Genomic DNA, 144179 nt, shown 5'->3' with positions numbered 1-144179 from the left:
GTTCACTTGATCTTGAACGTTCCTGCTTACACAGATAAATAAATGTAGTAGGTCCCCCCTCTAGTTCATTTCTAGGAACAGCATATCCCAGCACCACAGGGCTCACAGGTCCCACGATCCAGATTGCTATTTTGACTGCTTTCCTTGCCTCTGGCCGTTGAAAGCCAACCACAGGTCCCTGTCTCTGGGATCAAATGACTCCTGTATTTAGGTTTCCCATTTCAATTTCAATGGCAGCAATTTTCACTGTAATTTTTTTTTTTTTTTTTTTGTCTCGTCTCATGTCTTTACACCATACCCCTTACCCAGAACTTGACTTCTGGCTTCTCTAAAAATGTCTCACCAAGTCTTCTTTGAGTAGGGAAAAGGAAATATGTATTATTCTTTTTGCCTCGTATCTCTGTGAAAATTATTTCTTCCCCCTCACCTTTCAGTCCTCCTGGTTCAGATGAGGTTCCCTTCTTTTCAAAACTTTGCTAAGGGTGGGCATTTGACTCAAACTAGATGAAGTGAAGCCTTTGTCACTGTAACTTTTTAAAAACATATTGATAGATGTCCATGCCCACTTAGGTTTTCCAGCTTTTTTTTAAGATTTTATTTATTTTTATTGGAAAGGCAGATATACGAAGAGGAGAAGAGACAGAGAGGAAGATCTTCCGTCTGATGATTCACTCCCCAAGTAGCTGCAACGGCTGGAGCTGAGCCGATCTGAAACCAAGAGCCAGAAGCCTCTTCTGGGTCTCCCACACAGGTGCAGGGTCCCATAGCTTTGGGCTGTCCTCAACTGCTTTCCCAGGCCACAGGAAGGGAGCTGAATGGGAAGCGGGGCGTCAGGGACTAGAACCGGTGCCAATATGGGATCCCAGCGCATTCAAGGCGAGCACTTCAGCCATTATGTGATTGTGCCAGACCCATTGTAATTTCTAACGTAGCTCTCCAAGCATGCTTGGACTCCTCTCACAAATCTACTTCCTGAAGTCATGTGAAAGGCATGTGTGCTGCTCTGGGTCACCAAATGTTAAGTAATACAATCCTTCTAACATTCCAATCTCCTTAAGCTTTGGGACCTCTTCTGTTACAGTACGTGAAACTAATTTTGGAATTTTATCTTCATTTACAATAGTCCACTATTTGGACATAGTTAAGTCAACAAACCAAATAAACTCTTTGTCTTGGAAGATATCCAAAGTTTCTTCTTAGTGGATTCACAGAAATAAATTCAGCTTGACCCAACATGATATTTCTTCTAAGCAGTATTTGCTAAAGTCCAGCAGCAAGCCAAAAGCTGTTTCTCAAAAGGACAGTAGTCACCACAGTGAATGGCAAGGTTCGTTCCCGAATCCTATGAGCCTGTGCAGTGACTTCACCTGTAGGAGCACACCAATATCTTCAAACAGCTTTCCTATCATCATCCCCTACTCTTCATATACATTTTCAAAGTAATCTGCAGGTTCTCTATGAATACACTGGAATGACAATGTGGCTTTTTAAGTGTAGCTTGCCTCCTTTGGGATTGTAATTTGTACCTTACCTTATGGGTCTGCTTGAACTTGAGTGCAGATGCAGATCTAGAAGCAATGAGGAGTGGTGGCTGTTGAGTCCCGGGAAGAATCAGCATTTCTCTTGAGAGGTAAGAACCTGAGGGGAGGTCACAGAAGTTTCCTCAGGCAAAGAAAGATTAACCTCTTCAGACGAGGGTGAAGTGGCTACTTCTGCTGCAGAAGATCCTGGGAGGCAAGGGGTTCAATGCACCCAGATTCATCAGGGTCTTCCCATTTGTCTACATCCTAATGTTTAGGATCCCATTCCTTCTCGGTCACTCCCTCACTTTGATCGCAGACACCCTGCAAGGGTGGGAATACAAGATGTACTATAATTCAGAAATTTTTTAAGATGAGATTCTTGGTTTGGTTTTCAGCAACCTCAGCATTGCGGTTACAGGATGTAAGCACTTGCTTCAGGGCAGAAACTTTCATATTTTGCCTCTGAGATTTGAGATGGAAAATTGAATTCTTGAGTTCATTTTCTTTTCCCATTTTGTTTATTGCGATTAGTTGTAACTAACTAATCACATGATACTCACCAATCTGACCATAGTATCATATATAGTCACCCAGAACCTTAATTCTTCTAAGCATTTGAATAGGAGTATGAAATGCTACCATTCAGGTATCTCCATTGCCACATCACACCATGGATTATCAGTGCTCTATTTATTACTAGAAGGTCATAATGGCTTCGAATATTGACCCAGAGAACCAACTCAGACAACTGATCCTGAAGATTTTTTTCCTTCAACAACTTCAGTATGATCTCTGAGTTCCTCAGGATTCTCCAGTGAGGGGGAGGGGAAGATCCAATATTCTCCTAAGAATTTATTTTAAGGAAGTCAATCTGAGACTTCTAGCGGCTAGAAAGCCCACTCACTATCTGTCAGGCAGGTCAGAAGGCCAGAGACTCAGAGATCACTTGAATCCAAAGGCAGTCTGGGGGCAGAACTGCTTCTTCTGAAGACATCAGGCTTTTCTCCTTAAGACCTTTAATCATGGGCCTGGCGGCGTGGCCTAGCAGCTAAGGTCCTCACCTTGAAAGCCTCGGGATCCCATATGGGCGCCGGTTCTAATCCCGGCAGCTCCACTTCCCATCCAGCTCCCTGCTTGTGGCCTGGGAAAGCAGTTGAAGACAGCCCACTGCATTGGGACCCTGCACCCGCGTGGGAGACCTGGAAGAGGTTCCAGGTTCCCGGCATCGGATCGGCGCGTACCGGCCCGTTGTGGCTCACTTGGGGAGTGAATCATCGGACAGAAGATCTTCCTGTCTCTCCTCCTCTCTGTATATCTGACTTTGTAATAAAAATAAATCTTAAAAAAAAAAAAAAAGACCTTTAATCACTATCAAGCTTATTCACATTATGGAGGCTAAGCTAAGCTGCTTCAATCAAAGGCCACTGATCTAAATGTTAATCACAACTAAACAATACCCTCACAACAACACTAGACTGGTATTTGACCAAATCTCTTAGTTCTATGGCCTAGTCAAAACGACAAAATTGACAATGACACAAGCTAACTGGTTTCCTAAAGGCAAGTTAAAGAAAGGAAATTTTTAAAACTGAAGATACAAATTAAAAAGGCACAAGCAAACTACAAAGAGGCAGAAGCAATAACAACAACAACAAAAAAATTCAGGGACAAAATGAAAGCCTTAAAATATAGAACCAAAAGATCAACCATAAAGTCCTAGGAAGGAGTCCTAGAAACTTTCACACGGCTACAGGAAGACTAGCTTCAAGGCTCTATGAACTCTGGGTTAAGGCACACAGAGATATGATACACACGTAGAAGCAATTCTTGAATTCCAAGAAAAAAACTGTAAATTTCAAAATGGAAAAAAAAGTATTTCTTAAAAATAAAGTCAACCACATATTTCTTATCTAAAATATAGACAACTAGAACAAGTCAATTAATATCCAAGAGAAAATTGAGAGAAAAAGACTAAAATCCCAGAATTCTAAAATCTATTTGTTTATTTATTTCTTTATTTATCCAGATTGAACTTGTAAACAGGCACAATTTGAGATCACATTAACTACCTATACCACCTCTAACAACAAAGAATCCTAATGAATAAGAACAGACGCGTCAAATTAAGGACAGATGAAATACTAGAAGATACAGTGCAGAGGAAAACCTACAATTGACCTGGAAAAATAATTGATACAGAGAAGCACTACAGTGTTAAGCTTATTCTGGATCCCAGAGCTTTCTCCTATTTGCTATGTGACTACAGGAAAATAATTTTTTTTTTAAGATTTATTCATTTTATTACAGCCAGATATACACAGAGGAGGAGAGACAGAGAAGAAGATCTTCCATCCGATGATTCACTCCCCAAGTGAGCCGCAACGGGCCGGTACACGCCGATCCGAAGCCGGGAACCTGGAACCTCTTCCGGGTCTCCCATACGGGTGCAGTGTCCCAATGCATTGGGCCGTCTTCAACTGCTTTCCCAGGCCACAAGCAGGGAGCTGGATGGGAAGTGGAGCTGCCGGGATTAGAACCGGCGTCCATATGGGATCCCGGGGCTTTCAAGGCGAGGACTTTAGCCACTAGGCCACGCCGCCGGGCCAATCATTTATTTTTTTAACAACTTTTTTCTTTGGTAAAACAAAGATAATAGCAGTGCCAGTATCATCTGATTTGAGCATTACATGCTACTACCTTTGAGGGACTTACATCTCAACACACTGCCATCCCAGTCACTGGTGTAATAGCATTAACAGATACATACAGTGGCCTCACTAAACACAGGCATTTGTTGAACCTCTGCTTTAAAGGGAGTGTGTTTTCCCATATATCTAGATCATACTGGAAAACTGTACAAGTTTTTCAAAATGCAGTACACCTTTAGAACACACTCATAAACCATCTCTTTAACAACTTATTGACATATATTATCAAGCAGGTAGTCACATAAAATCATCACAATAAGGTAAACACTTGGGGGCCCAGCGCAGTGGCCCAGTGGCTAAAGTCCTCAACTTGAAAGCCCTGGGATCCCATATGGGCGCTGGTTCTAATCCCGGCAGCCCTACTTCCCATCCAACTCCCTGCTTGTGGCCTGGGAAAGCAGTTGAAGATGGCCCCAAGCTTTGGGACCCTGCACCTGTGGAGGAGACCTGGAAGAGCTCCTGGCTCTTGGCTTCAGATCAGCTCACCACCGGCCGTTGCGGCTCACTTCGGGAATGAATCATCGGACGGAAGATATTAAAAATAAAAAAAAAAAAACTACTTCCACACTGCAAAAACATTCTCATGCCTCCTTGGTATCTGTTCTTCTTGTTCCAATTCTACCCGAAGACAACCACTGCAATACCTTATGCTAATACAGGTTACGTTTGAAGCAGTGTGTTAGTTTCCTGAGGCTACCAGTAGGTTAAACAATAGAAGTGTATTTGCACAGTTTTGTAATTCCAATGGCAGCAAGTCTGGTCTCTCCTGAGGCCACTCTCCTTGGACTGCAATGGCTTCCTGCCGGTTGGTTGCTTTTTCATAGGGCTGGTGTCTCTGTCCAGTTCCCTCTTTGTATAAAAACACCAGCAAGACTGAGTTGGGGCCTCATTTCGTATTCATATTGCAAAGGCCCTCTCTTCACATATGATCACATTCTGAGGCACTGAGAGTTAAAACGTTAGCAGAACAAATGTTCAAAGAACATGGTTCAGTCCATAAAATACAGACACGCTTTTTGCCTGGTTCTTTCAATCAGCATGATTATCTTGAGATTCATCTATGTCGTCAAATGTAGCATTCAGTAATTTTTTTGTTTTTTGTTTTTTTACTGCTGAATCATATTCCTTTGTATAGAGGCAAAATGTGTTTATCCACTTTCCTGCTGGCAGGCCTTTGATCAGAGTCCAGTGCTGGTTTCCTGCTGATACACCTCTGGGCAGATTCCAATTCTGTTTTTGTATAAATGAAGTGTCTATGAATATTCATATATATCTTCATGCAAGGACAGGCTTCCCTCACTTTTAGGTAAATACACAGGAGCAGAACTGCTGAATTCTGTTGCATTGCAGTGAGTATGATATGTTTCATTGTGATTTGAATTTGTAATTTGCTTCTGATTAGTGATGTTGATCATATTTTCATCAATGTCTATATAACCTATTTCCTTTACATGGAGGAATGATGCTCGAATCTTCTGCTCATTTATGGTTGGGTTAATTTTTCCCTTGCCAAGTTGTAGGAATTATTGCATGTGCTCAGTACAAGTTCTTTATCAGGGAAATGTTTTACCATGTCTTTCTTCTTCTCTTTTTGTTTTCAGAACAATAGGCTTTGAAGAATAATTTTGATGAAATTCAATTTATTCTTTTTCTTTTACAGTGTTCAGATTGTTTGTTCAATTTGGAAAACAAAACAAACGCCATACCTAAGGATACTCAAATTTGTATTATGTTTTTCTTCAATAGTTTTATGTCTTTAAAATAACTAATAGAATTTATGTTACTGCAGTTTAGGTTATCAGAATAATCAAGCAGATAGTACACAGCATTCCATATACTCAATTCCTCTTCTCATACTGAGATATATTTATCTGTTGTATATTTATCTTGTGTTATAGTGCATTTGTTACAGTAAATCTACCAATATTGATTATTTTTACATAGTATGACTTTCATTTGCATATCTAGGTAAATATTCAATATTTTTATTTTTATCTAGCTGATATAACACCTTATTTACTAATGGGATACATTATCCTAAATCGATTCATGTATATAATGTATAATGATAAAATAATAATGGCAAGCATTTCCATATCTTTAAGTATTAGTATTTTTTGTGTATGTTGGGAAATTTTAAAATACTCTCTAGTTATTTTGAAGTACATAGTTAACTAAGGCAGACAGACTACTATTATTCACCCACTGTGCTATAAAATGCTATAAAATGCTATAACTATTTCTCCCACCCCCAAACTGTGTTTCTGCATCAATTATCCACCTTTTCACTCTACCTGCCCTCTCTCCCCTCTATTCAACTCTCAACTTCTACACTTGATCTTAGCCAAAAGGCCGAGAAGCGATAACTCTCAACTTCTATGTGGTCAGTTCTTGAGCAACTTGGGACCCATGTTGTGGTATGGCGGGTGAAGCTGATGCTTGAGACTCTTGTATCCCCTTTCAGAATGCCAGTTTCAATCGTGGCTACTCCACTTCTCATTCAGCTCCATGCAAATATGCCTGGGAGGAAGCAGAGGGCCTTCAAGTACTTGAGTTCTACCATCCGAGTGGGAGACCTGTGTGGAATTCCTAACTCCGGGCTTCAGCCTGACCTAATCCTGTAAACCAAACCAGCAGATAAAGAATTTTCTGTTTCTTGCTGCTTTGCCTTCCATGTAAATAAATAATATCTTTAAAAACATTTTAGTGACCCATATATTGTTTATCCAAGCCCTTATTTCACTTAACATTGTTTCATGCACAATGATACAAATGACAAGATTTCTCCTTTTCTAACGACTGTTAGATTCTACTGTTTTTATAAATATATATATAAATATGTATTCATATATATATATAATTTCTAAAATCCATTCATCCATCAGTGGACATCTTGGTTGACACATACCCTGACTATTGTAAACAGTACTGCAATAAACTCTATGCATGTCTCTCTAATATAATATTATTTCCTCTGGATATAAATCCAATATGAATTTCCTAGATCATCAGTCCATTTTTAAGGGTTTGTTTTTTCTTTTACCACTTTGCCAAATACTTCACATACTGCTTGCATATGAGTAAAGGAGAAAAATTTCGTTTTGTGCCATGTCTTGGGGACAAATTTCATCTTTCCCCTATTTACCATGAGGTTCACTAAAGGTTTATAACATGCAGTGTCAGTGTTTACTGTTTCAGGCATATTCTTTCTATATTTAATCTATTGAAAAAAATTTTAATCATGAATGGATGCTGAATTTTATCAAATAGTTTCTTATATCTATTGAGATGTCCATACTGTTTATATCATTCAGTCTGTTGATAGGCTGAACTGTCTATTGAATTACATAAGTTGAACCATCTTTATGCATTCCTAGGGTATTACCTTGTATTATATAGCTGTCTTGTATAATGTTTTTGTACTCTATAATATTTTTATAGCCTGTGAGCTTTGGTTTTCTAGTTTTTTGTTGAGAATTGTTACAACTATTTTCATCAATATTATTGGTCTATAATTTTCTTTTCATGGTGATCCTTGTGTTTCATTTTTCTCTTTGGAAGGCCTAAGACAGATAAGTTCCATAACTGGGTGGGCAGGGGCTGGAGACACAGGGAATACCATTACCTCTACCCCACACAGGGAGGCAGTGGGTGAAGTGAGTTACTTTGGAGATCATCAAAGGGCAGCATCCTATTGAAGGACATACTGATAGACAGCTTTGTTGTCCAGGAAAATGTTGTCAATAGTTCCATTACATTTGTGTGTCCAAACAAAACAACCAAGCAAGCAGATCAGGCATTGGGATACTGAAAGTGTCAGGTGTATCAGATACTGGACTTTGGGATGGTTCATGGCTGAGAAATAGCAATTCCTGAAGGAATGACAATTGCTCCAGAAGCACCAGGAATAGGAAATTTAACGTTCACCGTGGCTTGGCATAAATCCTACAGTATGCCAGGATCGCCACTCACTGCTAGCTATCAGAACTCCGTATCATGGTCACATGTAAAAATGCCCATACATGAAGCCATGCAACCCTTTCTTTACCTTTTCCCAAATAGAAACAAGAAAATAATCAAAACCATTTTTAGCTTACATGGAAGAATATCTCGGTATCTGTTCTTTTCTCTGTTAATTAGTTTACTCCCATAGGTGAACTCATTCAGCCGATTTGCATATTCTAAATCCTTCAAAAGGTGAAAAACATAAATAGATCATATAATCAACAAAGAAAGACAAAAAGTCTGCCTCTGTTTAGTATACCAGGTCCTTAAAAACCTATGTCATGCTCCACTATTTACTGTTTTATAGAGAAGTCAGAACTTCATTTTAACAGTATTATTTACAACCATATACACATTCTATCCATCTCAAGTATGAGATCCCAAGCCAAGCTGCTTGACGACAAGACAGTAAACTCCTTGAAGATATTTTTTCCTCCTAATACTTTTCCTTTTTCATAAAGAAAATACAGAATATTCACTTCTTAGGGCTTATCTAGAAATCCATCATTCATTAAACAAAAATATTTAACAACAACAACTTAGAAAACTATAAGCAATCTTATGATTTCTCTTGAAGAAATTATAGCCAGAACATTAATGAAAGAATTCTTCATTTTAGACACGAGACAGCTGAATGGTACCTCATAGCCATTTTAAGGTATATAGCAGCCAGTCCTGTATATAAACTAAAATTGAAATGTTAATGACTAATCATAGGTTGTGGTTAAGAACTTGCTTTTTTTTTTTTTTAACATACTGGTTACTCAAAACCATGTCAATTCCATAAGGTTGCAAATTGTTGTTGATGTTATATTGGGACTCTTAATTGACTGGGATGATATTCTACCAGCTCTAACTTCGGACCAGAAATGGTCTGCCCAAGAAACTGTTCAACCCATCTGGACAATAAGTAGCTGGATTCTATGCTTGATATACGTTTGCAAGGAAAGAATCTTGATTGAATTTGAACTGTAATACTACATCAAGGTGGAGGAATCCACCAGGGGGGAGGGGCGTGGGGAGGGGTGGGGGGAATTCCCAGAGCCCATGAAACTGTCACATAATGCAAAATAATTAATTAACAAAAAAGAATTCTTCATTTTAAAAAGTCCTTACTAAATGATTCAAATATTTGTTGTGCATGTAGCACGTAGTGGATATCAGAATACAAATGTGACTCAGAAAATGGGCTCATCCTTAGGACTACGTGAGGAAACGGAAGGAGAAATAATCAAATACCATGTGACCAAAGCACAGAGGCACTAGAAAAACAGGGAAGTAGCATGGTGGGTAGAGCCACCACTTGCAATCCTGGCATCCCATAAGCACACCGGATCGTGCCCCAGCTGCTCCGCTTCAGATCCAGCTCCTTGCTAACTGCCTATGAAAAACAGCAGAAGGCAGCCCATGTGTTTTGGACCTCTGCCACCCACGTGGGAGACCTAAAAGAAGCTCCTCTCCTGAATTTAGCATGGCTTAGCCCCGCTGTTATGGACATCTGAGGAGTGAACCACACAGAAGATCTGTCTCTGTCTCTTCCTCTTTCTCTGTAACTCTTCCAAATAAATAAATACATCTTTTAAAAACATCAACACTACATTATGGAAGAAGCTCAGGAGAAGGAAGCAGTCCCTGAACTTGGCCTAGGGTAAGCCATCCGAAATCAGAGACAAAGGGAAGAGGTATCATTCTCAGTGGAAGTCATGTATGTACACACATCCTCTAGGAGAGAAAATGCAGACTTCGTTCCAGGACCTCTGTGGTTACATCTGTAGATGCTGACATCCCCTGTATAAAATGGCAGTGTTGTGTATCATCTACCCACATGCTCCTGTATTCTTTGATCAGATCTAGATTAGTTCTAATACCTGATCTGATATAAATGCTGAGCACAGAGCCGTTGTATGCTAATGATTAGGGAAAATTAAAACAAAAAATCTTTAGACATGTTCAGTACAGATGTAATTTTTACCCAGTAATATATTCAGGCTTCAGTTGTGTGCATCTAAGACAGCTGAAGTACAAGTATGGAGGGTCAACTACACCAAAGATAGTGGGATGCATCAGAAGCACTCTCTTTGAATATCTGTGGATAAAAGTCGAAAACCTGCCCATTGTAAAAGAGCTTTGGTAACTGTTGGGCAGACAACCTGGTACCATCAGTCTTTAATTATTAGAAAACAAAGTCTGTGAAGGTTTTAAGGAGTAGGTTAATAGGATCAGATCTGTACCTTTTAAATCTTTTAAATTTTTCTAGAAAATAAGTTTTAAATTACAAAAACGTTTAAGAATCAGAAAATTATCATAAAACACGAGTAACAGAGAGTAACCTTAAAACACACAAGAAGGTAATATAAAATGACACTCTTCAAAAGAATTTGGCTCTGTGGGGGCTTGGCATCTGCTAGGATGCCTGCATCCTCTGCTGAGTCACCTAGGTGAGGCCCCAGCTTCCCCCTGGCTTCCCGCCACTCCTGGGTGAGACCTGGGTTGAGTTCCCAGCTCCTGGCTTTGGCCCAGCCCAGTCCCAGCCACTGCAGGGCAGTCCTCCCTACTTTGTTTCTACTCCTCTTTGCATCTTTGCTTTTGGAGTAAGCAAACAAAATGTTAAAAAATGTAAAGATAAATTTGATTAAACGTACTAAATGAAATTTTAGAAGAAAATGATCTGGTATCAGAACATGAGTAAGAAAATCAATGAACAAAGTCCTCAAATAAAATATAAATGGGATTTCAGTATGTAACAAAAGTAGCATTTTACAACACCAAAGAGAAGTTTCGGGAGTCTTGGAACAAGGAAATGTACATAAAATATTGAGTCCCAGTCAAATACCTTAAATTCTAGCTGCATCAAAGTATTAAATACCAAAAAAAATCATGAAACTATTGTAAGAAAATAAATTAATTATAATCTAGAATTAAAGAATATGCCCTAAGAACAAACATTCAGAAGCCCTTAAAGAAAGGCCCAGCATGCTCGACCACTAACAGCTAGCCGTGGTAAATAGGTAAATGTGTGTATGTAACACAAACTGTGGGGAAAATATACAAAACACATGCAATACTATTACTTCTTCACTGTATAAAGATGTATTAATCAAGAAGGAAAATAGCAAACTGATAAACAAATCAACCTAAGAGCTCACCAAAAATTAATCTGAAAGGCCTTCCCCGTACATGCACTGGGAAGGCATCAGGAGATGGCCCACGAACCTAGGCCTCCACCCACGTGGAAAGCCCTGATGGAGTTCAACTGCTCCAGCCATTGTGGCTATTTAGGGAACCAACAGATGGGAACTCTTTTTCTGTCACTCTGTCTTTCAAATAAATATTTAAAAAAAAAAAAAAGAGCTAAAAAATTATGGGAAGATATTTCTCTATTCACAAATAACTGAATGCCAGCTAGATCATCTAGAAATTGTGAATTAAGTAATGAACAAAGATCGAAAAAATCTGATAGCAACAAATACTGATGGCATTCACAGGAATGTAGTCTTAAAAATCCTGACATACATACATACAGTCATATGAAAAGGGTGACTGTCATTTTTTAATAGCAGAAACCATAGCAATCTACATATACAACACAGATAACTATTTAAATATATTAAGCTTTTATATATAATTAAGTACCATGCAATACTTAAAAGAATGAGATAAAATGGAATATATATTTGAAAATTATATCTTATGTGGAAGAATTTTTGAAAAATAGAAATAGATGGCAAAACTTTTGTAGAAGTTTTCATGGCATATTTATTAGTCAAAAGGAGTCCTGTAAAGTCCAAAGGGAAAGAAGTGGGAGGAGGTTTTCCAATTCAACTTATACCCTTTCATGCTATATGACTTTTGGTTACCATGTAACATATTGCTTTAAAATTTATGCAATACTTGATGAAGTTGAAGAACAAAAGTTTAAAAAGGAACTGAAGAAATAGAGAAATAGAAATAAAAACCATAAAGACTTTTGTTAAGAACAAAATATTTACCGTAAACTCCTTGATGGTATCATATTCTGCTACTTTTTTCTCAATCATTTTCAAACAATCCTTGATGGTTGTTTGTTCATTAAAATTGAATATTAATGGTTGGACCTTAGCCAGCTGAGCTAGCTCCCCTTCAGAAACAATTCTGTGTATATCTAATAAAAAGAAAAATTCACACGCATAAATGACTTACATGTATGTGAAGGGAGATTTTTATTGTTCTCTCTTTTGTAAAGGCATTGCCATGGAATAGCCAATGAAAGTTTACTTTTCTATCATTGTGAGACAGATTACCTTTGTTTCAGCACAATTACAGATCTGTACCTGTGAAATTACACAAAACCCACTATTTTTGGTGAGCATTGTTTAGCATTATAAACATAATAGATGCAGGAGGTTGGGATATATTCTGTTTTAAAATGCAAATTTGGTAGATGAATTAATTATGTTAGGACAAGAATGTACAAGACTAAACTAGGAAAATGAAAAAAAACTGCCTGAGACCAAATGTCTCTAGAAAATCCACCACAGGTCCTATTTATTCTAACACTGATCATATACACAAACACACACACACACACACACATCCACAACTTGGCATAGAGAGGATCTGCAGTGTAATTAATAAAGCTGAATAATAGATATGCATATATGGGTACGTATTACAGTCAAAAGTAAGAGAACATACTCTACTTAATAGTAGATACAGAAGTTTGTAAATGATGATTTCTTAGTCTTGCTGACAACCCAAGTTCCAAATGTTTGAAATTTTCACATTATGGCCACTGACCAAATTGCGCTAACTCTGCAGAGTCAACAGGAAGGGAATATTTTAAAAGTTTCAAAATGCTATTATAATATATTCAAGTAAAACTTATTCTCAAAATTTGTTTCCAAAGCTAAATAATATGTACAAAAATTAATAGAACTAAATTATACACACAAGAAGCAATCAAACAATTCAAAAAAGAAACCGATGGAATGTTCTAAAAATCTACATGTTGCTGGGCAACTTGTCTTGGCCACTCACTCTATTCAGAAACTCACACTAAGGGCAGGAGTGAGTGCCTGTTGATTGGGAGAGTCACAAATTCTGTAATTTCTCACAAACATGTCTAACCTTAGTGTCAGAAAAGGTCTAAACAGCCAGAAAAGGGGACATGAAATTCTCCTAAGAGTAAAAGCCATTTTGACCGTCTCTGATTCCCAACAGTAAAAAACAAACAAACAAAAAAACAGAACAAAACCCAACCCTTAAAGCTTCCATTGAGCTCCAGATTTCCTGGGAGGGGCAAAAACAAAAAGGAAAGACAAACTAGAATGACTGTAGTGGACGGACACTGCTGTGAAACCCGCAACATTGATTCTACTCTGAAGGTTAGTGAAAGTCACTCAAATCATCTCACTGCAGTAATAGCTTCATCAGAGATCATTCAAATGATCAATGGGGAACAAGTTCATCCATAACATACGGGAAAGACAAGTCAGCTCTCTTCTACCTTACCCCTCTATCAAGAAATACACAAGGTGTAAGGTCCTAATTATCACGAGCAGTTCTCTCATGCCAAGAAAATAAATGAGTGGTGTACAGTACACATGAAAACACAAAGAACCTTTTTAAACGGTCTGAGATTCGCTCCCATTCATAGGGTCACTCCCCAAGCCCAGCAAGGGCAGGAACTGGGCCAGGCTGAAGAGGGTGGCTAACACAACCCATGTCTCCGATATAGCAATAGGAACTTAAGCACCTGAGGCTATCTCTGCTGCTTCCCAGGGACTTCATTAGTAGGCTGCTGAGGCCAGGCACCAGTACTAGCTATTGGATGCAGCTATTCTGAGGTGGAATACGTGTTCTAACTAGTGTTTTAAATATTAGGCTAGAGAAGGAAGAAAGATGGCCAATTGGGGCAGAAAGGTGTGGCCGTGAGTAGGGAGCGAGCCGCAGAACCAAAGTGAGTGCTGTGCAGGCCTGGAGCAGGAAGGTCTGTGGAGAGAAATGGGAGCTGCACGGATGAGAAAAACTGTGGAAAACACCCAAGGTTGAAGCCTCAACCCCTGTCCCAACATCCACGACCCTGGGAGAGCAACGAACCCCCAGTGTACCAGTACCCTGCTGGAGCCCACAGAAGCACAGCAGGGTATTATGCCACCAGGTAGCAACAAACAAAGGGAAATCTACTTAGAAATCCAAGGAATCCCTCTGCCTCCCCCAACCCCCAAAAACAAAGGGGGGACATTTCCTTGCTTCTTCTTCCAAGAAGTCTCCCTACTCATCTGCAGAAGACTCAAGGTAAACCAGGAATGACTCATTTGTACCCAAAGCAACAGTTACCCAATTACCAAGGAAGGCAGAGAAAGAAGAAACTATAGAGAAACAGCACAGTTTAAGGTAGTGGCAGTAGCCTCCCTGGCCCCATGCACCACTGAAAACACAAGTGAGAGAGAGAGCCTAGGCAGACAAAAGACTAAGAACACCCAGGCTAAGAGACAACTCCGAAGGCACAGGCTGAGGAGACCAGGTGAGACTAAAACATGGGAGTCCACCTGAGCAATCAGCACAAAAACCCCATCATCACAGCTCAGAAACAAACGGGAAACTGGGCACAGAATGGAAGCTGTAAAATCTACCTACAAAGGGATAGATCTATCTAATAAAACCATAAAAGAAAGCAAAATTAAACAAAGAGAAACCCGATGAATATATGACAGGAGCAAATCACTTCCTGTTGATATTAATGCTTGATGAAAATGACTTAAGGTCATCAATCAAAAGGCATAGATTAGCAGACTGAATCGAAAAGAAGGACCCAACTATTTGCTGCCTACAAGAGACACATCCCACCACCCAAGACACGTGGAAGCTGAAAATGAAAAAAATGGGAAACAGTATTTCACACTAATGGAAAAGAAAAATGAGCCTGCATAGCCATTCTAATATCAAATCATACAGACTTCAATGTGCAATGCATTAAAAGAGATGGATGCCACATAATGAAAAAGGGATCCACCCAGCAAGAAGAAATAATAATAAATAATAATGTATGCATACCAAATGCCAGGGCTCTCAGCTACATGAAACAACTATTGACAGACCATTGGGAAGATATAGACCGCAATTCAAAACCACTGGGGACTTAAAACTCCACTAACATCTGAGCCCAGAGCAGTAGCCTAGAGGCTAAAGTCCTCACCTTGCATAAGCCAGAATCCCATATGGGCGTTGGTTCTAATCCTGACAGCCTGCTTCCCATCCAGCTCCCTGCTTGTGGCCTGGAAAAGCAGTCAAGGACAACCCAAAGCCTTGAGACCCTTCACCCACATGGGAGACTCGGAAGAGGCTCTGGGCTCCTGTCTTTGGATCAGCACAGCTCTGACCATTGTGGCTGCTTGGGGAGTGAATCAATGGATGGAAGATCTTCCTCTCTGTCTCTCCTCCTCTCTGTATATCTGACTGTTCAATCAAAAATATCTTTTTTAAAAAAAAGAAAAACAAAAGCAAAATAACCCCAAAATCAGCAGTATAAAAAGAAATAATAAAAATAAGTGAAAAAATAAACCAAGTAGAGACTGAAAGAATGATACACAAAATCACTGACTCAAACAGTTGTTTATTTGAGAATATAAACAGAATAAATAGCACACTGGCCCAATTGATTAAAAAGGGGGGGAGGGAGGACACTAACCAATAGAATCAGAGATGAAAAAGGTACCGTAACAACAGGTATTTTAGACATGCACAGACTAATCAGAAGACAAGCAACTGCACACCAACAAATCAGAAGATCCATGAACACATAGCAACTACCAAACTGAATCATGAGGCAATAGAAAACGTAAATAAACCTGTAACCGGGATGAAACAAAATCAGTAATTAAATCTCTCCCAATCAAGAAAAGCTGCCAGGACCAGGCAGCTTCACTGATGAATTCTACCAAACATTCTAAGAAAAACTGACCCCAATTACCACAATCTATTTAAAATCATAGAAAGTGAGGCAATCCTTACAAACACCTCTATAAAGCCAGCATCACCTTAATAATAAAACCAGATAGACATGACAAAGAAAGAGAACTAGAGGCTGACATCCCTGATGAACATAGGTGTAAAACTCTTCAACAAACTACTAGCCAGAAGAATCCAACACATCACACAGATCATTCACCTGGCCCTGGCATGCAGAGAGGGTTTGATATACATTAATAAATCAATGTGATATGCCACGTTAACAAATTGATGAATTAAAACTATATGATCATCTCAATAGATACAGAAAAGGCATTTGATAAAATTCGACACCATGGGCCTGGCACGGTAGCCTAGTGGCTGAAATCCTCGCCTTGCATGAGCCAGGATTCCATATGGGCCCTGGTTCTAATCCTGGTGGTCCCACTTCCCGTCCAGCTCCCTGTTTGTGGCCTGGGAAAGCAGTAGAGGATGGTCCAAAGCCTTGGGACCCTGCACCCACCTGGGAGTCCTGGAAGCTCCTGGCTCCTGGCTTCAGACTGGCTCAGCTCTGGCCATTGCGGCCACTTGGGGAGTGAACCAGCAGACGGAAGATCTTTCTGTGTCTCCTTTTCTCTGTAAATTTGATCAAATACCACTTCATGCTAAAAACCCTATGCAAGACAGGCATAGAAGTAACATTCTACAACACAATCAAATCAATATATGAAAAACCCAAGGCCAGCATTATGCTAAACAGGGAAAGATTCAAAGCTTTCCTACTAAGATCTGGAACTAGATAAAGATGTCAACTATCACCACTGCTATTCAACATAGTATTGCTAAAGCTACTAGGCAAGAAAAAGAAATTAAAGCAATTCAAATTAGAAAAGATGAAGTCAAATTATCTGTTTGCATGATTCTATATATAGGAGAACCAAAAGACTCACCAAATAGACTGTTAGAACTTATAAAGAAGTTGGGCAAGGCACAAAATAAATCAACATAAATCAATGGCTTTATTATATACAATTAACTCGAGGGCTGAAAAAGAATTTGTCAGAACAATCCCTATTAAAATAATGGAGAACAACTTCAAAGGCCTTGGAATAAACCTAACTGACGATGTAGAAGACCTCTATGACGAAAATTAGAAAACATCTTAAAAAGAAATAAAAGAAGGCTTTAAAGATGGAGAAATTTGCCATGTTCCTGGATGGTAGAATCAACATCATCAAAAAGTCCATATTGCTAAAAGTAATGTACAGATTTAAGGCCATCTCAATATAAACTCCAACAACATTCTTCACAGAATGGCAAAAACATGACACAAAAATTCATCTGGAAACACAAAAGACCATGAATAGCCAAAGCCATCTTGAGGAATAATAATCAAGCTGGAAGAATCATAATTCCAAATCTTCAGTCATATTACAGGACAGCGGTAACCAGAATAATCTGGTACCACCAAAACTGTTGCCTCTCTATGCACTTATACATTGGCTAAGTGAATTTCAATGAATGCCCAAGGCCACAACAGCTTCAGGTTAAGTCTTGGAAATGTCACTTTTCCTGCCAACACCAACCAGAAGGTCCCCTAGGAAAAGGCTGTGGTGGATGTTGGGTAAGAGGATCTACATTGTAACCTACACAGTACCTGAGCTTTATCTTGCTTTCCCTTGTCTTCAGCATAGTCATCAATTTCTTAAGGTAAAATGTAGCCCTCCAAATGTAATTTATACAGGAAGGTAAGATGTGATGAGAAATCAAAAAGAACCCTTTCATATTCTATCCAAATTGAATACAGACACACATGTTTATGACAAAGATGAAAATGAAACATAAGATGCAGAAGAAGTAGTAATGCAATACAGCATGTAGAACACTTTTTAAAATATGTTATGAAATGGGAGATAACCTAAAGTCACCTTGTATACAGTATCTGTAACACAAAATGAATAAGAAAGGAGTTGCCGTAAATAGGAATATAAAATAGGAATGTTGCAACAACATGTCATGGTGAACAGTTATTTTGCAGAAGTAAGAAAAATAAAAACAGGACTCCAAAGTACATGATGATGGATAAGCAGCACATGATTAAATCAAGTGTTTTACAAAAACAAAGCAAGCAGTTGAAGCTGGATTTATTGACATAGGACAAAAGCATGTTTACATTAATCAGTGAACAGAAGAAATGAAAAACCAAAGAGAGGATAATGTATGCTGGCTAAAGAGTGAAGAACTTGAGAAATCCTCCCTCCTGCTATACACTCATAAAGAGCAGGCGAAAGGCAGCACAGCTCCTGTCACCCTGAACGCAGACGTTAAGGTCCATTTAAACTGGGGAAGGAGAAGAAAATACCCTGAACCCAGACCATAAGGTCTCTCCTGCCTGGACCACATAACTGAAAAGGCACTGCCTGAGATCCAGGGACACCACATCTTCCTAAAACTAAGAGTGAGCAAGGACATCCAAAAAATATTATCCTGAGCCCCATCATCAAGCAAGAGAAGTCTAAATACAGTTATCATTAGGAAACAGACAACCGCCCCCAGCCCCACTGTAAAAAGCTGCACAACTGATTTCTGCACCACTGCTACCAGAGATGGTCAGAGTCAGGGCAACTTTTGGGGCAGAGGACAGATCGGCTGCATCCTGCAACTCCAGGAGGGTTGCGGTATTACCCTCGGAGCTGCACTCAGTCACTCCACTTGACCCAGGAAGGCTGTCCTTAGCTTCAAGCTGCAGTAGCTCATAAAAATTCTGCTCTCATCCTGGGAGATCAGGACGCTGACTCCTCTGTACCCTACAAGATCATGACTGTAACAATCAATTCTAATTTCTTCAATCCCAGTGGCATTTACCACTGCAGCTAGGAAAGAACCTAACTGCATTCCATCTCTCTGGACTAGTAACTGCCAAACTGAAATCTTTTGAAGACTTTATGTGGTCACCCTGTTAAACTGGAGCAGGATTGAATTTCCATCCCCCAGCCCTAGGACTAGGGCTGCTGGTGTTGTAAACTGCAGCAACAAATGCATTCTCCCAGAAAGACCTAGCAAGACCTAACAAGAAACAAAGCAAAAGCAACAAATCAAGCGATAAACTGAAGTATAAACTCTTCTAAAACAACCTACTTCATGACGAAGAAAGAACTAACACACCTAATGTGAAGAGGCCAACACAGACACACAGGACACGTGAAGAAACAGACAGCATGACACCTCCAAAAGAACTCAGAAATCCTCCAGAATTAGATCCTGATCTGAAGGAAATCTATCAGATGCCAGAAATAGAATACAAAAAATCATTATAAGGAAACTCAATGCAATGCGATTGAAACTATGGATCAACGGATTAAACAAATGAGGGAAAAAAATCAATCAGTGACATGAATGAAAATATCACTCAAGAGATAAAAATCATCCGGAAGGGGAAGATACTCTGCTGACTCTGCCCTCAGACCAGAGAGGGTCTTCCCAATAAGTAGATGGACTTGTCTGGACTATGGGATGTTGGACTCTATGCTTGGCAAATTCTTGCAGGGAGGGAATTTCAACTAAACTTGAACTATGGTTATGCAGCGGGGTGGAGGAACCCACCATGGGGGGAGGGTGGGGGGGAGAATCCCAGATTCTATGTAATTACAACACAATGTAATTAATGAATAAATTTAACAAAAAAAATCATTCAGAAGAACTTAACTGAAATTTTAGAGTTGAAATCTTCAGCGAAATGAAAACTGAGAACTGTAACAGTAGTGCAGATCAAGTAAAGGAAATAATTTCTGACCCTGACAAGACTTTTGAATTAAAATGTTCAACAAAAACAAAAGAACCTGAAAGAATGAGGAGAGTCTACATAAAATTTAGAGTACCTTTAAATCACCAAATATTCATATTGTGGGTATTTCTGAAGGAGGAGAGAAGAAAAGGGGGGCATTGAGGGCCTGCTAGATAAAGAAACATGGATTATTTCCACGTTTTTCCATGGATTCCTACCAGATTTAGGAAACTTTAAGGACCCCAAGCAGACTCAGCCAAAACAGATCTTCTCCAAGGCATACTCCAGTCAAACCATCCAAAATGAAGGACAAGAGAATTCTAAACACAGTCAGAGAAAAGTGTCACATTACATGTAAAGAAAAACCAATTACCAACAATAGACTTCTGGGCAGAAGCCCTACAGGCCAGGCCTGGAATATTATTATTCAAAAAATTATGTATTATAGTTTTATAACTATGATTTAATATATTATATATTACAATATTGCATATTGTAATTTTATAATTATCAACTATATAATTTTGAATATTAGATGTTCAAAAATTCCAACCAAGAATATCATTATCCAGTGAAGGTATCCTTTCAAAGTGAATAAAGCATTTTCCAGACAGGCAAAATCATAGACTTCACCACCACCAGACCAGCCTTAGAATAAATTCTGCAGTCCCACAGTTAAAAACATATGATACCGGGCCCTGCGGCGTGGCCTAGCAGCTAAAGTCCTCGCCTTGAATGCGCTGCTCCAGGATCCCATATGGGCGCCGGTTCTAATCCCGGCAGCTCCACTTCCCATCCAGCTCCCTGCTTGTGGCCTGGGAAAGCAGTCGAGGACGGCCCAATGCACTGGGACACTGCACCCGCGTGGGAGACCCGGAAGAGGTTCCTGGTTCCCAGCTTCAGATCGGTGCGCATCGGCCCGTTGCGGCTCACTTGGGGAGTGAGTCATCGGATGGAAGATCTTCCTCTCTGTCTCTCCTTCTCTCTGTATATCTGACTTTGTAATAAAATAAATAAATCTTTAGAAAAAAAAAACATATGATACCCCCAAATTCACAGACAAATCAGGTAAAAACAGTATCCAATTGGAAAAATGACAAGTGTTAGTTCTTCTCTAACAATACTAACCTTGAATGTAAATGCATTAAATCAATTACCACACAGACTTAGGTTGGCTGGATTTAAAAACAACAACAGTAACAACAAGATCTTGCTATATATGCTTCACAAATGAAGATCCACATAGACTGAACATGAAAGGCTGGAGAAAGATATAGCAAGCAAGTAGAATCCAAAAAAGAGCAAGAATAGCTATCCCATATCAAATGAAAAGACTTTAAATTAAAAAAACTGTAAAGAGAGACAAAGAAGGATATTATAGTTTGATAAAAGGTTCAGTTCACCAAGAAGATAACACAAGATCACCTAGGTACCTACATCAAATACTATTAGACCTTAAAGGAGGGATAGACTCAAATAATAATGGTTGACTTCAGCACCTCTTTCTCATCAGTGGACAGCCTGTCCAGACAGAAAATGAGTAAGGGTGCAGCAGAAATACATTATCCAGCAAAGGGACCTAACATTCACAAGACATTTCACTCAAAAATTCTTCTCAACAATGCACAGAACATTTTCCGGGATAGCACAGGCATTAAGTCATCAATCGAGCCTCAGTAAATTTAGAAAGATTGAAATCACACCCTGTATCTTCTCAGACCACAAAAGAATAAAACTAGAAATCACCAAGAACAATAGAACACTCAAAAATACATGGAAATTAAATAACATAGGACGACCCAAAGCCTTGGGACCCTGCACCCACGTGGGAGACCCGGAAGAAGCTCCTGGCTCCTGGCTCCTGGCTCCTGGCTTCGGACCGGCTCAGCTCCAGGCATTATGGATGGCCATTTGGGGAGTGAATCAATGGGTGGAAGATCTTCCTCTCTGTCTCTCCTCCTCTCCAAATATCTGACTTTCCAACAAAAATAAATCTTTCCAAAGTTTTTTTTTTTAATTTTTTATGTTTTAAGCAAAACATGATAATAGTTAAATATCTGTAACAGATAAAAGGAGCAAAACACTTCTCAATGAAAGGTAACATTACCCTTACCTCTGATGCTCTCATGTGCCCTTCCCTGACCTCATTTTTTGTTCTTTTGGAATAATCACTGCTCAGAATTGCACTATCATTTCTTTTGCCTTTTTTTTTTTATCATATATTGCCTTTTTGCCAGTTTTATAGATGAGTGCCAGTGAAATCATAGTGACTTTTTAATCTTGGCTTTTCTGTTAAGACTGCACCTTATTTTATATAAATGCACCAGAAGCACTCTCACGCATTCCAGTGTTGCAGGGTACCTGAGCTGTTCATGGTTTATCACAGAAAAGCCCAATATGAACATTCCTGCCTGTATCTTCCGGTACAAAAAAGAAACAGCTTCTCTAAACTAAACAATGTGGTCAATGTAAACTGTCATTTCACTGTGATTTAATTTTTACTTCCTGATTTAAAATTAGGTTGAACAGATTTTTTTCATATTTCCTTTATATGGAGTGCTTGTTTATATACTTTGCCCACTTTTCTATTTGGCTGTCTTTTATGTATTCATACGTAGTGTTTTTTTTTTTAACATTTCTTGTTCATTAATCATTTGTCATTGTAGACTTTAATAACGCCAGGAGAAATCTAACCTTATTTCTAAACCGAAAAAGAAGAGTACTGAGAAAGAAAGAAGTCACCTTCTGTCTGCTTTTCCTTTACAACTGGCCTTATTAGTGCAGGTGAGTCGTTCCCTGTAGAAAGCAAACAAATTTCACTGAACATCAATATTAGCTGTCTCTCAGAGGTTATGAAAAGGCAAAATCAAATTACCAACATGTCTTCAGACCAGAAGAACTGAAAAGCACAGCCTCAGACATACTGACTGTGGTTCTTGCCATTCCATGACTTGGAACATCACTCCTTTCCCTTGAAAACCCCTGAACGCCAGATCTGGTTGGTTAGACGCAGGTCTGGAATCTGTGGCTTCTGCTGTTACTCCAGCAGCTGCAGTATGAAGGAGGCTTCCTTCTTTTTACCAACTCAAACTGGGAGTATTCCCAAAGACGCGGCCCCGTGGATTTTTACCACAGCACCGCAAACTATAAGAATAATTTTTAAGAACTGAACAAAGTGTCCAACACAAGCAATAAACTATAAAATTATAGTCAAGTCTCACAACGAAATATTCTTTTAAAATTGTAATGTGCATATTTGTTTAAAGGTCATGTCTATAGAAGAATGTATTCCCTTTTTATTTTAAAAATATGTTTATACTCAAAATTCTACTTTTGCCCACAATGTAAAACTGCAATGAATATCCCTCATACCCTAACAATATACACACATTGAGGAAACCCACTGAGAAATATTCCGCTGAACCCGCCGAAGAACTGGAGCTGTAGAGTAACCTAGTCACATGAAACATAAGGCAAAAGGGTCTCCTCTAGGAAATGACAAGACATGAACCGTGGCTCAATCGTGGTGCTTCATGGGATAAGGAAATGCCAAACACTCTATAAGTGGTAAAGAAGTTTCCAACACAACATTTAATAAGTGCTGAAGGTGACTGTTGGTGATGGACAATATAGCAGTCACTGGCCCCTGCAGATTCAACTTCACTGTCTTCCCACAGGTGCTCCTCAGGACAAGGAGCGAGGTGGGAGAGGGAAGAATCGTTCCTATGAGGAAGGCTTGGAGGGAAAGAGCTACTGCATGTGAGGAAAGAGGAAAAAGTCCTACCTATTCCAGACTACAGCAGGAATTGCAGCAAACCCCGTGGAAAACATGAGATCCACTGCAGCTGAGAAGTGGGGGAATGGAAAAGCCCTGTATTCCTGGGGGAGAGGCCCTGGCAGGTTCCCAAAATTCTGTACCAATGCTACCGCAAATCTCCAGCCATCAATCAAGAGGTGGCAAACCCTTTCCCATGATAGACCTGCCAAAGACAAAAGGCTGGGACTGACTTTACAAGGAGAAAAATGAGTATCACCAGCAAAGCCTGACCCCTGAAAAACAGAGATGGAGGCCCTGCCCAAGACAGAGACTGAGCTAAAACAGCAATCCAGCCCTCACCTCCAAGTTAGTTAGCACTAGCACATTAACCTAATGGTTACAGCAACACAAAACCAAAATCTAGTTCACACCCTAAAGACACAAAAAATCCTGCATCCTTGGCCAGGCAGAGAATAAGCATAACTTTCTAGACATAAAATCTACTTTCTTCAATCTCTAGTTCCCTGTTGCCAACACCAACATTCAGCCAGAAATTATAAGACAGGGTTGGTGTTATGGAACAGCACCTTGAGCTGCCACCTGAGACATCAGTATCCAATATGAGCATGTATTCCACTTCCAAGCCAGCTCCCTGCTAATATACCTGGGAAGGCAGCAAGAGATGGCCCAAGTGCTTGGGCCCTTGCCACCAAGTGGGAGATCTGGATGGAGCTCTGGCTCCTAGCTTCCATCGGACCCAGGACGGGTCACCAACCAGCAGATGGAAGATTGTTTCTCTGCCTCACCCTCTCTGTCTCTCTGCCTTTCAAATAAATTAGTAAATTGAAAAAAGAAAAATTGTAGGACAAAACATAGAATCAACAACAAAACCACTGTCAAAAAACAAAGCAGTATGAAACAAAAAAAGTCAGTAATGACCCTTTTGCTAGAGTTACCAAAGAGGACGGTCTAGGTAACCACCATTAAAATGCTTAAGGTCTTGCAGAAAAGGGGCGAGGGGAATGCCTCAACAACTGGAGAATCTGAACAGAGAGAATCTAAAAGCTTATATCAAGTGAAAATTTTATAAATAAAACACTGTAACAAGGATAAGAATGTTTTCCATGGGTTCAGTAACAGGTTCAAAACAGTGGAGAAAAGAATCAGTAAACCTGAAGATGGACTGACAGAAAGGACATTAACTGAAACACAGAGGAAAAAGAGCAGGAAGGAAAACAGCAAAAAGCAACCAGTAATACTGGCACAGCTCCCTTGGATTGACATTTGTTGGTGAGCTGTTCATGACCCATCAGTCCCACTCCTAGATATTTACCTTATAGAAATGGAAACTTATGTTTACACAAAATCAGTATATGAATGTTTGTAATACTTTCATCCATAAATGCCAAAAATCTGGAAACAACCCAATATCCTTCAGCTGGTGAATGGATAAACAAACTGGTGTGGCCAAACAATGGTATACTATTCAACAGAAACAGAGGTCAGGTATCAACGAATGCAACCACACAGATGAATATCAAAAGCTTTATGCTGGGTCAAAGAAGCTGGGCTCACAAGGCTTCATATTTGTGAGTCCATTTATGTGACACTTTGAAAAAGTGGGGTTAGGATTTGATTACAACAGATACAAGAGACATCTGGGAGGTGACGGAACAGTTCTATACCCAGATTGTGGTGGGTGACCTTGTCAAAACATCATTGAACAATATGCTAAGAGGATGAATTTGACTCAATGCAAACTATGTCTCTAATTAAAACTGTATTTTTCTTATAAACTGTTTTTGTATGAGACCTGCATCTTAATAATTTTATTATCTAAGTCTTAATGGATTTACAGGTTTTTCATTCAACAAGCATTACGAGAAAAGCTAATTTCTATACTTGATGCTAGGGCTGAATTGGATGAGCTCCAAGATCCTCTCCAACTCCAAGGTTTTGAGGTGTGCTTGACTCCCCAACTTCACAGTTTTATCTGTATATATCTACATACACTTATAAATACATATTCCTAGCCAAAACCATGTTTGTGTTACAGCTGTCATCCCCTGAATGACTGATCACATATAGAATGGTGATTTTATACGAGTGCATCACCAAGCAATGCTGCGGCAGTCCTAGTTTGTAAATTTGCATAATCACAAGATTAGCTGACAACACATTTCTCAGGAAACATCCCTGTCATTTAAAAATGCCTGACTATATATAGAGATAGATATAGATATAGATATAGATATAGATATAGATATAGATATAGATATATAGATGTAAATACACATACAACAAATTTTAGAATATACTTCATCCTCACAATTTATATTTTGTACATATTTTGTTTTTTCTCACAATATGTCATTATTAGGAATACAAAAATGTTTATTGCTTTATTTACAAAGTACATGCAGTACAATAAATTAAGAGAAATGAGAAAGCAGTTCATATTTTCAGGACTACGCAAATATATAATTCCTAATTTAATAAAATACAAGTCAACCATTTTATTAAATTGATATGCTTAATTGATTACTTGAAGAGAGGGCAGAAATTTGTTGTGATGATTGTGAGATGGGAATTAATTTCCTTCAGCTTTAAAAGAAAATTCTAGAAAACCATTTTTCCCATGTTTAGCACTTCCCGTAACCCTTTGCTTCATTTGTATTAGAAGTATCTTTGTGCATATCTTTCCAGAAAGTGGTACTACAAAATAGGATGATGTCATACCAGGAAGCACAGGGGAGACAGTCTTTGATGGCCCTGCAGGCTCTACATCATCACTGCTCGACCTGCTTGTGTCACTGAAACGCCATGTGTGATAATCATTCTCACTAGAAAAGAAGTGTATAAGTGGTTTTGGAGAATACATACATTCAACCAAGAATCTCTAATAATCTCTATTTATTATCAAGTTGCCATTCACCGCCATTGCAGTTCAGCTACGTACTCTTCTCATTTTCATCAACTACAACTGTGCCACTTCTGAGATAATTCCACAGTTGGAGTATCTCATCACAAATTCTATCTCCTTTCATCTTTACCAGAATTACATTAGCTATCTTGGGTTGGTTCACCAACTCTTCTCTCCTCCTTCACCTAACTCATGAGGGGGTCCCAATGCTTCAGACCATCCTCCATTGCCCTCCCAGGCCACAAGCAGGGGACTGGATGAAAAGCAGAGCAGCCAGAGAACAAGCACTGGCATCCATTTGGGATGCCAGCGCTTACAGGCGGAGGATTAGCCAATCGGACCACTTCACCGGCCCGTATCTTCTTTAAATTGTATCACTCCCCTTATAGTCTTTTCATTTTGTAACATTACTCAATTATCTCATCTTGAAAAGAGAAACACTGTAAGCTATGTCTTTATACAGCTAATACATGCCTATGGATGCTATACAAATACTAGCTCACACTCACTGTTTCTTTTCCAATATTTCACCACTCAGTACTCACTTATGCTATATGCTTGGCCCTTGTTGCACCTCCATTAACAACCCGTCCAGCAAACACCTCCTAACTTGACTTCTGCATCAAATTTTCAATATCTAGGAAAAAAATCTAAAACACAAATCTTATTAGATCTACTACAGAGTAATTCAAGATCAGCTTCCAGGTAATCTGAGGTTCTATACCCTAGTCATCTGACTCCAGCCAACTTCTTCAGCATCATCCCAGTAACTTCTTAATATACTTTATGCTTTACATTAACAAAACAAATGCCTTTTTCTTTTGCTTCTGTGGGGAATTTCAGATTACTCTTGTTTCCTCATCTTTAATGAGATTACTGCACACATTTAATTAGTTTCCATTTCCTTCTACAACAGGCTAGTCTTTTAGTTACCAGCAGTCTTCACTCTAGATACAAATGCATGAAGTGTAGAAAAGCAAGGAATAAAGGAAGGAATGAAGGAAGAAAGAAACCTTGTGCTTCATTTTCAGCTTCACACACACTGTGTTCCTTCACACTCGAATCCACACTGTATTATTAGCTCTGCCTCTCACCTTTTCCAGCTTCCTGGCATTCCAACTCACAACGCATTTCTAACACCAATAAGATATTTTCACCACTCCTTATCTTTGCTCAGACTTCTTCCCCAAGTATAAAATTTTCTTCCTTCCATTGTCACTTGCTGGCTTTCTACTTATTGAACTCTAAATTCAATCCAAGTACCTCTTCTTCATTAAAGCTTGTGAGAATATCCTTTGTGTACTCATGTAGCTATATTTGGATTTTGACTCTATAATATTTATTACAGGACCCGGTGTGAGAGCTTAGTGGCTAAATCCTTTCCTTGCATGTGCCAGGATCCCATATGGGTGCCAGTTTGTGTCCCAGCTGCTCCACTTCCCATCCAGTTCCCTGTTTGTGTCCTGGGAAAGCAGTAGAGGATAGCTCAAGGGCTTGGGACCCTGCACGCATGTGGGAAACCTGGAGGGAGTTCCTGGCTCCAGGCTCCAGGCTCCAGGCTCTGGATAAATTTAGCTCCAACCATTGCAGCCAGTTGGGGAATGAAACAATGGATGACAATCTTTCTCTCTGTCTCTCCTTCTCTTTGTAAATCTGCCTTTCCAATAGAAGTAAATAAAATCATTTAAAATATATATTTATTACATTGTACTTCAATTTGTCTATCACATATCTGTTTCCCTAAATAATCTGTGGATCAAAGAAGTCAAGCTATGTAATATTTTATATTTGCATAAAGTATATTTTATGAAATCTATTTTATATTTGCATAAACAATTAAAAATGACTTTTTCATTAGTGTTAGTTTAGTATTTATTCATTTAATGCACTTCTGAAAATTGTATGTATAAGTTTTTACACAAATACATAAACAGATGGGGCCCGGCGGCGTGGCCTAGCGGCTAAGGTCCTCGCCTTGAACGCTCCAGGATCCCATATGGGTGCCGGTTCTAATCCTGGCACCTCCACTTCCCATCCAGCCCCCTGCTTGTGGCCTGGGAAAGCAGGAGAGGACGGCCCAAAGCCTTGGGACCCTGCACCCGTGTGGGAGACCCGGAAGAGGTTCCAGGTTCCCAGCTTCAGATTGGCGCAGCACCGGCCGTTGCAGCTCACTGGGGAGTGAATCATCGGACGGAAGATCTTCCTCTCTGTCTCTCCTCTCTGTATATCTGACTTTGTAATAAAAATAAATAAATCTTAAAAAAACAAATACATAAACAGACAAGCACATAATTTAAAGAATAGGAACATTATTCTATGGTGCTATGCCAGTGACTGTAGTTAACATGAGTCTCCAAAGAAAATACAGCTCAATACACTATGATGTGCTGTGTTTGCTCATGTAACACCTAAACTTAAAGATTTCATAAAATACAAAAACTGATGTTTATCTTCTTAATCAAAATTCACTTTTCTTCAGGTTCTTTTTTTTTTTTTGCACATATTACCAAGAACTCACAACATGAATAGTCCTATTATTCTTAGCACATAATTTTCTTTCTGAAAATACTTAATTTCTAGTAAGATTTAGCAACGCACCGTCTTATGCTATTTCAAGTACACTGCCCTTCCAATTTACAAGGAGACTTTGAAACTGTGTAACTCTTAAGATGATAAAGAAATTCAATCCTCAAAGATACATTTGTGAGTGTGTACTGAGGCTGTTTATGAGATCATAAATGCTGCCTGTTTCTATGAAAGCTGAATCGGGTTTATAAAGAGCTATGCCATGACAACCACCCAACACTTCAGAGCTACTGTTCACTGTTGCCGTTCAGAAGGTTAGCTATGAAAATAATTAAGCAGAAAACTTGTTACACAAGAATTCCAGCTATACCTTTTTGAAGTTTCTTGAAAAAGAGATTCACAATTCTGATGACAGGTGTTTGCCTTTCCTGAAGTAACTTTCTTTTCAAAAGCCTAAAGGCATAAGAAAGAAAAATTCAGCCCTGATTTTAGGAACATACAACTCAAACGTATAGGATGGCTGCATCTTCCTGGAGAAGAGCTATAAGGTTTCCAATGAAAGCACTAAAACCCAAACCACAGGCTCCGAGTTCTACCCCTGGAAAATCACTTCAATTCTGTTTCCTCTCGTAACCACTGCTCATATCTATCAAAAGAGAATGCACAGGACTATGTATGCTCAAAGTCCAGTTCCCACTGAATTTATATTGCTTCTGCATCATCTTAAGATTAAAAACTAGTGTGTCAAGTCTCATTACATCAGGGATTGTTTGTACACGGCTGTATACAATTCATGGCCTCAGGCATCCACTTGGGGTATAGGGCTGTGTCCCACGGAATACAGGACTACTGCACTGGTTCATAAACTCTGAAGCTATTATTTGATGTTCACAAATATGATGTGTTTTACTTTCCTTGTGAACTAAAAGTTTAGCATTATATAGGAGCCTCTTCATGCCTAATTAATTTTGTGTTTAAGTCTCTGATATTACCACAACTGTAACAGCTCTTTTCTTAAAAAAATATTTTATTTTTATTGGAAAGTCAGATATACAGAGAGGAGAAGAGACAGAGAGGAAGATCTTTTGTTTGTTGATTCATTCCCCAAGTGGTCGCAATGCCGGAGCTGTGTTGATCCAAAGCCATGAGTCACGACCTCTTCGGGGTCTCGCACGCGGGTGCAGAGTCCCAAGGTTTTGGGTCATCTTCCACTGCTTTCCCAGGCCATAAAATGGGAAGCAGAGCCGCTGGGAATAGAACCGACGACCATATGAGATCCCAGCACATGCAAGCTGAGAACTTTGGCAGCTAAGCCACCATGCCAAACCCAACAGCTCTCTTTTGTTAGTGTGGCTTTATGCACACCGATTTAGTTGTTTCACTTTTAAATATCACTCTATAAAGTCTTTCCTAAGATTCCACCTCATTATATTACATAGTTGACTAATAAAATAAGATGAAACAAGCTCTAGAGTTGGTCCTAGTTCTGAAAAAACAGTTTACCAACATTGATCAACCAAAATAAAATTCCCTAAAAATAAACTGCAGAATAATTAGAATTGGAATGGTAAGCCTGTTGGAAAACCTGAGATGGAGGAAAAGTGCAGCAGTGTTATTACACCAATATGTCTCCTACATGCTTTTTAAAAAGTCATTTGGACCCGGCACGATAGCCTAGCGGCAAAAGTGCTTGCCTTACAAGCACCAGCATCCAATATGGGTGCTGACTTGTGTACCAGTGGCCCCGCTTCCCATCCGGCTCCCTGCTTGAGGACGGCCCAAAGCCTTGGGACCCTGCATCCGTGTGGGAGACCTGGAAGAGGCTCCTGGCTTTGGACTAGCTCAGTTCTGGCCATTGTGGTTACTTGGGGAGTGAATCTGGACAGAAGATCTTCCTCTGTCTCTCCTCCTCTTTCCAATTTAAAAAAAAAAAAGTCATTTGATTAAAACTCATTATTTTAAAAACTGGTATCACCTAAGAAGTTCTAATACAATTTAAACCTAAGACATCTTTCAAGTCATGCTTCAAATCAGCATGATTATAGTTTTCAAAGAAGCAAACTGTTCAAGATGACTGCAATTCAAATGGAAGGCTTGCCTGGGACTCTAACATATCTCCGGTTTAATGATATGTGATCTGGCTAACATGAGTCAAGAAGTAACAAGCAGAAATACAATAAATTGTCAACATGCCAGGTCATTTAGAGATGGCTCACTGAATCAAATTAATGTCAAATTTTAAAGTCTTTGGTTATTTTTTCCTGAGAAGCCTAAATTGTCTACATCACATCTACCAAGGATTTCAGATGATAAAGTGAAAACAGTAATCAAAAGGTCTCTGGTCTCCTCTGTGACTACAGAGCTGTATGAGTATGAGCAAGCTATTAAGCTTTCTGGATCTCACTTTCTACACTCTCCTTAAAGAGAGTACTGAAATTAAAAAAAAAACATATTTAACTATCTAATCACCTATAAACCTGAGTTCAGCAAACACCTACAGGACAGCAACATCTGAAAGGGCATGAAGAATCCACAATATCAAATTGTTCCATGAAAAACAAAAAAGTAAATCTGACAAAAGAAAAAACAGCTAACTTTCACAACATACAAAAACAAAGACCCTACAATTTTTTTAAATGACAAACTGCATTCTCAGTTCTAGAATGGAGGTGAGTTACAATTAATTAAGGGACATTCTGTGAGGCTGCTTACTTTCAAATCTTTTGTATTCAGGTTGAAGATCAATATGATCACAGAAATATATCAAAAAATGATCAGAGAACCCAACCCAGTACCAACAGCCAGCGCATCCCAGTCAAATATGTGATGCTGACCTTGATGTGTCCTCCTTATGCCTAAGAGAGGAGTAGACAGAACTCAGCAGAAGAGAATCACCCATCTATAATGCTGTTTTAAAGCAGCGCTCTTGGAGGTTCATATTGGGATGCAGCAGGTCAAATAACCACTCGTACATTCCCATTTCACAACACAAAGTCACTTCTAGTCCCAGCTATTTGCCTTCCAACCCATCTCCCTGCTAATGTCGCTAGGGAAAGTGGAAGATTACCCAGGGGCTTGTGTTCTTGACACCCAGGTGGGAATCCTAGGTGTTGCAGTCGTTTGGGTAATGAATCAGCGGATGAACCATCTCTTTCTTGGGCCTGGTGCAATGGTCTAAATCCTCAAGTTCCAACTGCCTGGATCCCAAGTGCTGGTTTCTGTCCCAGCTGCGCCACTTCCCTTCCTGCTCCCTGCTTGTGGCCTGGGATAGCAGAGGAGGATGACCCCAAAAGCCTTGGGACCCTGCACCTGTGTGAGAGACCCAGAAGAAGCTTCTGGCTCCTGGATAATGATGAGCTCAACTCTGATCATGGCAGCTACTTGGGGAGTGAACCAACAGATGGGAGATCTGTCTCCCTGTCTCTCCTTTCTGTAAATTTTCCTTTCCAATAAAAATTAATTCAAAAAAAAAAGAAAGATCTCTTTCTCTATCATTCCCTTTCTCTTTTACTATAAATAAGAAGAAATTTAAAATGTTAAAATGAAAATTTAAATAAATAAAATGTGATGCCGTGAAAACAGCACTCTTACCTGTCTTCAGTGAAGGTGACAGTTGAACTGGGGAAATGGAGGCACTTTTTTTAAATCTCCATTGCTGCTGCAACTCACAGGAACTGTGTGTATTGTCAGCACCACTGGGGAAGTCTCAGAGCTATAGTTCACCAAATGAGAGAAAACACACTCCCTTTTTTAAAAACCTATTTATTTTTATTGGAAAGGCAGATTTATACAAAGAACGACAAAGAAAGATCTTCCATCCACTGGTTCACTCCCCAGATGGCCTCAATGGCCAGAGCTGTGGCTGATGGAAGCAGGAGCTTCCCTGGGGTCTCTCACATGGTACGCTCTTCCCTGTTCTGTGCTGTAACTCGGGGAGCACCTCCACAGAGAGGTCAATGTTAGCAGGTTTTTCGACAGGCTTTTCAGTCCTCTGCTTTTCCAAGGTTTGGAAATACTGCATTATGATTGTCTCTACCAATGAAAACACTTATCATCAGCAGATTTAACAGTGCTTTATAGTTCCTGTGAAATCCATTCCCTCTATTAGTAACACAAAATAAAACAAATGCCAAAGGGGAAAAAAAAGAACAGTAAAATTTCTGGAGTTGCAAAGCTCCACTCTTCCCAATTCTCTGCGTTGGTCATCTCCAACATTCAACGCATAGAGAAGTCATTGTGCTGAGGGAAAATTCAAGATACCTACTCCCTTGAAGAGAGTTCAGGCACTGGCTAAGAGTTTCCACCTCCGTTAACAGGGAATGCTGTTCTTCAAGTTTACCTTTGATTTAGGAGTCTTTTTCTGACTTGATGAAGGCAAATTCAGTTTCTTTGCATCATCTTCTTCATTCTCTTTTCCTAAACAAATAGAAGGGGCAAAAACTAATCAAATGAAAAACTTCACCCTGGTTATTGGGGATCACCACAACTAGGCCATGGCACCCACTGGTGTGTGTGAGGACCAGACCTGTGGTGGGCTGAGCTAGGCTGCTGGGTTGCAGCACACACAAATTTACATGAGATGGGGCTGGGGTAGAACTGATCAGGCAGTTGGATTCACGGGTATGTGCATTGGCTGGTGAAGGTGATGTACCTTTCCTGACCCTGCAATGGCTGATGCACTCACAGAGAGTCAAGGCTGAGGTCACCCCAGGCAAGGTTTCTTGAAGGACTCACCAACTAGATGAACTCAACTGAACTCAAACCCCGGCCACAGGGAAAATCACAACATATGTGGTATGACCGTAGAATGCATGTGTTAGGACTGGCCTCCTCAGTTGTTTGTGCCTGTGCAATGGACAGCATGCCCAGAGTGCCTCGTCAGAGGATGCAAGGCAGAAGAGGTAAGTCAACCTTTGCAACATATCTGGATCTGTGGATACACTAAGGTGGACCTGGTCAACCAACAGACCTTGGAAAGATTTTCTCAATGCTGCTGCCATGAAGCTAATGATGTTTTAGAACTATTAAAGCCACTCAACAGACATCCTCAGAACACTCTTCCCCGCATCAGGGTCTCTCAGGCATCATCAAAGGAGCGTCCACTATCTCTGGGTGCTGATGTAGTTTGACAGCAAAGAACAGTCCCCTCCTCTTCCCCAATCCTATAGATACAGGAGGAATAAAAATCGAAACATTTGTCCCATCCACCTTCCTCATACACTGACCCTATCCACCCTAATTGGAGGCCCCCATGGGAGTATATCCCTCAACTATGAAAACAATAAACAAAATGAGTTAAAGACACTTGTCACTTCCATGCCTCAATAAAGAAGAGGAAAGAAACTGTAGAGAAGGGAGAGGGCATTAAGGACAGGACAGAGGGGAAGGGGCAAGAGGAGCCAAAGAAAGGAAGACTGAAGCCAAGGATGCTTGTGATGGAGACCAGACAATGCTGACGGGGCTTCTGGGAGGAGCGGGCATTAGCACTTTCACAGATGCCTTACAGAGGCACACACTCTGAGTTCATATCTAAGAAACCTACAGGAGTATGTGGCAGATTATAAGGTCATTTTTACAGTATTATTGTCTTCTTTATGCTTTTGTGATTTTTTTTTACTTCCCAAATTCTTCACAGTAAACCTGTTATAATTGGGGGGTGCAGAAGAAGAGTTTATTTCAAAGAACTAAAATCAAACACTACAGTCTGATTCTGTAGTGTGCAGCAGCTTGTTAGAAACGCAGAATGGATGACTCCGTGCTCTGGAGCCTGCGCATCAGACTCCGCAGGATAACAAACCTACCAGTGGTCCCTGTGTGCAGCAAGAGCCGAGAGCATTGCTCCGCCTCCTCCCACTCCCACACCCCAAACTGTGGACCTCAGCAGAACCTACCAGATTCTCTTCTAACCTCCTCGGGTGAAGACATGCTGTCCCCATAGCCCGAATCAGATGGGAAACGGCTTCTGCAGATACTGAGCCTCAGTGTCCTGCTGTCGACAGGCAGGAGGTTTGATCAGTATCCCAGGAGCCAGCGCACAATTCTTCACCTGTCCAAGCACACAGAGATACTCTATTAGACAACTGGAGTTTTCCATAACCTTAGTGTATGACTCCCCATGAACCCAGCCACCACAACTGTCATTCAGCATCACACCTACGTTGAGCGAGGTGCTAGCAATTCAATACTAAATATATAAAAATCAGTTAGAGTCTGTCTTCAAGAAAACGACATGTAATTGTTCACGTTCACTCAATTTACAAAAGGGTATTACATAGGAAAGCATTTTCTCTTTTCTGGCTTCCACAATTACATTGCACTGCTCCCGGCTTAACCTGAAATATTTTATCTCTGGAGATCTACCTACAATTGAAACTGAGTTTGCTGTGATCTTAATGTATTGGCATAAAACAGATATTTTAAAACATTTATTTTATGATACAATTCCATAGCCTCAGGGATTTCCCTGCCTCCCCTTTCCGAATTCCTCCCCCCACTTATTTCTGCTATATTATTAAATAGTATAGTCTTCAAAAACAGTAGCAAGTACATAGTTCTGCTATTTAAGCGTATCCTGACATTGTAGTGTGGACGAGTGCAGTCTAGCATCCTATTGTGAAGCCATCTTTAACAGGGTCATTGGGAGGCCATCTTTGATGTGGCAGTAGAGTTGCACACTGTAGTGTATCTTCACTTCTCGATATGATAGTCTTTGTTATGCAGTTCCTCCGGATGACAATGTGTACATGCATGGTTACCTATATATTACTGATGTTGTAGTTTGCATGAAAGTTGCCTTTTATCAGAGAGGACACATATTTGTCCTTTCAGGATTGGTCTATTTCCCTAAGCACAATGTTCTCTAGTTAGGACCATTTGGTTGTAAATGGTAGAATTTTGTTCTTCTTAATGGCTAAGTAGCATCCCACAGAGTACAAGTACCACAATTTCTTTTCTTTTTTTAGTAACTTATTTTAATTTTATTTTAGATGATGTTTACATAGTTGATCAGGGTGGCAAGAATCCAAGGTTGGAGAAAAGTGGGTGTGATCATTGTTTCCAAATCTTCTATTTCTTCTTCCTGTTTTGGGGGGAGGTTGGAGATAAGGAGAGGAGCCATACCCAGCCTTCCAACCACCCCAGTGTCTGGGGATGGGGAACAGCCACCCGATATCAGCCCAGGGTCTTGATATAGTGCATGCTCTGAGGGTTCTACCCAGGTGGTTACAATAGTTCTGAAATGTCGATCTTGCCGATCCATGGATGAGGAAACCCTTCCAATGTCAATTGGCTGGCACAATAGACCCTAGAGTCTCCATTTGCCAAGATGTTTGCGATCATTGTTTGGCTGGGGTAGTTGTCCTTGTTCTGTTCTCCTTCCTCTGCTATGGTGCCAGATGTTCTCTGCAAGCCTCAATGGGCTGCATATCCTCCATGCACATCTGGACCAGCCATCCACTTCTGTGTCTCTTCCACTGAGGAAGACCAGTTCTCACCGGCAGAACCAAGGACCAGGGCCTGGCCACCCAGGGCTCACTGGACCCCTGCCCCCAGGATTCATGGACCCAGCACCCACTGCCCTAGACTGGCATGGCTCTTCTCACCTTGGTATCCACCAGCTGGTGCTTCAGCTTGGCTCAGTCCAACCTGCTTTTAGTTCTAGCTCATGCTGATGCAGCTTAGCCCAGTCCAGCCAGTCCCCAGTCCCAGCCCAAGAACTGACTGGTGCTACAGCCCAACTCAGCCGCTCCTGCACCCCGTCCTGGTTCTCAGATTTGTCAGTGACTGTTATGAACTGGTCAATCTGGCCTGCCCCCAGACCTGACCCACATGTATGCCAATAAATATAACCTGGCTTGGTTTGTGCTGCTCCTTGCCTTGCTTCTTGCGCTCACTTGCAGGGACTGAATCCTGACCAAGGAGTTCCCCAAGCTCCTTTATCAGGTCTCCTCACAGCACCAGATCTTGCACACACCAGTGGGTCCTTGGCCCAGTTGACTTTACCTCTTGTTCTGGTTCTTACTGTTGGGTGTTGCAGCCCAGCCACAACTGGCCCAGACACAGCTCTCATGTAGACAGCCTAAGTCGAGTCCGAGCCCAGCCTGTACTACACGCCCCCCTGGCTCTCACTAGTAGCAATGGGTGCCAGAGTTTAGCCCAGTGAGGTGCGCTCCAGACCCAGTCCACACGCATGCTAAGCTGTTCCTGATTGACTCACGTGCTGGTTAGTGTCATGGACAAGCCTCATAGTACCCATTCCCTATTCAGGCTTTCACTGGCAGGTTCCGTGAGCTAGCCTTAAATTACATGGTCTTGTATATGGAAGTCCCTCAGGAGTCACTTCTCATCTAGGAGCCTCTTCGCCCTCACCTATCCCACCCCTCCATAACTCCCTCTAAGCTCACATCCAAAAGTGCCCAGAGCATACCACCAGGCAGCACTAGTAGGGCTTCACTTGGACACCAATCCAGCACCCATCTGCTGCCACCTCAGAGATGGTGAGAGGCCCCCCAGATGCATGCCTGCCCACCTGCTGCTCCACAAGCGTTTCAGAAGTGCCCGAGCCTATGCGCCCACGCCAGTTTCTTTATCTACTCCTCTTTCGACGGGCATCTAGGTTGTTTCCATGTCTTCACTATTGTAGATCGTGCTGCTGTAAATATAGGGTTACAAATCCCTTTCTCACAAGCAGATTTTACTTCCTTTGGCTATAGTCTCAGAAGTATAATAGCTGGGTCATGCAGCAGGTCAATGTTCAGTTCTCTTAGCACTCTCCAAACTGACTTCCATAGGGTTTGTACTAGCCTACACTCCCACCAACAGTGAAGGAGGCCAATGCCATGGCTCAACAGATTAGTCCTCCCATCTTATGTGCCAACATCCCATATTGATGCTAGTACATGTCCTGGCTCTTCACTTCCCATCCAGCTCCCTGCTTATAGCCTGGGAAAACAGTGAAGGAACAAGCAAAGCCTTGGTTCTCTGTACCCACATGGGGGACCCATGAAAAGCTCTTGGCTCCTGGCCTTGGATCAGCTCAGCTGCAGACACTGCAGCTATTTGGGAAGCAACCCAGTGGATTAAAGATCTTTGCCTCTACTTCTCTTTGTAAATCTCCCTTTCACATAAAAAAAAAAAGAATCTCAAAAAAAAAAAAAGACATATGTTAAAACTTTCAGACATAGGGTCTGGCATGGTAGCCTGGTGGCCAAAGTCCTCACCTTGCCTGCACTGGGATCCCATATGGGCACCGGTTCTAAGCCTAGCTACTTCCCTTCCAGCTCCCTGCTTGTGACCTGGGAAAGCAGTAGAGGATGGCCCAAAGCCTTGGGACCCTGTGCCAGCATGGAAGACCCAGAAGACGCTCCTGGCTTCTGACTTTGGACTAGCTCAACTCTGGCTGTTGCAGCCACTTGGAAAGTAAACCAGCAGATGGAAGATCTTTCTCTCTGTCTCTCCTTTTCTCTGTAAAATTTCACTTTCCAACAAAAAAATAAATATATCTTTTTAAAAAACCTTCAGGTGTAGGAGTATAAGAAAAATCATTGAAGAAGTACAATTAAGGCAAAAAAAAAAAAAAAAGACAGGTGACCTGTGCCTTCCATGTTGTATAATAAAGGCAAACCATCTCAAAGAGTATGTAGGGAAACTGTACTCAATTCAGCTCATGGCTTACTATTGACTGGAATTCCTTTTAAAAAGTGTAAATACAGGGTCTGTCTAGTGATGGCACAAGTAATCCCTGTCTGATAGGAAAGATAATATCAAAGACAGTATCATCCATAACCTTGTCATGCATTAACTGGATTTTTAAATTGAGTATTAATTCAAAATACCAATAAAAGCCTGGATATTCGAAATGGCCTTTGAATTACCTCTGTCATCTTCCATGTTCTTTCATTAATAAACTGAATACAACCTTTAATGTATTTTCATTTCAAATTTGTATGAGGCGCATTTTTCATTTTATGACAGTTCTACTTTAACAACGAAAAAGAAACATTTTTGTTTAAAAACATGTGCCTGCAGAACAGAGCTGAGACGGGCCCATCAGGGGTTCTAGCGGGTCACTCTGACTGAGCTGCAGCTCCTGCAGGTATATGTGAGGGCTGAGCATGTCGTGGGCAGAGTCAGGCTGCATAAGAGACAGGGTGGGAGACAGATCTGACCCAGCAATTACAACTACCAGTGTGTATATAGGTTGATGTGGGTGACAGACCCCATACTGGCTAGCAAACACAGGAGTCAGGTCAGGGATCACCTCAGAAGAGGTTTCTTTGAGGATCCTCCCACCCGCAACTAAACCTCTGGACTCAGAACTCCAACCATGGGGAAAGTCGCAGGACCTGTGGTCTGATCATTGAGTGCATGTGGCACCACTGGGCCTCCTCAGTGGCTTAGACGAAGCAGTGGATGGCATACCCAGATGCACATGAAGGATCTGGCAGTCCACTGCAGCCTGCAAAAGACATCAGGTACCAAGCAGAGGAAGAAGGGTAGAACAAATTGGTCAACTACCTCAGCAAAGCTTGACAGCAAATTCTGGGCAAATGGAGACTCTAAGGTGGACTAAGTCAGCCAATGGACCTTGGAAGGATTTCCTCAGCCTTGGATCAGTGAGATCAACAGCATGTCAGAACTATCAAAACCACTTGAGCAGAACCCTCACAACATGCTCCACATCAGCGACCCTGGGATGACACTGGGTGGCCGTTCTCCATCCCCAGGTACTGAGGTGGTTGGGAGGCTATGGGTGCAACTTCTCCCCTATCTCACCCCTTCCCCAGATAGATGAAGAAGAAACAAACTGTGGAAACAATAGTCTCACCCACTTTCCCTCGATGCTAGACCCTTCCCACCCTAATCAACTATGTAATCACCAAAGTGAAATCAAAATACAAACAAACAAAAAAAAAAACACCCTGTGCCTGATCGTGAGGGGACAGACTTCAGAGGTAAACCTTCCCTAGAAGGAGTCTTGCGAAGTCAGAGATCTCAAGGGCCACTGAGAACTTCTAAGATTGTCACGCTTCTCCTCCTAACTGCATGACTAGAAATAGTTAAAACAACCATTGTAATTAGAGACTACTGCAATGATTCTATCAAATCATTTTAAGATCATTTAAAAATACTTCTGCAGAAGAAAAAATACAAAATAAATTTAAAAAACAACTTCTGGGTAACTAGGTAACTCTCCTACCTCTTTCAATACAAACTCTGCTTTCATCAAATGATTGTGGCTGGGCCCTCTACCCTGATGACTTATCCTCTTTATATAAATACACACACACACACTTACACACATCTCTGGCACACTGATGAGTGGAACAAAATTGACGTCAATCCATACCAACAGTGTCCAGCTTCGAGTCTTCCATAGAATTCAGCAGCGCTTCCAGAGCAGACAGCTTTGATCAGAAATGCACACTCCCTGTTGGGCATTTGAACCACCATCAGTGCCAACAGGCACGGATTATCCTACAGAAACACAAGAATCAAGCGGTACCAGCTTCTCTCCCTGTGCATGGCGTGCAGTATGTCTCAGAACCAACCAACCAACCAGCATGGATTGCTGACTAAGATGATTAAGATGATTTACACTTAACTGAGTTTTTGAGCTAGAGTTACTGTAGTGACTATGTAACTTTATGAGATCATAAAATTTGCCATCAGCCAATATGTAATCAGCATCTGAAGAGCCAATATAAGACCTACAAAGGTAAATTCCAATAAAAGTGGGAAGGGGAAGGAAACATGGGGGGAGGGGAAGGAGAGGAGACACAGGGGAAGAAGGAACGCATGGAGGGAAGGCAAAGACAAAGAAAGAAATGAAAAGATTAATCCTGGGAAGGAATAAATAAAACATCTTAATTTATGGAGCTAAGATTTTGTAAATAATTCTGTGTCACCAAAGCTGATTTTCATAGAAGATAATCTGCTTTAAAAAACAACTTCCAAAAGGTCATGGAAAGTGACCCACTGGCATACATTTGGCATGGGTCGGGGGCAGACCATGCTGAATCAGTTCACGTCATCCACTGGAAAATCTGAACACTGGAACAGAGTGTGGGTTGAGCCAGGTTCGGTTGCGACAAAAGCAGTACACAACACGGAATGCCAAGGTGAGGTTCCCTGTGCCAGATGTGACCGCAGCACCCATCCAGCACATGTGAGAACCAGGAAGGAAGGGGAGAGAACCTGCAGGGGAATAAGGGGTGGTTCCCTTGCTGGACAGCTACTCCCACTGGAGAGCGTGAGCTGGGATGGGGGTAGACCAGACTAGGCAGGGCTACAACACCTGTGTGCCTCATGCGGACCAGATCAGGGAAAAACCAGGCTGGGTGGATTATTCCTACTGGTGCAATCTACAATTAGAGTGGGTGAGGGTTGTTGGGGCTTAGCCACAGCATTAGCTGGCAGAAGCTGGCACTGGGGACTAGTTCTGTCCAGTTAAACCACAGAACCACCTGGAGAGTGCATAATCTGGGAGTGGGAGTGGCCTGGGAGGGAAATAGTGGGCTCCTCCCTCTTAAGTTACCACCCCCCATGGGAGGGCATGAAAACTAGGACAGGGGATGGGGTGGCTAGACAGAGAGACACCCAACAACATCCGTGAAGGCTGGATAGTTGAACTGGTTAGATGGAACAAGGTTTTAATACCCACTGACATGTATGAGAGCAGAAGCGGATGTGGGACACACTGGACTAGTCTGCCACACATACTGGCAAACCAGGGCAGTGGGCGGGCCTGGTGGGGGTTATTGTGGGTCGCTCCGACTAGGCTGTAGCTCCCACTGGTTTATGTGAGGGCCGAATATGTGCTGGGCAGAATCAGGCTAGACTGCAAACACCCATTGGTTCCAGTGGAAGACAGGGATGGAAACAGAACCAACCCAGCAACTGCAACCACCAGCTGCTTGGGGCAATGGACTGTGCCAGGCCCTGTGCTTGCTAGTACATGCAAGAATCTGGTCTGGGAACACTTCAGACAAAGTTTCTTTGGGGATCCCCCCAACCGAGCTTCCAGACTCAGAACCCTAACCATGAAAAGACAGAGGACAGAACAAGTCAATCAACCACCTCAGCTATATGTTGGCAGCAAAATACTGGGCAAACGGAGACTCTATGATGGACTATGTCAATCAGTGGATTCTCCAACGACCTCATTGTGCTTGGAGTGGTGAGAGTGGCAGCAATTCAGAACTGTTGAACTATCAAAACCACTTGAGCAAGACCCTCGGAGCATGCCCCACATCTGGGACCTGGGATGGGTGGGAGACTGGGTGGGGCTTCTCCCTTAAAATCCCCTTTTACATCAGATATATTAAGGAAACAATACAGAACTAATTGTCTTGCCCATCTTCCTGTAGTGCTTGAACCTTTTTACCCTAATTATGTCAAGATTGTCAAATAAATAAATAAACAAATATTGGGAAAAAAACGGAAAGAAACACATAGAAACAACTATGTAAAAACTTCAAGTTATGAGTGAAAAGTCTAAACATCCATGACCAACCACAGAATGACGGCACACAGGCCCCTTGCCCGTGTTGGCAGCAGGCTCACTGAGGATTATGGGAGTCCGCTGGATGAGTGCAAGATCAAAGTCGCAGAAGCACTGAACGCTACTTCAACAACGCGCACTCGCCTGCCACCCAAGCCCGACTGCAAGCAGACACTTTTTCAGTTATTAGAGTTCTATCATTTAAAATGATCATTTCAGATATGTTTTCAGTGTGACCCTGAATATGTCTGCTGCTTAGGTGCCAAGACAAACAATCTGTGACTGATTGCTTCATTCATGCCAGAAATTTCCTTGGTGTCTCCTCTCCAACTCCCTGGACCTCAGGTCAATCAATCAATCAAGGCCATCTATCTGTCCTTCCCTTCTTCCTTCTCTCACTCTTTCTTTTTGTCTGTCTCTATCTCTCCACAGCTTAAATAAATAAATAAATAGTGAGAGGGAAAAAAAAGTACACTCAGCAGGCCCACTGCTACTCTACTCAGAAAACCCTGCTAGCACAGTTGGCCCTTGATTGACATCTGGGAACTTGACAGGTCAGACAGCGGCACAGGCTGATGCAAAACTCAGTATCTACATGAAAGGCTCAGTGCACCTAGACTGCACAGCGCATGGCCACCTGATGTCATCCCAGGGTCCCTGATGTGGAGCATGTTGTGAGGGTTCTGCTCAAGTGGTTTTGATAGTTCTGACATGCTGTTGATCTCACTGATCCAAGGCTGAGGAAATCCTTCCAAGGTCCATTGGCTGACTTAGTCCACCTTAGAGTCTCCATTTGCCCAGAATTTGCTGTCAAACTTTGCTGAGGTAGTTGACCAATTTGTTCTACCCTTCTTCCTTCCTGCATCTCAGAGACTGCCATCAGTCACACCGACACTGTGGGCCCAAATGCCTGACTCCTCCAGTGAGGACCCAGAACTCACAATCTGCTATGGTAGGTAGCCGGGGCAGGAATCAAGTGCATCCCGTGTGTGAGTGCACTGGAAGATGATGCGGGGAAGCCAGTGTGATTGCCCTTTCTTTAGCTGGCTTTGTACCCTTTCCCTGTGATAAGTCTTAGCCATGAAAGCACCAAATACTTAGCTTTGTTAAGTTTCCTAGCCAACACTGAGCCTGTGAGAAGCCATAAACAGCCTTGAAAGACCATGTTTCCACCTAGCCTAGAAACCACATTGCAGTTCTCACGAGCAGCCTCTGCTTCATTATAACTCACCTTAAGTTGCTGTCTCACACTTTTCCAGGAGAGAAGAAATCTACACAGCATTCCCTGCTCATCCTCCCTGGGCAATCACAGAACAGTGAATTCTGCAAAAGAAAGAAGGAATAACTGTACAATGCATCAACATTTTTGCCGCAAACAACCCAGCATCAGAGGCTTGCCTGTATCTGACCATTCTTGTTAAACAGTTTTAAAAAGTAACATTTAGTATTTTCTTAGTATAAAAGTACACTTCTCCAACAAAATTTAACTTGTTCTGCTGTTGTGAAGAGAGGGAGAGTTATAGAAAAATCTGCCCCCTAATGTGCATATATTTTTTGTCTGAAACAGGCAAAAAAGATCATGTAACCAGGGACGATGTCAACCCAAACTGAAACATCTTTGTTTCTTCTAGGTCAACTCATGTTATCCTAACATGCCTGTCCTGCCTACTCCCTCAGGAGTGACTCTAATCTAATTCTCTTTATGATATAACCATTTTCGGAACAACCTCCTGAGAAAAACACTAAGTCACTAAGTCACCTAAAGGCAACAATGGTATCTGCATTAAGAGTGTGAAAAAAAAAGAGGACAGATGGTCCCAGTGCAGTAACCTAGTAGCTAAAGTCCTGGCCTTGCAAGAGCCAGAATCCCATATGGATGCTGGTTCTAATCCTGGTTTTCCATTTCCCATCCAGTTCCCTGCCTGTGGCCTGGGAAAGCAGTCGAGGACAGTGCAAAGCTTTGGGATCCTGCAGCTGCATGGGAGAGCCAGAAGAAGCTCCTGGCTCCTGGCTTTAGATTAGCTCCAGCCATTGCTGCGACTCAGGGAGTGAGCCAGCAAATGAAAGAGCTTTCTGTTTTCCCTTCTTACTGTAAATCTGACTTCCAATAATAAATAAATAAATAAAAGGAGAAAAAGAAAGGGAGAAAGGAGAAACCAATTACATCCACAAGCCCATGCATCGCTAAGGCTAACACTATCCTTAATCTTGAGCTATTCAAAATGTGAAACAGGGACCTGCATTGTGGCACTGTGGCTTTAAGGAGAGAAATATGATTATCTTCTGTGCCCATGAAATGTGTCCTTTATATAAATTAATTTTTTTTTAATTTTGCAAATATATCAGCAAAAATTAGAAAAAAAAATGTTTCAAAAGCCTCAGAATCAGAGTTTAAAAAGTTAACTGCCTAATGCAAAGGTAATAATTACACTGTGGGACTTAACAATATATGTCAAGGTAAAGTGGCATCACAGCACAATTGGTGAGATGTGCTGGAATACTAACTAATTTTACGAAACAATCACTAACCTTGATACTAAAACTATCAATATCACAAGCCAGTGTATTCATAATCAAATATTCCCCATAAATACATATGTAAAATAATCCTCAACAAAACAGTATTAGGTAAATTCAATGTACTTCTCCACTTATTTTGGCTTTCTATAATTTCTCTTATGTCTTATACTTTTCCGGGTTCAAACACTGCAGACTCCATTAGGTTTATCATTATGTTTTTCGTGTTTTCAATGATACTTTTTAAGTTTTGATACCCAACTGCTAATTGACAATATAGAGGAATTTTTTATATTTATCTTATTTCTTATGTTTTTGAAAGATCTTATTTATTTATGTATTTATTTATATATTTGAAAAGCAGAGTGAAGACAGAGAGGAAAAGACAGAGAGATATCTTCTATCCACTAGTTTCACTTCCCGAATGACCAGAACATCTGAGTTCAGGAGCCAGGAATTCCACCCAGGTCTCCCACAGGCATGGCAGGAGGCAAGCCCTCAGAGCACCATCGCTGCCTTCCCAAGCACATCAGCAGAGAGCTGGACTGGAAGCTGACTCAGGATCGGAAGCTGGAACTCAAACTGATTCTGCAACAAGTGATGCTGGCATTGCAAGTAGTGGCTTAACCCACTGTACCAAAACATTGGCCCCTCTACACCTTTATTTTTTGTAGATTCCTTGAGACTTCTTATATGAATAATCATGTTGTCTGCAGACAAAAAAAAACTTTATTTATTCATTATTTTAAGATTGATTTTATTTTTATTTGAAAGGCAGAGTCCCATAGAAAGACAGATCTTCCGTGTACTGATTCACTCTCCAAATGGTCACAACAGCCAAAGCTGAGCGGATCAGAAGCCATGAATCCATAACTTCCTCCTGGTCGCCCGCATGGATGCAGGGCTCAAGCACTTGGGCCATCCTCTGCTGCTTTCCAAGGCTGTAGGCAGGGAGCCGGATCAGAAGTGGAGCAGCAGGGACTAGAAACAGTGCTCATACAGCATATCTGTAGCCCAAGAGGAAGCTTAGCCTACTATGCCACGCTACCAACACCTACTTATCCCTTGTAAACCTATGTATCTTTAAATAATTTCTCCCTTTATTTCATCAGCTATGACCTCCTTTTAATGAACAGAAATGCTAAAATGGAACATCCAGACAAGGTGGTATTAGAGAACAGACATTTACTTCAGAAAAAGAAAAAAGAGAGATCAGAAATAATTTTCTCAATAGCACAACTGATGGGAAAGATGCCAAGACAATACACTGGAGATTTGGTACTGGGAAAATTCACGGAAAAATTATAAACATTATCCCACACTCCTAGTATGCACAAAAGCAAAGGAAGGAGACTAAAACATATAAAAGGGAGGAGACGGTGCACGGAGTGAATGTATGAAACACGAGGAACCCAGACACAACAGTCTATCCCTGGGCACTCTGTGCAAAAGAAAAAGGATGTAGGCCACCAGGACGCTACAAATTTCATTCTACATTTGATAACTAGAAATCTTTAAAAAAAAATTTCAGTTCCAAACAAAACTACACTAAGAAAGCCAGAATCTCCTGAAAATGGGACACCAGGCACTTTTTCTTTTTTTTTTTTTAAAGATTTATTCAGTTTATTACAAAGTCAGATATACACAGAGGAGGAGAGACAGAGAGGAAGATCTTCCGTCCAATGATTCACTCCCCAAGTGAGCCGCAACGGCCGGTGCTGTGCCGATCCGAAGCCGGGAACCAGCAACCTCCTCCGGGTTTCCCACACGGGTGCAGGGTCCCAATGCATTGGGCCGTCCTTGACTGCTTTCCCAGGCCACAAGCAGGGAGCTGGATGGGAAGTGGAGCTGCCGGGATTAGAACCGGCGCCCATATGGGATCCCGGGGCGTTCAAGGCGAGGACTTTAGCCACTAGGCCACGCCGCCGGGCCCCACCAGGCACTTTTTCAATTTCCCTGATGATCCCTACGTGAGTTCAAATATGAAAACTTCTGGAGAAATGGAACCCGGCCTCGGTTGTAAAATTTCATGCAAGTTACCTAACTTCTTCTAGTCTCAAAATTCTCAGCCACCAAAATGGGAGCAGTATGCTTTAAGTCTGAGGTTATAAATAAACCTTTTATAAAACGTTCTCTTTCCCAGGACAAACTTGTTCAAATCTTTACTGCTTAGTGTGAGGAATGTTAATTCAATTATCTTTTCACATCTTTCACTGTCACCTACTGAACATTTCCATTGGAGGAAGTTCAGAAATGCTAATTTCTTTTCATTTTCCTCATGATAAGACAGTGTTTGAAACCGTGTCTATTTTAAATTGAGCAGTAACTAAATTAAGGAGGGAAATCTAGCTGATTACGCATGCCAGGGATTCTCTAGTTACACATTAGAATCATCCGACAAACTTTTCAAACAGTACCTACCAATGTCCAGGCCTCAGCTAGGTCAATTGTATCAGAGCCCACAGGGTGACTACAGAGTACTAGCAGTTATGAAAAGCTGACTCAAAACTGATTCTAAAGCACAGAGCTGAAAAGCACTGCTTTGCCTTAAGGACAACCCACCTTAACTGCAAATCAGACTCACTGGGGAAGCTCTTAAAAAGCAGACTGGGCTCGGCAGTGTGACCTAGTGGCTAAGGTCCTCGCCTTGATCCCATACGGCCGCTGGTTCTAATCCCGGCAGCTCCGCTTCCTCTCTATCTCTCCTCCTCTCAGTATATCTGACTTTGTAATGAAAATAAAAAATAAATCTTTAAAAAAAAAAAAAAAAGCAGACTGAGGGGCCAGTGCTGTGGCATAGCCAGGAAAACGGCTGCCTGCAATATGGGCCTTCCATAGGAGTGAAAGTTCACACCCTGGCTGCTCCACTTCTGATTTAGCTCCCTGCTAATGACCTGAGTTCAGCAGAGGAAGATGGTCCAAGTGTTTACTGGCTCTGGCCTGTGCAGGTTCCTGGCTCTGGCCTGGGCTGCCGCGGACATTTGGCAAGTAAAATGTCAGATCAAAGATCTCTCTCTACACTAGCAGATGGAATATATTTCTGCCTCTCTGTTTCTCTCTCTGCCTTTCAAATAAGTAGAATAGGTTTCAGGACTCTACCAAGATTTACTGATTAAGCATCTTGTAGAAATGGGGTCATCCTGCAAACCTCCATAAAATTCCCCTCTGGTGATGATGATGCAAATTCACTAGAAACCACTAACTTTTTATTGTGCATTTAACTCCCAGTGTGTATATTCACAGATTACTTAGTTTATGTTGTCTCAAATGCAAGCCTGCCAGGTGACTCAATGAGCAACTGACACAACACATCCCAGTAACTTCAAAGATTTCACAGGTCCTTTCAAAACGCTTGTATGTGAAGCCCAGTGGCCCCACATCAGCTATCATGCGCTGTGCCCAGCACCGGCTCTGCTTTCCATCGCCCTTAGCATTGGTCTTTCTAGCCAATCCCTCTAATGAGTAGTCAACTGGAAAAAAGCAAAATGGTACGCGTTACTTCCAAGCCTCAACTCCCATTGTTAAGTGACAGGCAATGCCAGAGTTCATTAACGAAATTCACCAGTCAGATGACTCCAAATGAAATTTGAATTATTTTTCTGCAACTCGAAGCGAGCTATTACCTACTTTCTTTCCTCAGAAAGATAATAAAATCAGCAGACATAAGGTGAGCCCTGAGGGAGCAGGGAGAATACAATGCCTTACGATTGTCTAACTGTACCTAGACACAAAGTAGGAGCCTTAAAAGAATGGTTTTGATGAAACCACTCAGTCCACACAGGACCCACCAGGAAGGCACTGCCAGCCAGATGACAGCTGCATGAAGCAATCAGATATTCTTTTAGGCACACATAATACACCGATTCATGTGATCCTCACAATGATTCTATCAGGCAGGTACTGCCACTCCCATCATATGAATAAAGGCACAAAGGCACCTAAAAATTAAGCGATTTTTCCAAATTTGTATAGCTAGTCAGTATCTGAATCAAGGTAATATGGCCACAAAGTCTAATACTTCATGTACTTCACTAAGACTAAACAGTTTAAAAACCAAAGTCTGTAACAAAAACTGAAAGCAAGATCAAACGATGTGTATCTTGAGCATTTATTTAAACCCTTGCAGAAAACAGAGAGGTCATGGTGCCTGCCTCACACACTTGAGGTGAGGGTTAAACAGGATTATATATGTGCCCTACTTAGAAAAGTGCCTGATACTTTTAAGAACTTAACCAATATCAGCCGTTACTATGATTTGTATCATAATACAGCCCACCTAGTCATGAGAAAGTAACAACTTTTTCACCTGAAATTTTTCTCAGGTTATACTACACCTCTAGATTACCAATATAGGGTCGAAATTCACAAAAACTTTAGAACTGTCACTGTGACAAACTCCAAACCCATCCAGTTCAGAACAATGAAATTACCCAGGGGAAAGTTAACCAAACAGATAACATATTTCTACAATTAAAATTATATAAGATTGATGAAAGAAATTAAAGAGCATACAAAGAAGTAAAAATAAACCCTGCATTCAATGGAAGGATCCTATTATTAAAATGTGAAAACTATCCAGAGAAATTTATAGATTCAATGCAATATCAAATACATGATGTTTATACGTGTATATATGTGGTACACACACACACATATATATACATATATATATTACGCATATGTGTATATGAACCCTTCCCACATCCAACCCAAGCTGACACAGGAAAGAAGATGGAAACATTTCCGTCACCCACCTTCCCCACCCCAGACCCACTCCATCCCAATCAGTGGCCCACATGGAATCCCCTCACCCTTGTGGTGAATATTCAAAAATTTAAATACAATAAAAAGGGCAGAGCTAAACAGACACTACTCGGAGGAAGACACACAATGGCTACCAGGTACATGAGAAAAAGCTCAGCACCACCATCATCACGTAACTAGAGGAAGGAACAAGATCGGCTACTGTTGAAAATAAAAAAGATAACAAAAAAAAAGAAGAAGAAGAAGACAACGGAACCCCTGAACAGTGCTGATGCAGATGGAAATGAGTACAACCATGCGCAAAACAGTCTGCAGGTTCCTCAAGAAACTAAAAACAGAACAACCCTAGGATCCAGCCATCAAATTCCTAGATAGGAAGCCAAGGAAAATGAAAGCCACACTTCCAGGCTTATTGCAGCACTACTCGCAACAGACAGGGAATGCAAACAACTTACGCATCCATCCAGTGGAAACTAGATAGACAATGTGGTTCCTATACACAACAGAACATGACTCGGCTTAACAAAGGATGGAATCTTAGCATTTGCAATGACATGAGTGGAACTGGATGTTTTACGTTTCAGTGAAGTAAACCAAGCACAGAGAAACAAATACCACATGATTTCACTCAGATGTGGAAGCTAAAAAAAATAGCCAATTTCACAGAAGTTAAAAATATAGTGATGGTTACCAGCGCTGCAGAAGGAAGTGGAGCAATATGGGAAAGACTGACTGATGGACGCCAGGTTATTGCTAGACAGGAGGAAAAAGTCCTGGGGTTCTATTGCATTGTAGCGGAACTATAAATAATGCTCATTTATTATAATAATGTTATTTAAAATAATATCCCAATTATCACCAAGAGCCACTTTGGAAGCTACAAATTGCAGAACACACCGCCAATGGAAGGTCCTGTCAGATGGTCAACGTCAGCCTGTCCCGTCGCACTCATATAAGCAGAGGAGACTAAATGAAGACAATGAAGACCCAAGCCAAAACAGCCTCCACTCAACACGTGCCCGGCCCTTTAACAAGCGCTTTCCAAACACCGCCTAGTCTAACCCACACAACACCCTTGCCAAGATTATACATTCCCACAGAAGATTACACTTCTGTGGGGCAGTACATTAAGGCTCCACTCGGGTGGCCCACGCCCCCTTTCAGAGCCTCTGGGATAGAGGCCCATCTCTCCTTCTAATTCACCTTCCTGATCCTGCATTCCCTGGAAGGCAGCAGAGGATGGTTCAGACGCTGAGGCCCCTGCCATTCGTATGTAAGAGACCCAGACAGAGTTCCTGGATACTGGCTCCCATCTGGTCCAACGCTGGCTGTTTGGGAGTGAGTCGATGAGTGAGACATCTCCCTCTTCCTGTCCCTTCTCAGCTGGGCACAACCATCCCCCTGCCATCTATGTGCATTTTCACCTGTAGGCTCAATGCCCTCTGGTTACAACAGAGTAAGTACCCTCCCTCACCTGCTCAGGGTCTTCTCCCTCCTCAGGTATTCAAGGACACTCCCTGGATGCTCCCCTCTTTCCTATGTATCATCCCTCCCTTTCTAGATGTTTGATCACTCTGCTGTATAAATATACTCTAGTTTGCTCTATCATTAAGGAAAAAAAATACCTACTCAGCTTTGATGCTGCTAAAACAGTTAAAATCCCGATCACCCAAACAATCCACACAGCAGCATTAAACCTCACTGGCCACCACAAACATCCTCACTGTTTTGGCTCCCACTCCTGTTTCTTATGCACATTCTCGAAGCAGTTTCCTCCAAACCCTGAGTCTCGATACCATGTATATGGTGATGACGCCAAAGGGGAACTCTCACCCTGACTTCCCCCAGGACTTCAGGTTCAAGTGTCTAAGGGCCTATTGGACATCCCAGTTGTAAAAGCGACTAGAGAGTGTGCACCGCGCATATTTTACCACAACAAGACAAATAGATCAGGTGCCTGTTACAGAGAAGGTAGATGAACAGTATGTAAAAGCAAGTGCAGCTTAACATTTAGGGTAGGTTTTTGGAGGTGGACATACAGAGTTCATTATAAAATTCTTTCCAACTCTACTGGTTCACTGTTATATATCGGGGGGTGGGGAACTCAGCAGCTATCTCAAACCTAAGAGACCCCCAAACCATACTGACCGGGCCCGGCATGGTAACCTAGCGGCTAAAGTCCTCACTTTGTATGCACTGGGATCCCATGAGTGCCGGTTCTAATTCCGGCAGCCCAACTTCCCATCCAGCTCCCTGCCTGTGGCCTGGGAAAGTAGTCGAGGACAGCCAAAAGCCTTGGGACCCTGAACCCAGGTGGGAGACCTGGAAGAGGCTCCTGGCTCCTGGCTCCGGATCAGCTCAGCTCCAGCTATTGCGGTCACTTGGGACAGAAGATCTTCCTCTCTGTCTCCCCTCTTCCATATATATATGACTTTGCAATAAAAATAAATAAATTTAAAAAAAATAAAAGATATGACACCGCAAGTTAAACTGGAATCAAACCCCCCTCCTCCTCAGCTGTCCCCCTGCTAAAGAGTCAGCCTTAACAGACCAAACTTCATGTGGAATACCAGGGCACTTCACTAGGCTTGTGGGAAATTGAATTTTCAAGTAAGTTTATTTCAGTGCAAAAAAAAAAAAATTATTTGAAAGCCATATGTGTGAAAGAACGTCAAGAGGTTCACAGAGAAAAAAAAATGCATAGAATGAACAAACTATACCTGGATTTCAAAATGACTTTTGCACCAAAAAGCACTGATCTTGGAATTCTATTCCCACCCCCACCCTACCCTCTACACTTCAAGTCGCTTCTAGTAACTGCAAGAAGGCGAGGGATTTGGCCTCTTAGCCCCTTCCCGGATGGCGCCACCTCCTAGAACGATGCCTGGCACATGGCGGGTATTCCAACTCGGCTGTCATTGAATTCATGAGCTCACATCCTGCTGCTTCCCCTCCAGAGGCCCTGGAGTCCGCCTGGAGAGCCAGCGCGCGCCCAAGGCTTGGCACCTGGGCGGCTTCTCACAAATCCCGTGGGTTCCACGCTCCCCTACGAGGCCCGATCCCACAGGCCTCCACCACACAGGCCTCCACCACACAGGCCTCCACCACACAGCCCAGGTGCCCGCCGCCCTCCCTTGTCCGCGGTTGCCTCGGGGCTGGGTCCTCGGCAGGCAGCCCCGCGCCTCCCTCTGCGCACCCGGGGCCCTCACAGCCCCTCTGGCTGCCGGAGGAGAAGGCGGCCCGTGGCCCCTGGCCACCTCACCTGGGCCTGAGGCGTCGGCCGGCCTCCTCTCCTCCCTCTCCTCACCTGGGCCTGTCGCGCCCGGCCGGCCCCAACCGCCTCTCCTCCTGGGGTTCGTGCCACCACCTGTCGCCATCCAATCCCGCAGGCTGCCGTGAGCCTGCGCACTGGGGCCTCGCCCAGCTCCACCGCGCCTGAGGCAATGTCCGCTGCAGATGGCGGCAGATGGCGGCAGATGGTGCAGTCGACCTTGGCGCTCCAGCAACTGGCCCTTCTCCCAGGCCAACAGCGCCCCAAGGCTTCCCTATAATCTGAAGCACTGAGGACTCTACCTTCCAGGGGTGGTTGCCTGTCCCGTATGGACCCCGAGGCCACCTACTGAGTCCCCCAAGAGGCTGACTTGCCTTACCAGAACAAGAGAGAGAGGCCCGTGGCAGAATAGAACTCAGTTGGCTACTGGGTCCATTTAAATTCAGCCACCAGGGTCAGGGCAGAGAGGATACAATGTGTAGGCTCTGCCTGAAAATTGGAAACCGTGTGATCTAACCCAAATTGTGTACTTGCCTACAGAGACTCCAGCAAGTCAGGAGGGCAAGGATTAGGGCAGAGAATGCGGTGTTGAGTCCGGCTGCCAGAAGCTGGGGAACTGGCTGGCTAATGCCTTCCCATTCACCCTCTTCCCATGGAGAAAAGGTGATCAAAGATTAAACAAGAAAATACAGAGTTGGGTTTGCCACGATCACCGTGGTAAGGATGCACACGGGGACAAAGTCTTCTGGTAAGTCCAGCAGCGGTTTTTATGGGGTGCAGCCAGAGATAGCCAGCACCCATTTGACAGTGTGTTCTCTACCCTCTGTCCTGAAGGTGAGTCCTAACAGCAATGGAATGTTAATTCCATCCTCAACCACTTCCCCCACATCCTAAATTAGCCAGGATATTGGAAGTCCAATTAGTCTAGATGTTTTAGCTACAAGCCCAGTTCCTGTTCCTGCCATCCCACCGAGCACTAATCAACTCCTTAGCCCACAACACTTAGGTATTCACTCCTGCCCACCTGTGACTCACCTATCAACTGAGAGGGGACTGTATTGCATTGTCGTGTAACCACTCCCCTCACAAGCCCCCTTTAAAAGGCCTATGAAGCAGGGGCTCTCACTCTCTTTCTGGCCAGGTGCTTCCATTATGCTAGCACCTCAACTCTTGGCTGACCTAGGACAGGTAATCCCCTGAGCATGGTCCCTGTGTACTGCTTAGACGAGGCAATGGTTATAATGATGTTGTTTCTGCTTTGTGTACTATCTGGAGTTCCAAGAGGGGTGAGGCCAAGCAGTAGTAGAATGTGGGCAGAAAAGCCAGGGAAAGGTGAATGCCTGCAGCTTTGTGTGTCCAGGTTCTTTATAAGTGTGTCCAGGTTATTCGCTGTATGTCTCTTAGGATAACTTATATTGCTGAGGAAGCTGGGACATAGGTCTTCAGCTTAATGGATGGACTTAAGGATGATGACCATTTGTTTCTTTTGGGATTATGATTGGTTGGATTATGATTGGTTGGGTTGACGTATGGACTTGTGATTTGCTATTGTGCTCTATTATCACCAAGCTTGGTTAATAAAGACTCCTTAATTAACCTTAGACATGTCTGGTATGATCTTGCTCGCACCCTGCAACACTGTTGCCTATTTCCTCCTCCTGTTCTCATAGTCATGTTGTTCTGATGCCTGTTGACCCTCAGAGGTGTCAGAAACAAGTGGAGTTGTTCATCGTGGAAAGGGCAGGCTTGGGCTGTACTACAACCAAATCCTTGTGTCCTGACAAGCATATCCCCTCGAAGTAAAGATACCATGCTGCTCTTCACCCAGCCTTGCCATGCCGGTCCCCAGAGAGATCAGTGAGGACTCAGCAGCTATGACGAGCCTCTATCCACACACAGGGCCAGCTCCGTGCTCCTAGACCCACTGACAGGGCATGGCTTCCACCCAGCTGACATCATGTCTGCCTGCAGCAGCCAGGGTGGTGTCTACGTGAGCTGTACAGTTGTCAAAGACCCTGTACACTGCACAACAGTCCTTCAGAACGGATGCCAGAGCCCTGCTCGGTTAGGCTTCCTCCCCCAGAAGCTCAGCCTTACAACGTCTCCCACTGCTGCCCCGGTTCCTGGTTCCCCAGGGCAAGTACGGCCCCACTCCCCAGCCACCCAGCCCTGCTCCAAGTTCTGCCTCTCCTTGTCCACCCTTCCAGGTCTCCCTTCTAGCCTGGCTGAAGAGTCTCTGATTGGCCTGTGCCTGCTGCCCTCCAAGATACAGCCTTCTTATGTTCCACTTCCCTCTGTGCTGTCATAGCAGAATACGTTAGCTTGAGTCATTTATAAAGAACAGGCATTTGTTTCTTATACTTCTGGAGATTGGAAGTGTCCACTGAAGATGCCAGCATCTTTTCACTGTGTCCTCCAGAAGTGGGGGACATCAGATTCACATATGGCAAAAAAGTCTAAGGGGTTAAGCCACTCTTCCATGATGGCACTAATCCCACCCATAGAGGCAGAGCCCTCTTGACACTGTCACCATGGCAACCACATCTCCACAGGGAAGAGACACGCCAACCATCACACTGGAGAAGCTCAGCTAGCAGAGGACCAGCAAGGGACCAGCAAGGGAGAGGTAGTTCTGAGGCTGGAGTCCCTGCCTCTGGTCTAGGCATGCCAGGTGCCTCTGTGAAAGACTCTGAGGGGAGGCAAAGTCTACTGAGGTAGGGAGGTAGGGGCCATCCTCTTCTCCAACTGGATGAACTAACTGGCAATGCAGCCAGCTCTTCATCTCAGGCTAGGGATTTCAAGAAAAGATCCCAGGGAAATGTGGTCTCAGAATCTCATCACTTGAAAGTCATATCTTCACAGTCCAGAGGCCAAGTTCAAAATCAGGGTTTGGGGCCTAAGAAATGCAGGCAACTGAAAACAAAAGATACTGTCAGAAAAATAATAATTGTTTCAGGACTAGGCATCTGGCACAGCAGTTAAAGTAGCCGTTTGGGATACTGGTGGCACATACAGGAGTGCCTGGGTTTGAGTTTCACCATCTCTGCTTCCATTCTAGCTTCCTGCTAATGAGTGCTCTGGGAGACAGCACATGATGGTCTGAGAACTTGGGTCTCTGCCATCATATTGGAGACTGAGATTGAGTATTGGGCTTCTGGCTGTTGTGGGCTTTTGGAAAGTGAACCAGCATATGAAAGGCATCTCTATTGACAAAAACCTTCATAATCATTGTTCCAGTGCCTTGAGTCCCCTGTGGGACCCTGTTCCAGCCCTGTGCTTTGCAGCCTGGCATACTTGCGAGTGGCTTCTTTGTGTCTAGCACTAAGCGTGAGTCAGTGAGGACCACGAGCTTGGACGGGGCTGTGTGCTTCTTTCTTTGCCCAAACTCGAGACTTCCCAATAAAGACTCTATAAAAATAAATCATAGAAAGTCCAATGCCAACAAAAATCTCCATGAAGGCAGAAAACTTTTATTTGAAGAACAGAAGGGCATCCACTTACCTTGCTGTGAGTTCCTGGCTGCCTACTCCCCAAGCTGCCATATGGCAGGTGCCCAATAAATATTAGTGCACTGTGCCACGAGTTGGCTGCCCACTGGTTTGTGTCTTATCCAGGCCATGGCTCTGTGCGCGCGCGCACACACACACACACACACACAGTGAGAAGAGAGAGCTGAGAGAGCTGTGGGGTTGGCAGAAGAGCCTGCCCCAAACTTTTCAGCGTGAATGTCCTGCCTCCCCCTCTAACTCTACTGATTCACTGTAAAGTAATGATGAGGCAGGAAGCAAAGTGCCAACAACTTCGATATCTGAGAAGGGAAGCTGGACTCATGCCTCTAAATCCTTCTGCTCCACTCCTCAGTCCATGGCAAATGTTGTGTTCCACGTGGCTAGAACACAGATGCCTCTGTGTGATCGCATTGTGTGAGCTGTTTCCAAAAGGGTGAATGCAAAGACAACCTGGTTCTTTCCAATGTCATTCAAGCTCAGTTCCTTCCCCCACCTCTCATCTCAACCCACATCCATACAGATAAAATCTTGGGCTGCTCCATGACTTTGCTCCCAGCATTTCAGTAGAAGATCGGCATCTTCCTCCCCCGCCCAACCAGATCTTCCAAGTGTCTTCTTCCTTAGCCAATCATTAGACTCCCTCTGCTTCCAGGCTTGTGAAAGAAGTGTCACCTGCCTCCTCTTCCACCAAGTTTCACATCGCACATCCCTGCAGACTCAGCATTCTGACTCCCCTGCAGCTGAATTCTCCAGCAACGTGCACCCTGGACTCAGTAGATCTTCTGAACATCCAAGTGCAACTCCATGGCCTGGAAGACACTACCTCTGGCCAGCTGCTTACAGGTCAGTCCTTTAAGGGACATGTTTGTGCTGTTAAATCATGGGACCAGATGAATGGATAAGTAGAGGCCAGATTGAGGGCGTAATTTTGGGCCCAATAAGGAGCTACTGGGGGACAAAAGGGGTACCTTCACATAATTCATCAACCACCAGAGGGTTTCTTTGTGATGCTTGCGAATGCATCCTGTGTGTGAGCTGGGGCTCAGCTCCTTCTCTGCTTGGGCCTATATGGCCCTGCGTGCTTTGCAGTGGTTGCAGAAATCAGTCTACTTAGCTACATGCAATGATTGTCCACCACCCGCCACCCCGCCCAGCATGCTACAGCCTTACCCTCATACTGCCAGATATTCCAGGGCAATCCTCTTACTCTGCTCTTTCCCAGCATGCATTCTGTTCAGCCTCCAACCCTCACCTGGGCATGTGCTCATGACACACGTCAAGCCTTAAAAACTGTTCTTCCAAAGTCTTCAACATGGCTGGAGGAGAAAAAAGAGCACCTCAATCTGCCGCCCTGCCCCAAAGGGGGAAAACAGATGTGGAAGGGGAATTGCTAGAACATCCCCACCATTCTTTTCATAGTATTGTTTTGCTCCTGGCATTGCACCTGCTACGTGCTTTGGGGCTCTGAGTGTATAATTGTTGTGGTTTAGATTTTAACCTAATATTTATTTGCTAGGTTCTTGCCTCTTTCTTTTTTTTAATATTTATTTATTATTATTATTAATTTTTTGAAAGTTAGATATACAGAGAGGAGGAAAGACAGAGAGGAAGATCTTCTGCCCGATGATACAATCCCCAAGTGGCCGCAACAGCTGGAGCTGAGCCAATCTGAAGCCAGGGGCCCAGAGCCTCTTCCAGGTTTCCCACATGGGTTCAGGGTCCCAAGGTTTTGGGCCATCCTCAACTGCTTTCCCAGACCACAAGCAGGAAACGTATGGGAAGTTGGGCTGCCGGGATCCTGGTGTGTGCAAGGCAAGGACTTTAGCCTCTAGGCTGCCAGGCCCCTTGCTTCTTTCTTAAAAAGCATATTAAGCACAGGCAATGACACAGCTAAAAATAGTGATAACGTTTATTCAGAAGGTAAGGAATACAGACTTAGGTAGGCTATGTTTTGGAAGGGAAGAGGTAAAGGAGAGAGACTGATAACTTCTGTCAGTGGGAAGAAAGAGAGCAAGGGAGCATGCAAGAGACCAAGGGTGTACCAGCAAGAGAGATGAAGAGAGTAAGCCAAATTGCTCCCCAGCATGGCCTTTAAGGGACTTTAATGGAAAGTGGTTGTGCAATACTGCCCCCCTCAGGTAATGAATGGTAAGGTCTCTTGACTCACAGGTGGGCAGAAAGGATTACAGAAGCGGTGGGGCAAGTGTTGCTTTCAGACTCTGAACAGCCTGCCCAAGACCGTATCATTATCAGCTGTGCTGTTGGCTTCCATAGAAGGTGACTCCTACAGCATGAGTACATTATCATTGAATGAAGAAGGGAGGCTGTGCCATGTGGGTGTGTCATCACAGAGCAGCATGGGAGAGAGTGTGGAACACTCACAGGAACTCCCTAGGCATTTCCTGCTACTATAATTTAGAATTTGGATTGAGGTTGGAGAGCTAGGTTGGAGTCCACAGCTGGAGAGTTTCAAATGCCATGATCAGAAATGTGAACACTACCTGGTGTGACTGGCCATCCAATGTTGTAAAGCTGGGAGTTAGATGTGTCTATTAGCTACACATTTGGAGACCCGTGGTGAAAGTGGAGACGTTTTTAGCATGACATCAGAATGTCAATAAGCAGGGTGTAAAGTGTCTTCCAATCAGAGGTTGGGAGGACAGAGCCACGCAAATTTGTTAGCATCATAGTGGGTTGTTCTACAAACAAGTATCTTACTTTTCTCTTGTTTCTACCCCTGCTGGCCCTTCTGTCTTCCATCATGTGTTAACACATAGGCTCTTGGCAGGTGTCTGTGTCACACCCTTGGCTGCTGTCTCAACTTCCAGAGGCAGAAGGAGATCTCTGTTCTTTATACAAGGCCCAGCCTCAGGAATCAAAATGGGCTAAGAGAAAGGAGGGATTCATTTTTAATCTGTAGACACATACTTTTTTTTTGCCAAGGAAATAAGCAACCACGAGCCAGCAGAATGGCTGTGGCTCACACGTGATTAATTCTGTTGTCCGTTCCCTTAGGGGTGTCTGTGATTCATTCCCTAACATGAAGCCCACCACACGCTAATGCAGCAAGACAGCCAAGTGCTGCCATGAGAGACTCTGAAGCAAGTCTATCCTGACCCTGGAAACTTTCTTTTCATTAATGGTCTTACAAACCATGGATCCTATAAAAGATTTGTTTCATAAAGAGAACAGGACCTGGGGCTGGGGAAAGAGTGGCATAGTATATCAAGCTACCACCTGCAATGCTGACATCTCAAATGAGCCGTGGTTTGGTACCTGCATGCTCCACTTCCAATTCAGCTCCCTGCTAACACACCCAGGAAAGCAATAGAGAATGGCTCAATTCCTTGGGCCCCTGAACTCACATGAGAAGTCTGGTAGAAGCTTCAGGCTCCTGACTTCAGCCTGACATAGATGTGGCTGTTGGGAACATTTGGGGGATGAATCAGAAGATATAAGGTTCTCTCTCCATGACTACCTTTTGACAAGTAAATAAATCTTAAGAAACAGAGAGAGAAAAATCAGAAGCAAAAACACCCAGAGAGAGAGAGATCATCAGTTAGAGTGTAGGATGCAAGCTTGGTTTCTGGAATGTTTTTGTTGGATTATTGGTGACTCCTTTCTCTGTTTGCTTTTGGTGTTTCAGTCTTTGCTTTCGATAGAAAATATATCGTACAATTCTGAGTACATGAAAAGAACCCATCAGCAATACAGAGTACATTCTCCTGACCTCCCAAGCTCAGGAGAGCTGCCACCCCATTGCCCAGCAGCCTTTCCAGGCACCATGCTTCTCTGGGTGCACAAGCCCTGCTCTGCAGTCAGAGCGAGCACACACTCCTGAGCTACTGCCTCAGCTTCACCAAGCTGTGACTGCTTGCCATTATTCCACTGCTTTCTTAGCTACACCAAACTTCACCACACTATCGCATCATAATAGTCTTTCCTATTGCCACCATCCAAAGCCTTTAATCATTTGAGTTTGTTTTTAGGGAGAGTGCTGCAAGCAACGTGTTTAAATAATTGGAAAGTTTTTTAAATGCTGAGTAATTTATTTGGGATGAATTCTCAGAGGTGGCATTGTTGGATCACCTGTGTGAATTTTGATAACTCAAAACGCCAGGGGAAAATGTTAGTATTGAGTAGATTTTAAAGATTTTATGAATCTAGTGAATGCAGGGTGGCGCGTTTACCTGTATTTCTATTGAAATCCTTTGTGAATCTACTGTAGGTCACAACGGGCCTACCAAGCAGTGTAGACATTAATCTAGAACCACAATCGCATCAGTAACTTCACATGATGTCTATTTCCTCCTACTGTTGTCCAGAAGTTTATTTATTTATTTACATGTGATCAGTGTTGTTCTTTTTGCGATGCTTTCTGCCTGGTGCCCTGGGCCAAAGGAAGTTATCATTGCTCTGTAATAAAAGTACAGCACAGGCCCAGCGTGGTAGCCTAGTGGCTAAAGTCCTTGCCTTGGATGCACTGGGATCCCATGTGGGCGCGGGTTCTAATCTTAGCAGCCCCACTTCCCATCCAGCTCCCTGTTTGTGGCCTGGGAAAGCAGTCAAGGACGGCCCAAGGCCTTGGGACTCTGCACCTCTCTGTCTATCCTCCTCTCTATATATTTGACTTTGCAATAAAAATAAATAAATCTTTTTTTTTTTTTTTTTAAGATTTAAAGGACTGTTTCCACCAGTCCTTTCCTGACAGTTTTTAACCCAATCAACCTGCATATAGTTTATGAGTACTGGGTCTGAATCATCTTTATAGCTCTCTCAGTTGTAGCTGAACTCGTCCTCCCTCCTGCTCACGTAAGCCTCCCATCCCCCTCCATAGCATCTGTGCTCCTCAGCCTGCACCATTGTCCGTCCTGCGCCTCGGCTCATTCCATGTGGTCTTCCTTTACTGAGATGGCCTAGACTATGTGTCCTCCTATCTCATACTTTCTTCCACTCTTGTTTAAACAAATACTCCATCTTATCTTTCCTCACATCATTCTTTTTTAAGTAATTCTAATTTGTTTGGTAGAAAAAAAAAAAAAAAGACCAGCAGAGATCTTCTCCCTGCTGGTTTACTGCACAAATGTTTCCAACAGCGAGGGCTGGGGCAAGCTGAAGCCAGGAGTTGGGAACTCAATCCGGGTGTCCCATGTGGAGCGACCCAAGCACTGCAGCAGGGGCCGATACTCAAACTCTGATCTTAGCCACTGTGCCAAACGCACTTCCCCTTTTCCAACTTTCAGAATCAGGTGGTAAACACCAAAGGAAAATCCTCTTCAAAGAGCAACAAGGAGCTGTTCAGGAAGTCAATGAGAGTTACCAAAATGTCTCACCCCAGGCTCTTGGAGCTTTTTTCTTTTTTTTCACTCCTTTCAGGTAGGGAAGGCCACTGCACTGCCACCTCACCCACCCCCAAAGCTTTGCTTGATCTGCATCTTAGAACCACGAGAGACCACAGCCGCTATGCAAAATAAGTCTCAGAGGCAGCAGCATGATGTTTTTCACAGTTAGGTTGTGACAAGTGAGCCAGGATCTGCAATCCAGGGCACCTTCTCAGGGAGCTTCGGGCTTCTTTTCCATTGGCACAGCTGGTGAGTGTGTCCTCAGGGCCAAGGTCATGCACAGGCTCAACACAGCGGCCTTGTCAAAGCTGTGCGTCCTACCTCAGGAGTCCAGCCCGTCCTCATGTCCTCGCAGAACCGCAAGCAGCTCTGGGTGAGTGTCCTGGCATGTGGCCAGCAGCCTTCCCCAGGGAGCAGGTCTATTCCCTTCTTCACGCTGCTGGGCAGTGAAAGCTGTTTTCAGCCTCATGAAAGAAAAATTTGGAGTGGGGGCTGTGTGACGGGTAGGAAAAGTAGGACTCCCACCACTGGATGGCGAGATGTCCTTGTTCCATAAATGCACGTGGAAAGATGTGTTCTTGGGGCAATGTGAAAACGCACCCAAGGTAGAGTCAGGCAGATGTGTGATACCACCTCTCCTCACTGTTTGATCACGAATGGATGAAATCGACTCGCAAAGGCTGCTTCTAACAGTGAAAGCAGCACCGCTCAAGCATCATGTGATGAATAAATTATTTCCCAGCAGGAGACAAACTTTATCCTGTTACTGCCTTAACACCTAAAAGGACAAAATAGCATAATCAGTGATGTCAGTTTAAAATATGAATTGCTCCAAGGTCCGCATGGGGCGGCAGGGGTCCCTAACCTCTGGGGTGTTATGGACTCCTTGGAGAACTGAAGGAATATTGAGGGCAGCATTTTCCAAGAGCAGTACATAGTCCACATTCCATATGTGAGACTCCGTGGTGCCATGGAGCACACCCATGGACTGCTCTGGAGAGCCCAGGATAGGAACTTATACCTTAAACACTGAATGCCTGGATGCCACCTCTGGTCAGGTGGGGAGGGCGAGACCTGCTGTCCCCTAGGGCAGGATCAGGGCATGAGGTGATTTAGGGGATCTCCCTGTGACAGGCACCCGGGTCCCAGATGATGTTAGTCCTTGGCTGCAGGTCATGCAGCTTTTGAAATGCAAGAGCCAGGCCACAAGCCAGAGCTTCCCAACCACCCTGCCCTGCCATCTTCTCTGCTCTCCCAGGTGCGTTAGCAGGGTGCTGGATTGGAAGTAGGGCAGCCAGCACTGGAACCTGTGTCGTTGTCATGGATACAGCTTACCCCCACTGTGCCCTGATGCCAACAGTGGCTGTAAGCTCTGACTGCCACTTGTGCCCCGTGTGACCTGAGGAAGCCCCCAATGTGCCATGTGTTAAATGTGCTGATGGCAGTCCTTGACCTGTAAGGTCATTGTCATGGAACATGGACCCTGGTGATAGGCAGCCAATGAAAACAAAGTGGAGACACTGGGGAAATTGGAAATGGCCATAGACCAGTGACACCAGGGAACGTGAAAACACTACACCCACAGGGTGCTCCCCACCCCACCACCCCTCAAGCTGGGTAACACCCACCTGAGGTCACTGGCGTTCATGTCCATGGGCTCCTCTAGGTCTTCCCATTCGCTCTCACTCCCATGACCGCCTATTGCAGATGAAGGCTCTGGGCAAGTGGCCCAAGAACAGAACTGAGGCAAGAAAATGGTATCCGCATCCGCCTCCAGACAGTCACTGCAGGGGAGCTGGCCTTCAGTGGCAGAGTCCATGGTCAGGTAGTCTTCATCCTCCCAGGAGGGAGAAGGGGATTGTGACAGAGGGCTCAGATCCGCTTCCTCATCGCTGGAAAACAAAACCCCTGTGCCTCACAGCCTTGACCAAAGATACCTGGCCCCCTGCTCCTAGCCTTCCAGAGTGTTCACTGCAATGCGTCAGGGTAGGCCCAGCCAGGATTCTGCCCAAGACCACCAGGGCACCAGAAGCGAACAGTGGGCAAGACATGGCCCCACACCCTGGAGCAGCCCCCAGGAAAGAGAAAAAGCAGGAGGCAAATGTTACTGTCCAGGTGGGAGCACATGCTATGGTGATGGCAACCCCGAGCATTACAGGAGCTGATGGCAGGGGTGGGAGGGCACCTTCCCAAGCCCAGGAGACCAGGAGGGGACAGCATGGAAAAGAGCTATAACTACAGTTCTCACTCCACTTACAGTCTGTCATCCCCGGGAAGGCTACTGACATATTGGGAGCATCAGTTTGTTATTTGAAAAACAAGAAGCATATGAGATGGATGCGCCACTTCCGTTAGACGCTTCAGATTCCACCCTTCTGTGGTTCCCTGGTGCAGGAGTGTGAGATGCTGTCACAGACACAGTGGTGACTAACGTTTCAGCAGAGGAATGAGAAAGCGTCAGAGAAGGGGGCAAACCAAGCAGGCAACTTTTAAAGCAGTCGTATAGATACCAGGTCCCCCGGCTGTGTGCTGAATGTGTGCCTGTCCAGAGAGGACAGTTGCTGGAGTAACATCGACTGTCCATGACATAGGAAGAACACAGGAAGCAGCAGCACGGTGAAGTTCATTGGCTGGTAGCGTGACTGCAGGTGCAAGCGAGGAAGCCTCTGCCCCCAGCTTCCCACACAGGCCATGGGTTAGAAAAGGCAATCCGCACACACACACGGTGACGCAGACAGTCAGAGAAGGTGCTCAGAAGAGGCCTCTGGTGAGTCTGCTTAGAGAAGATGAGAAGGACCGTCTAAGAGACAAGCATATACAGATGGAGTGTGACAGCAACCACACACTTTCTAACACCTCAGCCTCCCGTCCCCCTGACCGATGGACTGGCTTCGTTAGGTGCCGGGACTTGCCAGTCTCCTGGCCTACAGTGCCCCTGCCTCTTAAAATTAGCTCTGCATCCTCCTAGAAGCCACAAGCTCCCCCAGCGGTCCAGGGCCTGGACTCTCGTGAGAGCTTCAGGGACCATGCAGGAGCATGTCTCATGGAAACACACACACACACTTGGATATGAAGAAGAAATTTTATGCTGTAAGAGGAAACTTCAGGGATAAAAAATCTAATTGCTGAGCTCACAGAAGGAAAACAGGTTTGATAACATAAAGTACATGGCTGAATCGTGTGCGGACCACAATGTGTACATTTTCATATATACAGAGAGGACATCCACAAAACAATGGGAAATCCACCTGTTGCTCAGCCCTAGACTTAGGGCAAACTCGATGATGCTAAGCTCTGTGGCAGAGCCGCAGGTGACAATGGCCATCCGCCATTACTGCCATCACACTGCCCATCATCATCTTCTGCCGCCATATTCCCACCCTCCTCATCTCCACTGACTTAGCTCCTTACTCTTTGGTTTGGCTACTAACGCTGCCTGGGCAGCGACCTAGGGAAGCTGTTAGTGTGAGAGGCAAGAGGCAAGGCTGGTGAAATCCCGGCCATCATCCCACGGCAGGTCAGGGACCATGACGGCCTTTCCTTCCCCACTCCCAGGCTGCCCTGGGAGCTTTGGCCTGGGAAGTGGGGAAAGGTGAACAAGCCAAGATACAGTGAGAAGGCCCGTGTGCATTTTAAGGCAGAGTCTGTTTTAGAGACTCAAGGATTGGGACACAGGAGGTGGCATTTCTTCAGAGCAAAGCAGGTGTTTCAGCAGGTGGCGTGCCAGGAAAAGAGGCAAACAGGGCCCCAGAGAGTGTGGGCCCCCTTGCAGGCTCCCTGCTCAGCCATCTCTCCTACACCGGCTGGCAGAGGGACCCAGAACCAGGGTCTTCACCACGTCCTGCAGCTTGTTCATGTCTGTGTCCATAGAAATCCAGCTCAGGGTCCAGCACGGTAATCTAGTGGCTAAAGTCCTCAACTTGCATGCACGGGATCCCATATGGGCACCAGTTCTAATCCCAGCTGCTCCACTTCCCATCCAGCTCCCTGCCTGTGGCCTGGGAAAGCAGTAGCGGATGGCCCAAAGCTTTGGGACCCTGCATCCGCATGGGAGACCCAGAGGAAGCTCATGGCTCCTGGCTTCAGACTGGCTCAGCTCTGAGCATTGCAGCCACTTAAGAGGTGAAGCAGCAGAAGAAGATCTTTCTTTCTGTATCTCCTTTGCTGTGTATATCTGACTTTCCAATAAAAATGAATAAATCTGTAAAAAAAGGAAGGAAGAAGGAAGGAAGGAAGGAAGGAAGGAAGGAAGGAAGGAAGGAAGGAAGGAAGGAACCCAGCTCAGCCCTGAGATTAGCGACATTGTTCTGCAGGCTCTGCTTGCCACAAGATGATCTATTGCGAGAAGACACCAGGTCCAGTCACCCCGGATAGCTGTCCTGGCCTTGAAAGACATGGGCCACCAAACCCATCTGCATCTTTCAGGAAGTCAAGTTAGTAGGAGGCACCATTCCAAGCTTGAGGCACTAAGGTATTGCACTTGTTCTGTTTCTTTGTGCTTCAACCCCCAAGACATTTGGAGTCTGGTGTCTCAGACTCAGCCTTCTCCAGCTCTCCAGCATAGGATCCTGCTCTGGCGTCCCTGCTAGCCTCTGATGGTGCAGCTGGGAACCTTGGTCTTTCCCCGCAGGCTCCATTTACGGTCTGGTAGGTGAGATTTGCACGTGGTTCACACAACAAAATAAAGAGGCTCAAAGGGCTGCTGAATTTAAAGCTCAGTTGATAAACCTGTACTCGTCACCTACACGAGGCCACTTCAACAAGCTCATGGGAAACAAAATTAAAAGACAAGTTTACTTTGGTGTGGGGAAAGGTGAAATCCATGCAAATGAGGAGTCTTCAAACGTTCATGGGAATGTGTGTTCTGAAAAACGTTTGTGAATTTCAAAAACCTGTGCACCAGACCTACTATGGTAGCCTAGTGGCCAAAGTCCTCGCCTTGCACACTCTGGGATCCTATATGGGTGCTGGTGCGTATTCCAGCTACTCCACTTCCCTTACAGTTTCCTGCTTGTGGCCTGGAAAGGCAGTGGAGGACAGCCCAAAGCCTTGGGACCCTGCACCCTCATGGCAGAACAAGAAGGGGCTCTTGGCTCCTGGCTTTGGATTAGCTCAGCTCCGACCATTGCAGCCACTTGGAGAGTAAATCAGCGGGTGGAAGATCTTTCTCTCTGTAAATCTACCTTTCCAATAAAAATAAATAAAAGAAAGAAAGAAAATCTGTGCATCAAAATGAACTTAACATTTCTAAACATTTTCAAAATGCTGTATTTATTATGCTTTTTAAATTTTTTAAAATGTTGACGGACAATAGTAGTGCATATTTCTGAGGTATGGTGTGACATTTCAACACATGTGTGTCATGTGTACTGATCACTTTCCTTGTTGTGGAGTTCCTCTCTTCTGTTTGCTCAAAAAGGTATAATTTGGGTTATTGTAAACTGCAGTCACCATGCTGTGTAACAGTAGGAACCTACTCCTTCTGTCTACAGCCTGTTACCCAACTTTGCTCCATCCCTCCTCACTCCTTCCAGCTTCCAGCCATCACCATCCTATGTTCAGACTGAAACATTTAGCTTTCACCTGTGAGGGAGAACATGCAATATGTGTGTTTCTGAGTCTGGTTTAGTTCACTTGATATAATGTCCTTCACTCCCAATGAAACTGTTAAGTAGATCTTGACAAGAACATGCTAGATTTCTCTAACGTCGTCTATAACCTACAATGTCATGATACACTGAAGTAGCAGAATGATGCACTTGTAACTGTTGCAGAAGGACTATACTGTTGTAATAATATAGGGCTGGAAAGTGTGTGGGAGAGGGAATGGGGAAATCTCCAAGCCTGTGGAACTGTATCATTAAAAACAAAAAAATGTATGTATATACATATGTGTGTATATATGTGTGTGATATATGTGTGTATATGTATATATATAGTCCTTCACTTTCATGTATTTTGCTGCCAATGACAGGATTTCATTCTTGCTGTGCGTACATAACAGTCCATTTTATCTCTCTGTACATACCACATTTTCTTGACCCATTCTTCTGATGATGGACATCTTGGCTGATTCCGCACCTTGGCTGTTGCTAACTGAGCTCCAGGGAGCAGGTGTCCCTTTGGTTTGATTTCCTGTCTTTGGACATACACCCCATAGGGGGACTGCTGGATCACAGTGCACTTACAGCTCTAGTTTTCCCCAGAGTCTGTACATTCCCACCATGAGTATGGAAGGTTCCCTTTTCTCCGTATCTTCATCAGCATTGATTATTTGTGCTTTGCGGGGGCGGGGGGGGGGAGACAGACATTTTGCATTTGTTTCCCTGAGGAGTGGTGACGTGGAGCATTCTTCTTTCTGTATCTGTTTGTCATTTGTATTTCTTGTGTTCAGATCCTTCCGCCCCTTTCTTCACTGGATTGGTTGGGTTTCTTGCTCCTCTGGATTTTCATCCCTTGTTAGTTGGCAAACCTCTCTTCCCATCCCAGCTCTGCTCACAGGTCAGCCTCATGACTCTGACACTGCTGTTTTGCCTGACCTTTGACCTCTTCAAAATCATCTGCTATTTCGGGACGAGCACCCTCCCACCAAAAGGTGTCAGTAACGTCAAGGGGCATTGCAAGGACTTCTGTCTCATTTTTGGGCTGTGAAATGGTGTTGGAGACTTACGTCATACTTCTACAGTGTGGTACTTTGTAAAATATACACACAATTCACTTGTGTGAATTCAACTACTACATGTGTAAGCCAAAGGTACAGAAATATACAGAAGGCAGCTTCAAAGGGTTCGTGGAGAACAGAACTAAAGGTTGCTTATTTTGGTACAAAGATTTTTGAGGGTATGCAATTTTTCTCATTATATGCATCTTATATGAACTTTTGAAGCCGTGTGTGTGTGTGTGTGTGTGTGTGTGTGTGTGTGTGTGTTGAAAGAGACAGAGAAAAGGCTGGGACCGGCATGGTGGCATATCAGGCTAACTCTCTGCCTGCAGCACCAGTATCCCATATGGACACCATTTGCTCCACTTTTGATCCATCTCTCTCTCTGTGGCCTAGGAAAGTAGTGGAGGATGGCTTGGGTCCTTGGGCCCCTGCAGCCCTGGAAGAGACCCAGAGGAAGCTCCTGGTTCCCGGCTCCTGGCTTCAGCTTGGTCCAGCCTTTCCCATTTGGCATACCATCCCAACTTCCTTCCTTGGAAATGCAGAGCCCTGCTGTACGTATATCTACACAGCGGGGTCCAGTCTCTGCTACAGAGTGCAGTGATTCAGAGAATGGGGAAGGAGAAGGAAAACGTAATCTTCTCTATGAATGCTCAGGGTTTGCTGGGGTGCTGGCAACCATCTGGCAGTAGGAAGTAGCCATCTGGCAGATGGTGAGCTGGCAATAATTGCTGGGATTTTCAGTTAATGGGACCTATTCCTTAACTGGAAACAACCTAGCAAATGGAAAGAAATGGAGTTTGTGCTGCGTTCGAGGAGCTGTGATAAGGGTCTGCATGTGTATTTTCTTCCTTTGAAGGTATCCTGGCTCTCATGTGCACTTGGGAAGGTTCAAACTCAGAAAAGTCAGTCCCCAGGCAGCTAGACATGTTGCACCACAGCCAGACGTCTTACACTTTTGTTCCTGTAGGGGGCAATCACTAACTATGTGTGGATAAACGCAATCTAATCTGTTGGAGAAGAAGCTGAAATGATTTGAGTCCTTTCAACCAGTGGAGGGAGAGAAAATAAGGCGGAAATGCTGCCAGGAAATGAGAAGGGACAGAATGTACTCATCACAGGGAGGCAAGAGGAAGGGAGAGGTGTTGGCCATGGAGAGCGCCTGCAGTGGCAACAGCAAGGCTGCCAGGGCCGCAAGGTGCTGGGTAATGCCAAAGACCAGTGGCTCCGTGGGAATGCTCTGGACCAAGCCATGGGGAGCCTTGTGTGACTCTAGAGAGGCGCAAGTCCCTCCAAGGCAGACAGACTTGGGACATCTGGTGTTCTCTTGCAAGCAGGGGACCCTCAGCCAAATTTAACTGGATTCAGAGAAAAAAAGCAGAGAGTCGTGATGTTCTCCAAATGAGTGCCCTAAAGGTAAGGACTTGCAGATTCCAAGAGTGAAGTGGCCTCGTCATCCCTCATCCAAGGAAATGCTGATCAACAGCTGCGTGAAGATAAGCGGGCTTCCGTGGTAGAGCATGAGCGGGGGCCCCTTCCTGGAGGATGTTACAGATGTTGCAGAGCGCCTGGTAGGGAAGGACAGCAGCTCATGCTACGGGGGCCAGCTAAGGCTCTGGGATTCCAGGAAGGAAATGCTGAGTGCCTACACTAGCAATTAGATACCTACAATGTTGACATCTACTGACTATAGCATGTTAAAAGCAAGTGGCAAGTGACATTCCCAGCTTGTATCAAAGCTCAGAGCCCCTTTACAGCTCTGCTCTCAGAGCCCCCATCCAAACTCCAGCCCTGTTCTCACAGAGTCGAACTCCAGCCCTGTTCTCACAGGCAAGTACAGTTTTCTGAGTATGTCCTACAAGGTCATGCCGACGATTGTCCTCAGGCAGCACTGCCCTCTGTAGTATTTCCTTTATTGCTTTATTGCCTAGAATGCAACAAAGGAAACCCTGACACACCTGTGTGTGCCTCTTTCCAGGACAGATAGGTTCGCTATCCTATTCTACCTTGCTGATAGTTTGGGTTCTGTATGCCTGCACAGTGCTCTTTGGGACACTATGCATGCTTTTAAGGACAGGATGCCTAGCGTCTGTCTGTCTCAGCATTCCCCGGGTCTAAGTGTGCCACTCCACTCCTGGGGTGGTCCCTGAGTGTCCACTGGGTATCAGTTCCAGAAACCCCTTCAGATACTAACACACCTGCCAATGCTCAAGTGTTTTACAGTAAATGGTGTAGCATCTGCAAATTATACATCCTTCTGTATGCTTTAAATGATCTCTAGGTGACCTATAATACATGAAGCAATGCAAATGTTGTACAAATACTTGTTGTGCTGTAATATTTAGGGAATACAAGCATGTACAGGGCAGGAGCAACAGTGTGTGTGTGTGTCGGGGTGGGGGTTTGAACCCATGGATGTGAAAGCTGCAGGTATGGGGTCAATGTTGTGGTACAGTGCGTTAAGCCACCGCCTACAATGCCAGCATCTCATGTGGATACTGGTCTGAATTCCAGCTGTGCTTTCAATCCAGCTCCCTGCTCATGCACCTGGGAGGGCAGCTTGGGTGACTGGTTCGCTGCCATGGACATGGAGAGATTGGGATGGTGCTCCAGGCTTCTGGCTTCAGCCCGGCCCAGCCTGGGGTGTTGTGGCTATTTGGGAAGTGAGTCAGCAGATTTCTCTCTCTCTCTCTCTTCTTAAAATAAGTAAATCTTTTTTAAGAGAAAGAGGCCAAGATGGATGCAAAGGTTTATGTCCTGAGAGAAAGGCCAAGGTCTGTCATCCGTAGCTTCCGGTATACACTGGGGATCATTGTAGTCATGGTTGGCTTGTCTCCCACACATATCGCAAGGTGTGGCTCCAGAGCCTGTGCCTCCCTTGCTTCTGCCAACCCTGCTAACACCCAGAACAGTGATGGCACAGCAGGTGTCTGAACATCACCACTGGATGGCTTGACTGTGATGCAAGCTGAGTCATCCACAAAAGGTCTGCACACAAGGTGAGGCTTACCTTCCAAGTCTCCTGAGCTCAGAGGCAGAATAGCAGCGTTGCCTCATGTCCTTTTCCAATGCTGTAGCCAACACCGGGGCGTCTCTCTCTCGGTGAAGGCCGCATAAGTGAGGCTGGGACTCCAGCAGGTGTGTTGAGGATCTGGGCCAGGGTCTCTCTCTTTCTTGGCACCCTTGAGTCACTCTGATAGCATTGTGGAAAGGCTCAGGTGTAAGGCTGGGGCCTTCCCATGTGTCCAAGGAGGTGCTGTCTGGCCAGCTCTCCTTCTGCTCCAGGTCGGAACTCAGCTCTGGGTCAGTTGGTGCTATCCTGGATAAGTCTTTGTCTATCGAGGCCACAGGTGTCTATTAAAAGATATCCAAATAAATATGGGCTCCACTGGTACACACAGAGCAAACTCTAAGAAATGCTTTGTGAACAGAAAAGAACTTTTCCTCATGTGACTGTAGCTTAGAGCAATCAAGCACTGGCCTTGGGAGTCAGTCTCACTCTCCTGGGATTCCCAGCTCCTGCGCGTTCTCCCTCTAGGCACTCACTACGCACCCAACCCTGTCTCTAAGCACCTTTGCTCAGGCAAAGTGGAAGCTCCTAATGAAAGTGTGATTTATGTGTTGGTGACAGACACAGTAGAGCTCGCCTATTCCTTATTCCCAGGCAACCACCAACATACTAAGAAGAACATTCCAGAGTTAGTTTTAAGTTACACGACATTCTGGACAGCAATGATGAACTCTACAATGTCCTTTGCCCCACCCAGAAAGTGAGACATGCCTTCATCCAGCACATCTCCACTGAATATGTCATTCTTCTCTCGGTCAGCTCGGTTACCAGGCAGTGCACACCATGATGCCTGTGCTGAAGCCACCCTATTGTACATCACAGTGGCCCCAGGGCACAAGAGAAGTGAGGTGAAGGAGTCACTGGGGCATAAGGGCATGGAAGGATAGATGAATTTTATCACTGTGTGACAGTGCTGCAGGGCACATAGGTAAAAACCCAGGAGATGTGGGGTTCAGTGCCGCCTGTGGTCCTGGGCACCCATGGGGGCCTTGACATCATCCCTCCAATGGATAAGTGAGGATGACTGCATTTGTGAAATCTGAATAAATATGAGAACAAGAAACCAAAATGGAAAACAGTGACTATCCACCTCCAGTAACATTTCGCTTTCATTTTCTTTGGGAAACAGATGGCCTTTCTTGGGTCTCCTCCTCACATCTCTAAATGCAATTCTCTTCCAATGCTTCCACCCTTGTTGGTGTCTGAGGTTCTCATTGTGACACCTGCTGAGACTTATTGTCATTGCTCAACCTTCTTGTGCAAAACAGTCTGCCCTGCAGTTGAAAGCCGCACATTCTGCATAGCACCGCCTCCTATCCCCCAGGTAAGGATGGCGGAGGCACCCATCTTACCTGCCATCCCGGCTCCACCTCAGGCAGTACACCTGGAGAGGGTCGGCACAGGAGGAGCGTGACTTCCTCTGGGGCCGCTCGCAGCAGGTGGAGCACCTCCTGTGAGAAACCCAGCCCCAATGGTGAAATCTTGAGGCAGCGCCCCATGGTCTCCCATGTGTGGCTCCTCACCCCCTCCCCTTGATCAGGTTCTCACCTCCAGTGGGGCTTCGGAAAACTCCACCACAGGCATGACTTTGCCAAGTTTAAGTTTCCAGGACTAGTGGCTTGCAACCCCTACAGAGGCTATGCAGGGCACTGGGGCAACATCCACCAAAGCAAAGCCTCCTTTCAGCCAGAGAAAGAGGGACTCAAACCAATGGCTGTTCTCTTTGCAATCTCCTTTCTCTCCCCGCTCCCCTCCCCATACGGATGCCACCTTCTCGGCCTCCAAAGGCTGCCAAGGCTTGGACACTCTCCTCTCTGATTCCATGGAGTCCTCCTCACTGCTCCTGTCACATCCTGTGTCCCTTCACCCACCTTGCTCCACATTGCACAGGGTGGTCTTCCCAAGATGCAGAGATGACCAGGTCCCTTTTTCCTCCTGCTGTTCACCTTTCTGGTTCACCTTGCTCTAGGTGTGAGTTCCAAAGCCTAGCACAGAATCTGCTCATAACTGCTGCTGCCTCTCACCCCAGCTTGTTGTCTCTCCCACCTGCTCCCCATTGCATCCACATGCTAAATTCCCAGCATGCTGCACCATTGCTCCAAGCCACCTTCTTCATGCCCAGGAGCTCCAGCCTGCCTTGACAGCTCCTATTTCCTATCAGAGACAAATTCTTCAACCGCTTAGCAGCACTAAGGTGTTAGGACATTTGCCCTGTGCCTTCTAGGATAGTTAGCAGTATCGCTGGTCTCTAGAGGCCAATAGCATCCCTCGGCATCATTGGACTTGGCCAACTGTCCCCTGCTTCAGCGCCACTGAGGCAGACACCCAGGCCTCCTTCAGAAAGCCCTCCATCCTGGCTCCCAGGGTTAGCATCGCACATGCGCTTTCACAGCAGCCCCTGCTGCTTTCTTGTCTGTTTGCACCTCGCCGTAATCTCTGAGTCTGCCCGGGCTGTGCCCCCACATCTACCTATCCTTCTTGTCACAATTCATGGGGCAAGAGGTTGCTTCCTGCTGGGTTCTGCCAGGAGGAGCCTGGACAGGGATCGCCTGCAGGGAGGAGAGGAAGCTCAGTGTCGCTTTCTGACTTCCTCCCCTCAGGTCTGCTACAGGACTCTCAGGTCCCTTGACTAATGTCACAACCTGTGTCAGGGAGTCCCTTTCGCCAGCTGCTCTCTCAATTCCAAGGACTAGGTAATTGCTCTTTTCTGGCCTGCTCTGGGCTCAGGAGACTGTTACCCCCTATGGTTAGGCTCCCCTGAGCTTGCCCATAACCTAATCACACCTGTACTGAGCTCTCCTTGACTTACTCCATTATTACCAGGATTCTAACTCATATCTGCAAAGTTTTCTTGAGATTTGGGGCTGTTACCATTGAAAGGAGTCTTCCTCTCCCCCTCACACACATGCAGCTTTTTGAGTAGAAGCATGGGTCAAAAATTGTAAATGTGGGTAAATTTCAGTGGTTAGCAAGCTAGCCCTCCATCTGCCATGCCAACATCCCATATGGGTACCAGTTCAAGTACCAGCTGCTCCACTTCCAATCCAGCTTCCCCCTTTAAAAAATATTTATTTTCGGGTTTGGCACGATAGTGTAGTGGTTAAAGTCCTCGCCTTGAACGCACCAGGATCCCATATGGGTGCCAGTTCTAATCCCGGTGGCCCTGCTTCCCATCCAGCTCCCTGCATGTGGCCTGGGAAAGCAGTCAAGGACAGCCCAAAGCCTTGGGACCCTGCACCCGTGTGGGAGACCTAGAAGAGCTCCTGGCTCCTGGCTTCGGATTGGCTCAGCTCCAGCCATTGCAGCTGCTTGGAGAGTGAACCATCTGACAGAAGATCCTCCTCTCTGTCTCTCCTTCTCTCTGTATATCTGCCTTTCCAATGAAAATAAATATATTTTTAAAATATTTATTTATTTTTATTGGAAAGGCAGATATACAGAGAGAAGGAGAAACAGAGAAAAAGATCTTCTGTCTGCTGGTTCACTCTAAGTGGCCAGTGCAATAACCAGTGCTGAGCCAATCCAAAGCCAAGAGCCTAGAGCCAGGAGCTTTCTGCAAATCTCCCAAGTGGGTGCAGGGTCCCAAGGCTTTGGGCCATCATTCACTGCTTTCCCAGGGCACAAACAGGGAGCTGGATGGGAAATGGAGCAGCCAGGACATGAACCTGCACCCACATGAAATCCCAATGCACACACAATTGCATGCAAGGCAAGAACTTTAACCTCTGGACTACCACACCAAACCCTCAGGTCCCTCTTAATGACCTGGGAAAACAGTGAAAGATGGCCCAAGGCCTTGAGCCCTGCATCCATGTGGGAGTCCTGGAACAAGCTCCTGACTCCAGGCTTCTAACTAGCCTAGCTCTGGCCATTGTGACCAATTGGGAAGTGAGCCATCAGATGAAAGATCTCTCCCTCTTTGTCTCTCCCCCTCTCTCTGTAATGCTGAATTTCAAGTAAAATAAATAGATCTTTTGGGGATGGGAGCGGAAAGTTGCAAGGTTAGCAGAGGAGAGCAGATGCGACCCCACTCCAGCCTCGCAGACCACGTGCCCAGAGACCTTCAGTCAACACGAAAACCACAGGCTCATCACCAGTTTTACCAGTGAGCCAAGAAGCAAGGCTCAATCAAGGTCATGGAGACAGACAACTGAATATGGCAATGTCTTGCCAATTGCTGCCTTTGTGTGATCCAAGTCCTGGCTCCAGGTATGGCGTTCAAGATCACAGAGAATCCCCTCCAGTGAACAACCCTGAAGGATGCCTGGCCAAGGTCAGCTTGCAGCCACAACTGTGTTCCGTAAGACCCCCAGTACCTGGAAGATAAGGCCTTCTGTAGACCTTCCATTCACTGCGAGGATGATGTCACCCACAGCGATGGCCCCATGTTCCTCAGCTGGCTGCCCCGGAAAGAGCCTTTTGATCCTCACGAGATTACTCCCCAGGTGGCTGCAGGTCGCTCGCTCCATCTGCACGAAACTGAATCCCAAACCGTTGGTGTTCTTCTTCAGTTTGACTTCGAACTTGGGACCTGTACTATGGGATGCTGAGAAACACAAATCCTTCAGGACACAGCATGAGAATGCAAACTGCCAAGGAAGCAAAAACATTTCTGCTTTACATAAAGATTCCACTCGCTCACATGTATAATCGTGTCCGATAGATCCATTACAGATCAGTGCCACCCCGAGCTGCAGGAGTAAAATGCCTCTAAGTTATCACGTAACTGTGTTAAATAAATAAACAAAAGGAGGGATCGGCATTGTGGTGCCACAGGTTAACCCACCACTTGCAACACCAGCACCCCTGAGTGCCGGTTCGAGTCCCAGCTACTCCACTTCCGATCCAGCTCCTTATTAATGCTTCTTAGGAAATCAGTGGAGGATTATCTGAGTGTTTGCACCCTGTCAGCAATACAGGGGATGCACATGGGGTGCCAGGACCCTGGCTCGGGCCTTGGCTTGTCCCAGCCGTTGTGGCCATTCGAGAAGTAAACCAGCAAGTGAAGGACATCTCTGTAATTCTACCTTCCAAATAAATAAATTTTTGTAAGAAAAAATTTAGAATGTAAAGGGAAACGGGAAAAAAAAGCCTTTGGTAATTTCTTTAACCTAACCTATCTAAAATGATATAATACAAAGATCCTGAGATATTGTACGTGCTTACAAACCAAGTCTTCAGACTCCAGCATTTAGTTGACCCAGCCTGATTGGCCAATTGTTAAATATTCAATGGTCACACGAAGCATGCAGTAACTATACTGGACAGCACAATTGCACACAGCCAACTAAATTAATGAAGGCACAGTCTGTATAGACATAACATGCTCCCAGCATTTAGCAAAACTTGTTGTCATATACCACCTAATCCTATTGTAATATGCTCCAAATCAAATTAAAACCTGTCCAACAGGACCATAGAGACAATGGTGGCCATCTAGGTGGACAAATGTGGCTATATAGACTGACCTCTCTCCTCCCCAGCACCCAAGATGGACGCAGTCTATTAGGAAGTTTATCAACCAGATTCTGGCCTTCTCCAGTCTGTTTACTAAGTCAGCTGGCAGCTGATGTACAGAGGGACAGAGCTCTCCCTGGTCAGACCTAACTGACCAGAACAAGGGACAGGTGGAGATATGTAGCCTTGTCAATCCCACCTGTGCCCCACTGGCCTCCAGCTTATGGAGTGGTCAGCTTCCACAATGTCCCAAGAAATGGTACAGAGAGGTGGGGAAATGAAACAGACTTGATTGAAACATGAGTGTCCCTCTTCTGTTCCCATCCATCCCCCACTGTGCCTTTGGCTTGCTTCCTTATAGTTCACCCGCCTTATGCCTTACACCTTCTGCAGCAAGACAGGGTCATCTGGACAATGGGACCACTAAGGTGGCCAAGCTTCAGATCCTGATGTACAGAGGAAACACAAGTCTTCTGAGCTGCCTTCCCCCGGTCCCCAACCCCACTCCCTGCAAAAAAGATCCCAAGGGTGGGAAAAGAAGCAACCCAGTCTTGCTGGCTGATTGTGCCCCTCCAAACGGATCACAGGTTTGTTGGTACTAAGCCCAGATCCCTGCTCCCTCCCTCCCAGCCCGTCTCATCAGTGCTCAGATGAATAAATGCCTTTGCTGGAAGGCAGAGCCAAAAGTGCAGAAAATGAGCATTCTTCCACTAGGCTCCCTGCCCCCCCCCAAATTCTTACACAGAAGCAGTGCTAGCAGTTCAAGACAAGGTGGCAGGGGTGGGAGGCTCGGGGGCAGAGCTGCACTAGTCATCTTTTGAGGACAATGCATTGGTGTTTCAGGGGCCACAGCCAATTAGGCTGGCTCCCAAGGCAGCTGAAAGCCAGGCATCCCACCTCCACCAGTGGTCACCGCTGTTCACTTTTGGGGAAGCTTGACAATGCAGAAGCGGCATGTGACAACATGACAATGGTAACTCTCAATTCTCTCTCCCCTCACCATCTGTCACCGGGACACAGCTCGTGGGCCTGCCAGGCAAGGCTGTTACCACGGAAACCGCAGGGTGTTGGTCTCCGGCTCTGTCTCCAGCAGAAGGACACTGCTGCGCAGTCCCAGGGCTTCTCCTCTCTAAGACCAGTCTCACAACCTGGAAGGAAGGGCGGACACTTGAGAGCACAGCCCAAAGGGGCACCCTTCGCACTGCAAATGCTTCTCCCTTGTCTGATTCTTTTGGGTAAGCGGTTTCATGTGAATGTCAATTTGAAATCTCCAGATTCTCCCATTTGCTGAGATCTAGACCTAGATTTCCCACCGCACCTTTAGACAAGTGCAGCTGGAGGGAACATGTGTACGGCCAATCTGGCAGATGCAGTGCTCAGCGCCTTCTCTCTCCACTCCTCGCTCACCATCTCTGCTCCCTCCCTTCCTAAAACGGGCCTCCTTTGCCTTTCACTCCCTGGGAACAGAGAACCACCCATTACCTGCCAGAGACTAGCCCTGAAGGGGTCCAGCTCTTCCCCTTCTGCCCTCCCAATATCCATCTGCTTTCTACAATTCACAAATTTTCCATAGCCTCTTCCATGGTTTCCTCTCCTACTGCCAATGCTGAGGGACCCCAGTTAACTCAGTTTGCTGAATCACAGTATCTCCAGCTCTGTTGGCCCACCCCATCGTGGCTGATAGATGGATTTAATTGCAAGTGCCACAGCCTTAATTAAAAATCTCCAATGTCAAGGTCAACATGGTAGCATACAAGCTAATCCTCTCCTCCTGATGCTAGCGTCCCACATGGGTTCAAGTCCTGGCTGTTCCACTTCCAATCTGGCTCCCTGGTTATGGCCTAGGAAAGCAGCAAAAGATGACCCAAGTCCTTGGACAACTGTACCCATGTGGGAGACCCAGAAGAAGCTCCTAGCTTCTGGCTTCAGATCAGCTCAGCTCAGGCCACTGCAGCTTTTTCAGGCATAAACCAGCAGATCACTTTTCTATATGTAGCTCTGTCTTTCAAATAAAAATAAACATTCTTAAAAGTCTCTAACGCTTTGTATCCTCTAAAACTCATGCCCATTAAGCGTGGCATCTCAGGTCCATGCCAGTCTGCCTGCTTCCTTTCTGGCATTATTCCCCACCCTTCTTCTCCACAATGCTGGGTACCTCTGTTGCTCAGTGGTCAGACAGCACCCAGAAGCTTTCAAGAAACCCCAGGCTTCCGTGTAGGCATCTGGTCCCTGCTTCCATCCTTCTGCGAACATTGCCATTCAGCACCCACGCCTTGAGTGACAAGCCCTGCCTGTCATCACTTCCCATGGGTCATCCAAGCAGCCTCCCTGGCCAAGTTCATTAGCAAGGATCTGAATAACCGATCTCAAGGTCTGCCAACCAAGGTCACACCTATGAGCAAACTCCATCATAAACTAGAAGACTATGTTTTGGGGAAAGGGAACAAAAGAGACCAGAATTTAATCTTTGCTGGAATTCTTTCTGTCTCTGCTGACCAGTGATGCTAGCTCCATGGCTCAGGGAGCCTAGAGCGATCAAAGGCTTCCACCCTGAGACAGAGGAGCACATGTGGAGTGGACATGCCTGGCCAGCACTGCAAGAAACAAAGCACTCAGTTGAGTGGATAGCTCTGGTGTCCTAGATTTCTACATCACTGAGATCAAAAGAATCCCTGGGAAGCCCGCCCAGGCCCTGGAAGGTGTGAACTCAGGGCAGTGAGGCATGCCATGAGCTGGGGTTAGGTGGGCATGAGTTGGAGGGAGGGATGGCATGAGGGAGGGGAGAGGGCCCGAGAGCAGATGGACCTGCTGATCAGCAGGGCGTAGGAGGCACAGCCTGGATGGCGACATCACCGGCTCTTTGGTCTGTCAGCTCTGTTCCACTGTCTGATTCCAGGAGCCAGGCAGGCAACAAGCAGGCTTGTCAAAGCTATTTATAGGGGGTGAGGAAACATCTGGCTGCTGCCTCCTGCATTTCCCACAGGCAGGCAATAGAGAAGAAGCAGAAGAGAATAAAACAGAGAAGAAAGGTGGCCTCCTTCCCAGCTGGGGCAACTGCTGATGCTGATGACATTCTGGAAAGTTCTAGAAGGAAGGGGGCACTCACCTGCCCAGGACCCTTGAGGCACTGCACTGCCTGCTTGTGGGTGAGGCCACACAGGCTCACGCCATCCACCTGCAGGAGCCGGTCACCTGCGAAGGGGGGATGCCTGTCACATCCTGGGCTTCTGCAGCTGCCAAGAGGGACCCTGCCCATCACCCTCTGTGCAGCATGGAAGAAGCAGGCAGGAAGCAGAGGTGCCAAGATACTGCCCAGGGGCCCCTCTTGGAACACATTTACTGCTTCCATCTGAGATACACATCAGATTAATGCCGTAAAAGCCTATTACTGGCTCACAATTGGCTTGAGCCAGGTCTGCTCAAAGATTGGCCTCCCTCCTGTTTGTCTGTGAAACTATATTTGAAAGTACACTCAGGTTGCTCAGGAGTAACATGTAATATCTCTTGGGTTTTTTGTTTTTGTTTTTGTTTGCTTTTTGAGAAGGTCGGGGATATAGGGTTGATGTTCAGGACACCAGAATTTCAAGAGCAAATATGGATCAATAAGGTATCATTTTTGAGTCTATGACTCAAAATTATTGAGAGAACAGTAAAAGCTTTTTCAACCCTTCTGAGGAGCAGACAACAGTCAGGACAGAGAGAAGACTGACCATGTCCCCGCCCAGTGCCAGCTCTGTCTTCCCAGGGAAAAGCCGAGACAGGGAGAATAGCCATCCTTGAAGGCTACAGTGGGGACCACAACTTTGTCCCATAAAAGTTAAACAAGAATGTGCTAAACTTGCATCTCCGGGTTTTCTACCACCTCATGCTCCCCCAGTGAGCTATGACAGATATTCCACCTGAGGTTTCGGAGAGGAAGCAGGGTAAGATCTGAGGCTGTCCCCTCCTCTTCCCCCTCCCCCTGCTGCTGTCCAGGGTTTCCAACCCAGGGCTACCGCCGTGACACCACCCTCACCATGCAGGATCTGCCCTTCCTTGGCGGCGGGACCTCCAGGAACAATTGACTTGACATAGATGCCTCCATAGCGCATACTGGTGTTGATGCCACCCTGGAAAGAAGCACGGAGAAATTCAAGACCTGCGTGCCCCCTCCTGATGTGGGAGTCTCTCCAAACTCCTTAGCTAAAGGATCCACTCCCCATCTATTGTCTATCTCGTTAAGTCCTCACTGTCTGACACCTCTCTCTGCACTTATTTAGACTATATTCCCCACTGAGCCATGAACCTGGGTGTTCACGCGGAGCACAGCGATACAAGCTGTCCTCTGGCTTAGCAAGTGTTCCACCTGTAGGCTCAGACAACTGCAGAAGGAAAATGTCTTATAAAATATGTCTGTATAGTGGCACTCCTGGGTTGCTGAAGCCTGTACAGTGGACAGCATGCCCAGATGCACATGGGGGACATGACAGCTCATTGAGGCCTGCAGAGGATGTCTAGTACCATGGAGGGCAGAACAAATTGGACAACTGTCTCAGCCAAGCTTTGACAGCAACTGTTTGCATGAATGGAGACTCTAAGCAGAACTATGTCAGCCAATGGACCTTGGAAGGATTCCCTCATTCTTAGAGCAACAAAGTCAACAGCATCTCACAACTGTTAAAGCCACTTAGGCAGTACCCTTGGAACATGCTCCATATCAGGGACCCCAGGATGACATCAAGTGGCCATTCTCCAACCCCGGGTACTGATGCAGTTGGGCTGCTGGGAGTGGCCTTCTCCCCTTCTCTCCCTGCTTCACCCATATACCAGAGGAAAAGGAAAAGAAAATTGGGGGCAGTTGTCTCATCCACTTTCCTCCATGCCTTGACTGTTCCCACACTAGTCAGTGATCCACATAGGCACACATCCTTCTCAACTATGTAAACATCACCAAAAATAACATTAATTAATTTTTTTAAAGTCTGTATTGAAGCCAGCACTGTGGCACATCTGGCTAAGCCTTCATCTGTAACACCAACATCCCATATAGGCCACTGGTTAGACTCTAGCTGCTCCAGTTCCAATCCATCTCCCTGCTAATCCGCCTAGGAAAACAGCAAAGGATGGCCCAAGTGCTTGGGGGCCCTGCCACCCACGTGAGAGACTCAGAAGAGTCTCCTGGCTCCTGGCTTTGACCCAGCCTACCTCTGGCCATTGCAGTCATTTGGAGAAGAAGCATGGATGGAAGATGTGTCTTGCCGTCTCTCCTTCTAACTCTCCCTTTCCAATAAAAATAAATAAACCCTAAAAATGTGTCTATATTGAATATGGACACACTTATATGCCCCAACAATACAGTACCACAAAAATGTGCATAGTGGTGTATACAGAGCTGTGCAGGTGCTGGCAAAGACTGCCATTGAGTTTAACGGACTTGAACATTGGCAGATTGGGGAATCCATAAATGTCCTACCCCTCTGCAGGAAACCAAGTGGCAGTCCCAGTCCCAGCAAGGGCACACAGGAGGTGCTCACTAACTAGAACCCCATAGAGCACACAGAGCCTGACTGTAGGCTTCTGCCAAGGTAGCTGGATTTACCCATGAGCCTCGAGGATTTGCCTTGTGCCTGGCACCTCATGGACACCTGTGTGTTGGTTTGTGGATGCACATATAAAATCAAACTGCACAGTATTCTGCAACTCTTTTTTGTAACACCACATATCCATAGAACAAGATGTAACTCTATATTTTCCTTCTGGTTGGCTGAATATATTCATACATGCATGTACCCAAATTTTCACACCAACAGCACTGCATCATTGTTGGACAGTCTTTTTCTTCCTTTGTCAATTTTACTCTTTACTCATTTGTGGCCACCACCTCCCAACTCCAGCACTGGTAACATATTGACAACTAGTAATAATGGGGTGCATATCCTCATTTCCTTCTCTATTTTTCTCCATGCTCACATCATCCCATAGAGAAGACTTCAGAAAAAAATCTTTCGATGCCTGGTTTGTTTCACTTCGCGTGATGATCTCATCACATCCATCTTGTAAATATCAGAATTTCATTCTTTCTTATGACTGACTAATATCCCATCACACACACACACACACACACACACACACACACACATCACATTGTCTTTACCCATTCATCTATTGATGGACATCTAGGCTGAGTCTGTGAATTTCCTATTGTGAATAATGCTTTCATTGGCCTAATTCATTTCCTTCGGGTATAGTCCTGGAATTGAGATCACTGGGTCATATGCTACCTCTGGTTTGGCTTAAGGAAAATTCTCCACTCTTTTCCATAATGGTTGTACTAAATAACGTGCTTACCAGCTGTGTATGGATGGTCCTTTTTTCCACAACATGACCAGCATTTGTTGGTTTTTGTGCTTTTGATAATAGCTGTACTATTTTTATTCACATTATTCAAAACTCGGTTGAAACTAGGCTTTCCAGCATTGCTGATGTCAGTCTTCAAAGCAGCCCAACCCCAACCAAGGGCCTATAGTGCACCTGCCGAGCCAGCCACAGAGGTAAGCTCTAACCCTGGCTTGTTTCGTGGACTTCTGCTTTGCCATCTGTCTGTCTAGCTCCTCCAAGTCCTGTGCCTGTCACTTGTTCATCACGCTGTACAGTGTGCTGACGTTTTCCCACACCAGTCCAATAGTATCCAGCTTCATTTTGAACCACTAGTTGATGGCCTTCAACTCTTATCATCACAGATAAACACACAAACTCGAGTCGGTGTATGCTTTGCATGCTTCTATCTTGCTATCTGACTTGCTCAATAGCTACCTCCTATCTATCTTTGCATGGGGCTGGAGCCAGGTCTGATCCACTTGTTTTTGTGGCAACAGCTTTTTAGCTTAAGTACATGTACTGCAGCACAGGCACCCTACCCTCTCTGCCATTGTTCCCTCCTCTTTTCTCTGAGTTTTTGCCATTTCTAACAGTCCTTCATTCATTACCTTCAAGTTGTACAGCCTAACTTATTGAGGCTCTGATCTTGATGTGGGTACTTCAAAAAGTCTATGGAGGGGCCAGCATTGTGGCACATCTGCTTAAGCCACTAACTGTGGTACTAGCATCCCATCTGAACACTGGTTCGAGTCCCAGCTACTCCATGTCCCAACCAGCCCAGAAATGCAGCTGGAGATGATTCAAGTGTTTGGACCCCTGCTATTGTCAGGGAAGACTCAGATGGAGTTCCTGGTACCTGGCTTTGGCCAGGCCAAGTCCAGATCATTGCTGCCATGTGGGAATGAAGCAGTGAGTGAAAAACCTCTTTCACACTCATCTTCCCCTCTTTCTCTGTAACTCCACCTCTCAAACAAATAAATTTTTTTTAAAGTTGGTAGAAAAATGGAATTTAAAGATAAGCTTATTTTGGTGCAAAAATGAAAATCTAGCTATAATTTTTCATTAAGTTTCCACAAACTTTTTGAAAATACATTATATTCACATATTCCCATTTTTTGCACCAAAATAAGTTCATCTTTAAATGCCATTCTTCTGTAAACTTTCTGAAATCTCCTTGTGTTTCTTGGGCCAAGGATACGTACATACTTCATTGTAATTGATGTTACCAGATGGCACTGCCTTACTGAATGTGAATACGCATTTAATTATTCACACTTCTCCAAGCTCTGTGTGAGAGTATCCTTTCTTTGCACTCTGTCAGTTATATTTGGCTACGTGCATGGATATAAAGCTAAAAATTTCATTTCAACTTAACTTGTAGCCCTACACTTTCTCATGAGTTTTAGTTCTTTCATTTATTTAACGGTCATTTGAATTTTAACAAGCCATCTCAAAAATTATTTTTGAAATTAAATTCCCCCAAAGAAACTCCCACTATTTTGCCAGCTGAAGGAAATCACCAACCTCCCTCCAGTCTATGAATAATCCATATATGAATAATCCAAAACCCAGCAGGTTTTTCAAATGAGAGATTGCTATGTTTGGTGTCTGATCAGATCGTTACTCCAAGCCAAGAATACATTGACCATACTTGGTATCAAACTGTTCGCTCCATGTGGATTCAAAGAGCCCTAGCTCTTGGTTTCTTACTTGCTTCCTTCAAGCCATCTGCTGAAGACAATGGCCAGCTGAAGTTTATGGCCAGCTGATGGTGCAGGAACCCAGGGACCCTTGCTTACACATCAGCATCAGGAAGGAAAGCAAGGAATGGCTCCCATCTCCTTCTCCCTTGGGTCTCCTTTAGAAAGTTTTCATTGGTCACAGTTTTTCCTTCCCTACTGGGAAACCCCATGTGGTTTCCAGTCAACAATGATATGTCTAAAATCTAGATCCATTCTAGGGTCTCAAGGTCATTTTCAAAGCTCAGTTAGAAAAAAAGAAAGAGAGGGGTGGGGGGAATCCCAGTACCTATAAAACTGTGTCACATAATGCAATGTAATAAAAAAATTATATTCTCAAAAAAAAAAAAAACAAAGAAAACAAAGAAAAGTAGGTTCCAATCTCTGACCTCTGAGTTGCCATTTCCTTTATATGTTTGTGTTCCACAGACCCAAGTGTAATCACAGTTACACAGGCAAGCTTCCCCTTTGGGGGTCTACCAGATTGAGCTCAGAAAGTAGAAGCTAAGTGCTGGTCTCTGTGGAGGTCTTGCCAACTGGACTTTTGGATTACCCCATATCACACAGACTAACCTCAGAGATTCCACTCACACTGTCTCTTTTCATTTGTTGGACTTCCTAGTAACACCCTTGTTCAGTCATTTTTCTGATCAGGTCCCACAAATAGGCACTGCCACAGACTTTTCTGATTCCTCCATATTGCCTGGGACCCCTCATATCCAATGGGCACATTGTCAGAACAAAATGTTCACCAACCAAAGCTCCTGAACGCACATGTTCCAACTCCTCCCCAAGCCCTCCTAGCAAATCTTACAGTCACGCTGAATCCAAGTGTCCCGTCTTCTTTCACCAGCTCCACAAAGTAGATTTCACCAACACTGGTTTCTAAAGTCGATGGAGAGCTCGAAGAATCACCGGTATCCTGCCCCAAACATACACAGAAATGAAGAAGGCGTGAGACTCACCTTATCCCAGCAGATGGCACCCCTAGTTCCACAGCCTAAAAAGATCTTTCAGACTGCAACACCAGGGACAACTTCAGTTTGATCTGTTCCTCCCCTAGTGACATTGAACAAGTCTCCAAATCTTTCCAGCCTGTGTCCCCAATCCTGAGAAATGGTATAGGAGATCCCCTCTCCTAATGTGAGCCCAGCAGATGTCAAAAGCTCAGTAAATGTGGGATGCTCCTATTTCCATGCATGATGCAAATATCCATGTAAGAATGAAAGCCATCCCAGGTACTTCCTCATAGCTTTGCACCTGATGCCTAGTGATAGGGCACTGGGTATGGGATGCATGATTTCTTGAAGTAGAAGAAAGCTGTAATAAGACTTTGGTCATGCCTAGCAAAAGTGGCTGTACTGAATTTTCACTAGACAGTGATTTATTGTTTTAGGGTGGAAACAGAGAAAAAAATCCCTTCTACATATGTCCATTGCAAAGTGTTCACTCATTCACTCAATCATGCAAAAAGGTTTATTGAGCACCTGCGATGCCACAGGCTCCATTGGTTTGAACTTCACCTCTAAAGCTCATGTGAAAATTTCATTGCCACTGTGATGCCATCAAGGGGTTCAATGTCTAGAATGTGTTTAGTTGCACCAGACGTGGTCCCTGAATGTTCAACTTTCCAGCCTCCAGGACCACAGGTCAAATAAAGTTCCAGTAGTATTTATCATTTATCTGGGCTGTGCTGCTCTGTTGTAACAGCAGAAAATGAACAAAGGTACAGGCCAGGACCACAGGTCAAATAAAGTTCCAGTAGTATTTATCATTTATCTGGGCTGTGCTGCTCTGTTGTAACAGCAGAAAATGAACAAAGGTACAGGCACTATGCTGTTTGCTGGGGAGTTGGCGGTGATAAGCTGGACCAGTCCAAGTTGACCTACAATCTAACACAAGAGAGGTTTTTCACACAGAGATTTCCAACTAATTCACCAGCAACCATTGTGATAGTTAAGTGTGAGTCTGGCAACATGCATATTATCACCCAGAAGGTCAGAGACCAGCCAGGAAGGAAAAAAATTGGAATGTGAACCTGGGTGTCAGGAAATGATGTCTCTTCCAGGGAAGGAGGAAACAAAGCATGTGCCAGACTGGGCTAGCCATCACTTCCTGACAGAGCATGCCTGGATCACTGCACCTAGAAACAGGCTGTCATATTCCTACTCTTTCATCTTGCCTGCCTCCTTGGCTTGGTGTTTCCTGGTCATCAAGCTGGTGAATACTCTGAACACAGAAGAAAATAAGCAGACAGAAGAAAACTGGAAAATGATCACCCCCAGCAAAAAGGGTTCCAAAGAGACAGGTAGAGTAGCAGATAGAGCCAGCCCCCTTCATACTTCAAGGACTCCACACTCATTGATCTGCCATGGTGTCCAATATGGACACTGAAATTCAAAGAATGAAGCAACTCTTCATGCATAAGATGACACCCAAGATGAGAGTGTAGATGGACTCAAATAGTTCCATAGAACTTGACCCGGATACAAAGTTGGCAAAAGGACCCACAAGAGGCAGATGGTCCAGTTCCCACACAGCCTGTGCTGTGTTCATCTGTGGCCTCAGCACATTATCAACCTCAACCACTTCCCAGAAATCACTCCCACGTTCCTAACACCAGACTCCCCGGCCTAGACAAGGCCCTCTCTGATCTGTTTGCTGCCCAATGGGCCAGTCCAAAGAGCAGCCAAGGGTGATGCAGTCCAACTCCTTGGCTCTGCTGCCCGCACCCTGAGAGATCTGAGCCTTTATTCTCAGTGCCTCCGCTATCCTGCTTATGAAAGGGGTAGGTGGTAGCACTTATCTCACAGGATTGTCATGAAGCAGGTAGATTGCTCAGGCCCCTAAGTAGGCCCTCAATAGATATCAGCTATCCCCAGAACTCTTGGGCCAGCCCTCCTGAGTGCAGCTCTTCACAGCAGGCACTGAGTGAGCACCGTGGCCAACCGGAAGGAACGCATAGCCATGCAGCCCTACTGCACACCCGCTTCTGGGGATGATGTTTGGGACATGCTACCGCCAAAGAGCATGGCATCTTGATGCAGCGAGTATTTTCAGGAGACGGAATCTGAGAAGTACCATGTTCAGGGTCCCCCAGTTTAGTAACACTCTCTCTCCCATCACATTTCTCCATGACTTTGCACATGTCTCGACCAGCTACAAATCACACTCAGAAGTCTTCATTCCCTTACCAAAAAACAAAAACAATTTATAAGAGAGAATGCTCACAGGACACATACAAAATAAATGTGCATGTTTTTCTCTTGTTCATCTATCTTTTGTTCTAAGCTTTCCTTCCTGCCCTCCACCCACCTAATGAACATAGGGTAAAAAAAAAAAAAGACATTATTTTCCAGTCCTGTCAAACCATAGTACTTTTATCTCCACAGTTCTGTAGACAAGCATTGTTACTTTCATTCACAAAGAAAAAAGAACAAATGAGTTGAGAGGAATGGGCTAACTAGCTTGTGTTAACCACAGTTCCTAGCAGGAATAAGGACACATGCTCATCCTAGGTGAGGGAGAAGCTTGTCCACGGCCTCTGTTCAAAGACTTTCAACAGTGGGAGCTGCTCCAAGCCCCAAGCTGACAGTCAGGAGGAGGGAGTGACCCAGGGAGTGGCTCGGTTCTCCTTGTAGCCCAATCATAGGATCTACAAGGGCTTCTTTGGACAAAACTGACCAAAGGATGGAGCTGACATATTCACAGAAGGTTGGCCACGCAGATCCTCAACACAGTGCAGAGACTGGGAAAAGGGTTTGGAAGAACCAAGGGAGACCACCCACCCGGTACTCAGACATCTGATGCACAGCCGAGCGGGGGCTACATGAAATCAAACCAGACTTGATTGACTTCCTCCATGGGATGCTTGTCAGGAGCAAATCTACTGAGACGGGGCCTGGCACAATGGCTCAGCAGCTAAAACCTCATCTTATGTGCACTGAGATCCCATAGGAGCACTAGTTTGTATCTTGGCTGCTCCACTTCCAATCCAACCCCCTGTTTGTGGCTTGGGAAAGCAACAGAGGATGATCTAAAGCCTTGGGATCTTGCACCTGCATGGGAGACCCAGAGGAGGCCTCTGGCTTCAAATTGGCTCAGCTCCAGCCATTGTATCCCTTTGGGGAATGAACCAGTGGACGGAAGATCTTTGTCTCTCTTTCTCTCTGTAAATTTGCCTTTCCAATAAAAGTAACTAAATCTTAAAAAACAAAAAACAAAACAAACAAACAAAAAAAACCAGAGGTGGCAGCTTAAGGACCAACAGAGATAAAGAATGCAAGATGCTTTGTTGCCTAGGCCTCACCTGGGCTGCTATTGATTTTGCTCGGGTTTACACTGCCAGAAACATCTCCAACTATAGTTGTCTTGCCTTTACCCATTGTTCAGTCATCCACAATGGAGGCCCAAAAACATTAAATTAAAAAAAAAAAAGTCATAGAAATAAATTATTCCTAGGCTTTTGGAATTTCTCTAGGATATTGTCGTTATCGGTCTGTCTTATGATTGTTGAATAGTTCATTTATAGATTAGCTTTATCACAAGCCAGTATGTGCAGAAGTATACGCAGCGTTTGAACCATCTGAGGCTTTCGGCATTCACTTGGGGGTCTCCTGAGGGTGAGGGAAAGCAACCAAAGCTCCAATTCAAGCCCTGAAACGCAGACACTACGCAGAGAGCTCCATCTTGGCTCTTCATGTTCTTCCACCTTACAGATGAACAAACTGAGGGCTGTAGTAGTTCAGCAACTCCCACCCCCCCAGTACGGTTCATCTGGAACAAGGACACGCCCAGAGGCGAGGCTGTCAGACTCCACACACAACCTGTTCTCCAAATTCTGGAAGATAGCCATGGAGGTGATTACCTTTAATGGCAGAGATGAGAGCCGAGACGTCAACCCAGGCATTGAACTCTGCACTGGAGCTATGTTCAGCTCGCCAACATTGCCACCCTGATCCTGCGTGTGTGACGGTAAACTGTCCTGGTGTCTGCTGCTCAGGAAGTCTGTACAAAAGAAGGCAGAGTCAGCTGTCCTGTTCCTTCCTTCACCCCGAGTACTGCTGCAGACAACTGTGAAAGCACATCAAGGAGAAGTCAATAGCTTGAGAAGACTGGCATCTGGTTGGCATCTCGACCTAGGGCACGGTTTTTCTCCAGTGACAGAAAGACCATTTGGCCCATTGGGAATGATGTGAATTCAGCACCTCATGGAAGGATATTGCACCAACGGTAGAGAAAAAGGAAGATTCTGGGTGTGCTTTCAAAACCTAAACAGAGCTGGTATAACTCAGTCACAAAACATTGGGAGTCACAGAGAGCAGATTTGGGCTGCTCTCCCTTAGGAAGCTCTGGTCACATGAAGGACATGGAGACAGAGACAGAGATAGATAGATGGATTGAGAGAGAGAGAAGAGAGAGACAGAGGATAAACAAATGAGATAGATGATAGCTACAGATGTGGATAATGAAGGATAATAGATTTGAAGACAGGAAGTGGATGATAGATACATAGATAAATGATACAAACAGATGGTGATGAGAGATGAGGGTGATAGATAAGTAGACAGATGACATATGGATAGATAGATAGATCTTCCCATCTTCTCACCAGATCCCACAGGAAAATGTTATCTCCATTCCAACAACAGAAATCAGCTCCGGCTGTTGCAACCATTTGAAGTGTGAACTAGTAGGTAAATGATCTCCCTCTCTCTGTCTCATTCTCTCTATACAACTCCTAGTGTTTGGACAACCCTCCGCCCCATCACATCAGGTCATCCTTGGACTATGCTGAATTGATCACCTGCGTCGTGACTCCTGACAACAAAAAATGTTTGGTTGGTGGCTCTTCCAGCAGAGAATGTGGAGGAAAATGGGTGGGTCGCTCAAAGATCTTGGGAAGAAGAACAGTGGGGATGTATGAAAATCTGACAAGGACAGAGAGCTGGAGGCCAGTGTTGTGGCCATGCTGGGGCTGGCTCCAGGGGTAGGTCTGAGCACAGAACAAAAGGCACATAGCCTTATCATCTCCCACCCTCCACTCATGACTTCTGGACCAAGACAGCTTGAAAGCCCAAGGAAGCTACCTAACAAGAATGTGTGTGACGCATTTACTTTTAACATATTGGTTACTCATTACTATGTCAATTAATCCCATAATGATGTAAATTTTTGCTGATGGTATGTTGGAGCTTTCAATTGACTGGTATGATACTCTGCTGGCTCTGTCTTCAGACCAGAGAGGGTATTCCTAAGAAGCCGTTGAACTTGACTGGACAATAAGATGCTGGACTCTATGTTTGGTATACGCTTGCAATGGGGGAATCTCAACTGAACTCGAGCTGTGGTTATGCAACTAGGTGGAGGAATCCACCATGGTGGGAGGGTTTGGGGAGGGGTGGGGAGAACCCAAGTACCTATGAAACTGTGTCACATAATACAATGTAATTAATGAATTAAAAATAATAAATAATTTAAAAAAAAAAGAATGTGTGATTCGGCCTGGCACGGTAGCCTAGCAGCTAAAACCCTCGCCTTGAACATGCCAGGATCCCATATGGGCACCGGTTCTAATCCCAGAGGCCCAGCTTCCCATCCAGCTCCCTGCTTATGGCCTGGAAAAGCCGTCGAGGACGGCCCAAAGCCTTGGGACTTGCACCTGCATGGGAAACCCGAAAGAGGCTCCTGGCTTCAGATCGGCACAGCTCTGACCGTTGTGGTTGCTTGGGGAGTGAATCATGAGATGGAAGAGTTTCCCCTCTGTTTGTCCTTTTCTCTATATATCTGAATTTGCAATAAAAAATAAACAAATCTTTAAAGAAAAAAGGACTGTGTGTGATTAAGAGTCTGTGTGTTCTTTGGTAGGCAAGGCGATTGGATACATAGGATTTGGGGATGGCTTGTGCAAAGCACTTCATCACATAAGGACTGTGTGATGTTCCTGGAAAGAAGCAACCTGTGAACCTGAACTTGCCATCAACTTGCAAGGTCATCCAACCACATAGCAGCGATGGTCTTTGATTACTAGAGAGGTCAACCTTATCCCCCTAAGTGCATCAAGCTCCCCACTCACCTTCCCACCAGACACACACACACACACACACACACACACACACACACACACATTTGGATACATGCACCAAGCAGGCACAGCAGACCAGTTAGGGAAGTGCACCATCAAGATCACTTGTCTGGGAGCTAGTACCTCGCATAGTACCAGCTTGATCCTCTGCCCGAGGTACAAGCATCCCACATGGATACAGGTTCAGGTTTCAGCTATTCCACTCCCTTTCCAGCTCCCTGCTAATACATCTGAGAAAGCAGTAGAAGGTGGTCCAAATGCTCGGGCCCCTGCACCCACTGGGGAGACACGGAAGAAACTCCGGGCTCCTGGCTTTGAACTGGTGCAGCTCCGGTTGTTGCAATCATGTGAGGTGTGAACCAGTGGGTAAATGATCTCCCTCTCTCTGTCTCATTCTCTCTATACAACTCTGCCTTTCCAATTAAAAAAAATCATTAAAAAATAAATATAAAGGTTGCTTCCCAGCTATTTAGATGATGGCCACACCTAAGCCCAGGCTACGTGGAAACGCTGCAGCTGCCACTAAAGGCGTTTGTGACAATCAGAAGGCCACCACGGTCCCCACAGGTGAGTGGGCAGAACAACACACACTGGGTGTAATCGGCCATGCTAAGATAGAATTAGAGCAGATGCCTGCAAGTCAGCAAGACTTGCTGCCACAGAGGCCATCCTGCCCCAGAAATGGCTTGGCATACCCGTCTGTACCACTCTGTTGCCAGCCACCACAGGAAGACGTGCGTGGACTCCGAGGTGCAGCGGCCCCTGGTGGTAAGAGGGAACCTCTGAGACCGGCTACTCTCAGCAGGGAAAGGCATTACCTTTTGACTGGGAGATGATTAATTCGATGGTGTCAGCAGAATTCTGAATCATCTTAACAGCCGTGTCGAACGTGAAACCCTCCAGAAAGATGTGATTCAAGGCTAGGATCCGCCCTCCTGGAGAAATGAACTGTGTCAAGGGAACAGCGAGGAAGGAAGTGCGGGTAGCGTTCCTGGCAGTTGGAGAACACTACCTGTTTTGATGGTTTTCGCCTTCTCTGCCGGTCCCCCGGGTATAATAGAGGATATAAAAATGCCAGGGTGAGTGTGGTGCGCGTCTTCTCCCTCCTTGATGACGAAACCTGCAACTCAAGACAGTCATGTGACTGATGTCACAGCTCAGAGTAATCAGCTTGCTAGCTTGAGCTCACACATATCGCAGCGCCGGTTCAAGTCCCAGTGCCGCCACTTCTGAGCCAGCCCCTTGCTAAGGCAGCTGCGAAAGCAGCTGGGCCCGAGTGCTTGGGCCCCTGTTGGCCATGTGGGAAACCTGGATGGAGTTCCAGCCTCTCGGCTTTGGACTGGCCCAGCCTGGACCTTTGGGGAGTGGAATCAGTGAATAGAATATCTGTTTTTCTGTTCCCCCCAACACACCCTCTTCTCCCAAGCCTTGTCACTCTGTTTTTCAACAACAACAAAAAATCTCCTGAGGATGGTCTTGTGGTATATCAAGTTAAGCTTCTGCCTGCAAGACCAACTTCCCATGTGGGCCCCGATACAAGTCCTGGCTGTTCCACTTCTGATCCAGCTCCCTGCTTATGGACTGAGAAAACAGTGGAGGACGGCCCAAGTACTTGCTTCCTGCACTGACAAGAGACACCCAGAAGAAGCTTCTGATTTCTAGCTTTGGCCTGGTCCAGCCCTTCCAACAGATAAAAGATATTCTCTCAGATAGATAGATAGATAGATAGATAGATAGATAGATAGATAGAGATAATATCCAATATTATAAAGGCAGATTTACAGAGAGAAGAGAGACAGAGAAATAGATCTTCCATGTATTGGTTCACTCCCCAAGAGGCCACAGCAACCAGTGCTGAGCTAATCCAAAACCAGCAGCCAGGAGCCTCCTGGGTCTCCCACTCAGGTGCAGGATCCCAAGTCCTTGGGCCATCCTCTGCTGCTTTCCCAGGCCACAAACAGGGAGCTGGGAGGAAAGTGGAGCAGCTGGGATACAAACCGGTGGCCATATGGGACCCCAGCGCATGCAAGGTGAGGACTTTAGCCATTAGGCTACCACGCTGGGCCCAAAAAATACATAAATCTTTAAAAAAAAAAACTGTGCAAGGATTCCAGAATTTTCCGCACCAAAGTATATTTCTCTTTTAATTTATTTTTTCCCATCAACTTTCCAAAGTGCCCTTATATAGTCTAGTAACTACGGGACCAGCATTGGAGGACAGCGAGTTAAGCCACTATCAGACTACGATACTGGAATCCCATATTGGAGTTCCAGGTATAGTTTCAGCCACTCTGCTTCCAATCCAGCTCCTGCTGATTAAGCGGGAGAGGAATGGGAGGTGACCCAAGTACTTAGAACCCTGCCACCCTTGTGGGAAACCTGCTTGGGGCTGTAGGTTCCTCACTCCAGACTGACCCAGCTTCAACCATTATCGCCATTTGTGGAGTAAACTATGGATGGAATGCCTTTCTCTCTGTGTGTGTGTCATGCTGCTTTTCAAATTAATAAAGCTAATCCTCAAAGAAAGAAAGTTTGTTACGTGATATTAGTAAAAAAAAAAATCTATTTTGAGCTTTCATGCACCCCAAATATCTATCAGGCCTACAAGAAAACTTGCCCTGGGTCTCCCTGCTGTTTTCTCCCTCTCTCATTTTTTTTTTTTTTTAGATTTACCTATTTCTATTAGAAAGTCAGTTATACAGAGAGGAGAGACAGAGAAGATCTTCTGTGTGATGATTCACTCCCCAAGTGCCCACAACGGCTGGAGCTGAGCCAATTCGAAGCCAGGAGCCAGGAGCTCTTTCGGGTCTCCCACACAGGTGCAGAGTCCCAAGGCTTTGGGCCGTCCTCAATGGCTTTTCCAAGTTACAGCAGGGAGCCGGATGGGAAGCGGGGCTACTGGATTAGAACTGGCTCCCACATGGGATCCTGGCGAGTGCAAGGTGAGGACTTTATTCTCCCTCTCTTAAAGGGGGAAAAAGGCACGTGAGAGCTGAAAAGGGCAAATTGGGACAACAGGACAGGAAAGAGTGAAACTGGAAAAGTGGCCCCACATGCTAAGCCCAGTGGAAGAGGCCTCACCTGCGGGGACGCTGCTTACCAAAACCACGGAGGGGATCGCGCCTCAGCGTCACGTGTACCACTTCTTGACCTGGTTCCACTGCAAAGCTTTTTCTGCTGTCACCTTGTGATGCTGTAAGTGGAATCATAGCACCATACTGTGCTCAAATTATGGGGCACATACTAAGGGAGCAGAGTCTCACACACACACACCTGCACATCCGTGCATACACATCCATATGCCATATGCACACACACAAACACAGGTGCACACACATGTGCACACACAGCACACACATGAACACCTCGGCCACTCACAACACACACATTTGCACATGTACTTCCAAAGAGAGTCAATCACATTAATATTCCAACCCACAGAAACAAAACACCAAATGCAGATGAGGGCATACAAAAAGCTGATGAAAAAAAAAATGGAAATAGAGCATGAGTTTATTCTGGTGCGGAAAAAGAAATGAAATCCCTGCAATTTTTTTCATAATATTCATTTTCCAGAAACTTTCTGATGTTCCTTCATCTGTGTTGATTGCATAAATTCTTTACACCACAAGAAATATAACTTTTAATGCTATTTGCCACAAGTCCCCTGGGTCGGCACCATAGATGGCGGGGCTGCAGGAGCAGGGGCCAGGATAGGCTGGGCTGTGGGATCCAGGCTTATCTGTCTTGGTCTGGAGACACAGCACAAGATAAACAGAGATGCAGAGGCCAGAAATGACAACCAAAACACCGTCAGACAGCAATGGTCTGGGTGTCCTAAAGCCCTTCCCTCAACAGGGAGCTTGGGGGACATTTAAAGCAGAATCCTAAGACCTTTTCCTGCAAGTGGGACTCCTGGGAGGGCTTGTCACCATGCATAAGGAAAGACTCTCAAGTGGCCACTGCCCAGTCATCCCTTGTCTCTCCTTCCCCTGGGACCAGGGTGGCACTGGCCAGAGAGCAGGAAGGAAAGAATGACCTGGTGGAGTCCAGATGTAGTCCCCAGGCATTGTGCTCATTGGAGATCAAAAAAAAATGTCACTTGTTATGGGCTCTCTCTGTCTTTCCATCCAACTGGGAACTCGCCAGAAGGAGGAATGTCTGCCCAGAGTATGTCTTCTGCTGAGCCATGCGGGTAGAGGTTCGGGACCCGTGTGAAGGAGCAGAACTGAATGGATAGTACTGTTTCCCATGTACGCCCCTCTGTGGCAGGTGCTCCTCCTCCCGGCCCAGAGCTCTGGAAACACCTACACCAGGCTCACTCAGTTCAGCTTCAGGCACCCAGCCAATGCCTGGCATGGACCAGGACAGGTATTCCCAAGCAGTGGCACTTTCAAAAATTGTCATAAAAGAGCAAGAAGCTGGGACAGCATAGTAATGTATCAGGCTAATCCTCTGCCTGCAGAACCAGCACACCATATAGGCACCAGTTCAAATCCTGGCTGCTCCACTTCAGACCCAGCTCCCTATTTATGGCCTGAGAAAGCAATAAAGGATGGCCCAAAGCCTTGAGGCCCTGCTCACACATTGGAGTCCCAGAAGTAACTCCTAGCTCCCAGCTCTGACTATTGCAGCCATTAGGGGAGTGAACCAGCAGATGGAAACTCTCTCCATATCTTTCTCTCTCTTTCAAGAAAAATAAATATTTTATAAAAAAAAAAAACATAAAGATAGATAACATGGTTGAGAAAGCAAAACAAAGTGATGGCAGAAGATGAAAAGCAAGATGACCCCCCCAACCCTGGCTGTGTCGTGGTCCCTACCCAGGCTCATGCTGGGAACAGGCAGCCCTGGGAGACGGTCAACACACATCGCTGGCCTCTGAATCAAGCAGACTTCCGGCAGTTGTTCCCAGCCAGGGCAGGGGCTGCGGGGAAAAGCCACAAGGTCAGATCAGGTGCCCCTAGGAGGGAACTTCCAGGCATTTCAGAGTGTGTACGGTGACCTAAAAGAGCCACATTCACTCCCTGTCACCCAGCACATCCACAACTGGACCCCGTCAGGAGCTGACTTGGTAATCAGAAGGCACAGGCGAGCTTGAAGGTCTCAGAGGACACACTACTATCCCTTCGTGGAGCCTTCCGCTGTCCACACCCCTGCACAGAACTTCATGTCCTCAAATGTAAACCAGAAGCCAACCCCCTGGTGCCCAGGTGTGTGAGGCCACCAAAGACAGATCCTCGACATCCAGCCCCAGTGCTTGTGGGGTCCCTCCTTTTGGCATCTGTCCTTGAGAAGAAGCCTGGCACACACATGCAGCTCTCCTACATAGGCACCTGCTGGAATCCAGCACCTGCCTGGGCAGAGACTCCCCCACTAGTCTTCCATGCCGAGATCAAAAACTTTTCTAGCAGGCATTCAGCTGGCCTCGGCTGAGTGAGCAGTGGTCTGGTACACCAGGAGTGTTCCAGGCACTGGGAGAAGCCAGATAGCATCATGAACAGAAGAGAGCGAGTGACAGAAGGAGAACAAAAGCAAAGCGAGGGGTGCTGCTTGGAGCCACAGCAGAAGCTGGGTCCAGGCTTCCAGGCCAGCCAATACTGTGTGATCTCAGTTCCCTTGGTTGCCACACTGTTGTCCTCAGCAGGGTGCCTGCCTCATCTCCTAGCTTTGCACAGCTGGGCCATGGCAGAGGAGGCTGGCATGGGTGGCTGCCCATGGACACTCTCACCGAGCTCTCAGAGCAGTGAGCCAGGGCTCTGGGCACAGAGCCTGGCACTGTTGGAGTGGGGAGGGGGTTAGAGGTGGAACTAGCAATGGAAGAACAGGAGTACTGAGAAGAAACGTTAGGCAGAGAGGAGGCTGTGGCCAAGGCCTGCATCCACAGTTTCTTCTGCCTCAGCTGTCTGAGGCAACAGGTTCAACCTAAGCTGGCTGGGAACCTAACTCAGAGTGAGGACCTGGACCTCAAGGCTTGGAGGATGGAAGGATGAATGAGGCTTGGAGCACCCAGCCCAGCATGGTTGGAGGGTAGATACCTTCTAGACTGGGCAGCGCCTGCCAAAGTGTCCTTGGCAAGGCACTCAAGCAGGAGAGGAGTACCGGAAAGCTCAGAGGCTGCAAGAAGCAGGTGGCCTTTGGAGTAAAAGAAGGCATTCGCTGTACCCCTGAATCAATCCCACTTGTGTCCACTTACATGAGGCGCTGAGAGAGTAATCAGGTTCATAGAAAGAAAGGAGAATGGAGGGAGGGTCTCAGAGACTGAGGCCAGCATAGAAGGAGGAGAAGTTTCCTTGCGAGCAAATGGCAAGAGTCGCGATGACGGCTGGTGGTGAGAGGACACAGTTATGTTGATAGACTAAAAATCACTGACCAGGAAACTCAAAGGCAATTGCAATGTTAAAATGTAGGAGCCACGTATCTTAGTATCTTACCACGATGCCCTACAGGGCTGGCATTGTGGCTCAATGGGCTAAGCCATCATCTACAGCATCAGCATACCATAGGGCCACTGTCTCGGAGGAAGATAAGAGCCTTCTTTCTCAGGGGAGTGTCCCTCTTTCCAGCTGCCTTCCCCACCTACAGGGACACCCCACAGCCCCATAGCAGCGACTTTCCCTCCTTGCTCACCCACTCATTTCTTTCTGACTGCACCTGCTCAAGAGCTGCCTACACCCAAGTCACTGGCTCAGCCTGTACCAGGGCGGAGGGAGCCATCTTCCAAGGGCCAGGGACTTAAAAGGGGGTGTCCTGTCATCCGTTTGTACATCGGTATTTCCGGAGACCTCTGCAGTGAAGTATTCAGGGCTGTGTAACTCTGGCACTCCTAGAGTCACAGTCACGCCAGATTTCTGAGATTCACACTCCTTTTCTGCTTTCTGCGAAGAAAAGTACCTGCCCTGTAAGATCTATGCTGGGCTGGATCCCTGGCAGGCTGCAGCAGGCACCACCGTCCTCATGTTCTCAAGACCTTGAGTCAGGGTGGGCAGGGCAGGGAGTGTGTGAGGGGCGAGGAGCTAAGGGGCTTCCCTGTGCCTGTGCTGCTGAAAATCCCATCCCTTCTGTGCCAACTTGACACACCCACTTCCCTGGATGCACCTGCCCCTCCTCCGTCATGTGAGAAGGCGCCTTGATGAACTCATGTGTGCTGAGTTCCAGCAGGAGATCATGAAACCAACCCAGGATCATCACACACACACACACCCCACCCAGGCTGCACCCCATTTGTATATTCAATGAGGACACCACCCCCTACAGGGTAAAAGGGGAGGTCAAGCCAGGGTAAAGGCAATTCTCTCTCCTGAGGTTGCCCACAACTGGTGTCTAACTGCCTTTCAATAAATCCTGCTTTTCAGCTCACCTATGTCTATGTCTCCTAGTAGACACACTGGGAGATAAAAACTTGGACCAAGGGTAGTTGGGGGTCTCTGAAGCTGGCCAGAGCTCTCCACCCACACCACATAATCCAGGGGTCCCTGCCACCACAGCCGCACCAGTCACAGCTTCTTTTCCCTCCACTGAGCAAGGAAGGGCTCCAGAGCGTCATACGTTTGGATGGTGACACTCCTGCCACAAGGGGCAAAGTCTCTCTCCGCATCTGTGGAATCTGCTGAAATGGAATATTTGCATCCTGAGAATCTGGAGCCATGCTTTCCTAAGCAGCACCTTGGGGGTGTGTGGGTGTGGGTCTGTGGGTGCGTTGGGGGGTTCAGTTCAAATGAACACTTGCCGAAGCCCATGTAAAACTCACTACCAAAGCAGCCTTTGTTGGCTGTGTGCTGCCTGGGGGAGCAGCCTGTGCTATTGATAGAACTTGCAGTGTAAGTGTAATCCAAGTTCCAGGCTATTTTTATAAGTCTGTCTGCATCATAATGTGAAGTTGCACTTCCACGCTCATTGCCTCCACACACCAATTAAAATTGCAAGCAGTCTTATGACAGGGAAAGTAGCATAGTAAGAAGGTTAGGAGGAAGTGCAGTCTCTAAGGTCAACCGTGTGTTCCAGTGCTTCCCCCTCAGTTTCCTGTACCGTTAAAGGGGAGGAATAATAGCAACATTCCACAGGGCAGTGAGGGGGTGATGACATGGATGAATGCTGAGTAGACCTTGGCTGTCATCTAGCCATAGGTTCACTGTACCTTGTTTATTTTGTTCACTTCACTTTTCTATCACCCCCTGGTGCATTCCCTACTGAAAGCCAAGAGTGGGTGGTGGAGATGAGACACCTGCCCTAGAGCGTGCAGTGCAGACTTAGCCCAGACCTGGCGTTCGGCAACTCTGCAATCCGCTCTCCAGGACCCATGAATGGTTTTTCTTTAGACACCTAACATCCTTAAACAATGTCTCCAGACTGGGACCACGCCACAGCATGAAGCACAAGACCCCAGGAGCAGGTGCATGAGTCTCTCACCTGCCTCTGATTCCCTCGGGTCCAGCATCCTTGCTGGCTTCCATGTGGCAGTTGTCCAGCGAGGCACTCAGCAGGCCCCCCGCGGGATCCCGCAGCCTGGGTGTGAACAGCTCCTGCTCTGAACACGCCCATCTCTGAGTCCAGGGGAGGAGTGTGGGCTGGGCCACAGGCTGGCATGCAAGACTCCAGTGGGCCTTTTGCACAGACTTATTCGGCTCTAAAGACAGGGGGAAAAGAAGATAAACAGATGCAAGAACAGGATGACACTTCTTCTGTTACTCATGAAGCAGCAACGCGTGGGGACTTCAAGTTCATGGGAAAAGGACAGAAGAGATAAGTTCAGCTGTACCCAAACCATATAGGAATCTGTATATACAAAGTATCTTCAAGAAATTCATAAAAGGCTCATTTTATATATGTGTGTGTATATCCCATACAGTTAAATATATATATATAATATATATTAAATTATATATCTCTCTCTATATATAGATATATAGATATAATTTTTAACTGCATGGGAGCTGGCATTGTGGCACAGTGGGTTAAGTCATCACCTGCAACACTAACATTTCTTATTGGTACAGTTCGAGTCCTGCCTGCTCCATTTCTGATCTAGCTCCCTGCTAGTGCACTTTAGAAAGCAGTACAAGATGATCTAAATACTCAAGCCTTTGCACCTACATGGGAAACTGGATGAAGTTCCAGACTCCCAGCTTTGACCTGGCCTGGCCCCAGCTGCTGCTGCCTTTTGGAGGGCAAACCAGCACACGGAAGATCTCTCTCACTCTCTAGCTTTGCCTTTCAAATAAATAATAAATCTTTGTTTTCTTTTAATCTCTGCGTAGATTTCAAACATCTTTGTACCAAAACAAGCTTCCTCCTTTCAGGTCTGTCTTCCCCAAAGAGTTTTCAGAGTGTCACAGCACAGATCTCCCTGTTTTCTGCACCCGAGACCTGCTCTTCCCTCCACGCTCACTCCTGGGTTCCTGTGGTCAGCACTGGGATTGCGCGTCCTCCTCATCAGTGCTTGCTGCTGAGGGAACGGACTGGAGGGCCCTCGGGAACAGACGAAGGAAGAAATGAATGCTCCTGTCCCCTGCAGCTCCCGGCACCAGCAGCCAAGGACCCTGCTGGATGAGCAACAACAAGAGCATTCAGGAACATTCAGGAGCTTTCCAGGAAGGTCAGACTCCATCAAGGCCTGAGGTTGAATCCTGTGCTCTTGGCCTTTTGGCAAATCCGCACTCACCAATGTGAAGGAGCAAATGGCCTGGGTGTCCCATGGACTCTGCCTTGCGGAATGGGATCCTCAGAGTCGACATCGGTTCAGCCGCCAACAAGATCCTATTTCCTGAGCTGTGATGTGTGTGTATGGTGCAGGACCCCTCCCTGACTCCTCTCATGCTGAGCTGATGACCTGAACTTGCACCTCTGCCTGTGAGGACCCCCACTTCCTTGCTCATCCTGTTCATGGAAGATTGGGACCATGTCACTGCATCACTGAGGTTAACAAGACTTTGTACCAACTTGGGCTTGCATTCAGAGAAAAGGAAGATGGAGGCTGGGTTCTGCCCATCTGGCCTCTGCTGAAGCCAGCAGGAAAGAGCTGTGCACATCTGCTCGCCCATTTCCAGATTCCTTGTGCTGTGTGTATGTGTGCATGCATGTAAATGTGGGCCATGTATGGTGTATATGTGCATATATGTGGTATATGTAGTTTGTGCATGTGTACTTGATGTGTACATGTATGTATGGTGTGTTGAATATGTATGCATCTACAGCATGTATGTTGGGGCATGAATTATATGTGGCATGTATGTGTGTGCTGTGTGTTTGTGTGTGCGGTGTATATGCACTTGTGATGTGAATTTATGTGTGTATGGTATGTGTGGTATATATAGATGTATGGTGTGACATGCTGATTGCATGGTGTATATAGAAATGTGTGGTGTGTGGAGATGTGTGGTGTGTACAGACACATGTAATTTGTATGGTTTGCAGGTGTACATATGCAAGCATGGTAGGGCATGGTTTGTGGGTGTGTGTGGTGCTTGCATCTGTATGCCCAGGGATACACCAAAAATGGAGATGGTATGGCTGTGCAGACCCAATTCGCAGCACAGGAAATCCACCTGGGGCAGACATGGGCTTCTGGCCACCAGGCCCATGGGCAAGTGACCTTTGACTTCATCGTGGTGGATACTCTCCCCTATGGGGGATAGTCTGGGCAGGGACAGTGGTGACCGCAGGGTCTCAGCCCAGAGAGTGTTCACAGGTTTGAGCCCTACAAGGATTGAGATTACAGGACTCAGCAGAGAAAGGATAGCCCTGAGGGAGGACCTGGGATGCTGAAAGAGCTGGGTTCCCAGAGAGAAGCTGCAGAACGCTTGGGCTGGAGGAGGAAGCCCCGTGAGTAAGACGGTGGCAGCTTGCACACTGAGGTCAGGAAATGAGACCACAGATGCTGGGCACTCGGCCCACCAAAGCAGCGAGTGCTGGCATCACCACTGGACCTCAGCCACCTGGGCTTCAGTGGGGGTGGACAGCTGTGCTTGGAGGCAGGAGAGCTGAGAGCTGGCAACCTTCTAGGGATGGGGAGGGATGCCAAGGACACCCCAAAGTCACCAGCCCACCCTGGAGATGGAACACTTCCTGTGTGCTAGCCATGGATGGCTCCTGGCATTGTGATGGCATCAGGGAATGTACATCTATCTGGATGTTCAGGGCTGAAGTTCAAGTTCATGACAGGAGACACCCAGAGAGCTGAGGGCCATAAGGGAGAAAGAACCAGGGCAAGAGCCTTGGCAGACAACCAAATCCACAGTCCTATAGCCCAGACTGGCTCACGGAAGTGCCAAGGGCACCCATGGGACCTCAAGGGCCCACTCTACAGGGCTCACAGATCCTGCCAGCTTTGGCTCCTCAACAATACACTTGCCAAGGCTCGGGCATCTTTTCTTCTCCCCAAGGAACCCAATGTAACAGTGCAGTAGTGAGCTTGTTGAGATAATTCATAACAGAATGGCAAAATAACATTTAGAAAATGTTCTCAACAAAGACAGGCAAAAAAACACCTATGTGGCATCATTTTATTTGCCAAGTGGACACAGATCAGTTCCATGGAGTTTGTTTAAGCAAGCATGCTAAGGAGCAGGCAGAAGAGCAACTTCGGGCAGGGGCGTGGTGCCCAGGAAAATGACAGGGCTTCAAACTACCCAGTTCTCACACTTGATAATCACACTTTTGAGGTCCAGAATTTAGGGAATGATAGTGCTGTAACACTGCAGATTAACCTGCTGCCTGAATGCACACAGGTTCAAATTCCTGTTGCTTCACTTCCAATTCAGCTCCTTGCTAATACACGTGGAAAAGCAGCAGAAGATGGCCCAAGGGAATGGGGTCCTGTGCCCATGTGGGAAACCTGGGAGAAGCTCTGGGCTCCTGGCATCAGCTTGCCCCAGCCCAGCTGTTGCAGCCATTTGGGGAATGAACCAGAAGACAGAAGATCTCTCACTCTCTCACTCTCTCCCACCCCTCTTTGTAACTCTGCCTTTCAAACAAATAAATATTATTTGTTAAAAAAAAAAATTGACAAGACAGAAAAATAGCTCTTCCCAAAAAATTGATCACAGTATCATTTTAATATCAAAAAGACAAAAGACAAACTAATTAAAAAGAGGAAAATGGCTAAGTAAATGACAGAAATTTCATACAAATCTCCCATTCGTTCCATATGTACACACCCCCCCATATGTCAATCAGTGCCCCTGGACTGCACTTCTGTTCAGTGCCACGATGAGGGGCAGAGGAAGTGCGTGGGAGGAAGAGGTCACAGTGGACATGCAGTGGGAGGATTCTGGGGGCCTCCAGGAGGAGGTAGCGTTCTCAGCTGCAAGAAAGTGCTGGAAATAGTGTTTGTAGACATTGCAGGAAGGGATAGAATAGTTAAACAAGTCCTTTGCATGCAAATAAATATTAGTTCCCTGCGTGCTTCTAAAACAGTGGATTTGGCAGTTTGTGGAAATAGCAAATCAAGCCTGGAAGGACTAATTTTGTGGCCTTTGAAACTGGGCAAAAACATCCATGGCAACAGCCTTTCACACCACGTCCCAGCCGGGGCGGGGAAGTCGGATTGTACGTCATGGATGTTGATCATCTACAGCCCGCTGGAGACTTCTTGGAATCAATACCCCGTAGTTTCAAGGGAATATTTCTTTGAGTCTATTCTTTTCTTCTAGTTTACAAATTAGAAGCTACCTTTGTTTTTCTTTTGTTTTTAAGATTTATTTATTTTTGTTAGAAAGGCAGATTTACAGAAAGGACAGACAGAAAGATATCCATCCATTGGTTCATTCATATCCACAATGGCAGAAGCTGAGCCAATCCTTAGCTGGGAACCAGGAGCTTCCCCTAAGTCTCCCATGAGGGTGCAGGATCCCAGGCAGGGAGCTAGATGGGAAGTGGGGCATCCACATGGGACCCTGGGCTTGAAGGGAGAGGATTAGCTAATTGAGCAATTGCATGATGCCCCCCTTTGTTTTCTGCACTTTCAAAAGCTCAGAGAATTTGTTACCCACTGATCCCAACCCTTGCACCAGCCAACCCCAGGACCCAGGAATCCAACTCCCACATGAACTGGCTGGCACCCAGCAACTCCCCCACAGGCAGAAGGCGCCATGGCTAGCCTTATCCTGAGCACTGAATGCTACACACAAAGCTAGAAACATTCCATGCACAAACCCACAAGATGGATCGGGTATCCAACAAAGGATAGGGAGGCCCAGAGAGTACATAGGGAACTTTCCCTCTGTCACATACGCTAAGTGCATGGTGCTCCCCGAGCAGCTGGGACTGTGCAGGTAAAGTTCCAGGTTGGAGTTTTTCCTGTGTATCTACCCCACCTGGGCTCCTTCTCAGAGGCAGATGTGCATTTAGGAGACCTGGAGTGGGACCCGAGGCTCTGCAGCCTTAGCAAGCTCCCAAGTGAAGTGCACACTGCAGGTCCAGAGCCCACACTCTGCCCATGAAGACTATAAGCTGCATAGTGTACTATTCCTGTCTGTAATAAGTAAGACGTCAAGGTCAGAGGCTGAACACAGCTGTAACAAAGCCAACACTACAGCCAAGCCTCTCAACCCCCAATGCGCTGGCACCTATGAAAGGCCTAAGATGGGAGGAAGTGGGCAGGTGCTGGGCCTCCAGAACCAGAAGTTCAAATCCCAGCCCCACCAGCAAGTAGCCAGTGTATAACTGGCTTTTTTTTAAAGATATAATTGGCTTTTTTTTTTAAAGATATAATTGTTTATTGGAAAGGTAGCACATCAGACGGGGGGAGAAAAGGAGAGAGAAAGATCTTCCACCTGTTAATTCATTCCCCAAAAAGCCCCAACAGGCAAGCTTAATCCAAGGCCAAAGCCAAGAGCCAGGAGTTCTGTCTGGGGCCTCCCACACTTGTCCCATCACCCACTACCTTCTAAGGTGCATTGGCAGGATGCCGGACAGGAAGCAGAACAGCCAGGATCCGAACTGGCACTCCCTAATGAGTTGTCTACACCACACACAATGCCTTAACCCACTTGCCACAACACCAGCACCCATTTGCATTGTATTTTTGTCATTACTGGGGGAATATCTAAGAATTTGTAGAAGCTTTGAGACCAACTATATCTACCTGTACCAATGATTTTATTTAAAATGTCACATGTATAACTGAGAATCCAGCACACACTTACCAGTGACGTCATGGGGCAATGGTCCGGAGCCCATCAGTGCGCTGAATGCATGCTGGGCAGAGCAGAGGCCCAGCAGATACCTACAGGTCTTAGCTGAATCGGCAGCAAACACGTGCTTCTTCCCAGTGACGCTGCTGGTGATGCTGAACTTCTTTCGCTGAAAGAAAGAAACCCAGACTTTCCTGAATACAGCCATGCAGAGAGCAACAGTACGCTCAGTCCCTGGGGTAAGGATCGCCATACCCGGACCATGGATGCCGTCCGACTAAGACCCCACGTGATTTCCTACAGAAAATCTCTTTCATTCACAAATCCTGTTTTTGTTTGTCAGGTGAGTGCTGTTTGCCAAGAGGTTGCACAGGTGAAAAGAACACGGAGTGAGCCGAGCACACACGTGGCTGTCCAGAAGGCGTGCATGCGATTCTCAGTGCGCATTAGGAAAGGATTCTTGCATTATACAAACACCAAGGAATCGCAGGCTCAGAAGGAAGCAGATCATGGCCAGCCTGGCTGGGGTCCCCGTAACAGGGCAGTGCTACCCCGAGTCCTTCTGACAAGGTTGGGCAAGCCAGCAGGACATCTGAGGGGCCGTCCCCTAACATAGACCTAAACGAATATTGCTGTGCAAACTTGAACCCAGACTGTTGATTTGTGAATGTAGAAAGCCTCCTCGCACCTTCCTTCCCCAGCACAGAAGTCATGATCACGGTTTCTGACCACACAGCCTGCCCACTGTGGTCTGGAATCCCATGGGTGAGTGGTCCTGATAAGCTGTCATTCCTATACATTCTCTCACCGCAGGATTTCCTCTTAATGTGGGGCGCACATTCAGGCCGTGCGTCTCGTGTGTCTTGCTGTTGTGTGCCAGGCTGCACTCCAGGGGTTTCACGAGGATTAACTCAGTCCATCTTTGTGGCTGTAGAAGGCTCAGGTGGGAGGGGAGAGTGTTTTCTTGTTACCCAAAATCTGCTGATGAGGAAACAGTCTGAGGGCCCAACACAATGGCTCGGTGGCTAAATCATTCCCTTGCACACACCAGGATCCCATAAAGGAGCTGGTTCATGTCCCAGCTGCTCCACTTCCCATCAGTTCCCTGTTTGTGGCCTGGGAAAGCAGTCGAGGATGGCCCAAAGCCTTGGGACCCTGCACCCGTGTGGGAGACCTGAAGATGCTCTTGGTTCCTGGCTTCAGATTGGCTCAGCTCTGGCTGTTGCGGCCACTTGGGGAGTGAACCAGCAGTGAAAGATCTTCTCTGTCTCTCCTTCTCTGTAAATCTGACTTTTCAATAAAAATGAATAACCCTTTTTAAAAAAAAAAACAAATCAAGAGTCCCCATAATGCAACAGGAATTGAGGTTATACCCCCAAGAAACACTTCTCTATGTTACACTGATTGCTTTTAAAAAACAGAACAGGAAAGAGAGAGACACAGAGGGCCAAAGCAGGAAACCTAGAACTAAATGCAGTGGCAGGGACGCAACAATTAGAACCATCACCCTTGCCTCCCAGGGTACTCTTCTTGCCTGCACAGGAAGCTGGAGTCAAGAGCCGGAGCCAGGTGGTGGAGCCAGACATTCCCAAAAGGGACACGAACATCGTAACCATCACTCCAAATCCTGGCACCCGCCCCCCACCCCACCTTCCACTTTCAATGCTCACGCACGAAACAACAGCATTTGTATAGCTTCTTGGGCTGAACTAACAAGGCTGTCTCTCCAAAGCTTCGTGGGCAAAAAAAACAAAATCATACATTTTTGAAAAATATAATTTTAAGAAGAGTAATAAAATATGAAGTTAAGGGCCCGGCGCAGTGGCCTAGTGGCTAAAGTCCACCTTGCACATACCGGGATCTCATATTAGTGCCGGTTCTAATCCCGGCAGCCCCACTTCCCATCCAGCTCCCTGCTTGTGGCCTGGGAAGGCAGTCAAGGACAGCCCAAAGCCTTGGGACCCTGCACCTGTGTGGGAGACCCAGAAGAGGCTCCTAGCTCCTGGTTTTGGATAAGCTCAACTCCAACTGTTGCGATCACTTGGGGAGTGAATCATTGGACAGAAGATCTTCCTGTCTGTCTCTCCTCCTCTCTGTATATCTGACTTTCCAATTAAAAAAAATCTTTTAAAAAGTATGAAGTCAAGAGAGACAATACTAAAGGTGAATTTATATGGGACTTGCAAATGACATCTCTCTTCTAGACACTCTATATTCCAGTAAGAACTGAGCTTGAGCTGTAAAAAATAACCTGATCACAACAAGGCTTATGCTGGGAAGGGCTCCCTGGAATCCCTGATCCTCTTTAAGATTAATCTCATGTGAGTCCCAGTCGCCCTAAGGAACTCCGTTCACACGAGCCAGAGATTAACATATGGGAGATCATTCCTCACTGCTTTCCTGCTGAGAAACTTCGCCAGTTAGCTAATTTTAGATGACTTAGTCTTTCTCGAAGTGTGTTTTACTTTGATGGACAAGGCAGTGCTCATGTGAATGGATTGTGAGTCTTGCTGAGCTGTTCTAAAGCGCACGGCTTTTACATAGTGTATCTTCTGGAATATGGTAGATGTTTCTCTATTCGTCTTAGCACTTCATTCTCTGTCGCTAAAAATTCAGTTCTTGTCAAGGGTGCCGAATCAAAATAATGTTCATCAGGTTCGAGGGGAAAGAGAGAGTTTAATCAGTTGACAGATGAGGAGGTGGCCGCTTCACAGCTCCAGGGCTACCACCCTGCCAATGAGGGTGTTTTGTTTCGGGGATGGGGGAAGGTTATTTACTTATTTGAAAGGTGCAATTACAGAAAGAGGAAGCGATACAGAGCTATCTTGCATGCACTGGTTTACTTCCCAAATGGCTACAACAACCAGACTGGGCCAGGTTGAAACCAGGAGCCAGGAGCTTCTTTAGGGTCTCCCAGAGCCATGTAGGGTGAATGTAGAAAGCACTTGAGCCATGCTCCCACTGTTTTTCCTAGGAGTAGTAGCAGAAAGGCGGATTAGAAGTGAAGCAGTTAGGGTTTGAACCATCCTTTATAGGATGTTGGCACTGCAGGTGGTAGTTTAACCCCCTGCACCACAACGTCTGGCCCCATGCTTTGGGGGTTTTGAGGAAACTACAAAGAAGGCAGAATAAGATGAACTAAAGACAGCGCTGGATGCATAATGTCCTCTGGTCAGGTGTCAAAGGGATGATTGGAGTCACAGTGGTTGTCTGGTAAGGACCCAGGCTGAGCTGGTATCCAAGTCCCTGATTGTCCAGCAATGTTGAATCTTCAAGCAGTGTTTATAAGTCAGAGTGGCAGCTATGTGCAGGTGGTTGATGCTTTCTGCCCCAGACCTGGAATTTCTCTAAACAAGATTAGCCATCAGAATGTTGTAAAACCTCGTAGGGCCAGCTGCACCACACCCTTAATTACGGAGTTAAGCAAAGAGGGGGAGGCTGGGAGACTGAGCCGCCTAGCACCCACAGTCCACACACTGCCGGCATGCTTGGTCTTGCCTCCGTGCTCAATCCGTCGCCTTGGGCACGCTCTTTCAATGCTGGACATTGGATTAGTAATGACGCCCTTGATCGGCACCCAGGGATATGCTTTCCAACAATCTGCAACCGTACACTAAGTTCATTCAGACATTCAAATATTGTAGATGAATGAGTCCCTTTTTAAGAGCTTATAACAATTGCTTAGCAAATCTAAAAAGGGAGAGTCGTCAACACTACACACGCACCCGTTTCTTTCAGCTTGCAAACTCTCAACCAATGCATGTTGGACATTAAGGATCAGTTCCTTTTCTTCGCATAAAGTTGATAAAGCTTTGGACTGCAGTGCTGGGCTTCAGCTTCCATTCAACAGCATTCTGACAACATCCTTGAATGGCAAAGTGCATGTGCAGGCCACCCTTCCCGGAAGCAGGCTGCCCCGTGAGGTAGGTGAAATACAATCCAGCCCTTGTGGCTGGGCATGTTCGTGAGGACATTTCTCTGCGGATTGCCCATGCAAGCACCCAGGGGCTTCGATACCACTAGGTTTCTCTGTTGTTGGAGATAGTTCATTGTCACTGGCTGCATTGTCATGACACACTGCATTTGCTGCGTGCTTCGTCGCACGTTTGTGTATTTTCAGGTATCTGTGCAGTCCAACAAGATTCCTCCAGGCAGACGCAGACAACGCTGAGCCCCAGGGCCGTCCCATGGATGAGGTCCCGCAATGCATGCCCACGATCTTACAAAAATGCGATGCTTACTCTTCAGCCCACGCCGACTTCCTCTCCTTCCCCAGTCCCTCACACCAAATGGCACTGGGTGGTGTGGAAACAGACTCCCCCAGAGAAGTTAAAAACTGCACAGTTTTAGTTTAGATTTTGTGGGATTTATTTAAGTCACCTGTAATCTCTTGTGTGATGGTGACTTTACTGTGAGTCATGCCAAGGAGGTCCTTCCAGGGGGTCTGTGACAAAAACGCCAGTGACATTGACCATGAGCTACTATATCAAACACTCAAGGAGGTTTGATAGCTACAGAGCCTAGTCTGTGGAAAATTTTTACAAAGTTCAAAACACCAAGTCAGTGAATTTCGGACCTCCTGAAGACATACTCCACAACTGTGCATATCACATTATCAATGCCCTCTGCTGGAGTTTTCTTTTTTTGGATAGGAATCAAAAAAAAGGGAATTTGTGATATTTCTTGTGTTTGTAACAAGATCTATAGCAGCACTACAATGAGGAAGTGTACCCTTATGTTTTATGTAACCTATCAATAATAAAACTAAATTTCTATCAGACAGGCTATGAGAAAGACTCAAATCATATTTCTATTCTCTCTAGAGAAAATAATTACTCCAAACATGTCATCCCAGAGAAAAAAGAAGCAGAGGATGTTAGCCAAAAGTGTTATAGACTTTTCATTAGTAAAAATAGAATTTTCTAGGTGTTTTCAATGTTTGTTCTGCATTTTAAAAGTGACCATGTTGTTGTGATTACCGGTCCAGTTGGAAAGAAATACCCCCTTGCAAAAAAAAAAAAGAAGAAGAAATGAAAAGAAATCCCCCCTTGCACACAGTGTTGTGCAATTGTGATTCTGTGAGTCCCGAGAAGGGTGATATGCAGCCTGCATCGGCCTTGCTTTCCTGCGTTTCTCTTCTGAGATGTTGACCTCGGTCCATTCTTCCAGAAGGAATGTTTGCTGATTGATAATCAAAGCATGCACAGATGCCAACACATCTACCAATCACACCCTTTGAAAACAGCTCCCCACACCCTGGGCGACTTCCGCACAGGCAGGCAAACAAACGATCTGGGATTGAGGCATTTTGCATTCAGCTATTAATATGCAAGACTGAATCCAGCTTCCGGAGCTAATTCTCAGATTGATCCGAGTGTTCCCAATTTTGTGCCTACAAAAACACAAGTTCAGTCATTTGCTGGAAAAGATGCTTGGCTTGTGGCCCACAGCTGGTGGCATGACTTCAATGTAACGACTTTGCCCTGAGAACAAGTCATTTGTAGTAAGACAGAGATGACCGTCAGGATAGGCAAACTCCAGCAAAGTGGTATGTTCAAGGCCAACTTTGTCTTGTGAACTTTGATCAAAAAACTGCCTTCTCTGAGGGCAAAGCAATCATATTTGCAAGCATCAAACCAATCCATATAGAAAGGACTCGCCAATAGGGACTCACCAATGACCCTTCTGACTTCAAAAACTCCAGTGTGGGAGGACAGCACTGCAGAATAAGTGGGTAACGCCACCACTGGCATCCCAGAAGGTGCCAGTTCATGTCCCTCCTGCTTTACCTGCCATCCAGCTCCCTGTTAACGCACCTGGCAGAAAAGAAGATGGCCCAAGTGCTTGGAGCCCTGCACCCATGTGGGACACCCTGACAGAGTTTCAGGGCCCTGGCTTCAGCCTGGACCAACCTGGATGGACATTGCCACCTTGTAGAGAATGAACCAGAAAACAACAACAACAACAACAAATCGCTCTTTCTTTCACTCTATCTGCCCCTCCCGCTCTCTGTGTAACTCAAACAAGTAAATCCTTTGAATAACACACTTTTCAAAATTACTTTTCAGGTAATCTGCACTTTTTAAGAATATTTTAAAGCAAACTGCATTGAAATAATCAGGAATGCATTAATATTGAACTGATTCTTTTAAAAATATACATATATGTATTTTTATTGGAAAGGCAGATTTACAGAAAGAGAGAAAATGAGAAAGTCCTTCCATTCACTGGTTCATTCTCCAAGTGGTCACAATGACCAGAACTGAGTTGATCTGAAGCCAGGAGCCAGGTCTCCCACGCCAGTACAGGGTCCCAAGGCTTTTGGCCGTCCTCAACTGCTTTCCCAGGCCACAAGTAGGGAGCTGGATAGGAAGTGGAGCAGCTGGGACACAAACCCGCACCGGCATGAGATCCCGGCACTTGAAAGAAGAAAATTAGCCTACTGAGCCATTTGTAAGGCCCTGAACTGATTCTATAATTTAAATTCTTCAAATAAATGAAATTCTTCAAATAAATGAAAGCAATTCAAGCAGTTAAATTCTTGAAAGCTTCAAATATAAATTTGGTTTATATTCAGGTTTGTTCAAAAATACTTGGGAAAGGCTTTTCTGATCCTATAAATGGTCTTTAATGAACTCAAAAGATGTTCAAGTATTATGTATTTGTGGATATGCTTATTTCTGTCCTAGTGAAAAGCGATAATTATTAAATCCTAGCAAGAATTTTACTTTGGCAGTGCAGTAACCTCAAAATCCAAGATGTAATTCACAAAAAAACTTTCAGAAAATAATTACAAGCTATATAGTGTTGTATTTAAGAAACTCTTACATGAGATAATGATAACAACAATAAACTAAGCGGAAGACAGTGTTTTTTTTTTAATCATTTGAGGAAGCATAATCCTTTAAAACAAAATGGCACAAAAGCAGAAGGAACTCATGTTTTCCGCTGAAGTATCTGTGAACTCCAACAAACGAATCCTACAAACTCTGAGCATGGTGACTCACTGTGCAGTCCGCATCCAGGATACCGGCTCCACATCTATTGGCACTAAATTCAAGAAGGACAAAAACTCCCTCAAGGAGCGTCCCAATTTGACTGTAAATGTTCTGTGTTGAATGGAGGCTTCTGGTGTTAAAATGGCTTTTAAACACACAATGGTTATTACAGGTGTGCGAACCCCAGTGTCCATGGCACACCTGTGTCCACACATCAGGGCAAACTTTAGAGTTTCCGTTCCATTAACACCACCTCCCACCTCTCACCTCCCACCTTGCTCTGAGGAGAGGCAGGAGTCGCCCCCTCGGCTAAGGACGGTTCTTGGGTGCTGCCTCTGAAACCCCTGGAGGTCTTTTCCCAATTGTCCTAACAGTGCACAGAAAGGGTTAACGCCATCCCTCCCACAGTGCTGAGTGCAGGTTGACCCCAACCATCCTGCAGGAGGGCTCTGAGCATCCACATGACCACTGGCCCTTGCCCAGGTCAACAGTACAAAGGGAAAGACAGCATGGTCATTTGACACTCAAGTCGTACTCACATGGGTGGAAATCTTCCCCATCTCTCTCCATGGAACCCACAAGGTGGCGACCCTGCTGTTGTGTTTCACGACATAGACTGCGATGCCCTTGGCACAGACCCCCAGAGCCATCTCCCCTCCTGGCCTCTTCTGGTCTGGGTAGACCCGGTGGACGAGCATGCCGTATTCCGGGAGCTGCTGAGCAACCTGCAGAATGGGAGAGGACACTTCAGACAACACAGCACATTACTCCAGAATCAACAGCCCCTAGTCGGGCCATCCAACACGCTGAGGAGATGTTTCCTTTACCAACACTCAGTTGAACGACTTTCCCTCTTACAGAACTTGTCCACATTTCTGGTAGGTAGCATGTTTCTATTGTCTTAACCCAAGCAGTTCTTTCCTTGTGGAGTACCTGAAACAGCACTTAGAGTACGGTTATTACAAATAATAGTCCTTTAAAATTCATCTGTTTATTTATTTTATTGGAGAAACAGATACAGAGGTGAACAGATAGAAATCTCCTATCTTCTAGTTCTCTCCCCAGATACCTGCAACAGCTGGATGCGGGCCAAGTCAAAGACAAGAACCCAGAATTCAACCCAGATCTCCCACTATGAAATGGCAGGGGCTCAATCCCTTGGGCTGTCACTTCCACCTCCCAGTGTGTGGGTGTGTTAGCAGGCAGCTGGCATAAGGAGCCAGAGGCAAGACTTCAACCTGGGCATCCCAGTGCAAAAGGCAGGCATCTTAGCTGCTCAGCCAGCACTGATCCAATTCCTTCCATTGTGTTGCTAGATCTGTAGGCGGGCAATGCTACCTCCAAACCTCACAGCAGTAAACAGAGCCTTGAACTTCTGGACTCTGATCCTCTTTGTTTTCAACTGGAGAGATCCTGTCATGATGCCACCATCATTAACACCATGGTATACAATCACATTGTGGTGCAGGTTAAGTGGCTGCCTGTGATGCAAACATCCTATATGAGCTCCAGTTGGAGTCCTGGCTGCTCCACTTCAATTCCAGCTCCCTGCTAATGTTCATGGGACAGCAGCGTGGGATGGCCCAGATGCTTGGTCCCTGCATCCACGTGGGAGACCAGGGAGGAGCTCCTGGCTTCCGGCTTCAGCACAGTTCTGGTCATTGCAGCCATTTAAGGAGTAAACAGTGAAGGTAAGAGTGCACTCTCTCTCCCTCTCTCTCTTTCTCTCTCTCTCTCTCTCTCTATATATATATATCCTCTGCTTCAGAACTGCCTTAATAGATCATGAAAAGAAAACAGATTTATTGACCACTGGTGCGAGAGCAGATGTGAGCAAGCGGACCAGCCCAGCACCATAGGCCATTTATCTTGAAGAATTTGATAGACCACGACCCTGAGAGACTTGCTTACCCTTTGCTGATGGGGGATTGTCCTTTTGCTATTTTATGTTTCCATTAATCAAAGAAGGATGGGACACTTTGTAGCGCCCACATTCCCAAGGGAGGCAGGTGCTATGCTGAGCATTTCGCAAGCGTGAGTCCATCATTGTTTCATCAATGTAACTCTTTGCAAAGGGGACAGGGAGGTCCAGAAAGCACCAATCATCTGCTGTCACTCCGCCTTTCGAGCCAGGAGTAGGAAGGCAGAAATTAGAAGCAGTTGGCTCTTGAGTCATCGCTCCCGATAACTAACCACACGGTGAAGACGACACGCATGAACGGACACACTCAAGGTCAACAGGGGCGTCTCCAGTCTGGACCCAAACAAAATCCTATTTGGTCTGTCTCACGGTGCCTGTCATCCACCCCACGCGACCATGCTGGCCTTCCCCTACCCCCCCCCGCCCGCCGAGGGTCACTTCCTCTAGACGCATGCTTGCTGCTCTCCTACTAGGCCTCCTGCCCTTGCTGCATCAGGCAGCCAAGTGAGCCTTTAGCCAGCATAGAAGAGTGTCCTGACCCTAGAACCAGTGGAGTGGAAGCAAGTCGGGTCTTTTGACCCCACAGTTCCACTCTTGGGGATGCTGCTCTGTGCTCTGGCAGGGGGCGGGGCAGAACAGAGGGACTAGCTGCCTGGACAGGACCACATTAAAGGAGCCAAGGATATTCTATTAGCAAAGAATTTGCAGTCTTCTGAGAAATGCATTTGTGCTCATGCTAAGCAAGGAAAGCTCCCAGATGTGACCAGTATGAACTCAATAATGACTTTAAAACACAAAAGTAGCTTAGCATTTCACAAACCCTAATTATGTGGACAATGACTCTATGATAGAACAAAAATGCCAGCTTAACACCAGTTTAACCTGGAACAGGCTGGTCTGGGATTGATGCACTAATGTGGTTGTGAATCTTCCAGACAGACATGCAATGGTCCCCTAACTGAATTGCAGCCAAGACGGCTTCTAGCCCGAGACAAGCAAACGGCAGTAATCATGAACTGGGGGATGCCCAGCTGCCACCTTCATTTCTAAATGAAACTAGAGAGCCACAGGAGCCATAATTCATGGAACATAAAGCCTGTGTGTGGAGCTACTGTGCTTTGCGATAGCTTCTGATGATCACAGCTCCCTGGGCACTTACAAGCTCAGGGAGGGGACAGGAAACGCCCAGAAATACTTGCCAAGCATCTCACCAATACATGGACTCCAACACTGACAGTATTCAGCACAGGCGTGGTCTGGAACCTACATCAGAGTGTCCATGATCAGTCCTCTGGATCCAGCTCCTACCTCCACCCCCCTGCCAGTGCAGACCCTGGAAGGCAGTGGTGATGGGTCAGGTCACTGGGTTCCTGTGACCCATCAGCTCCTCACTCCAGTCCAGCCCAGCTCTAATCATTGTGGGCATCTGGGGAGCAAATCCCCTGTTGGGAATTGTCTCTGTGTCTCTGTCTTTCAAGTACTTTCATTACCTTCAATCCACAATTTCACTCCTGAGACCATATCCTTAAGGGATTTCACAAAAGGATAGTTAACTCCACATGCAGAAAACTGCCAATCCCAGTGCTCCTGAAAAGAGCGCCGTATTGGGCCTGGTGCCATGGCTCAGTGGCTAAATCATTGCCTTGCAAGTGCCAGGATCCCATATGGGTGATGCTTTGTGTCCTGGTTGCTCCACTTCCCATCCAGCTTCCTGTTTGTGGCCTGGGAAAGCAATAGAGGATGGTCCAAAGCCTTGTGACCCTGCACCCGTGTGGGAGACCCAGAAGAGGCTCCTGGCTTCAGATTGGCTCAGTTCTGGCCATTACAGCCACTTGGAAAGTGAATCAGCAGACAGAAGATCCTCCTCTCTGCATTTTTTCCTCTCTGTAGATCTGACTTTCCAATAATAATAATAATAATAGTAATAATCAGGATACCATATGTTCATTCATAATTTCAGTTCTGCAGGTCTATGTGAATACACAAACATACATATAGATTATCAACTCAATATACAGAGAGATAAATGCACATAATAAAGGATGCAAGATGAAAATGCGAAAATGTAATCGTGCTGTCCCCAGGGTGGAGAATGCTGTAGAAATGTTTACACTGTGCCAAACCCCTGATGATTGTCATCATTCAAGTACTTGGAAGGGACACGACCAGACCAGCACCCAAGGCTGGGGCTTGGAGAGACAACAGCAGTAACATCAATTCGCAGGAGTTTCCTGCAAAGCTGAAGCTCTGGCTTCCAGGCTCAGGCCGACGTTCAGTGACCACTCATCACCATCCAGTGCCTTTTGAATCCTCACCTGCCCTGCCCCCATCGAAGGACTGCTACACCTCCTAGACCAGAAACACACTGGGAGGCTGAACTGAGAAAAGCAGTGAGCACCTTCCTGCTGGCCCCTGCATGAGAAGCAGGGACCCGTTCTGCCGCATGATTGGCCAGAGAGGGCCAGGACAGAACATGCCTCTGCAGCTCTGCTTTCAAGTGTCCGCAACTACTAACAACAAGAAAACTATCCACAGAGACTTGCGTGCAGAGAAATGTATAAAGGCCTGCTCTGCCTTTGTGTTTGCTTATTTCAAAATTTTATTTGTGTATCTATTTGTTGGAATGGCAAACGCAGAGGAAGAGAATGAGAGACAAACAATAAGCAAGAGTTCCCATTTGCTGGTTCACTCTGAAAACATCCACAATAACCTCAACTGGGCTGAAGAAGGGAAGCTGAGAGCCGGGAACTCAACCCAAGTGTTCCATGTGGATAGCAGGAAGCCAATTACTTGAGCCATCGCCACGGCCTCCCAGGGTCTACCTACACCAGCATCAAACCAGAGCCAGGAGCCAGAGCCAAGAGAACCCAGGCACTCCTATAGGAGACAGCAGCGTCTGGACTGCAGGGTCAGACACCTCCTCCTGTGAGCTTCCTTTAGAAGCTGTTCCTCAAATCTAAAGGCCCAGCCACCTCACCCATCCTGGAGGTCCCAAGAGCTTTCCTCCCACTGGCCCCTCACTGCACCTGCAGAGGCACTGCCTCTGTCCAGGTCGCACCACCTTGACCTAGAGTCACTGAAATGCCTCTTGCTCTGTCTTTGGTGCCGTCTGCTGCTCCACAGCCATCTGCCCTGTGAGTCTTGGATCGTGCCAGAAATAGGAGCAAGGTTTGGGGTCTCCATTCTGCATATTAAGCAGAGGTTGTGGAATATGCAAAGACCACTCGTCCTAATGGGTGTCCATGAGCACAGCAGGGTTGAAGTGCTGCTGCATTGGCCAGGATGGTGAGTGGCCCAGAGCTGCACCCCTGTGGATGGACTATCCTGGCTGCGTATACAGAGGACAACAGCTAGAAAACTGCAGATGTGGGATCTTCTGGTAAGTTCACTTTGGCTCACGAGACCCCGGCTTTGTACCTGAGTTGCCCTGCAAGTCAACTGCAAGAAATGAGGTCTCCCTGCTCACAAAAGAGTGACTAGCATATTGCTCTAAAGTTGAAGAAAGGACTCACTACCTATCCCTCAACCCAGTCCGCTTGTTCCTTCTTTGGGGCCGGTTCCAACACCACCTGCTCCTCCAAGCCACCCCCTGGCCGCTAGGGGGAGACTCCGACAGGGACTGTGCTGACTGCCTGTCCCTTGAACCCTGAACCTTCTCAAGGCACTGAGACCTCACCTTCAAAAACTGCAGCTCGGCTTCCTCTCCCAGGGGTGCAGAACTGAGCCGGTGCATCCGGGAGACCTCGGCTTGGGCCCGCAGAGCCGTCATCCTCCCGATCAGACTGGCTGGGATGTAATCTTCAACTCGAAAATACACGTTGCTTTCCACCTGCAGGACACAAGGTACAAGGACCAGGGAAGGCACTGAGGACTCACCAGGACAGTCAAGTGAGACTCTCAGGTCCACACAGGGCCTAGGGCCAGGAGCAGCTCTGTTGGGACAGCATTACCCACTCTATTGGAAGTAGAGCCTACATTATAGCGTGAGTAGGAGGGAAAGAAGAAAGGAGCGCCCACTCTTGAGCCTCTTCTGTATGCCAGCTGGTCCTGAGTCACCATGAACTCATTGTAATACCATAAGGAGGGCATTAATGAGCAAGAAGGGACAACACCCAATGGGGCCAGCAAGACTGGCCCACCCAAATCCCTACACACTCCTTGATGCCCTTCCACTTTTAAAAATACAGCAACATGGGCCAATAGGATAGGATAGGATAGGATAAACATGTGGCAAAGTAGGCTAAGCCTCCACCTGTGGTGCCAGCATCCTATGTGAGCTGTTTCATTTCCAATCTAGCTCCCTGCTGATAACCTAGGAACAAAGCAGAGTATGGTTCAAGCCCCTACATTCAAATGGAGAATCTGGGGGTAGCTCATGGCACCCGGCTTCAGATCAGCTCATCTCTAGCTATTGCAGCCATTTAGGGAGTAAACCAGCAGATGAAAGATTCTCTCTCTCTCTCTCTCTCCGCTCTTCCATTTCTCCTTATCTCTGTAACTCCATCAGATTAAAAACAGATAAAATCTAGAGAGAGTTTAACAAAAACACACAACAACATGGCCCTTAGACTTCATTTCCTATTATTCATCAGCATCCCTGTCCATCCATGCTCCTAGTATGTCTACCTTACAAGGGAGGTATTAGCCGGGGCACCAGCTCTGCACACAAGAATGAGCAGAAGGAGCCCCTTAAACAAGAGGACATCTGACACCCAACTCCAGCACAGGCCTGAAGCATCATCAGATGCTTCCCCCTAGGACAGGTTAGAAGACCTGCATTACTCACTGCCTGATGGGGAAGTTCTCTGCAAACAGAGGCCAGGACAGGCAGAAGCGTGTTGAAGTCCACGAAGAGAGATGTCAGGGACTTCTGTTAAAGAATGAGGCAAGAAGGCTGGGCAGAGGTTGAAGCTAAGTCTGCAGGTACTGCTTTCAGGCTGCCCTGCCATTCTAGTCCTGATCCAGCGTCTCCCCACATCGAGGGCAGCTGGGAACCGGAGAAGTCACACCCACGGCTGGCTTTGAGTAACTTGGCTTGAGATGGGGAATCCATGTTCCTAGGGTGAAACAGGCTTGGCCTCAGGTAGTTATAAGACCAAGCGTCATCAAGCTTGATGCTGGTCCATGCTGGTTCTGAGCTCAGCTCAGAGGCAGGAAGGCAAAGAAGTGGTTCAGCTGATACATAGGGAAGCACAGGGAATGCCTGTGGATTAGCCAAAATCCAGGACACGGACAACAGCAAGCGCTGATAAAGATGTGGAGTCACCAGGATTCTCATTCACTGCTGGTGAGAATGCGAAATGGCATGGCCACTACAGAGGACAGTTTGCTGGATTCTTCGGCAGAACTAAGAGTAATCTCACCGTCTGATCTAGTACTAGCGCACCCTGATATCTACTTAGAGGAGAAATCTGACATCCACACAGATGCTGACAGCAGCTTGATGCACAGTCATCAAAGCTTGAAAGTGAAATGTCTCCAGCAGGTGACTGAATAAACAACAGTCAGCACCAAGAACCCACGACCCATCAGGCCAGAAACGCAATGCATGTTACTAAGTCAAGACACTCCAGCATAGGAAGTTTCCAAACCCTTCAAGGAAATGTGTGTGAAGACAAAGTATGCCAAAGTTTAACCTTTTTTGCACCAAAATAAATTGATCTTTCAATTGCATTTTTCCAAAAAAATCTTGGAAGTACTCCCTTACGTCCTAGAGAAGTTCGTTTGGAATGCGAAAAGCTGCCAGCACAAGTGCATGTACATCTATATCGTTTATGAAAGGAAAGATGAGAAACAACTCTAATAATAATAGCAAACCATAAGTACAAGGTGGCGCTTGGGTGATGACTAGAAGATGCAGCGCTGGGAATGCATCCCACACAGCCACTCAGGAGGGCCACCAGAGGACAGATGTCAACTGAGACTACAGTGCCAAGCAAGCAAAGCAGTACTCACAACTGCCCCACATCCCAATGTGTTCAAATCACACCAGACCCAACTGTAGGATGTCAGGAGGAGTCTCTATTGCCCAAGCTTGGAGACAACAGCCCGCACTACCCTGAGCTGCCAAAGTCAGGGGTTTTTAAGCTCTCATCCTCCAATCAGATTGAGAGCCATACAGACCAAAGTTTCCATACACTCAAGCAACTAAGCAGCGGGAGGTAGGGAGGTTACTGCCAGAGCCCAAAGTTTTCCAGTAGTTAATTAACCTCACCTAAAACAATAGGAGGTAGGAGGAGCCAGTGCAAGGAACCTCAGGAGCCATTTCCACACTGCCAATTAACTTGAATGGGGCAGAAGGCAGGAGGGGAGTGGTGTACATGAAGTGCCTTCAGAACCAGTTTCACGCATCCAATTAACTAATGAGAAGAGGTAGGAAAGGCAGTTTTCACGAGGTTGTCATTTAACCTGTCAAGTGGGTGCTAGCCATCAACTGGCTGCACCCCATCACAACAGCAAAGTGGTTCTGCCATTGTTTTTATGCTAAGATTATCTTTGTTTCCCTTTTTAAAATGCAAATATGTTCAAATTACTTCTCCACATACAATTTTTCAGAAGCTCCCAGTCCTATCCAATAGTGGCTTGCAATTTTTTTCCAACATCAGAATTACTTTAGGAGGTCACCCTAAGTCCTTCTATGGCTAACAGGTGGTTCATAGCTCAAGCAGTGATAAAACACCTGCAATACCCCCTCACCTGGATGGGCCAAACTCACCTTTCTGCCCATCGAATGACACAGAGCAGAGCTCTGGCCTGTGAGGTACCCCCTAATGCCCTTTGAAGTGCCATCATAGCACCTGGCATATAGCCAAGCAGGCCCTTAGAAGTCCTGTTTTTTACCAGCTTGTAATTGGCTTAACTACAAATAGAAAAAGAATGAGCTTTTCAAGGCTGAGCCGGTATTCAACACAGAACAGGCTGTCCAGCAATGATTTCTGACCGAGCAGCTGCACACAGGAAGGGGTTCATGTATCCTGTCGGTTTTACACACAGAAGGAGGGGCGCTGCCTTGGTGGGCAGCAGAAAGCATCCCGGCAATTCTCTGGACCCCAACTCTGGGGGAAGGTGAGACTCGGCAGATCTCTTCAGTGAATGATGAATAGAAGCCCTGAACGTGCATGTGTGTGTGTGAGTGTGTGTATGCATATACATATGCATCTATGTACACATACACATGTGTATGTGTGAGAATAAAACTAAATCTATAACCCTCATCATACGTGAAAATGAACTAAAAATGAATTGAGGACCTTAGTATAAGACCCCAAATTATTAAACTACTAGAAGAAAACAGGGAGACACTGGGAGAGCTGATTGTTAGACACTGGGAGAGACAGTTTCGGTCTACTTTTTTCAGGGATGGACCCCAAAATCATATGCAACAGAAGCAAGCCAGAGAAACGGATGAGCTTCTGCAAGCAGAGGAAACCATCAAGAGTGAAGCAGCAACCTACAGAGTGTGAAAAATATACCTATCGGGAAACTACTCATATGACAAAGGATTCATTTCCAGAAAGTACAAGGAATTCAAACAACCAGGCTGGAAAAAAATCAACGCATCCGATTTTTCTAAAAATAAATAAATAAATGATCTAAATAAACAATTCTGAAAAGAGTTCATACAAATAGCCAGCAAGTATTTTGGGAAATGCTCCAACATCAATAATCATCATGAAAAACACAAATCAAAGTTATATTTAAATATCATTTCACCCCAGTTAGAATGCATATTACTAAAACAATCAAAACATTTTACAATTGCCCATAAGGTGTGAGTGACAATGTGGAAAGTGTAAATGATAACAAGAGCCTTGTGCATGTTTCTGTGAAGACTGAGTCAATGCTCTGGAAAGACACCTACCGAAAGAATTGAGATACTAACGGTAGCATTATTCACAACAGCCAAGATGCAGAACCAACCAAGATGTCCACTGGCAAATCAATGAACATGGAAAATGTGGCATACATACACAACGCAGAGCTAGTCAGCCTTCAAAAAGGATGAAATTCTACCATTTGCAGCAACAAAGTTGGAACCAGAGGACATTAGGTTAAGTGAAATAAGTCAAGCATAGGAAGGCAACTGCCACAAGGTCGCACACGGATTCCTGTATAGAAGCCGAGAGTTTGATCAGAGAAACGCAGAGTGTAAGAGTATTTACCAGGCCCTGGCGAGCAAGAGGGGGATGGCAGCATGAAGAGACAGTGACTGATAGTTACAGAGATGCACTTGGATAAAAGGTGTAACTTCTAATGTTCCACAGCTGGGTAGGATAATCATGATTGGCAGCAATGCATTGTATATTTCAAAACTGCTAGTAGAACAGATTTTGAGTGTAACCAACATAAAGAAAAAATGCATTTCTGAGGTTATAGATATGGCGACTATCATGACCAGGTCATTACACATTGTATGCAGGTATTGAAGTGTTTCATTGTACCTGAAAAAGGTATAATCACAATGTGTCTATTAGAAATTAAGTTTTATAAGAAAAGACATCAGTGATTATGCTGCAGCAAGGGCTTGGTCAACAAGACCAGAGCTATCACTTGAGAGGTGATGCATCCAGTAGAATCCGCACCATCCCTGAAGGCACAACCAGATGGTCTCCAATTTAGACTTGATCATTTCCCAGCATGATTGTTCTTACAGGAAACGTGAATGAGAACATGAACTTTATGATGTTTCTCTGAGGGTTGAGGGAGTGAATGCTATGGAAAAAATCAAGGTAAATGGCAGGCACAGAAGGATCTCACAATAAGGGTTCACTATTACTATTGAAGAAAAAGAGGATTCAAATAAGTTATTGCTTCTAGGAGGAATCTATTAGACTAGAATTGTGTTGACAGGTATCAACTTGATTGGTTCATCTTAGTAGCCCCTAGACCTAGCAAAGAATACCCAATGAGTGTTTCTTGGATGGGTGGGTGGATGGATGGATGGATTAGTTGGGTGTGTGGATGGGGGTGGATGTGTGGATGGACAAGTATGTACAAGTATATGAAGCAAAGAAAGGAATGGTAGGAGAGAGGGGGAAAGGGAAGCAAAAAAGTAGATAGATACAGTTTGATTGTTCTATAGGTAGATATACATGTGAATGGACATTCTTAATTACAGAGTTGGCATCACCGATGCTCCCCTATCCCAAAGCAAATTTTCCAATGCTCCCCACCCCCAGCCCCCAGCCACTCTGTGCTCACCCCTACCTCTTTGGGATAACTGCCAAACTCGGCCTGCAAGGCAAGGCCACCCAGCTGCAGCAGCGTCTCATCGTCACAGCTCAACCTCTCCTCCAGGATGTCTCTCCTAAGCTGCAGGTAATACTGATGCCTGGTCAAGCTGTGCCTAGAAATGCAGGGCAGGTGTCAGGGCAGCGGCCATGCTGAGGGAAAGGACTCTCCCAGTCTAGGACTTGGGGAAGGGAAGAAAATGAGACATGTCCCAAGAGAAGCCAGAAGGCAATGCCAGGTCTGGCAGGGTCTCCTTCACTGGCACCTGCCTCCTGCCATTAGCAGGGCCCCTCTATGCCAGGCACAACACATGACCCTCACAGAGACATGTGCTTCTGTGATCCGAGGCAGGAAGTTGATCTCCATCCAGCACGGTGAGGTTTGTAGGGAAGTTACAAGTGAAGAGGGATTGACCCACCCCCAGATCCATGATCTTCTCTTCAATCTGCTACCCTGGGCTGCTGGATTGTGCATAGAGGCGGGAGAGGTGGGTATGTTGGAATTAGGGAGAGACAACTTTGACCTTGAGTGAAGCACTTTTTTTTAAGATTTATTTTTATTAGAAAGCCAGCTATACAGAGAGGAGGAGAGACAGAGAGGAAGATCTTCCATCGTTGATTCACTCCCCAAGTGACCGCAACAGTTGGAGCTGAGCCAATCCGAAGCCAGAACCCCCGAGACTCTTCCAGGTCTTCACACAGGTGCAGGGTCTCAAGGCTTTGGGCCATCCTCGACTGCTTTTCCAGGCCACAAGCAGGGAGCTGGATGGGAAGCGGGCCGCTGGGATTAGAACTGGCACTCAAATGGGGTCCCGGTGAGTGCAAGGCAAGGACTTAAGCCGCTAGGCCACCACACAGGGCCCAGAGTGAAGCCAGTTTGAAATGAAACTGTGGAGCCACCTGCAGTGCTGGCATCCCATACTGGCATTGGTTTGAGTTCTGGCTGCTCCACTTCCAATCCAGCTCTACTGATGCAGCTAGGGAAGCAGCAGGGGATGGCCCAGCTGCTCAGGCACCTACAGCCACGTGGGAGACCCAGAGGAAGATCCAGGCTCCTGTTTCAGCCTGGCCCAGCCCTGGCTACTGCAGTCATTTGGAGGGTGAACAAACAGAAGATTCTCTCTCTCTCTCCAACTCTGCCTTATAAAATCATTTTTAAAACTTTTCAAAAAATACACATAAAATTTTGGAAAAAAATTAAAAGGCAAGTTCTGATTTTCACCAGGGCCTGCCTCAAAAACCTAGTTTTCCTTCTTGTTCCCATTAGCAAAAAACAAGACACTGCAAGTGCTGCTTGCTGCACATTAGCAGTTCCCAGGAGCTGCTTGCCCACACCAGGACAGACACAAATCCCTCGGGGAACAGCTTTGCAACACTCACTGGAGCAACACAGAGTGGCTGACAAAGAACTTGATCCTCAAGAAGAGCGTGAAGGTGCCCGTGGCAGTCTGCGGCCGCTCTCTCCAGCCCTCGGGAGCTGTTTCACATAATCTGGTTTCGTTATCCAGAAAAAAAAACTCTTGGCCTGAGACAGAAGAAAGGTTTGGAGAGAGCATCGTTAGGGATGCACCCTCCTTCAGGTTCACGGCCCTGAGTGCTGTTCTGAGGCAGCAGGTGCAAGCCAGGTGTGCAGGAAGGAGTAGGAAGCCAGGCCTCCAGAGGCCTGGCACCAGGGACCTATAATAGCAGCAGGCAAAGAGGAGAGAAGAAAGGAGGAGAACCTGGGCATGGAGCAGAGAAGCTGTGATGGTGTTTGACCCACCCAACCCACAGGTGCACCCAGCAGGTGCAGCCAACCATGCACCAAATCACTATGGAAAAATATGGGACTAGACACATACAGACTTTTTAATTATTATCTCTAAGCAATATAGCGTGACAACTGTTAACACAGCATTCACCCTGTGTTAGGTGTTATTAACCTAGGGGTAATCATCTAGGGATGATTTCAATTACACAGCAGGATCATGTTGCTTTGGTGTGAAAATCCTTCACCTCCCTTGTCACAGGTGTGTTGTGGGCTACAGGCCTCTGTCCTCCTAAAATCCATATGTTGAAGCCTTAAGCCCCTATGGGATGATGCTCGGAGGCAGAGGGCTCTTCCGGGGGTGATGAGAGTTCAATGGCGTGCCCTGGGTGGGAGGGGTGTCATGAAAAGAAGATGGAAAAGCCAGAGCTTCCTCTCTCCTCACAATGCAAGGACACAGGGAGAAGGTCACTACATGCAAGTCAGGAAGAGAGCAGAGTGAGTCAGCTGGCACCTGTACTTGAACTCAGCCTCCAGGACTGTGAGAAACGGTGCTTCACCATTGCAGCGTCGGCTAAGACAGGGTGTGAATGAAGTCCCATTTGCCCAAGCTGAAAAACTCCCCCAGCCCAAGCTCAGGGCTTCTGCTCCTGGCTCATGCTCTCGCCCTTCAGAAAGGAAAGCTGAGTCAGCCACACCCACTGGAGGCCCATTTTCCTCTCTTGTTCTCTTCAGGGTGCTAATTCTACCTCCCCCCGCTACTCCCCCCATCCTGCTCCACCCCTCCCCTCCACTGCACACCCAAGGCAACTCTGCCCTTCTCTCCACCATCCCAGCATGGGGTGCACAATGCCCCGTGCCTGGGCATGGAGTCCTGCCCAGCATTGGAGGGCAGAACATTTAAATGAACAATCCCAAGGCACATGCACACCACGGGGAAGTAAGTGGACATCCAGGGGTTCTAACGGGCATCAACACACAGTGTTCTCCCACACCCTGGCTGCCAAATCTGACTTCCCACCAGGTCTTAACTTCAGTCAGTTCTCTCCACTGAGGGACAAGAATATCCACACCAGAGCCTGCATGGCAAACCCCACCCAGGCTGATCCTCACCCAAACCCCAGAGGTTCTATTTTGAGCGATTTCCCCAGGAAGGCCCTCACTAAGCAGCTGTAGAATTATGCACCTGCCTGGGGGAGGGGAGACCTGTGTACCTGCCTGGGAGGAGACAAGATAAGGCAGGTGCTCCACCATGAGGTTAGACCAGCTGCGCAAGCACACTGGGATTTATTATTAGTTATTATTATTTCCCCTGAAAATGCTTGCATACATACTTCATAAAAGACCCAGCAGACCTATGGACCATGATCGCCCAGCAGCATGCACTAATTCTTTTTGTTATTTGAGAGAAGGCTCCTTCGGGAGGTCTAATGAGAGCCCCACCATTTCCCATCACACCCCCTGGTTCTTCCATTGCACATTGGATGAGCACACAACAAGCGGGTGGGCTTCTCCAGCTGGGAGTAGGGAAGGAGAGGAACCCTGAAACTCAGCACCTAGGCACCTTAGGTGGGCTGATGCCAGGATTGATGCTCCTGCTGAATCTGGCTCAACCTCCTTTCCTTTGCTCCCCTTGGAACATAAGCTGATTTAGGGGCTAAAACAGCGGACAATAAAGAGGACAGAGAGAGAGGAGGGGGCAGGAAACCTTCCACTGGGTCTGGAAACCTGTGTTATCTCCCTGATGTCTAGGGGTGCAGACACCCTCAAGCCCCTGCAATTTTCCCAATAGGAACTCAGGGACCCAAACATGTAGGTTCACCTAAAAGCCCAAATACCATCTCCTGGGGCATGGGAGGAGGAGGGCAAGGCCAATCGGGGAGACACTCACCTCTCAGGTAGGCCAAGCCAAAATAAGTGATCTCTTGGAGGTTGGCAAAGGACACCACGGCCTGGAAGACGGCCCCTGCCGTGGACTCAACATCACACTTCACCTCCAGGCACTGCCCACTGAGCAGGACCACACACACATCCCTGAGAGCCAAGTAGGACTTCCCTTTTCTGGTCTGCAAACGACAGTAACAAGTGCCCTTGTCCAGCAGCTAGGAGACACCATCCCTCCCCATGAGCAAGTTACTCTGGGCTCAGCACATTGCACGGATTGTCTCACTTAAGTGGCTAGCAATCTGAGACCATGAGTGTTTAGAGTTCCCATTCAGGTGAGAGAAATTGCAGCTCAAAGACCACAGAGGACTTGCCTAGGGGGGGCTGCAGACTGAGAGCAGATGGAGATCTATGCCCACCAGCTCTGCAGGGCCTCAGCCATGAGTCACGGGCCCTTGGAGGCATCTGTCACCGTGTCTGGCAGAGGAGGTAGGAGGGTACAGATCCCGTGAGCAGACAGACGGGGCTGCAATAAGAGGATTCTAGAAACTGGGACAGCAGAGTCAGGGTTTCTGCCTGCCTCAGCCTCCTTGGGATCTTGCTGGGTTCACAGCCCACCATAGCGTCACCCTGATGCTCATCCTTCCGGGGGGCCACTCATCCTGCTGCCTATAGCTGGCCTGCCCTGTATGCACTTAACCCTAAATGTCCATCCCCGTGGCCAGACTGCCACCCATGCACTTTGCCCTGGACTGTCGTCGCCCAACACACTGTGCTCAGGATGCTCAACCCCTCTCCCCTGAGCGCTCTGCCCTGGGTGCTCACCCCCCCACCCTGCATGCTCTGCCCTGGGTGCTCATCCCACCTCCAACCCCCATCCCCGAGCTCTGCCCTGGGTGCTGTCCAAGGTGGCCAGCCTGCCGTGCATGTGCTCTGCCCAGGACGCTCATCCCCGCCCAGGATCTGCCCTGGATTCTCCTCACTGCGTGGGTTCTGCCCTGAACATTCATCCCCCAGGCAGGCTTGCTTTAACCTTGGATACTCATCCCTTTCTCCCCCACACAGCAGATTCCTAGGCGTCCTCCAGGTCAGGTTCAAGACCCTGCCTGGGGTCTGGAAAGTAAAGCCACCCCTCCTCCCTTTCCTGCTGAGGGTCCAGGCTCACTCCAAGAATAAGGGCTAAGTGCCATACCTACCCTACCCCCAACCTAGGACCCAAAGCCCAACCTAGACTTTCCCAGGAGGCCTCTCCTGTTTGCGAACAGCCCTGGACTGGCCTTCACTGCTGGAGACCTTGCCTGCAGCCAGTCCTGCTCCCTCAGCAGACAGACTTGAGGACCCCGCGGGGAGGGACTTCCTGTAGGATCCCGGGTCGGCTGAGCACACAGGCACGCCCTTGGCCACGCCATTCTCATCCATGCTGCACCGCAGAGCAGCCTAAGAAGTTGTTGAATTCATTCTGGGGTATGAAGGCTTCCCATCAGCCTGGGCCCTCTGATTCTGCCAGAACTGTTCTGTCCCCAACCCTCTCTACCTATGGCTCAGTCCCTCTGTGCCTGGCTCTGCTCACATGGCACCCCCTGGGAGATGGTCTTCTGACTGGTCTTCTGACCAAATGTGGAGGTAAAGGCTGAATGGTTCTTGAGGGACAAACAGGGCCATGCTGGAAGTCCAGGGGATAACTCCCAAGGGGAAAGGTGACTGTTACAGAGCAGGGGAAGGAGGCAGGCTCTGCAGGGCTCCTCTGGGGCAGAGGGGCTGAGGGCCACCACAGCAGCCCTATGGAAGCCCCCTTGCTGGGCAGCCCTTTCCACACTTAACCCAGGAGTTACCACGACTGATCCAGGCAGGTGCAGCGTCACCGGGGCCTCTGCAGCCAGCAGGACAAATTCCGGCCTAGAGACCTAGGGGAGACAGCAGAGTCATTTACGCTAGAAAAGACAGGACAGGGTGAGGGCTTTTGGGCCGAGTTACTCTGCACTTTGAGCTCACCCCTGCTCCTGCAGCAAACAGGCAGCATGAAACTGAAATGAGACTCCAGCAAGGGCAGCATTTCAAAGCAGAAGCCACATGCATGGGAATTGGCTATTGCCAACGATTGAGTTCTTTAACTGGGTACAGAGAAATCCACTGTGTTCAAAGTTTCACGTGCACACATTGTCATATGGCCTTTCTGCATGCATCAAAAAGAGTAAGGGCCTGGCACGATAGCCTAGTGGCTAAAGTCCTTGACTTGCACATGCCAGGATCCCATATGGGTGCCAGTTCTACCTGGTGGTGCCACTTCCCATCCAGCTCCCTGCTTGTGGCCTGGGAAAGCAATTGAAGATGGTTCAAAGCCTTGGGACCCTGCATCCACGTTGGAGGCCTAGAAGAACCTCCTGGCTTCGGATGCGTACTCTGGCCATTGTGGCCACTTGGGGAGTGAACCATCGGATGGAAGATCTTCCTCTCTGTCTCTCCTCCTCTCTGTATATCTGACTTTCCAATCAAAATAATTTTTTAATCTTAAAAAAAAATAAAGCATGTAGTACAGCATGCAGGTATTTCAACCAAAATGACCTCTAGAATTCAGTAAAGTGGCATGTTCTTCTAGCTCTGAATACTGAACCAGGTGTGCCTGCCCTCACATCCCGCTAACACTCAGAAAACTACTTCAGTCCCCACTATTACTGAGATCCAGGCATCATTCTGTGGAGTGTGAGTTCTCAACCCATTTACAGGTGAGGAAATTAAAACCTTGAGAGGTTAGCTGACAGTGATGGGGCTGGGTGGGCTTCAAATGACTCTTCAAGGTACTAAGCCAAACCCACGAGCCCAAAAGGCCGAAATTCCAGCTGGGAAATGACCTGTGTCTGCCGAGAGTCCCAGAAAAAACAGGAAGAGAATCTAACACAAGTGAACAATGCCTTCTAGGACCTTCTTCCTTCGCCCTCCAGCCAAGCTCGGGAAGACCCACAGTGGACAGGGCGTCTAGGGATCAGGCTCCACGTGGGACCAGTCAGGTTTTCAGCCAGTCCGTGTGGGGATCGGGTGCAGCTCCTGGCTCCCTTGCTGGGGAACTTAAAGCAAAGGGCTCTGCAACAGACAGACACCTTGTGGGGACTCTGGATGTGATGTTGCCACAGGGTCCCTAGGCTACAGCAGAAGGCCTGGGGGAGGATGCTTCTTTGTGAGCAGTCTGTCAGGAGAAGCTCTTCACAGTCACTGAGGGCCAGGTGAGACTAAGGCACATTTCCAGCTACTGACAATGTTGCATTCTTAGGCTGTGGTGCCACATGCTCTACATTGCCAGGGGTTAGGACCACTGGTTCCACAGCCTCACCTTCCAGCTCAGTTGCAGCTAGATGACCATCCTGCCTGTAAGGAGGCCAGGGTCCAAGGAGGTCTGGACACGCTCCAGAGGTTACTGACGTCTGCCCCTCCTATCAGCCTGGCCTTTAAGATCAGGGCAATTGACCTGATTGCTCTCTGCTCCCACCCCCACCTTTTCATACTCCCCAACCCTTAGACCCTCTTCATGAGCCAAGAGAGAGGGTCTGTGCCTTGCATTCTGCCAGGAAGTCCTTTCTGCCTTGGCAGCTCTGTCATCATGGGCTTGGCCACTGCCCTGAACTGTGGGGTGGACCCCACATCTCCAACCTTTTGTCCAACACAGCACATCCCGCGACGCCTGCCCAGTGACCATGCCCCACCAACACCTACATTCTGACAGCCACAGTTTAGGTTTATGAGAGTCCCATTGCCTGGAACTTCAGCACAGGGTGCCTGGCCACCTGAGGACCCTGTCCACTGGCAGAGCTGTGATGGCCACCCACAGCTGCCCCCTCCTTGACTCACCTTGCCCTTTCTTGGCAGGAGATCCTGGTGAGCAGGAGTTGCTGGCAGTGAGCTTTCTGCTGCCACCGAGAGTGCAGAGCCAGAGCTGGGCCGCCGGCACTCCTGGGCATCAGGGAGCATTGCACCTGCCAACGCACTGGCCGGGTTGGAGAAGAGAAGAGACACTTAGCAGTGGCAGTAGCTTCCGTGCAGCCAAAGGCCACCCCGCCCCACCACCACCTGCAGGGGCTCAGCTGAGGAGGGCACAGCAGCCACCTCTATGTGAAGTCTTCACCACGTGCCCACAGCGAAGTTATCACACTCGCCTTCCAAAGGAGAAGCAGAGGCCTGGGGCTAGAAAGAATGCACCACACACTTGGGGTATGTGATGATGCATGTGACTCTAAACAAATGGGTATTTTAATTGGGATTCATCTTTAAAAAAAGATTTATTTGTCTTTAATTGGAAAGGCATATCAGATTTATGGAGAGAAGGAGAGACAGAGGGAAAGATCTTCCAACCTCTGGTTTACTCCCCATATGGCAGCACAGCTAGAGCTGAGCTGAGCTGATCCAAAGCAGGGAGCCAGGAAATTCCTCCAAGTCTCCCATGCGGCTGCAGAGTCCCAAGGCTTCAGACCATCCTCTACCACTTTCGCGGGCCACAAGCAGGGGAGCTGCATGGGAAGTGGAGCAGCCACAACATGAACTGGAGCCCATTTGTGATCCTGGCACGTGCAAGGGAGGAATTTAACCATTGAGCCATCACGCTGGGCCCTAATTGGGATTAATGGAATGATGCATCGATAGCATTGACCCTACCTTGAACTGTTTTCTGTGAACACAAGCTGTGGCTGAGCCCTGTGCAGGTTCACAGCAAGGAATCCCATGTCTCCCCTCTTGCGCCTGACATTATGCGAGAGGGCACTTGAGTCCAGGACTTTTCCCTCCATGACTGACATCTGGGAGCTGAGGTAAGACACATTCTGGAACAATGAACGCTTGTGTCTGCAGAGTGCCGTTTGAGACGCCTATCACCGTCACTCCACTCCATTGGAGAATTCAGACAGGACATTGGTTGTGGGATGACAGCACCTTTGTCTGTTTGTTCACTGCTGAGTGGGCAAATCCAGAGTCACAGAGAGTCAACAGGAAGGGGCACATTTGCTGGGACATTTGGAAATGTCCCCCTGGATACACATCACTCACCGTCTGTGTTCAAGGAATTTTTTTTCTACCTATGTCTAACCTATTGTGTTACATTCTTGTTTTACATTCATGTAGCTGTTGTGTGCATTGCAATAAACCGATTAACATGGGAGTGCTTTCTGCAGACTTGTCATTGAAGAGTCAGAGGACCTTCTTTTCTTGGGGAAAGTTGTAATCCTTGAAATTGAAACAGATGCCAAGCAGGGGGGAAGGAACTGGCCACAGTAACTAGGCCAGTGTGACAAGGGTGCTTGCCCCCCCCCATCTCCCATGTATGTCTGTGGATTGCAGGACCCATATCCCAAACAGGCACTGAGTAGACCCTGGGATGACGAAGGACCCAACTCCCTTCCATGGCACATCATTTACTTTATGAACTCATAGAGTCTTTGGACAGCTATTTTAATTGGGAAAATTGGGTTCTAAAAGGCAAGAGCTCTGGGCCGGATCCAGCTGTGAATCTGGCATCCAGTGCTAATCAAGCCAGATGTCAGACAGGGTCCCAGCCTTTGACAAAACAGTATGTCAACAAAAGTGATCCCCCAAACTCCAGAGTGGCCAAGGGAAAGCAGAGCCCATGATACAGCTTCAGATCTAATGTCAGACCATCACACCGTTTGCGGTTATCCTAATTCTTCTCCCTGATCCTTGTCCCTCATGATAACGCATCTCCCTCTTATCAAGAGAGGGTGTCCATTTCCCCATCCCCCACACCCAGAATCTGGGCTGCACTGGAGGCTTGCTCTGTCCAATGGAATAAGGTGGGAGTGGTAGGGGGCTGAGGCTGGACTCTGTCCCTGTGCTGACAACAGTTCCATAGCCTGTCCTGCTGAAGAACAGTCAGAGTCCCCTAGATAACATAGAACCACCCCAGCCCACCAGGAGCAAGGTTGCCCAAAGTCAAGGTGCTTGCTGCTGTTCACGGATGCACCGAGCCACCCCAGCACCTGAGCACAGCACAGCCCACCAGCCCCACAGGGTCCTGAGCTACCCGAGTTGATGGGGACTTTCGGCCACAGCACTGTGGTGTGGAGAGGGGCTGTCATTCCCTCTCCGAGCCTGACCTGGGCCTCCCAAGAAACATGATGCCCCAATGGCACATCATCACCTTAACTGTGGCTTCTTCTACTGCTAATGGAATGCAACCAGCATTTGAGAAGAAGCAAGTGGTTTCTCAAGTGTCACCCATGAACATGGCAGGCTATGCTTCCCGACACCTGCCACCAACATCCCACCCTAAGTTCACAGCGTTCCTGGATGCATGTCACATGATGCTCACCTGTTAGCAGAGAGACTGCAGTGGCTATGGGCGGAGCTGCCTGACCGAGGCTCTAGGGAGCTCTGGGTCTCTGTGCTTCTTTCTGAAACTAATCAGACGGCAGGGGGAGGGGCAAAGACGAGGGAAAAGCACAGCTTTCTTTAGTCAGGCAGTCTGGAGTGGGGAGAGCATCACGGTAAGCCAGCTGTGTAATCATGGCCAAACTTCCGGCCCCTCTCTGAGTCTGCAGCAGGTTAAGTCGACACCTGCGATGCACAGCTATGCTGCTGCCAATCCAGCTTCTCCAGGCAGGCAGTGGAAGATGGCCCAAGTGCCTGGGTCCCTGACACCCACGTGGGAGACCCGGATGGAGTTTTAGGCTCCTGAATTCAGCCTGGCCCAGCCATGACTGTCGAGGCTATCTAGGGAGTGAACCAGCAAATGGAAGATGGATCTCTCTCTCTCTGAAACTTGCCTTTAAAATAAATTAAATAAATCTTTAAAAAAAAAAAAGCGGGGGTGGGTGGTAATGATAGTGACAAGGTGGGAGAAGATAAGGGGATATAAAAACCTTAGAAACTTAGTGACAGAGAGCTCTTTGTTTTCAGGACAATAACCAATATTAATTTTTAATAAGGTTCATAAAGCTCAAACTCAGCTGAGAAGTGGAGGACAGAAGATCTAGGGTTTTTTTTTTTTTTTTTTTGAAGACTTTATTTATTTGAAAGTAGAGTTATAGAGAGCAGGAAAAGAGAGAGGGAAAGAGAGCTTCCATTTATCTGCCAGTTCACCTCCCCCCCCCCAACGGTTGAAACACCCTGGCTAAACCCAGGAGCCAGGAGCTTCTTCTAGGTCTCCCACAGTGGTGCAGGGACCCAAGCACTTGAACTATCCACTGCTGTTTTCCCAGGTGCTTTAGCAGAAAGCTGGGTTGAAAATGGAGCAGCCGGGACCGGCATGCCGGCAGCCTCTGGAAGTTAATTAAAAAGCCACTCTTTGAACAAACTCAGAGCTACAATGATAGCCCCCTTGTGCAAACCACTTTTCCCTCCACTCAACTAGAGAGTCATAAAGGGGAAATTGTGCTTTTCTGCTACTTGCTTCAAATTGTTCTTATCAACATGGACAATTAGAAATCAATAAAAACGAGGTGATGTTTATAATCGGTGATTCTGTTTAAATTATAACCCAGTTCCTGGAAACACAGGCAGGTACTCAGCTCAGCACTCCCTCCCCAGGGCAGATACAGACCCACACAGATAAGGACCCAGAGCCGCACTCACCTCCGCAGGCACGCAGACCCTCGGGAGCCCTGGTCGCTGGGCTCTCGCCGCTCACCTGACCCAGCCTCTTCCTGAGCAGGTAACTTCTGCTCTGCTGCACAGAGGAGCTCTCTTCCACAACACGGTGCTCCACCTGAAGGCCAAGAGCATGGCACATGGGCATCCCAAGGTCACCCGGGCATGTGCACAATCATGCACACCCAGGCAAGACGCGATCGGACTGAGCACAGCTGTCCCATGCTGCGAAAACCCAACAGTGCTTCCTCGGGAAACCAGGCTCACTCCGGGAACATCTGCACCCCTGTGTGGACAGTTAACCTTACCAGCCCAAGTCCTCAGGACACCTGTGCCTTCCATGCCTTCCTTCTGCTGGCTCCCTGGTAGCTCTCTTTGTCCTCTCCTCCCCTTCCTTCTGATCACTCGCCCTTGTCTTTGAATTCACACTTACCTTTATCACACATGACATTGATTCATCCATCCACTAAGAGCTTCATGCACTATGGCAATGTCCCAGGGAAGGCTGTGTTCAACAAGGGACGGGAATCTGCTTTGTGGATCTCTGATGGAGATGCTCTATGTCAACACAGTGTCTCTCCAAAGACAAAGAGACACCAACGTGTGGTAGACTCTAACAATGGTTGTTAAACCATGCAAAGAGTCTTTTAAAAACACATGGTGGTTGGGGGCAGGGATGGGAAGTGGTGCAATAGCATAGTGGCTAAAAATTCTTGCCTTGCATACACCGGGATCCCATATGGGTGCTGGTTCTTGTCCTGGATGTTCTACTTTCCTTCCAGCTCCCTGCACCATGGCATAATGGGGACCAGCACCATGGCATAGTAGACTAAGCCATGGCCTTCACACTGGCATCCCATATAAGTGCCAGTTTGAGTCCCGGCTGCTCCACTTCCAATCCAGCTCTTCACTCACGTGCCTGGGAAAGTAGCAGAGGATAGCCCAAATGGTTGACTTCCTAAACCCATGCAAGAGACCCAGAAGATGCTCCTGGTTTTGGATAGACCCAGGAATGAACCAGCAGAGAGATTTCTGTCTGTGTGTTTGTAACCCTACCTTTCAAATAAAAATAAAGTAAAAAAAAAAAAAAATACCTCTCCCCCAAAAGAATACTCACAGAAAATACATACTGGAGGGAAGAGAAAAATATGCTAAATTTAAAACCTTTTGCACCAATGTAGACTTCTATTTTAATTCCATTGCCCCACAAACTTTCTTATCTTTCAAACATATGCACACCTCTTCTTTCATTGACTTCTCTGGCTCAAGTAAGAAAAGCCATATGTTCACCTGCCAGGAAATAAGGGGTCCAGGAGGGAGACAGGGCCACAAGAAGCATTATCTGAGTGACACCTGCCAGCATGCTACTCTGCCATCCCTTCAGCCCTGTCCCCTCAGCTGGACCCTGTGTTCATCTTGGGCTCAGTTCTCCCAATGGGATAAGTGAAGCTGCCCAGCCCAGCCACCTCTGGTTCATCTCAGACACATGCCTCCTTACACCTTGTGCAATGGGCCCCTTGCTGGCCTCACCCTGCCCCATCTTCACAGCTCAGACCATCTCTCCATTCAGCTTGACCCCTCCCCATCCTTCCCCCTTCCGTCAATCCACTATTGCTCAAGAATCCCTGTCTCTGGCTTAACCTAGAGGGAACCCAACCCACATCAAATGCCCATCATGTGCCAGGCTCCTGAGTGGGCATGAGAAATGTACAGGGCAGCAAGCAGCAAAGTGTGACAAGTACAAGGTACAAAATAGCAGGGGGGAGGCTATTTTGTGATAGCTGTTGTAAACCAGATCAGAAAGGTTTCTGATGGCAGAGTTAGAGTCGCCTTCTGATAAGAACACCGAGTCATGGGTGATAAGGTTTTAGGTAAGCAGTCTTTGAAAACATCTTGGGACCTTAGTAATGTAGGGATTTGGTCTGTCCAAAAGTCTCCACCAACAATCGCCAAGAGAAATGCCATGAGGAGGAGTGGGTGTCTGATCTAGCAGCTAAGATTAAGCACCAACCATGACATAGTAGGTTAACCTTCCATCTGTGTGCCAGTATCCCATATGGTCACCAGTAAGAGTTCTGGCTGCTCCACTTGCGCTCCAGCTCCTTGCTTACAGTCTTAAAAAGCAGTGGAGGATGGCTCAAGTCCTTGGGAACCTGCACCTGCATAGGAGATCCAGAAGAAGCTTTTGGCTTCTGATTGGCCCAGCTCCAGCTGTTGCAGCCTCTGCGGCGCTAACCAGCAGATGGAAATTTCTCTCTCTCTCTTCTCTCTATCTATCTATCTTTCTTTCTTTGCCTTTCAAATAACAAATACATCTTTTTAAGAAATAAGGCATGCGTGAGTAAGGAATTGAATTTTTAATTGCATTTCATTCCAATAAATTAGAATGTGCTGACTCGTGTCAATCCAGCATCAGTTGCAGTATGTTGCACTAACTAGCAGGCTGAAATGCACAGCTGTGTACTGACCTCAGAGATGGTGCCAAGAACCAAGTCGACCAGCCGCTGGACATGGAGACTGGCAGGGGCCACTGCTTCCTGACGGACCTGACAGGCTTCCAGGACTGACTGCAGGGGCCGTCGCCGGGAGGGCTGGTCTTCGCACATGCTCAGCAGGATGGAGTGCAAGGACTCACTCAGCTGCAGGGGCTGGAAGACAGGCAAGGTGGTGAGAAGAGGCAGCAACGCAGCCTGAAGACCGAGTCAAGGCTGACCCCATGCTAGGCATGCCACACACTCAAGGAAAGGGATGTCCCCATTACCACAAGGCAGGTGCAAGCTCCTTCTAGAGATTTCTGAGACAGATGCAAGTCATCATCAAACCACTGAATGCTGAGTGCATGCATTGGGTGTGGCACATTGCTTAGTGACACGGAATACCCTTTAGCCCTAACTAATGCTTCAGATGCAAATGACAGTAAGTACTGGGCCAGATGGATTTCCACGTGTGCCAAGCACCTGGCTTATCCAGAGGGTCAGCTGCCACTCACAGTGCCTTGGCAGCCTCTCACTGTCCCCACTATTGCGGCTCGTTCCACGCACCACGGACTCTGGTCGTATGACCTATGATCTTCCCCACTCTGCAATCTTCATGCGCTCAATCATGGTTGGTTAAATTGTAGGTACATATCAAGCCACAGGAAAAAAACAGACACCACAAAGGCACTTTGCCCATACATTCCATCAGCCATGTCTCAGGTGAGGAAGGTCTCAGTTGTGGACTTTAGAATCAGACTTTTTCTTCTGCTCAAACCATGAAAGCCATCTTCCAGATCCAGGGTGCACAGTCATTTCTTGCCAGGAGCATCAGCTGTGAATGGCTCCATTGGCCTGTATACAGCTCCTGAGTTCTGTACTCACAAAGGAAATCGGAGGCACCTGAGGGACTGGGACATCCAGCTCCTCGGGATACAGCCCCTGCCTTGGTGATCTCAACAGTCACTTAGAAAGACGAGGACCTTAAAGGAAGACAAGGGCTTGGACCTGGACCGGCACTGGGTAAGGCAGCGACACAGAAGAAAAGAACAGCCACGGACTAATTTCCAGGATCCAATCAGCATGAGGGTGGAGGTGAGGTGTGTGTGGAAGGAGCAGTGTATGCAAAAGTACAGAAGTGTGAATGAGCTATCGGTAGCAAGGAAGGGGGCTCTGGAGAGGATCAGGGCTATGTGCTCACAGTTACTGGGAATTGCAGGATGGTGGGAGCAGAGCAGTGGGGAAAGGGTAAGATGCTGACTGGGATGCCCCTGCACTCCACATCACAGTGCCTGGGCTTGAGTCTCTGCTCCTGACACTACGCAAGAACACCCCGGGAAAAGAAAGCTGTCTGTGATATGTGGCAATGCCTAGCTCCAAAGATGTGGTCTCTGCCCTGAAGAAAGCCGCTAACTTAAGCAGAGCCAGAGCCTAGCAAGCCTTGGAGGACTTGGTTTACAGACCTGGCTTGGCGGAACTTGGAATCCCGCTGACCAGTAGAGAGTCATTCCTAAGGAATACACGTGCACCTGCCGAAGAAGAAAGGCCATGATTAGATGCCAATTATCTCTGCTGCTCTGTGGTCCTGCATATAAAACACAGCTCAACTTCCACTCGCAAAGGCACTGCTGCCTGGCTAGCCAGACAACGCCTGCAACCCCTTGAGCCAATGCACTTCCTAGCAGGAGCCATGACATTCACTTTCAAAAAAAAGATGTACAACTTTGGTCAAAAACAAAAACAACTTGCATCACTGACCTATGTGACTTGTGATGAATGGAAGAGAATGGAGATGAATAGAACTGAGTGTCAGGGAGGCTAAGAGATACAATAACATGGCACTCTGCCTGCTGGCCTACTGAACAGTAATTGGTGTGGCTGGTTTCCTCTCGCTTGGGCACTTGCCTCATGTCAAGCTCACAGCCTGAACACTAAGGTACCCTCCAGAAGAGTTGCTTGGTACACTCAAAACTTAGCCATCCCCCGCCCCCCATTGGCCCTCTCCTGACCAGGTTTGCCCTGAGCTTCCTGGCTCAGCCTTTGTAACAACGCTTGACTCAGCCTCAGTTCTTAACTAAGCCTGATCCAGCCTCTCAGAACCCTCCTTCTCCCCCTCTGCATGGTGGAAAACGTGCAAGAGGGAGGAACGTGTCTTTCTGCAGCTCGAAGATGCCCGGGGCTTGTGCCAGATACTCAGGGGCAGGCCAGTCAGCAGGGTCACACCTGCTCCTGATCAGTGAGTGCTGGAACAATGGGGGAGAAAGCCAGGAGCACTCAAGCAGTTGCCTGAGTTGCAGTCCTAGGAGGCACAGCCTGAGGCAGATGCTCCAGCAGCAGCACAGTGGGGGTGGGGAAGGAAAACTGGACAGGTGGGATGGGCAAGGTCAAGGTGCACAGCGGGAAGTGGGGCAGACTTGGCTTCCTGGCACTCAGGACTGGGTGGAAGCTTCCAACTCCTGCACACCTTGAACCCACCCAGCAGCAGAGGGGGAGACAGGAGGTATCCTCTTGTCTTCTCCTACCTCTTCTTGACCACGGGGAACAGGCCGCCCTGGGCTGCCACATGGTGTTGATAGGCTCCTTGATACCCACTCAAAAAAGCCAGATCCAAGGCTCAGCGGGCAGCCTCTTAGCTGAGACCAGAATGGAGGCGGCAACCCAGCGAGGTGCAGACCCGACCCAGACAGCCAAATCGAGGGAGATATAAAGGGACATCCAGCGAGGCACGAGCAGGATTCTGGCTGCTCAGATGAGGACGTGAGGACCTGCAGTGTGGAGGTGCCTGCAGATGGAGGGACAGGGCAGGGGCTCCCATGGACCCTGCCAAAGCCAGCCTGGAATCCTCCACGACCCCATTCTCAACTTCTGTTCTGAGAGGTGGGAACAGGCTGAGTTAAGAACTGAGGCTGAGTCCAGGCGGGCTCCCATGAGGAGCAGCATTGGCAGACCTGCACATTTCCCATGAAAGGACAGGAAGAAGGCGTACAAGTCATGCCCTGGACATCAGTACATCCCTCCCCATGGACTACGCCTGCCGCATGACACTCCCACCTGTGAACTGTGGTGTACAGAGAGCGGTGCTAATTGAAACTGCTTTGCAATTAAGAAGCAAAACATATTCTCTCTAGGAAAACCAAAAGGCTCCACTGATGCTGCCAGCCGGAAGCACACTGCACACACCTTGGTGCACAGATTTTAGAGAGTCTCTCTCTTTCTCCCCACCCCTCAAACTTGGATCCCTCTGTGCCTGCATCTGGTGAAGTTCTTTTCTAGCTGTGAAATGGACTTCCACGGCCTCCTATTCACACTCTGGGCTCATGTCTACTCCTCTTGTGGATCATGTCTCTTGCTTCCAGTGTATGCTGAGGTCAACAGTTCAACAGTGGATATGGCTGCAGCTGAACCCAACCTGGAAATAAATTCTAAGGACAACATTTCTTGGGTCATCGGGCGCAGGATGTGGGAGGGGGGCTTTTACTACACGCTGCCAGCGATCCCCAAGGCGCCACGCCATTTCCCCATGCTTTTTCCAACATTTTTTTCTGAACATGGGTAACAGCCCAAAGGGCTAAATTACATCTACACTGGCCGGTGGAGGAATGAAGGCTAAGAGAAAGTGACCCACGCTTGTCACAGAACTGAAGCCCAAGAACAAAAGTCCTCAAATCTGCTCTGCATCGGTAGAGCAGCAGGTTGAGACAGTGGGTACAAGGCACGGGGCACAGAGACGCGTGGTGGCCTTACCTGCGACATGTCGAGCGGCTCGTCATGCCTCGGCTCCTGCAGTAGCTCGGGGGCCTTGAAAGCAGCCGCCTCAATGTGAGACACGCGATCCTGAAAAGCAACACTTCCGGCCGCCGAGAGCAGGACCGACCAGGGACACACGACATAGTCGGAGGCGTCTGAAACCAAAGCAGTGACAGCGGGCATAGACCACGGGCTGCCCCTCTGCAAGACCAGCCAGCAGCTTAGCCCTGGGTTCATGGGTGAACAAGACCCAAGGGATATACAGAAAAAAAGAAGCAATCTAGTCCCTATGCATGGCAGTGTAGGCTACACAGTGGCTGAGGTCTCTGCGGCTAACACCTAATGCAACGGGCCTTTGGGTGCTGAGCAGCAGGTGCTCAGCAGAGCGTTCGGAGGGTGGTGAGGAGAGCAGAAGTCTTGAGGTACCGGTGCATAGTCACCCCACCCTGCCCCACCCACGCTTGCTGGAACACCCTGGAATGTGTGTGACCTCCTGTTTGTGTACCATACACTGCAGCTCCTAAATAGGTGCACCCTCTGAGTTGACCCCAGAGTATTTGTCGCCATTCCCCATGGTGGTTCTGGCAGCTCCAACTTCATCATCCTTCAGTACCAATCTCCTGAACGGAGCGCAATGTACAGCTTTCCCAAGAGAGGGCGCTGGACCCAGAGGTTCCCTTTGCTATTCCCCAGGGAATGAGCAGTGCAACACTTAAGGACCCTCAGCCATGTCAAGGCTTGGCCTGACCACCTGTTCACTTCTTCATGACCCACTTTATTTATGACCCTGCCTAAAGGAGGTTGCAGGATTCAGGCTTCCTCCACACACCAGCCTCACTCCTGGCCACCACTGGTAATGGTTTGTTGAGTGCCTAGGTCATGCCTGTAGGCCCCTGAGGCCAGGAAAGCCAGCCAGCATCACCAGCATTATAAGCTGCAAGCCCAACTCTCCCAGAAGATGCAAACTCCAACCTGGAGGCAGGACTTCCCTGCCAAGTTTGTCCTTCACAGGGTATCTGCCCCTAATCCTGGGACACAATGCAGAGGGTTTTTTTTTTTTTTTTTTTTTTCCTATCTTTAAGTTACTTTTCTATTGCAGTTTAGTGATTCTTAATGTTAACATCCCCTATCCAGACCACCATGTGGGATCGTGTTTCCTGACAGGGGTCAGACTAGGGCAGCATGTGGCAGATGAGGACAGCATCTGGATATCAGGTTCCCCAGGTGACTGTGCCCTATGCCCCTTGCTTGCACATGCCTAAATGACACAGATGTTGGCAAAGGCCCAGCCGGCTGCAGCTGGTCTCTCTCTTAAGCACCATACCTGCCTAGAAACACTGCCACACCAAAGGAGTGGCATGGCCATTATTTCAACCCTGCCACCTGGCATGGATCCAAGAGACAGGCCTGGCTCCCAGCATGACGCCATGGCAGGATGCCATTTGCCTGCTTGTTCTAATATCTCAAATAAATCGCAAAGGGAAAAACAGCAACCAGAAGTGCATTCATTGCACAAGCTTCATAGTAACTCCCCCACCAAGCATAACCACCTTCTACCTTGGCAAAGGTCTTCCAGGAGCTGTTCAGCACCCAAGGACAGGAGGGACCAGATGTCATCCTCAGACAGAGCTTCACCCCTGACCTGTAGGACACTAGCCAGTGTCACAGAGGCCAAGTTCATCCCTGCAAAGAGACAGCATGGAAGGGCCCTTGCGAAGTGCAGCACACTCCACTCTGGCCCTGGCACAGCTCAGCTACTCGGCCATGTGTGTGGGTCTCCTGTTGGCAGCAACTGCCAGATGTAAGGAATGGGTACACAGAAGCTAAAGTCAAGTCAGAGTGACCAAGTTGATGACCAGTGAGTGAACAGGTCCGTCAATCAATCAGCTCCTAAATGAAAGGTTAAGTACATTAGGAAACAAGTGAACAGGTGAACCAAGGAACAAGGCTGCCACCTCAGAGCTGGGCACAAGCTGGGCAGCCAGTCACTTCCGCCTGGCGAGTGACTGCTACCTGCCTTTTCCCACTGTCTGCA

At 46.3% G+C, this 144179-nt stretch overlaps 2 protein-coding genes across 13 annotated transcripts in view; both read right to left on the bottom strand.

Annotated features, from left to right (window-relative positions):
- PTPN20 (protein tyrosine phosphatase non-receptor type 20) overlaps positions 1–43983 on the bottom strand; it is a 69152-nt gene extending 25169 nt beyond the window's left edge. For 3 of the 12 annotated variants that reach the window (XM_058671754.1, XM_058671762.1, XM_058671760.1), the window contains exons 1-9: positions 43888–43983; positions 40503–40630; positions 35043–35201; positions 33495–33565; positions 29526–29608; positions 26446–26549; positions 22692–22745; positions 12226–12377; positions 8329–8419 (exon numbers count right to left, since the gene is read on the bottom strand). In XM_058671754.1, coding sequence (XP_058527737.1) covers positions 8329–8419; positions 12226–12377; positions 22692–22745; positions 26446–26549; positions 29526–29608; positions 33495–33565; positions 35043–35091 — 604 coding nt within the window. In that variant the 5' untranslated portion in view covers positions 35092–35201; positions 40503–40630; positions 43888–43983. Of the gene's footprint in view, positions 1–8328; positions 8420–12225; positions 12378–22691; positions 22746–25039; positions 25316–26445; positions 26550–29525; positions 29609–33494; positions 33572–35042; positions 35202–40502; positions 40631–43887 lie in introns of those variants that run through there. The other 9 variants (XM_058671757.1, XM_058671759.1, XM_058671755.1 and 6 more) reach the window with 9 other exon arrangements.
- Positions 43984–64566: 20583 nt separating this feature from the next.
- FRMPD2 (FERM and PDZ domain containing 2) lies at positions 64567–143825 on the bottom strand. Its single transcript, XM_058671414.1, has 27 exons — positions 143702–143825; positions 142142–142299; positions 138392–138571; positions 135909–136041; positions 134647–134734; positions 132180–132315; positions 130172–130243; positions 128347–128521; positions 126089–126233; positions 124686–124824; positions 119155–119307; positions 114097–114282; positions 106572–106728; positions 100837–101053; positions 97251–97354; positions 95528–95620; positions 93440–93547; positions 93246–93362; positions 90211–90416; positions 86158–86265; positions 81263–81356; positions 80354–80439; positions 78248–78395; positions 76107–76321; positions 73143–73241; positions 71731–72074; positions 64567–64859 (listed from the first exon to the last, which is right to left on the bottom strand). Exons 1-27 carry the CDS (start codon positions 143823–143825, stop codon positions 64811–64813), a joined length of 3834 nt encoding a protein of 1277 aa, XP_058527397.1. The 3' UTR covers positions 64567–64810.
- Positions 143826–144179: the final 354 nt, after the last annotated feature.

The sequence above is a fragment of the Ochotona princeps genome, chromosome 13, assembly GCF_030435755.1.
Source record: "Ochotona princeps isolate mOchPri1 chromosome 13, mOchPri1.hap1, whole genome shotgun sequence".
Classification (NCBI taxonomy): Eukaryota; Metazoa; Chordata; class Mammalia; order Lagomorpha; family Ochotonidae; genus Ochotona; species Ochotona princeps.
This window is presented reverse-complemented; position numbering and strand designations above follow the sequence as displayed.

Coding starts and splice junctions, on each gene's coding strand:
- FRMPD2 (XM_058671414.1), bottom strand. CDS start 143,825: ATGAACTTGGCCTCTGTGACACTGGCTAGTGTCCTACAGGTCAGGGGT. Junction 138,572..142,141: donor AGCCGCTCGACATGTCGCAG/GTAAGGCCACCA, acceptor CCTGTCTTCCAG/CCCCTGCAGCTGAGTGAGTC. Junction 128,522..130,171: donor ACCTGCCTGGATCAGTCGTG/GTAACTCCTGGG, acceptor TGTCGTTTGCAG/ACCAGAAAAGGGAAGTCCTA.